This window comes from Ranitomeya variabilis, chromosome 1 (genome assembly GCF_051348905.1).
Source record: "Ranitomeya variabilis isolate aRanVar5 chromosome 1, aRanVar5.hap1, whole genome shotgun sequence".
Taxonomy (NCBI): domain Eukaryota; kingdom Metazoa; phylum Chordata; class Amphibia; order Anura; family Dendrobatidae; genus Ranitomeya; species Ranitomeya variabilis.
The window spans coordinates 727696152-727840330 of NC_135232.1; the positions used below are offsets into that span (position 1 = coordinate 727696152).

The following is a 144179-nucleotide window of genomic DNA, read 5'->3' on the forward strand; positions in this document are numbered from 1 at the left end:
TAGATAGGCAGAAAATAGAAAGTGAACTATGCGGTCAGCAGAAAACCCTGCAAAAACATCCACGCTGAATATTCAAGAACCCCAACACACACTGACGATGTGAGGGGAGAACATCAGCACCCTAGAGCTTCCAGCGAGCTAGAAAATCACATATTGAGCAGGCTGGACAAAAAACACTGAAAATGCAAATGATCCAAAAAAATGCAAACAGGACTTAGCTTTTCTTGAATGAGTCAGATGGCAAGGAATCAGGAGGAGACCAAATAGAACTGAATACATTGATGCCAGGCAAGAGACTGAGTCCAAAGGAGGACTAAATAGGGAACACCCACAGCTTAATGAAACAGCTGAAGCCCAGGCTAGCAGAAAGACATGACTCATACAATACCATTAGTGACCACAAGAGGGAGCCCAAAAACACAGTTCACAACAGTACCCCCCCCCCTTGAGGAGGGGTCACCGAACCCTCACCAAGACCCCCAGGGCGATCAGGATGAGCAGCGTGAAATGCATGAACCAAATCAGCCGCATGAACATCAGAGGCAACAACCCAGGAATTATCCTCCTGACCATAGCCCTTCCACTTAACCAAATACTGCAGTCTACGTCTAGAGATGCGAGAATCCAAGATCTTCTCTACCACGTACTCCAACTCGCCCTCAACCAAAACCGGGGCAGGAGGCTCAACAGCAGGAACCACAGGCACCACGTACCGCCGCAACAAGGATCTATGGAACACATTATGAATAGCAAATGACGCTGGAAGGTCCAAACGAAAAGACACCGGGTTAAGGATTTCCAAAATCTTATAAGGACCGATAAAGCGAGGCTTGAACTTAGGAGAGGAGACCTTCAAAGGAACATGCCGAGAAGACAACCAAACCAAATCCCCAATACAAAGTCGGGGACCCACACCGCGGCGGCGGTTGGCAAAACGCTGAGCCTTCTCCTGTGACAATTTCAAATTGTCCACCACATGGTTCCAAATCCGCTGCAACCTATCCACCACAGAATCAACACCAGGACAGTCAGAAGGTTCAACCTGGCCCGAGGAAAAACGAGGATGCAAACCAGAATTGCAGAAAAAGGGCGAAACCAAAGTGGCAGAACTAGCCCTATTATTAAGGGCAAACTCGGCCAGTGGCAAAAAGGTCACCCAATCATCCTGATCCGCAGAAACAAAACATCTTAAATAAGTTTCCAACGTCTGATTAGTTCGCTCGGTTTGGCCATTAGTCTGAGGATGAAAAGCCGATGAGAACGACAAGTCAATACACATCTTAGCACAAAAGGATCGCCAGAATCTGGACACAAACTGGGATCCTCTGTCAGACACAATATTCTCAGGGATGCCGTGCAAACGAACCACATTCTGAAAGAACAAAGGAACCAAATCGGAGGAGGAAGGCAACTTAGGTAAGGGCACCAAATGGACCATTTTCGAAAAACGATCGCACACCACCCAGATGAGAGACATCTTCTGAGACACTGGAAGATCCGAAATGAAATCCATGGAAATGTGCGTCCAAGGCCTCTTCGGAATAGGCAAGGGCAAAAGCAAGCCGCTGGCACGAGAACAGCAAGGCTTAGCCCGAGCACAAATCCAACAGGACTGCACAAAGGAACGCACATCCCGCGACAAGGAAGGCCACCAAAAGGACCTAGCCACCAAATCTCTGGTACCAAAAATCCCAGGATGCCCCGCCAACACCGAAGAATGAACCTCGGAAATAACTCTGCTGGTCCATCTATCAGGGACAAACAGTCTCTCTGGTGGGCAACGATCAGGTCTATCAGCCTGAAATTTCTGCAGCACTCGTCGCAAATCTGGGGAAATGGCAGACAAAATCACTCCCTCTCTGAGAATACCAGCCGGTTCAGAGACTCCCGGAGAGTCAGGCACAAAACTCCTAGAAAGCGCATCAGCCTTCACGTTCTTCGAACCAGGCAGGTATGAGACCACAAAGTCAAAACGGGAGAAAAACAACGACCAACGAGCCTGTCTAGGATTCAGACGCTTGGCAGACTCGAGATAAATCAGATTTTTATGATCAGTCAAGACCACCACACGATGCTTAGCTTCCTCGAGCCAATGTCGCCACTCCTCAAATGCCCACTTCATAGCCAGCAACTCCCGATTACCAACATCATAGTTCCGCTCAGCAGGCGAAAATTTTCTGGAAAAGAAAGCACATGGCTTCATCACAGAGCCATCAGAGCTTCTCTGCGACAAAACGGCCCCCGCACCAATCTCAGAAGCATCAATTTCAACCTGGAAGGGAAGAGAGACATCCGGCTGGCACAAGACTGGCGCTGAAGTAAACCGGTGCTTCAGCTCCTGAAAGGCCTCCACGGCCGCAGGAGACCAATTAGCAACATCGGAACCTTTCTTGGTCATATCCGTCAAAGGTTTAACTACGCTAGAAAAATTAGCGATAAAACGACGGTAAAAGTTAGCAAAGCCCAAGAACTTCTGAAGGCTCTTAACAGACGTGGGCTGAGTCCAGTCATGAATGGCACGGACCTTGACTGGGTCCATCTCCACAGTAGAAGGAGAAAAGATGAAACCCAAAAAAGAAACCTTCTGTACTCCAAAGAGACATTTTGAGCCCTTCACAAACAAAGCATTATCACGCAGAACCTGAAACACCATCCTGACCTGGTTCACATGGGACTCCCAATCATCAGAAAAAAACAAAATATCATCCAGATAAACAATCATAAATTTATCCAGATATTTTCGGAAGATATCATGCATGAAGGACTGAAACACAGAAGGAGCATTAGAGAGTCCAAAAGGCATCACCAAGTACTCAAAATGACCCTCGAGTGTATTAAATGCTGTTTTCCATTCATCTCCCTGCTTAATGCGCACAAGGTTATACGCACCACGAAGATCTATCTTGGTGAACCAACTGGCACCCTTAATCCGAGCAAACAAATCAGACAACAAAGGCAAAGGATACTGAAATTTGACCGTGATCTTATTCAGAAGATGATAATCTATACAAGGTCTCAAAGACCCGTCCCTCTTGGCCACAAAAAAAAATCCTGCACCAAGAGGAGAAGAGGATGGGCGAATATGTCCCTTTTCCAAAGACTCCTTTATATAACTCCGCATCGCGGCATGCTCTGGTACAGATAAATTAAAGAGTCGACCCTTAGGAAATTTACTACCGGGAATCAAATTTATAGCACAATCACAGTCCCTATGAGGAGGAAGGGCACTGGACCTGGGCTCACTAAATACATCCTGGTAATCTGACAAAAACTCAGGGGTCTCAGAAGGAGTGGAAGAAGCAATAGACACCAACGGAGTATCGCCATGAATCCCCCGACAACCCCAACTTGACACAGTCATAGCATTCCAATCCAAAACTGGATTATGGATCTGTAGCCATGGCAGACCCAAAACGACAACATCATGCAAATCATGCAAAACAAGGAAGCGAATCACCTCCTGATGTACAGGAGTCATGCACATGGTCACCTGCGTCCAATACTGAGGCTTATTCTCCGCCAACGGCGTAGCATCAATTCCTCTAAGAGGAATAGGAATTTCCAAAGGCTCCAGGACAAAACCACAGCGCCTGGCAAACGAAAAATCCATCAGACTCAGAGCAGCACCTGAATCCACAAAAGCCATGACTGAGTAAGAAGATAATGAACAAATTAAGGTTACAGACAAAATAAATTTAGGCTGTAAAGTACTAATGGCGACAGGATTAACAACTCTTTTTAAGCGCTTAGAGCATGCTGAGATAACATGCGTTGAATCACCACAGTAAAAACACAACCCATTTTGACGTCTATGATTTTGCCATTCGGCTCTGGTCAGAATTCTGTCACATTGCATAGGGTCAGGTGTCCGTTCAGACAGCACCGCCAAAGGATTAGCAGATTTGCGCTCCCTCAAACGCCGATCAATTTGAATGGCCAGAGCCATTGAATCATTCAGACCCGTAGGGATAGGAAACCCCACCATCACATTCTTAATGGCTTCAGAAAGACCATTTCTGAAATTTGCGGCCAGGGCACACTCATTCCATTGAGTAAGCACGGACCATTTCCGAAATTTTTGACAATACACCTCAGCATCGTCCTGACCTTGAGAGATAGCTAGCAACGCCTTTTCAGCCTGATTTTCAAGATTAGGCTCCTCATAAAGCAAACCAAGCGCCAGAAAAAACGCATCAACATTCACCAATGCAGGATCTCCTGGCGCCAGAGAGAAAGCCCAATCCTGAGGGTCGCCACGCAAGAAGGAGATAACAATTTTAACTTGCTGAGCGGAATCACCAGAGGAACGAGGTCTCAGAGACAGAAACAATTTACAATTATTCCTAAAATTCAGGAACTTAGATCTATCTCCAAAAAACAGCTCAGGAATAGGTATTTTTGGTTCAGACATAGGGCTATGGATAACAAAATCCTGAATGCTTTGCACCCTAGCAGCCAGCTGATCCACACTAGAAGTCAGAGTCTGAACATTCATGTCTACAGCTGAGCTCCAAGCCACTCAGAGTATAAGGGGATGGAAGAAGCTAGACAAACTGCAGCAAAAAAAAAAAAAAAATACTCAGACTTCTTTTTAATCCCGCTTCTGCGATGCAATAAACATTTCCTTTTGGCCTGGCATACTGTTATGATCCTAATGGTAGAGGATCTCTGGCAAGTCTGCAAAAACATAGGAACTGCTCTAGGGAGGTGGAAACTGGGCTAACCGCATACCTGATCCTAACACACAACTAAAAGTAGCTGGTGAACGTGCCTACGTTGATTCTAGACGTCTCGAGCCAGCCGGAGAACTGACTACCCCTAGAGGGAAAATAAGACCTCACTTGCCTCCAGAGAAATTAAACCCCAAAGATATAGAAAGCCCCCAACAAATCATAACGGTGAGGCAAGAGGAAAACACAAACGTAGAGATGAACTAGATTCAGCAAAGTGAGGCCCACTAATCTAGATAGGCAGAAAATAGAAAGTGAACTATGCGGTCAGCAGAAAACCCTGCAAAAACATCCACGCTGAATATTCAAGAACCCCAACACACACTGACGATGTGAGGGGAGAATATCAGCACCCTAGAGCTTCCAGCGAGCTAGAAAATCACATATTGAGCAGGCTGGACAAAAAACACTGAAAATGCAAATGATCCAAAAAAATGCAAACAGGACTTAGCTTTTCTTGAATGAGTCAGATGGCAAGGAATCAGGAGGAGACCAAATAGAACTGAATACATTGATGCCAGGCAAGAGACTGAGTCCAAAGGAGGACTAAATAGGGAACACCCACAGCTTAATGAAACAGCTGAAGCCCAGGCTAGCAGAAAGACATGACTCATACAATACCATTAGTGACCACAAGAGGGAGCCCAAAAACACAGTTCACAACACACCCCTAACCCTGACACACCCCTAACCCTAATCCCAACCCTATTCCCAACCGTAAATGTAATCCTAACCCTAACTTTAGCCCCAACCCTAACCCTAACTTTAGCCCCAACCCTAACTGTAGCCCTAATCCTTGCCCTAACCCTAACCCTAGCCCTAACCCTAGCACTAACCCTAGCCCTAACCCTAACCCTAGCCCTAACCCTAATGGGAAAATGGAAATAAATTCATTTTTTTAATTTTTCGCTAACTAAGGGGGTGATGAAGGGGGATTTGATTTACTTTTATAGCAGTTTTTTAGCTGATTTTTATGATTGGCAGCCGTCACACACTGAAAGATGCTTTTTATTGCAAAAAATATGTTTTGCAGTACCACATTTTGAGAGCTATAATTTTTCCATATTTTGGTCCATGTGAGGTCTTGTTTTTTGCGGGACGACTTGACGTTTTTATTGGTAACATTTTCGGGCACATGACATTTTTTGATCGCTTTTTATTCTGATTTTTGTGAGAATGACCAAAAACCAGCTATTCATGATTTTCTTTTGGGGGAGTCGTTTATACCATTCCGCATTTGGTAAAATGGATAAAGTAGTTTTATTCTTCGGGTCAGTGCGATTACAGCGATACCTCATTTATATCTTTTTTTATGTTTTGGCGCTATTATATGATAAAAACTATTTTATAGAAAAAATTATTATTTTTGCATCGCTTTATGCTAAAGACTATAACTTTTTTATTTTTTCTTTGATGACGCTGTATGGTGGCTCATTTTTTGTGGGACAAGATGACGTTTTCAGCGGTACCATGCTTATTTATATCCGTCTTTTTGATCGCGTGTTATCCCACTTTTTGTTTGGCGTATGATAATAAAGCGTTTTTTGCCTCATTTTTTTTATGGTGTTCACTGAAGGGGTTAACTAGTGGGACAGTTTTATAGGTCGGGTCGGTACGGACGCGGCGATACTAAATATGTGTGCTTTATTGTTTTTTTTTATTTAGATAAAGAAATGTATTTATAGGAACAATATATATATATTTTTTAATTTTGGGGGGGATTTTTTTAAATTTTTTTTAACACATGTGAATATTTTTTTTTTACACTATAACATTGCCCAAGGGGGGGGGCATCATGTTATAGTGTAAGATCGCTGATCTGACACTTTGCTGTGCACTGTGTAAGATCGGCGATCTGACGTGCACAGCTCCAGGCTTCCCGGCGCCTGCTCTAAGCAGGCGCTGTGAAGCCACCTCCCTGCAGGACCCGGATGCCGCGGCCATTTTGGATCCGGGCCTGCTGCAGGGAGGAGGAGGTAAGAGACTCTGGGAGCAACGCGATCACATGACCGCGTGATCACGTGACCACTCCTGGCACATAGTGCCGGATGTCAGCTGCGATAGTCAGCTGACACCCGGCCGCGATCGGCCGCGTTCCCCCCGTGAGCGCGGCCGATCGCATATGACGTACTATCCCGTCGGTGGTCATACGGGCCCACCCCACCTCGACAGGATAGTACGTCTAATGTCACAAAGGGGTTAATGACCGGGCCAATTTTTACAATTCTGACCACTGTCCCTTTATGGTGTTATAACTCCAGAACTCTTCAATGGATCTTGGCGATTCTGAGATTGTTTTCTCGTGACATATTGTACTTCATGTTGGTAGCAACATTTCTTCGATATAACTTGCATTTATTTGCGTAAAAAAAGATAAATTTGGCAAAAATTTTGCAATTTTTAAACTTTGAATTTTTATGCCCTCAAAACAGAGAGATATGTCACACAAAATAGTTAATAAATAACATTTCCCACAAGTCTAGTTTACATCAGAACAATTTTGGAACCCAAATTTTTTTTCATTAGGAAGTTATAAGGGTTAAAAGTTAACCAGTGATTTCTCATTTTTACAACAAAATTTACAAAACCATTTTTTTAGGGACCACCTCACATTTAAAGTCACTTTGAGAGGTCTATATGGCAGAAAATACCCAAACGTGACACCATTCTAAAAACTGCACCCCACAAGGTACTCAAAACCACATTCAAGAAGTTTATTAACCCTTCAGGTGTTTCACAGGAGCAGAAGCAACGTGGAAGGAAAAAATAAACATTTAACATGATCTTTCAATTTTTTTATTTTCCCAAGGGTAGGAGAAAGTGTAAGCCGAAAGTTGCTGTCCAATTTTTCCTGAGTATCGTGATATGCCATATGTGGGGGGGAACCACTGTTTGGGTGCACGGCAGGGCTCAGAAGAGAAGGAGTGCCATTTGACTTTTTCAAACTAAAATTGGCTGGAATTGAGATTGGACGCCATGTCGCATTTGGCGAGCCTCTGAGGTGCTTAAACAGTGGAATCCCCCCACAAGTGACCCCATTTTGGAAACGAGACTCCCTAAGGAATGTATGTGTGGTGAGCAATTTTAACCCCCAAGTGCTTCACAGAAGTTTATAACACCCAAGCGTGAAAATGAAAAATCATATTTTTCCACAAACATGATCGTTTAGTCCCCAATTTTTAATTTTCCCAAGGGTAACAGGAGAAATTGGACAAAAAATATTATTGTCCAATTTATCTTGAGTATGCTGATACCCTATATGTAGGGGTAAACCACTGTTTGGGCGCACGGCAGGGCTCGGAAGGGAAGGAGCGCCGTTTGACTTTTTCAAGCTACAATTTGCTGGAATTGAGATCGGACGCCATGTCGCATTTGGCAAGCCCCTGATGTGCCTAAACAATGGAAACCTCCCACAAGTGACCCCATTTTGGAAACTAGACCCCCTAAGAAACTTATTTTGATGTCTGGTGAGCACTTTGAACACCCAAATGTTTCACTAAAGTTTATAATGCCCGGGCAGGAAAATAAAAAATCCTATTTTTTGCCCACAAAAATGATCTTTTAGTCCCCAATTTTTAAATTTACCAAGGGAAACAGGAGAAATTGGACCCCAAAAGTTGTTGTCCAATTTGTCCTGAGTACGCTGCTACCTCATATGTGGGAAAAAATACTGTTTGGGCACATGTTGGGGCTCCGAAGTGAAGTAGTGACGTTTTGGAAAGCAGACTTTGATTGAATGGTCTGCGGGCATCATGTTCCATTTACAGAGCCCCTGATGTGCCTCAACAGTAAAAAATAACCACAAGTGACATCATTTTGCAAACTATACCCCCAAGGAACTTATCTAAATGTGCCCCCTTCTTGGAACGAATCTACTGTTTCCTGTAAATCAAAGTAAATTAGTGCATTGAGGTGTGGTACAATTTGAAGCAATTTTTCACACACAGGCCAGGTTTTTCGAGGCAGATGTCGCATTGATAAATGGTGTCCTTGCGTATTCCCCTTTTGTAACACACTTGGAACCTTTTTTGCACCTTACCTTTTTTTCCAGTTTGCGGAACCTCCTCCAGGAAATACTGACCTGGTATGAGACTAGCGCCTTCAGTTCCGGAAGTACTGGGGCCCGCTCCTTCCTGAGTGCCAAATATCAGGGCCTCAACCACTACCTCTTGGAACTGAAGGTACGATGTATTGGTGTGGCGTGCACATTGTGACAGCAGGAATGCGTTGAGCATTGCCATCTGTATGATCTGCACAGCCAGCTTTTTGTACCACACCTTGGCCTTTCTCAAAGCACTGTATGGTTGGAGGAGTTGATCAGAAAGATCAACGCCCCCCATGTTTTTGTTGTACCCCAGTACTCAGTCCGATTTGCTGACCTGTGTAGAGGTACCTCGCACAGTGCCAAGGGCGCTGCCATCACTGTGTATGGTGGTCAAGAGACGTGCATCTCTCTTGTCCTTGTACTTGACCACCAGCAGGTGGTCGCTACATTGGGCTCTTCTGTCACCTTTTCTGAGCATCTGCCCAAGTAGCATTTTCGGGAGGCCTCTCTGATTTTTGCAGACAGTACCGTAGGCTGCAGTACCTCACATAGAGAGGGATTTGAAGAGTGGGATACTGGAATAAAAGTTATCAGTGTAGAGGTGATAACCTTTATCCAGCAGTGGGTGCACCAAATCCCACACAATTTTCCCACTCACTCCCAGGACGGGGGACACTCTGGGGGTTCAATCCTGGTGTCCATCCCTTCGTATACTCTAACACTGTACGTGTACTCTGAGGTACTGTTACATGCATGCCTGTTTGTTCAGATAGGGGCGGGACAGGTCTCATGAATTCTTTGAAACTCTGGGGCAACCATGTACTGCAGCTTCCTCAGGCACAAGATGGATACACTTGCTTACACAGATACAATTGATTGAGTCCTCGTGAACAGATGAACAGTGTAGATTAATGTTACAGCACATTCAGTACAATTCAAGTCTCTTAAGCACAGGCTTCACAAACAGTACAGTTGCTTCTTAAGGTACCGTTACACTAAACGACTTACCAACGATCATGACCAGCGATACGACCTGGCCGTGATCGTTGGTAAGTCGTTGTGTGGTCGCTGGGAAGCTCTCACACAGACAGCTCTCTCCAGCGACCAACGATCAGGGGAACGACTTCAGCATCATTGAAACTGTCTTCAACGATGCCGAAGTCCCCCTGCAGCACCCGGGTAACCAGGGTAAACATCGGGTTACTAAGTGCAGGGCCGTGCTTAGTAACCCGATATTTACCCTGGTTACCATTGTAAAAGTAAAAATAAAAAACAGTACATACTCACATTCTGATGTCTGTCACGTCCCCCGGTGTCCACAGGGTTAAAACTGCTTTCGGCAGGAGCGCTGCTAATATGCACGTGCTGCTGCCGAGAGCTTCCCTGCAGTTACAGCGGTGACGTCACCGCTGTGCTCTGCTTTACACATTCAGTGCAGGGAAGCTCTCGGCAGCAGCATGTGCATTACCCTGGTTACAAGTGAACACATCGCTGGATCGGCATCACACACGCCAATCCAGCGATGACAGCGGGTGATCAGCGACCAAAAAAAGGTCCTGATCATTCCCATCGACCAAAGATCTCCCAGCAGGGGCCTGATGGTTGGTCGCTGTCACACATAACGAGATCGTTAACGGGATCGTTGCTATGTCACCAAAAGCGTGACGTTGCAACGATATCGTTATCTATATCATTATGTGTGACTCAGCCTTTAGAGGCACATTGACCAACAGTCTCTTTAGATAGCACAGATCAAGACTTTTTACAAAAACACAGGAGTATGCAGCATTCCTTCCAGCACAGTGTTATGGAGGAGGGAGGGGGGGTTGCTGAGGGAGATTATCCCTGTACACAACTTCTTTCAGTCCTTATCTTTCCGCTCCTGTTATACTTCCTCAACTACCAGTATAGGGATAGCCCAACTCCGCTTTGTACATGAATCCAGTGTCCCTATGGTTCACTTGCCTGAACTTTTGTGAGAGGGATCACAGAAACACACCACTCATTCCTTTAGCCTTAGAATCATTGTTCAGCCCTTTATGTTCCTTCCTCCTCTGGACATTCCTTCACTAGACCTGGTTGCTGCAGCAATCAGACAGCCAGCACTTCACATCCGTTCCCTTCTCCCTTGCTTCTCCGGTAGACCTGGTTACCATGACTCCGCAACAACAAGACATGTCACTTCTGCCCCAGCACAAGCTGAAAGCACTGGTTTCTCTTTGTTGACCTTGCACCTTTGATGTCACTAAGTACTGTCCAGGCTTCATTAACCTGTATTTGCATATTGCTGGCTTCTGGTCCAGAGGATATTTAACCCATAGACTCCCTCACTGCTCCAATGCCACACACCGCTGCAGCATGTGCTGCATATCCTGAGCGTTCGTTTCTGCCTGTAACCCAATGCACACTGCAATCTGGTAAGAGGGACTCTGGTTACTTCATTCTATGTATTACGTCATTCGTGCTTTGTTCAGAGCTTTCACTGTGCATCCATGCACAGACCTCTCACCCTAATATATTTATTGAGTCACTAGATGGTGGCCAGATTCTAACGCATCAAGTATTCTAGAATATGCATGTCCACGTAGTATGTAGCACAGCCACGTAGTATATTGCCAAGCCCACGTAGTATATTGCCCAGCCACGTAGTATATTGGCCAGTTACGTAGTATATTACCAAGTCACGTAGTATATTACCCAGTCACGTAGTATATTGCTCAGCCACGTAGTATATTGCCCAGTCACGTAGTATATTGCCATGCCACGTAGTATATTGGCCAGCCACGTAGTATATTGCCCAGCCACGTAGTATACAGCAGAGCCACATAGTATATTGCCCAGCCACGTATATTGCCCAGCCACGTAGTATACAGCACAGAGCCACGTAGTATATTGCCCAGCCACGTAGTATGTAGTATATTGCCCAGCCACATAGTATATTACCTAGCCACGTAGTATATTGCCCAGTCACGTAGTATATTGCACAGCCCACGTAGTATATAGCACAGCCCATGTTGTATATTGCACAGCCCACGTAGTATATAGCACAGCCCATGTAGTATATTGCCCAGCCACATAGTATATAGCAGAGCTCATGTAGCATATTGCCCAGCCACATAGTATATAGCACAGCCCATGTAGTATATTGCCCTGCCCATGTAGTATATTGCCCAGCCACGTAGTATATTAGCCAGCCACGTAGTATATTGCCCAGTCACGTAGTATATAGCACAGCCCATGTAGTATATTGCCCTGCCCATGTAGTATATTGCCCAGCCACGTAGTATATTAGCCAGCCACGTAGTATATTGCCCAGCCACGTAATATACAGCACAGAGCCATGTAGTATATTGCCCAGCCACGTATATTGCCCAGCCACATAGTATACAGCACAGAGCCACGTAGTATATTGCCCAGCCATGTAGTATATTGCCCAGCCATGTAGTATGTAGTATATTGCCCAGCCACGTAGTATATTACCTAGCCACTTAGTATATTGCCCAGTCACGTAGTATATTGCACAGCCCATGTAGTATATAGCACAGCCCATGTAGTATATTGCCCAGCCCATGTAGTATATTGCCCAGCCACGTAGTATATAGCAGAGCCCATGTAGTATATTGCCCAGCCACGTAGTATATAGCAGAGCCCATGTAGTATATTGCCCAGCCACGTAGTATATAGCACAGCCCATGTAGTATATTGCCCAGCCACATAGTATATAGCACAGCCCATGTAGTATATTGCCCAGCCCATGTAGTATATTGCCCAGCCATGTAGTATACAGCACAGAGCCACGTAGTATATTTCCCAGCCACGTAGTATGTAGTATATTGCCCAGCCACGTAGTATATTACCTAGCCACGTAGTATATTGCCCAGTCACGTAGTATATTGCACAGCCCATGTAGTATATAGCACAGCCCATGTAGTATATTGCCCAGCCCATGTAGTATATTGCCCAGCCACGTAGTATATAGCAGAGCCCATGTAGTATATTGCCCAGCCACGTAGTATATAGCAGAGCCCATGTAGTATATTGCCCAGCCACATAGTATATAGCACAGCCCATGTAGTATATTGCCCAGCCACGTAGTATATAGCAGAGCCCATGTAGTATATTGCCCAGCCACATAGTATATAGCACAGCCCATGTAGTATATTGACCAGCCACGTAGTATATAGCACAGCCCATGTAGTATATTGCCCTGCCCATGTAGTATATTGCCCAGCCATGTAGTATATTGGCCAGCCACATAGTATATTGCCCAGCCACGTAGTATACAGCACAGAGCCATGTAGTATATTGCCCAGCCACGTACACTCACCGGCCACTTTATTAGGTACACCATGCTAGTAACGGGTTGGACCCCCTTTTGCCTTCAGAACTGCCTCAATTCTTCGTGGCATAGATTCAACAAGGTGCTGGAAGCATTCCTCAGAGATTTTGGTCCATATTGACATGATGGCATCACACAGTTGCTGCAGATTTGTCGGCTGCACATCCCAAAGATGCTCCATACAAGGCAGGATGGATCCATGCTTTCCTGTTGTTTACGCCAAATTCTGACCCTACCATCCGAATGTCGCAGCAGAAATCGAGACTCATCAGACCAAGCAACGTTTTTCCAATCTTCTACTGTCCAATTTCGATGAGCTTGTACAAATTGTAGCCTCAGTTTCCTGTTCTTAGCTGAAAGGAGTGGTACCCGGTGTGGTCTTCTGCTGCTGTAGCCCATCTGCCTCAAAGTTCGACGCACTGTGCGTTCAGAGATGCTCTTAGGCCTACCTTGGTTGTAACGGGTGGCGATTTGAGTCACTGTTGCCTTTCTATCAGCTCGAACCAGTCTGCCCATTCTCCTCTGACCTCTGGCATCAACAAGGCATTTCCGCCCACAGAACTGCCGCTCACTGAATTTTTTTTCTTTTTCGGACCATTCTCTGTAAACCCTAGAGATGGTTGTGCGTGAAAATCCCAGTAGATCAGCAGTTTCTGAAATACTCAGACCAGCCCTTCTGGCACCAACAACCATGCCACGTTCAAAGGCACTCAAATCACCTTTCTTCCCCATACTGATGCTCGGTTTGAACTGCAGGAGATTGTCTTGACCATGTCTACATGCCTAAATGCACTGAGTTGCCGCCATGTGATTGGCTGATTAGAAATTAAGTGTTAACAAGAAGTTGGACAGGTGTACCTAATAAAGTGGCCAGTGAGTGTATATTGCCCAGCCACATAGTATACAGCACAGAGCCACGTAGTATATTGCCCAGCCACGTAGTATGTAGTATATTGCCCAGCCACGTAGTATATTACCTAGCCACTTAGTATATTGCCCAGTCACATAGTATATTGCACAGCCCACGTAGTATATAGCACAGCCCATGTAGTATATTGCCCAGCCCATGTAGTATATTGCCCAGCCACGTAGTATTGTTGTGAATTCCGTTCTTGGGCTCCCTCCTGTGGTCGTGAATGGTACTTTGATGAGTTCTGTTCTTGGGAACCATCTGGTGGCTTTGAGTGGAACTACTGATCTTTGAGGTTGGCTTTCTCAGCTGCCCTCACTTATTGTTTCTGCTGGCTTTCCTATTTAACTCTGCTCTGGTCGTCAGTTCATGCCAGCTGTCAATGTCTGGTTCAGATCTCTCTTGGATTTCTTAGAGGGCCTGTCTACTCCAGCAGAAGCTAAGCTCCTGCTAGTTCATTTGTTGTTCATTTTTGTTTGAGTGTATTTCTCAGCACATGCTAAGTTTCTTGTCCAGCTTGCTATTATGATATTTCCTTGCTAGCTGGAAGCTCTGGGGGTGCAGAGTTGCCCCTCCACACCGTGAGTCGGTATGGAGGTCTTTTTGCACATTCTGCGTGGATTTTGTAGTTTTTAATACTGACCGCACAGTTCCATTTCCTATCTTCTGTCTATCTAGAGAAGATTCGGCCTCCTTTGCTAAAATCTGTTTTCTTTCCTGTGTTTGTCACTTCCCTCTTAACTCACAGTCAATATTTGTGGGGGGCTACCTTTCCTTTGGGGAATTTCTCTGAGGCAATGTAGGCTTCTATTTCTCTCTTCAGAGGTAGTTAGTTCTTAGGCTGTGAAGAGGCGTCTAGGGAGAGTTAGGAACGCTCCACGGCTATTTCTAGTGTTGGTGTAAGGATTAGGGATTGCGGTCAGTAGAGTTACCACCTCCCCAGAGCTTGTCTCAGGTTTCTGTTTTAACCATCAGGTCATTCCAGGGTGCTCCTAACGACCAGGTTATAACAGTACAGCTGGCCCAACAAAGTGTTAATGCATCTCAAAAGAGGGATAGGAGAAGTTCTGAGTCAATTTTTTTTTCTTTGCAGCTTGTTTTGTCTTTCTTTTCCCCTTAACCCCTGGGTGGTTCAGGGCTCAGGTGCTGATATGGAGGGTTTGTCCTCTCGTGTGGATCAACTCGCTGCAAGGGTACAAAGTATCCAAGATTATGTTGTCCAGAATCCGATGTTGGAGCCTAGAATTCCTATTCCTGATTTGTTTTCTGGGGATAGATCTAAATTTTTGAATTTCAAAAATAATTGCAGATTGTTTTTTGCTCTGAAACCCCGTTCCTCTGGTGACCCCATTCAGCAGGTGAAGATTATTATTTCTTTGCTGCGTGGCTACCCGCAGGACTGGGCTTTCTCCCTTGAGCCAGGAAATCCTGCATTGCTTAATGTAGATGCATTTTTTCAAGCGCTCGGATTGCTGTATGATGAGCCTAATTCTGTGGATTAGGCAGAAAAGACCTTGCTGGCTCTATGCCAGGGTAAGGAAGCAGCAGAGGTATATTGCCAGAAGTTCAGAAAGTGGTCTGTGCTTACACAATGGAATGAGTATGCCCTGGCAGCAATTTTCAGAAAGGGTCTTTCTGAAGCCCTTAAAAATGTTATGGTGGGGTTCCCCACGCCTGCTGGTCTGAATGAATCAATGTCTTTGGCCATTCAGATTGATCGGCGCCTGCGTGAGCGCAAAGTTGTGCACCATATGGCAGTGTCCTCTGAGCGGAGGCCTGAGCCTATGCAATGTGATAGGACTTTGACCAGAGCTGAACGGCAAGAACTCAGACGTCAGAATGGGCTGTGTTTTTACTGTGGTGACTCCACTCATGCTATTTCTGATTGTCCTAAGTGCACTAAGAGGTTCGCTAGGTCTGTCACCATTAGTACTGTACAGTCTAAATTTCTCTTGTCTATTACCCTGATTTGATCATTGTCGTCCTATTCTGTTATGGCATTTGTGGATTCAGGTGCTGCCCTGAACTTAATGGACTTGGAGTTTGCCAGGCGCTGTGGTTTTTCCTTGGAGCCTTTGCAGAGCCCTATTCCCTTAAGGGGGATTGATGCTACGCCATTGGCCAAGAATAAACCTCAGTACTGGACTCAGCTGACCATGTACATGGCTCCCGCACATCAGGAAAATATTCGCTTTTTGGTGTTACATAATTTGCATGATGTTGTTGTGTTGGGTTTTCCATGGTTACAGGTTCATAATCCAGTACTGGATTGGAAATCGATGTCTGTGTCTAGTTGGGGTTGTCAAGGGATACATAGTGATGTTCCTTTGATGTCAATTTCTTCTTCCATTCCTTCTGAAGTCCCTGAGTTTTTGTCGGATTACCAGGATGTATTTGATGAGCCCAAGTCCAGTGCCCTACCTCCTCATAGGGACTGTGATTGCGCTATTAATTTGATTCCTGGTAGTAAGTTCCCTAAGGGCCGACTTTTCAATCTGTCTGTGCCAGAACATGTCGCTATGTGAAGTTATGTAAAGGAGTCCTTGGAGAAAGGGCATATTCGCCCGTCTTCGTCACCATTGGGAGCAGGGTTCTTTTTTGTTGCCAAGAAGGATGGCTCCCTGAGACCCTGTATAGATTATCGCCTTCTCAATAAGATCACGGTCAAATTTCAGTACCCTTTGCCTTTTTTGTCTGATTTGTTTGCTTGGATTAAGGGGGCTAGTTGGTTTACCAAGATTGACCTTCGAGGGGCGTATAATCTTGTTCGTATTAAACAGGGCGATGAATGGAAAACAGCATTTAATACGCCAGAGGGCCATTTTGAATACCTGGTGATGCCATTCGGGCTTTCTAATGCTCCATCTGTGTTTCAGTCCTTTATGCACGATATCTTCCGGAATTATCTGGATAAATTCATGATTGTATATTTTGATGATATTTTGGTCTTTTCGGATGATTGGGAGTCTCATGTGAAAAAGGTCAGGATGGTATTTCAGGTCCTTCGTGCTAATGCGTTGTTTGTGAAAGGGTCTAAATGCCTCTTTGGAGTTCAGAAGGTTTCCTTTTTGGGCTTCATTTTTCCCCTTCAACTATTGAAATGGACCCTGTTAAAGTTCAGGCCATTTATGATTGGACTCAACCTACATCTGTGAAGTGTCATGTTCTCAATGACAAGAGAACATAGCATCAGCACATATAGGAACTAGCTCTTGGAAGATGGGAACTGAGCTGACCATGAACTAAACCTAACGCACAACTAGCAGTGGCCGGGTAGCATGCCTACGTTGATTCTAGATGCCCAGCACCAGCCGGAGGACTAAATAATGCTAGCAGAGGAAAACATTAGTCCTAGCTCACCTCTAGAGAAATACCCCGAAAGGAGACAGAGGCCCCCCACATGTATTGGCGGTGAATTAAGATGAAATAACAAACGTAGTATGAAAATAGGTTTAGCAAATTTGAGGTCCACTTACTACATAGCAGAAGACAGAAAGGACACTTTCATGGTCAGCTGAAAACCCTATAAAAACACCATCCAGGAATTACTTTAAAACTCTGGCATTAACTCATAACACCAGAGTGGCAATTCCTGTTCACAAGAGCTTTCCAGACACAGTAACGAAACTACAGCTGTGAACTGGAACAAAAATGCAAAAACAAACATGGACAAGAGTCCAACTTATCTAGTAGTTGTCTAGGAGCAGGAACAAGCACAGAGAGGCTTCTGATAACATTGTTGACCGGCAAGAAACTAACAGAGCAGCAAGGTTATATAGCGACTCCCACATCTTGATGGGAACAGGTGAACAGAGAAGATGAAAACACCAGTTCAATTCCACCAGTAGCCACCGGGGGAGCCCAGAATCCAAATTCACAACAGTACCCCCCCCTCAAGGAGGGGGCACCGAACCCTCACCAGAACCACCAGGGCGATCAGGATGGGCCCTATGAAAGGCACGAACCAGATCAGAGGCATGAACATCAGATGCATTCACCCAAGAATTATCCTCCTGGCCGTATCCCTTCCACTTGACCAGATACTGGAGTCTCCGTCTGGAAACACGAGAGTCTAAGATTTTCTCCACAACGTACTCCAACTCACCCTCAACCAACACCGGAGCAGGAGGCTCAACGGAAGGCACAACCGGTACCTCATACCTGCGCAATAATGACCGATGAAAAACGTTATGAATAGAGAAGGATGCAGGGAGGTCCAAACGGAAGGAAACAGGGTTAAGAATCTCCAATATCTTATACGGGCCGATGAACCGAGGCTTAAACTTAGGAGAAGAGACCCTCATAGGGACAAAACGAGAAGACAACCACACCAAATCCCCAACACAAAGCCGAGGACCAACACGACGGTGGCGGTTGGCAAAAAGCTGAGTCTTCTCCTGGGACAACCTCAAATTGTCCACCACCTGCCCCCAGATCTGATGCAATCTCTCCACCACAGCATCCACTCCAGGACAATCCGAAGATTCCACCTGACCAGAGGAAAATCGAGGATGAAACCCCGAATTACAGAAAAACGGGGACACCAAAGTGGCAGAGCTGGCCCGATTATTGAGAGCGAACTCTGCCAATGGCAAAAAAGCAACCCAATCATCCTGGTCAGCAGACACAAAACACCTCAGATATGTCTCCAGGGTCTGATTAGTCCGCTCGGTCTGGCCATTCGTCTGAGGATGGAAAGCGGACGAAAAAGATAAATCTATGCCCATCCTAGCACAGAATGCCCGCCAAAATCTAGACACGAATTGGGTCCCTCTGTCAGAAATGATATTTTCAGGAATACCATGCAAACGAACAACGTTTTGAAAAAACAGAGGAACCAACTCGGAAGAAGAAGGCAACTTGGGCAGAGGAACCAAATGGACCATCTTAGAGAAACGGTCACACACCACCCAGATGACAGACATCTTCTGAGAAACAGGCAGATCTGAAATAAAATCCATCGAGATGTGCGTCCAAGGCCTCTTAGGAATGGGCAAGGGCAACAATAATCCACTAGCCCGAGAGCAACAAGGCTTGGCCCGAGCACAAACGTCACAAGACTGCACAAAGCCTCGCACATCTCGTGACAGGGAAGGCCACCAGAAGGACCTTGCCACCAAATCCCTGGTACCAAAAATGCCAGGATGACCTGCCAACGCAGAAGAATGAACCTCAGAGATGACTCTACTGGTCCAATCATCAGGAACAAACAGTTTATCAGGTGGGCAACGATCCGGTCTATCCGCCTGAAACTCCTGCAAGGCCCGCCGCAGGTCTGGAGAAACGGCTGACAATACCACTCCATCCTTAAGGATACCCGTGGGCTCAGAGTTACCAGGCGAGTCAGGCTCAAAACTCCTAGAAAGGGCATCCGCCTTAACATTCTTAGAACCCGGTAGGTATGACACCACAAAATTAAACCGAGAGAAAAATAATGACCAGCGCGCCTGTCTAGGATTCAGGCGCCTGGCGGTCTCAAGATAAATCAAGTTTTTGTGGTCAGTCAATACCACCACCTGATGTCTGGCCCCCTCAAGCCAATGGCGCCACTCCTCAAAAGCCCACTTCATGGCCAAAAGCTCCCGATTCCCAACATCATAATTCCGCTCAGCGGGCGAAAATTTACGGGAAAAGAAGGCACAAGGCCTCATCACGGAGCAGTCAGAACTTTTCTGCGACAACACTGCCCCAGCTCCGATCTCAGAAGCGTCGACCTCAACCTGAAAAGGTAGAGCAACATCAGGCTGACGCAACACAGGGGCAGAGGAAAAACGGTGCTTAAGCTCCCGAAAGGCCTCCACAGCGTCAGGGGACCAATCAGCAACATCAGCACCCTTCTTAGTCAAATCGGTCAATGGCTTAGCAATATCCGAAAAACCAGCAATAAATCGACGATAAAAGTTAGCAAAGCCCAAAAATTTCTGAAGACTCTTAAGAGAAGAGGGCTGCGTCCAATCACAAATAGCTTGAACCTTGACAGGATCCATTTCAATGGAAGAGGGAGAAAAAATATATCCCAAAAAGGAAATCCTCTGTACCCCAAAAACACACTTAGAACCCTTCACACACAAAGAATTAGACCGCAAAACCTGGAAAACCCTCCTGACTTGCTGGACATGAGAGTCCCAGTCATCCGAAAAAATCAGAATATCATCCAGATACACAATCATAAATTTATCCAAATAATCGCGAAAAATATCATGCATAAAGGACTGGAAAACTGACGGAGCATTAGAAAGACCAAAAGGCATCACTAAATACTCAAAGTGGCCCTCGGGCGTATTAAATGCGGTTTTCCACTCATCCCCCTGCCTGATTCGCACCAAATTATACGCCCCACGAAAGTCAATCTTAGAGAACCACTTGGCCCCCTTTATGCGAGCAAACAAATCAGTCAGCAACGGCAATGGGTATTGATATTTTACAGTGATTTTATTCAAAAGCCGATAATCGATACATGGTCTCAAAGAGCCGTCTTTTTTTGACACAAAGAAAAAACCGGCTCCTAAGGGAGATGACGATGGACGAATATGTCCCTTTTCCAAGGACTCCTTTATATATTCTCGCATAGCAGCATGTTCAGGCACAGACAGATTAAATAAACGACCCTTTGGGTATTTACTACCCGGGATTAAATCTATGGCACAATCGCACTCTCGGTGCGGAGGTAATGAACCAAGCTTGGATTCTTCAAAGACGTCACGATAGTCAGACAGGAACTCAGGAATTTCAGAGGGAATAGATGATGAAATGGAAACCACAGGTACATCCCCATGAGCCCCCTTACATCCCCAGCTCAACACAGACATAGCTCTCCAGTCGAGGACTGGGTTGTGAGATTGCAGCCAAGGCAATCCTAGCACCAAATCATCATGTAGATTATACAGCACCAGAAAGCGAATAAACTCCTGGTGATCCGGATTAATACGCATAGTTACTTGTGTCCAGTATTGTGGTTTATTATTAGCCAATGGGGTGGAGTCAATCCCCTTCAGAGGAATAAGAGTCTCCAAAGGCTCTAAATCATACCCACAGCGTTTGGCAAAGGACCAATCCATAAGACTCAAAGCGGCGCCAGAGTCGACATAGGCGTCCGTGGTAATAGATGACAAAGAGCAAATCAAGGTCACAGATAGAATAAACTTAGACGGTAAGGTGCAAATGGAAACAGATTTATCAAGCTTTTTAGTGCGCTTAGAGCATGCTGATATAACATGAGTAGAATCACCACAATAGAAACACAACCCATTTTTCCGTCTAAAATTCTGCCGCTCGCTTCGGGACAGAATTCTATCACACTGCATACTCTCTGGCGACTTCTCAGTGGACACCGCCAGATGGTGCACTGGTTTGCGCTCCCGCAAACGCCTATCGATCTGAATAGCCATTGTCATGGACTCACTCAGACCCGCAGGCACAGGGAACCCCACCATAACATCCTTAATGGCCTCAGAGAGACCCTCTCTGAAAGTCGCCGCCAGGGCGCACTCATTCCACTGAGTAAGCACAGACCATTTACGGAATCTTTGACAGTAAATTTCCGCTTCATCTTGCCCCTGAGATAGGGACATCAAAGTTTTTTCTGCCTGAAGCTCCAAATGAGGTTCGTCATAAAGCAACCCCAAGGCCAGAAAAAACGCATCCACATTGAGCAACGCAGGATCCCCTGGTGTCAATGAAAAAGCCCAGTCTTGAGGGTCGCCCCGGAGCAAGGAAATCACAATCCTGACCTGCTGTGCAGGGTCTCCGGCAGAGCGAAATTTCAGGGACAAAAATAATTTGCAATTATTTCGAAAATTCTGAAACCCAGATCTATTCCCCGAGAAAAATTCCGGCCAAGGAATTCTCGGCTCAGATACAGGTGCATGACAAACAAAGTCTTGCAAATTTTGTACCTTCGTGGCGAGATTATTCAAACCTGCAGTTACACTCTGAAGATCCATTACAAGCAGGTGGACACAGAGCCATTCAAGGGTTAAGAGGAGGTAAGAAGCAGCTAGACAGCAATTAAGGGCTAGGCAGCAAAACTCTGAGGGGAAAAAAAAAAAATTCCCTTAAACACTTCTTTTTCTCCTGCTTCAGCCCAAACAATTAACACTTTGTGGGCCGGTCAAACTGTCATGTTCTCAATGACAAGAGAACATAGCATCAGCACATATAGGAACTAGCTCTTGGAAGATGGGAACTGAGCTGACCATGAACTAAACCTAACGCACAACTAGCAGTGGCCGGGTAGCATGCCTACGTTGATTCTAGATGCCCAGCACCAGCCGGAGGACTAAATAATGCTAGCAGAGGAAAACATTAGTCCTAGCTCACCTCTAGAGAAATACCCCGAAAGGAGACAGAGGCCCCCCACATGTATTGGCGGTGAATTAAGATGAAATAACAAACGTAGTATGAAAATAGGTTTAGCAAATTTGAGGTCCACTTACTACATAGCAGAAGACAGAAAGGACACTTTCATGGTCAGCTGAAAACCCTATAAAAACACCATCCAGGAATTACTTTAAAACTCTGGCATTAACTCATAACACCAGAGTGGCAATTCCTGTTCACAAGAGCTTTCCAGACACAGTAACGAAACTACAGCTGTGAACTGGAACAAAAATGCAAAAACAAACATGGACAAGAGTCCAACTTATCTAGTAGTTGTCTAGGAGCAGGAACAAGCACAGAGAGGCTTCTGATAACATTGTTGACCGGCAAGAAACTAACAGAGCAGCAAGGTTATATAGCGACTCCCACATCTTGATGGGAACAGGTGAACAGAGAAGATGAAAACACCAGTTCAATTCCACCAGTAGCCACCGGGGGAGCCCAGAATCCAAATTCACAACAGTGAAGAGTCTTCAGAAGTTTTTGGGCTTTGCTAATTTTTACCGCCGCTTCATTGCTAATTTTTCCAGTGTGGTTAAGCCTTTGACTGATTTGACGAAGAAAGGCGCTGATGTGGTGAATTGGTCCCCTGCGGCTGTTGAGGCTTTTCAGAAGCTTAAACGTCGTTTTACTTCTGCCCCTGTGTTGCTTCAGCCAGATGTTTCGCTCCCTTTTCAGGTCGAGGTTGACGCTTCTGAGATTGGGGCAGGGGCTGTTTTGTCTCAGAGAAGTTCTGATGGCTCTTTGATGAAACCATGTGCCTTCTTTTCTATAAAGTTTTCGCCTGCTGAGCGTAATTATGATGTCGGCAATCGGGAGTTGTTGGCTATGAAGTGGGCATTCGAGGAGTGGCGACATTGGCTTGAGGGAGCCAAACATCGCGTGGTTGTCTTGACTGATCACAAGAATCTGACTTACCTCGAGTCTGCCAAGCGGTTGAATCCTAGACAGGCTCGATGGTCGCTGTTTTTCTCCCGTTTCGATTTTGTGGTCTCGTACCTTCCGGGATCTAAGAATGTGCAGGCTGATGCCCTTTCTAGGAGTTTTTTGCCTGATTCTCCGGGAATCCTTGAGCCGGCTGGTATTCTCAAGGAGGGGGTGATTCTTTCTGCCATCTCCCCTGATTTGCGGCGGGTGATGCAGGAGTTTCAGGCTGATAGACCTGACCGCTGTCCAGTGGGGTAACTGTTTGTTCCTGATAGATGGACTAGTAAGGTAATCTCTGAGGTTCATTGTTCAGTATTGGCTGGTCATCCTGGGATTTTTGGTACCGGAGATTTGGTTGCTAGGTCCTTTTGGTGGCCTTCCTTGTCACGGGATGTGCGTTCTTTTGTGCAGTCCTGTGGGACTTGTGCTCGGGCTAAGCCTTGCTGTTCTCGTGCCAGTGGGTTGCTTTTGCCCTTGCCTGTCCCGAAGAGGCCCTGGATGCATATTTCCATGGATTTTATTTCTGATCTTCCTGTCTCTCAGAGGATGTCTGTCATCTGGGTGGTTTGTGATCGGTTTTCTAAGATGGTCCATTTGGTACCTTTGCCTAAATTGCCTTCCTCCTCTGATTTGGTTCCATTATTTTTTCAGCATGTGGTTCGTTTGCATGGTATTCCAGAGAACATTGTGTCTGACAGAGGTTCCCAGTTTGTTTCTAGGATTTGGCGGTCCTTTTGTGCTAAGATGGGCATTGATTTATCTTTTTCTTCAGCGTTCCATCCTCAGACAAATGGCCAAACCGAGCGAACAAATCAGACCTTGGAGACCTATCTGAGATGCTTTGTTTCTGCTGATCAGGATGATTGGGTGACCTTCTTGCCATTGGCCGAGTTCGCCCTTAATAATCGGGCTAGTTCGGCTACTTTGGTTTCGCCTTTTTTTGTAATTTTGGTTTCCATCCTCGTTTTTCTTCAGGGCAGGTTGAGCCTTCTGACTGTCCTGGTGTGGATTCCGTGGTGGACAGGTTGCAGCAAATTTGGACTCATGTGGTGGACAATTTGACGTTGGCACAAGAGAAGGCTCAGAGCTTTGCTAACCGCCGTCGCTGTGTGGGTCCCCGACTTCGTGTGGGGGATTTGGTATGGTTGTCTTCTCGTTATGTTCCTATGAAGGTCTCCTCTCCTAAGTTCAAGCCTCGTTTCATCGGTCCTTATAAGATTTTAGAAATCCTCAACCCTGTGTCATTTCGTTTGGACCTCCCAGCATCGTTTGCCATTCATAATGTGTTCCATAGGTCATTGTTGCGGAGTTATGTGGTGCCTGTGGTTCCTTCTGTGGATCCTCCTGCTCCGGTGTTGGTCGAGGGAGAATTGGAGTATGTGGTGGAGAAGATCTTGGATTCTCGTATTTCGAGACGGAGGCTTCAGTACTTGGTTAAATGGAAGGGCTATGGTCAGGAGGATAATTCTTGGGTTGTCGCCTCTGATGTCCATGCGGCCGATTTGGTGCGTGCCTTTCATTTGGCTCATCCTGATCGGCCTGGGAGCTCTGGTGAGGGTTCGGTGACCCCTCCTCAACGGGGGGGGTACTGTTTTGAATTCCGTTCTCGGGCTCCATCCTGTGGTCGCAAGTGGTACTGTGTGAGTTCTGTTCTTGGGCTCCCTCTGGTGGCTTTTAGCGATACGGCTGGTTTGTAGCTGGGCTCAGCTGCCTCGTAATCTGTTAGTCTGGCCTCCTATTTAATGCCAACTGGACCTTTACTGGTTGCCTGCTGTCGTTGTATTCAGAACTGGTTCTGATCTCTCTGGACTGCACTTGTGACCTGTCTCCTTCTGGAGAAGCTAAGTCTTACTAGTTCATGTTTGCTCATTATTCCTTTGAAAATATGTCTCAGTATATGATGAGTTTAGTCCAGCTTGCTTATATGTGATTTTCTCGCTTGCTGGAAGCTCTGGGGCGCAGAGTTGCTCCCCTCATATCGTAGTCAGTGTGGGGGTTCTTGCATTCTCTGCGTGGATGGTTTTTGATAGTATTTTATACTGACCGCACAGATTCCTTGCTATCTTCTGACTATTTAGTGTTAGCGGGCCTCATTTGCTAAATCCTGTTTTCATTTCTACGTTTGTGTTTTCCCCTTATCTCACCGTTATTATTTGTGGGGGGCTGTCTAAACTTTGGGGTAATTTCTCTGAGGCAAGTGAGGCTTTGCTTTCTCTCTAGGGGTAGCTAGTTTCTCAGGCTGTGAAGAGACGTCTAGGATTTTAGGAATGTTCCACGGCTGTCTATAGTGTGTGTCGATAGGATCAGGTTGCGGTCAGTAAAGTTTCCCACATCCCCAGAGCTCGTCCTAATATTCCGGTTTACCCATCAGGTCAGTTTTGTGATCCTAACCACCAGGATCATAACAGCCCAGCCGCTTTTATTTCAGCAGGCAAGCCGTCCCTGCCCTGCACAAGCATGTGGAGGGACACATAAAACACGCGCTACTGAACGCCGTCAGTAGCAAGGTCCACCTCACCACCGATGCGTGGACCAGTCAACATGGACAGGGGCGATACTTTTCCCTCACTGCCCATTGGGTTAATGTTGTTGAGCTGGGTACAGATCGTGTGAGTAGCGCAGGACGTGTCCTGCCCACTCCAAGGATTGCAGGAATCCAGTCTGTACGCATTGACTCCTCCTCTTACACAAGTTCCTCAGAATCATCGCTGCAGGAGCCGTCACAGTCCACCTCCACATGGACCCGTGAACGTTTACCTGTTACGACCGACATGAGCACAGCCGTGGCCAAACGTCAACAGGCCGTCTTGAAATTAATTTCTTTGGGGAATCGAAGCCACACAGCGCAGGAGCTCTGGAATGCCATCAAGCAGGAGAGCGATGTGTGGTTTGTGGCAGCGAATCTCCAGCCAGGCATGGTAGTGTGTGATAATGGCCGAAATCTGGTGGCAGCTCTGGGCCTCTGCAACCTCACTCACATCCCATGTCTGGCACATGTGCTCAACTTGGTCATGCAGAGTTTTTTGAGGGACTATCCAGATCTTGATGCACTGCTGCACAAGATCCGCCTAGAGTGTGCTCACTTGCGGCATTCCAGCACGGCAAAATCGCGCACTGCAGCTATGCAGCGCCGATTCTGCCTTCCGGAATATCGCATCATATGTGACCTACCTACCAGGTGGAATTCCACGTTACATATGTTGGAGCGGTTGTGTGAGCAGCAGCAAGCAGTAATGGAGTACCAGCTGCATCAGGCGCAAAGAAGTCGCACTCCGTGCCGTTCAGACTTCACAACCACAGAGTGGGCCACTATGAAGGACGTCTGCCAGGTTTTGCGTCCCTTTGATTATTCCACACGGATGGCGAGTGCAGATGATGCACTAGTCAGCATGACTGTCCCCCTTATCTGCCTGCTTGAAAAATCACTGCAAGCGCTAAGGGATGATGTTGTGGAAGAGGTGGAGGATGAGGATTCACCATTTCCATCATCTTCTGGACAGTCAGCGCCACGTGGTTCCTCACAAACTCGTAGGCAGGGGAAACTTTGTGAGGAGGATGAGGAGGAGTCAATGGAGGAGAAAGACATCCGTCCAGAGGAGGGAGTTACACAATTGTCCAGTAGTCAGTGTGTACAGCAAGGGTGGGGTGATGACGAGCGGGCAGAGATCACGCCTCAAGCAGGGGACAGCGTTTCTTGGCCAGTTGGCAGTCTGCAGCACATGGTTGATTACATGCTGCAGTGCCTGAGAAACGACCGCCGCATCGCCCACATTCTCAACATGTCTGATTATTGGGTGTTCACCCTCCTCGATCCTCGCTACCGGGACAACGTACAAAGCCTCATCACACCGTTGAACCAGGAGCGTAAAATGCGGGAGTACCAAGACACACTGGTGAATTCCATCATCTTCTCCAGTCCAACTGAGAGAAGTGCTGCTAGTGCTTTACAAAGCAGCTCAGTGCGTCCAGGCAGTGGAGGAGGCTCTGCACAAAGAGGGAGCAGAAGCAGTGCCTCTGCCCAAGACAAGACCAGTATGGCCCAACTGTGGCACAGTTTTGTGTGCCCGCCACAAATGTCTACACCATCACAGACGGCTCCATTCAGCAGGAGGCAACGGTTCCCTCAGATGGTGACAGACTACTTGTCTTGCCCTCTTGCTGTACTCCCAGACGGCTCTTCCCCATTCAAGTTTTGGGTCTCTAAGCTGGATACATGGCCCGAGCTAAGCCAGTATGCATTGGAGGTGCTGGCTTGCCCTGCCCTGCTGTGTATTATCGGAACGCGTCTTTAGTGCTGCAGGTGGTGTACTAACTGACCGTCGCATGCGACTATCCTCCGATAACGTTGACCAGCTTACTTTCCTGAAAATGAACCAGGCCTGGATCACGCAGGAATTTGCCACTCCTCTTCCTGATTAAATAATTGGGTGACTGTCTACAGTATCCAGGTCTCCTGTTGTGTTCATCTTTCTACCACCTGAACTGTAATTCCTGGGCTCCAACACCGCCAGTTGAGGCTCAGAAGTGCCGTCTGCACAGTCAAAACATACGACCCAGTGTTATTGGGTGTCAGTAACGTCAGCTGATCCCCAGCTGTGTAGCCGGCAATGTGTCCTGCGACCACCACGCTGACACAACAATTGAAATGTAAGGGAACCTGTCCCCACCCCCCCAGGCGTTTGTTACTGAAATAGCCACCTTGTGCAGCAGTTATGCTGCACAAGGAAAAGGTAACTATTTTTGTTTAGCTCCTTGCACACGCAAAACGTAACACTTTTAAAGTGTGTCCACTGAAACTGTAAAACCATCCCAGAGGTGGGACTTTCCTTTGTAATGTGACGCAGCACACCTGTCATTCCTACCCCCTTGGCGACGTGCGCCGCCTCCTCCGCGTTGTTTAATTCTGTCCCGGAGCCAGCGCTGTTATGTTATCCCTTGGCTAGGCACACTTTGCGGTGCCCATCTTCTGACATAATTTGGTGTTAGGCTGGCTGCGCCTTTGCAGCCGCGCTGGACGAGATCCCGCCTCGCAGTGTCTTCTGATTTAATCGCACTGCGGCCCTGGGATGCATAGGCATGCGCAGTGCATATCTTCACCTCCACCTCTCACTCATCTCCCTCCACCTTCTTCAGACTGTGCGCCGTCAGCTGATCCCTAATAGCATGCCACGGGCGTGACACCGCACAGTCTGAAGAAGCCGGAGGGAGGGGAGTGAGAGGCAAGGATATGCACTGCGCATGGCCATGGATCCCAGGCCCGCGGTGGGATTACATTAGACGACACTGCGAGGCGGGATCTTGGCCAGCCCGGCCGCACAGGCGCAGCCAGCCTGACACAAAATGATGTCAGATGACGGGCACCGCAAAGTGCGCCTTTCCAAGGGATAACATAACAGCACAGGCTCTGGGACGGACTCAAACAATGCTGAGGAGGCAGCGCATGGCACCAAGGGGGTAGAAATGACGGCTGGGCTGCATCACATTACAAAGGAAAGTCCCACCTCCGGGATGGTTTTACGGTATCAGTGGACACACTTTAAGCGTTTAGTTCTGTGTTTGCAAGGAGCATAATGAAAAGAGCCACCTTTTCCTTTGGCATCCTTTGTGATGCAAAAGCTGGCTCTTTCAGCTACAAACGCCTTTTGGGGTGGGGGTTAAAGGTTCCCTTTCGACTTGCTCCAATCAGGCTTTGGCCTAAACGGTGTTCCTCTGCACCTCCTGCTGTCCCTGGGCTCCAACACCGCTAGTTGGTGCCTGGAAGTGCTGTCCGCACAGTCAACAGTCGCTCCTCTGTTATTGGGGTTTAGTAACGTCAGCTGCTCCCCTGCTGTGTGTGCTGCAATACCTCCTATCTGCTCCTCCTGCTGTCCCTGGGCTCCAACACCACTAGTTGATGCCTGGAAGTGCTGTCCGCACAGTCAACAGTCGCTCCTCTGTTATTGGAGTTCAGTAACGTCAGCTGCTCCCCTGCTGCGTGTGCTGCAATACCTCCTATCTGCTCCTCCTGCTATCCCTGGGCTCCAACACTGCTAGTTGGTGCCTGGAAGTGCTGTCCGCACAGTCAACAGTCGCTCCTCTGTTATTGGGGTTCAGTAACGTCAGCTGTTCCCCTGCTGTGTAGCTGGCAATGTGTCCTGCAAAAGCCACGCAGACACAAAGCTGCCGCCAGTGCAGGCTTCGGCCTACACTCTGCTCCCTCTGCTCCTCCTGCTGTCCCTGGGCTCTAACACCGCCAGTTGGTGCCTGAAAGTGCTGGATGCACAGTTAACACTTGCTGCCGTGTTATTGGGGTTCAGTAAAGTCAGCTGCTCCACTGCTGTGTATCCGGCAACGTGTCATGCGACCGCCACGCTGGCACAACTAACAGACATTTACATGCCTCCAGTGCAGGATTCGGCCTACACTCTGCTCCTCCTGCTGTCCCTGGGCTCCAACACTGCTGGTTGCTGCCCGGAAGTGCTGTTTGCACAGAGCCAAACACCTCGCCAATGTGTTAGTGGGGTTCAGTAACGTCAGCTGCTCCCCTGCGGTGTATCCGGCAACGTGTCATGCGTGTTGTGGACTGTGTTTCTGGGCTCCCTCTTGTGTTCACTAATGGTATTGTATGAGTCATGTCTTTCTGCTAGCCTGGGCTTCAGCTATTTCATTAAGCTGTGGGTGTTCCCTATTTAGTCCTCCTTTGGACTCAGTCTCTTGCCTGGCATCAATGTATTCAGTTCTATTTGGTCTCCTCCTGATTCCTTGCCATCTGACTCATTCAAGAAAAGCTAAGTCCTGTTTGCATTCTTTGGATCATTTGCATTTTCAGTGTTTTTTGTCCAGCCTGCTCAATATGTGATTTTCTAGCTCGCTGGAAGCTCTAGGGTGCTGATATTCTTCCCTCACATCGTCAGTCGGTGTGGGGGTTCTTGAATATTCAGCGTGGATGTTTTTGCAGGGTTTTCTGCTGACCGCATAGTTCACTTTCTATTTTCTGCCTATCTAGATTAGTGGGCCTCACTTTGCTGAATCTAGTTCATCTCTACGTTTGTGTTTTCCTCTTGCCTCACCGTTATTATTTGTTGGGGGCTTTCTATATCTTTGGGGTTTAATTTCTCTGGAGGCAAGTGAGGTCTTATTTTTCCCTCTAGGGGTAGTCAGTTCTCCGGCTGGCTCGAGACGTCTAGAATCAACGTAGGCACGTTCACCGGCTACTTTTAGTTGTGTGTTAGGATCAGGTATGCGGTTAGCCCAGTTTCCACCTCCCTAGAGCAGTTCCTATGTTTTTGCAGACTTGCCAGAGATCCTCTACCATTAGGATCATAACAGTATGCCAGGCCCAAAGGAAATGTTTATTGCATCGCAGAAGCGGGATTAAAAAGAAGTCTGAGTATTTTTTTTTTTTTTTGCTGCAGTTTGTCTTGCTTCTTCCATCCCCTTATACTCTGAGTGGCTTGGAGCTCAGCTGCAGACATGAATGTTCAGACTCTGACTTCTAGTGTGGATCAGCTGGCTGCTAGGGTGCAAAGCATTCAGGATTTTGTTATCCATAGCACTATGTCTGAACCAAAAATACCTATTCCTGAGCTGTTTTTTGGAGATAGATCTAAGTTCCTGAATTTTAGGAATAATTGTAAATTGTTTCTGTCTCTGAGACCTCGTTCCTCTGGTGATTCCGCTCAGCAAGTTAAAATTGTTATCTCCTTCTTGCGTGGCGACCCTCAAGATTGGGCTTTCTCTCTGGCGCCAGGAGATCCTGCATTGGTGAATGTTGATGCGTTTTTCTGGCGCTTGGTTTGCTTTATGAGGAGCCTAATCTTGAAAATCAGGCTGAAAAGGCGTTGCTAGCTATCTCTCAAGGTCAGGACGATGCTGAGGTGTATTGTCAAAGATTTCGGAAATGGTCCGTGCTTACTCAATGGAATGAGTGTGCCCTGGCCGCAAATTTCAGAAATGGTCTTTCTGAAGCCATTAAGAATGTGATGGTGGGGTTTCCTACCCCTACAAGTCTGAATGATTCAATGGCTCTGGCCATTCAAATTGATCGGCGTTTGCGGGAGCGCAAATCTGCTAATCCTTTGGCGGTGCTGTCTGAACGGACACCTGACCCTATGCAATGTGACAGAATTCTGACCAGAGCCGAACGGCAAAATCATAGATGTCAAAATGGGTTGTGTTTTTACTGTGGTGATTCAACGCATGTTATCTCAGCATGCTCTAAGCGCTTAAAAAGAGTTGTTAATCCTGTCGCCATTAGTACTTTACAGCCTAAATTTATTTTGTCTGTAACCTTAATTTGTTCATTATCTTCTTACTCAGTCATGGCTTTTGTGGATTCAGGTGCTGCTCTGAGTCTGATGGATTTTTCGTTTGCCAGGCGCTGTGGTTTTGTCCTGGAGCCTTTGGAAATTCCTATTCCTCTTAGAGGAATTGATGCTACGCCGTTGGCGGAGAATAAGCCTCAGTATTGGACGCAGGTGACCATGTGCATGACTCCTGTACATCAGGAGGTGATTCGCTTCCTTGTTTTGCATGATTTGCATGATGTTGTCGTTTTGGGTCTGCCATGGCTACAGATCCATAATCCAGTTTTGGATTGGAATGCTATGACTGTGTCAAGTTGGGGTTGTCGGGGGATTCATGGGGATACTCCGTTGGTGTCTATTGCTTCTTCCACTCCTTCTGAGACCCCTGAGTTTTTGTCAGATTACCAGGATGTATTTAGTGAGCCCAGGTCCAGTGCCCTTCCTCCTGATAGGGACTGTGATTGTGCTATAAATTTGATTCCTGGTAGTAAATTTCCTAAGGGTCGACTCTTTTATTTATCTGTACCAGAGCATGCCGCGATGCGGAGTTATATAAAGGAGTCTTTGGAAAAGGGACATATTCGCCCATCCTCTTCTCCTCTTGGTGCAGGATTTTTTTTTGTGGCCAAGAGGGACGGGTCTTTGAGACCTTGTATAGATTATCGTCTTCTGAATAAGATCACGGTCAAATTTCAGTATCCTTTGCCTTTGTTGTCTGATTTGTTTGCTCGGATTAAGGGTGCCAGTTGGTTCACCAAGATAGATCTTCGTGGTGCGTATAACCTTGTGAGCATTAAGCAGGGAGATGAATGGAAAACAGCATTTAATACGCCCGAGGGTCATTTTGAGTACTTGGTGATGCCTTTTGGACTCTCTAATGCTCCTTCTGTGTTTCAGTCCTTCATGCATGATATCTTCCGAAAATATCTGGATAAATTTATGATTGTTTATCTGGATGATATTTTGTTTTTTTCTGATGATTGGGAGTCCCATGTGAACCAGGTCAGGATGGTGTTTCAGGTTCTGCGTGATAATGCCTTGTTTGTGAAGGGCTCAAAATGTCTCTTTGGAGTACAGAAGGTTTCTTTTTTGGGTTTCATCTTTTCCCCTTCTACTGTGGAGATGGACCCAGTCAAGGTCCGTGCCATTCATGACTGGACTCAGCCCACGTCTGTTAAGAGCCTTCAGAAGTTCTTGGGCTTTGCTAACTTTTACCGTCGTTTTATCGCTAATTTTTCTAGCGTAGTTAAACCTTTGACGGATATGACCAAGAAAGGTTCCGATGTTGCTAATTGGTCTCCTGCGGCCGTGGAGGCCTTTCGGGAGCTGAAGCACCGGTTTACTTCAGCGCCAGTCTTGTGCCAGCCGGATGTCTCTCTTCCCTTCCAGGTTGAAGTTGATGCTTCTGAGATTGGTGCAGGGGCCGTTTTGTCGCAGAGAAGCTCTGATGGCTTTGTGATGAAGCCATGTGCTTTCTTTTCCAGAAAATTTTCGCCTGCTGAGCGGAACTATGATGTTGGTAATCGGGAGTTGCTGGCTATGAAGTGGGCATTTGAGGAGTGGCGACATTGGCTCGAGGGAGCTAAGCATCGTGTGGTGGTCTTGACTGATCATAAAAATCTGATTTATCTCGAGTCTGCCAAGCGTTTGAATCCTAGACAGGCTCGTTGGTCGTTGTTTTTCTCCCGTTTTGACTTTGTGGTCTCATACCTGCCTGGTTCGAAGAACGTGAAGGCTGATGCGCTTTCTAGGAGTTTTGTGCCTGACTCTCCGGGAGTCTCTGAACTGGCTGGTATTCTCAGAGAGGGAGTAATTTTGTCTGCCATTTCCCCAGATTTGCGAAGAGTGCTGCAGAAATTTCAGGCTGATAGACCTGATCGTTGCCCACCAGAGAGACTGTTTGTCCCTGATAGATGGACCAGCAGAGTTATTTCCGAGGTTCATTCTTTGGTGTTGGCGGGGCATCCTGGGATTTTTGGTACCAGAGATTTGGTGGCTAGGTCCTTTTGGTGGCCTTCCTTGTCGCGGGATGTGCGTTCCTTTGTGCAGTCCTGTGGGATTTGTGCTCGGGCTAAGCCTTGCTGTTCTCGTGCCAGCGGCTTGCTTTTGCCCTTGCCTAACCCGAAGAGGCCTTGGACGCACATTTCCATGGATTTCATTTCGGATCTTCCAGTGTCTCAGAAGATGTCGGTCATATGGGTGGTGTGCGATCGTTTTTCGAAAATGGTCCATTTGGTGCCCTTACCTAAGTTGCCTTCCTCCTCCGATTTGGTTCCTTTGTTCTTTCAGAATGTGGTTCAATTGCAATGCATCCCTGAGAATATTGGGTCTGACAGAGGATCCCAGTTTGTGTCCAGATTCTGGCGATCCTTTTGTGCTAAGATGGGTACTGACTTGTCGTTCTCATCGGCTTTTCATCCTCAGACTAATGGCCAAACTGAGCGAACTAATCAGACGTTGGAAACTTATTTAAGATGTTTTGTTTCTGCGGATCAGGATGATTGGGTGACCTTTTTGCCACTGGCCGAGTTTGCCCTTAATAATAGGGCTAGTTCTGCCACTTTGGTTTCGCCCTTTTTCTGCAATTCTGGTTTTCATCCTCATTTTTCCTCGGGCCAGGTTGAACCTTCTGACTGTCCTGGGGTTGATTCTGTGGTGGATAGGTTGCAGCGGATTTGGAACCATGTGGTGGACAATTTGAAATTGTCACAGGAGAAGGCTCAGCGTTTTGCCAACCGCCGCCGCGGTGTGGGTCCCCGACTTTGTATTGGGGATTTGGTTTGGTTGTCTTCTCGGCATGTTCCTTTGAAGGTCTCCTCTCCTAAGTTCAAGCCTCGCTTTATCGGTCCTTATAAGATTTTGGAAATCATTAACCCGGTGTCTTTTCGTCTGGACCTTCCAGCGTCATTTGCTATTCATAATGTGTTCCATAGGTCCTTGTTGCGGCGGTACGTGGTGCCGGTGGTTCCTACTGTTGAGCCTCCTGCCCCGGTTTTGGTTGACGGCGAGTTGTAGTACGTGGTAGAGAAGATCTTGGATTCTCGTATCTCTAGACGTAGACTGCAGTATTTGGTTAAGTGGAAGGGCTATGGTCAGGAGGATAATTCCTGGGTTGTTGCCTCTGATGTTCATGCGGCTGATTTGGTTCATGCATTTCACGCTGCTCATCCTGATCGCCCTGGGGGTCTTGGTGAGGGTTCGGTGACCCCTCCTCAAGGGGGGGGTACTGTTGTTGTCACTAATGGTATTGTATGAGTCATGTCTTTCTGCTAGCCTGGGCTTCAGCTGTTTCATTAAGCTGTGGGTGTTCCCTATTTAGTCCTCCTTTGGACTCAGTCTCTTGCCTGGCATCAATGTATGCAGTACTATTTGGTCTCCTCCTGATTCCTTGCCATCTGACTCATTCAAGAAAAGCTAAGTCCTGTTTGCATTCTTTGGATCATTTGCATTTTCAGTGTTTTTTGTCCAGCCTGCTCAATATGTGATTTTCTAGCTCGCTGGAAGCTCTAGGGTGCTGATATTCTCCCCTCACATCGTCAGTCGGTGTGGGGGTTCTTGAATATTCAGCGTGGATGTTTTTGCAGGGTTTTCTGCTGACCACATAGTTCACTTTCTATTTTCTGCCTATCTAGATTAGTGGGCCTCACTTTGCTGAATCTAGTTCATCTCTACGTTTGTGTTTTCCTCTTGCCTCACCGTTATTATTTGTTGGGGGCTTTCTATATCTTTGGGGTTTAATTTCTCTGGAGGCAAGTGAGGTCTTATTTTTCCCTCTAGGGGTAGTCAGTTCTCCGGCTGGCTCGAGACGTCTAGAATCAACGTAGGCACGTTCACCGGCTACTTTTAGTTGTGTGTTAGGATCAGGTATGCGGTTAGCCCAGTTTCCACCTCCCTAGAGCAGTTCCTATGTTTTTGCAGACTTGCCAGAGATCCTCTACCATTAGGATCATAACACATGCGACCGCCACGCTGGCACAACTCAAAATTAAGGCACCCAGCCTGACTCCAAATGATGTCAGAAGATGGGCAGCGCTAAGTGTGCCTGGCCAAGGGATAACATAACAGCGCAGGCTCCGGGACAGATTCAAACAACGCTGAGGAGGCGGCGCACGGCGCCAAGGGGTAAGGAATGACGGCTGGGCTGCGTCACATTACAAAGGAAAGTCCCACCTCCGGGACTGTTTAACGGTGTGAGGGGACACATTTCATAAGTGTCTAGTTCAGCCTTTGAAAGGAGCATATTTAAAAGAGCCACCTTTTCCTTTTGCATCATTAGTGCTGTACAAGATGGCTCTTTCAGCAACAAACGCCTGGGGTGGGGGTTAAAGGTTCCCTTTCAACTTGCTCCAGTACAGGCTTCGGCCTACACTCTGCTCCTCCTGCTGACCCCGGGCTCTAACACCACCAGTTGGCGCCCGGAAGTGCTAGCTGCACAGAGAAAAACACCAGCCAATGTGTCAGTGGGGTTCAGCAACGCCAGCTGTTCCCCTGCTGTGTAGCCGGCATCGTGTCCTGCAAACGCCACGCAGACACAACAGACCTAAAACTGCCTCGAGTGCAGGCTTCGGCCTACACCCTGCTCCCTCTCCTCCTGCTGTCCCTGGGCTCTAACACCGCCAGTTGGTGCCCGGAAGTGCTAGCTGCACAGAGAAAAACACCAGCCAATGTGTCAGTGGGGTTCAGCACCGCCAGCTGTTCCCCTGCTGTGTAGCCGGCAACGTGTCCTGCAAACGCCACGCAGACACAAGAACTGAAATTGAAGGGAACCTGTCCCCCCCCAGGAGTTTGTATGTATCACAGCCACCTTGTACAGCAGTCATGCTGCATTTGTGCAAGGTGGCTCATAAACTTATTCTCCTTGCACACGTGGAACTGAACACGTCTAAAATGTGTCCCCTGAGACCATTAAAACGTCCCTCAGGTGTGACTTTCCTTTGTAATGACACGCAGCAACCCCGTTGGTAGCGCTGCCCGTCTTCTCACATCATTGTTTGGCTGGCTGCGCCTCTGCGGCAGCCCTGCCCGACACAATGCCCCTCGGTGTCTAATTTCTTTAGACTGCGAGGGTGTGATTGACGGGAATGAGCAGTGAATATCTTCGCCTGTTGTCACTCATCTCCTTCCGCCTTCTTCAGACTGTACGGTTTTATGGCCGTGGCATGCGATAAGGGATCAGCTGACGCCGCACAGTCTGAAGCAGGTGTAAGGACACGAGTGTGAGAGGCAAACATATTGACTGCGCAAGGCCATGAATCCCAGCCCCGCAGTGTGAACTTAAGGAAAAGACACTGCGGGGCTGGTATTCATGGGCATCGCGAACCGCACCGGTCGACATTAAATGATGTCAGAAGACGGGCAGCGCTAACAGCGCATGGCCAAGGGATAACACGACAGAGCAGACTCCTGTACAGCAAAAAACGACGCTCTGGAGGCTGCGCCCAGCACCAAGGTGGCATTTTTGACAGCTGTGCTGCGTCTCATTACGAAGGGAACTCCCGCCTCCAAGACAGTTTGACTGTATAAGGGCCTAAATGTTGTACGTGTTTCATTCAGCGTGTGCAAGGAACAAAATTAAAAGAGCAACCTTTGACTTCGGCAGCATTACTGCTGCCCAAGGTGTGGCTCTTCTAGTTTGTAACACCTGAGGGGGGGGTTAAAGGTTACCTTTAAAATTGGTTCAATTAGGCTTCGGCCTACACTCTGCTCCTCCGGCAGAGCCTGGGCTCTAACACCGCCAGTTGGTGCCCGGAAGTGCTGGCTGTACAGAGAAAAACACCCGCCAATGTGTCAGTGGGGTTCAGCAACGCCAGCTGTTCCCCTGCTGTGTAGCCGGCATCGTGTCCTGCAAATGCCACGCAGACACAACAGACCTCCAAATGCCTCCAGTGCAGGCTTCGGCCTACACTCTGCTCCCCCTGCTGACCCTTTGCTCCAACCCCACTAGTTGGGGCTGTAAGAAGACAAGCTTGAATAGGTCCCCATCCTGGTTCCAGTACCGTCAGCTGGTTCCGGGCAGAGCCTTTGGCTTAGGTGCCTCCCTCTGGGTATCCGAGTTCCACCAACGTCAGGTGGTCCTTGGTAGTGCTTTCAGGCACGGGTACCTCCTGCTTAGTAACCGGGTTCCAGTAACGTCAGCTGGTCCTCGGTAGTTCCATTGGCTATTGGACCTTCGGCTACCCATCCGGGTTCCAGTACCGTCAGCTGGATCTCGGCAGTATCTTTTGCTCTTGTACCTTCTGCTCCCCATCCTGGTTCCAGTACCATCAGCTGGTTCCGGGCAGAGCCTTTGGCTTAGGTGCCTCCCTCTGGGTATCCGAGTTCCACCAACGTCAGGTGGTCCTTGGTAGTGCTTTCAGGCACGGGTACCTCCTGCTTAGTAACCGGGTTCCAGTAACGTCAGCTGGTCCTCGGTAGTTCCATTGGCTCTTGGACCTTCGGCTACCCATCCGGGTTCCAGTACCGTCAGCTGGATCTCGGCAGTGTCTTTTGCTCTTGTACCTTCTGCTCCCCATCCTGGTTCCAGTACCATCAGCTGGTTCCGGGCAGAGCCTTTGGCTTAGGTGCCTCCCTCTGGGTATCCGAGTTCCACCAACGTCAGGTGGTCCTTGGTAGTGCTTTCAGGCACGGGTACCTCCTGCTTAGTAACCGGGTTCCAGTAACGTCAGCTGGTCCTCGGTAGTTCCATTGGCTCTTGGACCTTCGGCTACCCATCCGGGTTCCAGTACCGTCAGCTGGTTCTCGGCAGTGTCTTTTGCTCTTGTACCTTCTGCTCCCCATCCTGGTTCCAGTACCGTCAGCTGGTTCCAGGCAGAGCCTTTGGCTTAGGTGCCTCCCTCTGGGTATCAGAGTTCCACCAACGTCAGGTGGTCCTTGGTAGTGCTTTCAGGCACGGGTACCTCCTGCTTAGTAACCGGGTTCCAGTAACGTCAGCTGGTCCTTGGTAGTTCCATTGGCTCTTGGACTTTCGGGTAGCCATCCAAGTTCCAAGTTCCATCTGCTGTTTCTCGGCATTTTCTCAGCCTTCTTGTACCTTCTGCTACATTTCCAAGTTCAAGATTCTAAAGACGATGACCTGGAAGACCACCCCTAAGATGACGACGACACCAGAGACGACAACCACTGAGATGACGACGACCCTGGAGACGACGACGACATGGGAGACCGAGAAGCAGAAGAACAAGAGGCTGCAGAACAAAGAGCAGAAGAACATTAAGCATAACACTAAATATCAGAGCAAAAGATATTATCTAAATTATAAGCAGAAGAAGACTAAGCAGTGTATGGGGGTGAGTCCGTTCCTCCTCGTGGTGCCCCTGGATAAAGCCTGATGCTGCAGGCCAAACTGAACGCGGACAAATCTAACTCTTTTGTGACAGGCAGAACGGAAGGTGTAATCTTCAAACTTTTATAGATAACAACTATGGGAATGCCTGTCACAAATAAGAATATGATGAAGAAGTTGAATATGAAGAAGAATAATAGTTAAATAAAAAGAATATGAACAATGTAACAAAAAAAATTATAGGTAGAAGATGAAGAAGAAGATGAATAAGGTGAAGAAGAACTTGATGTCAAAGATGCTGATGATGATGAAGAAGAAAGTGTGGGAGAAGTAAAAAAGAGGGTGAAGGGCATGGAATTAGTGAAACATCAATATCTGACAAAATAAAAAAAATCTTAACATAGTCAATATCTTTGTAACTCCGAACGTCTTAAAAAAAAATTAAAATTCCTGCTATTCTATTTGATTGGGCTAAACCTCTATGCCTTTAATGTCTCCGCCACCTCCCCCAATACATCCTACATTATTCTTAGTTGTTTTCCTTCTTGTAGAATGAACCTACAAGGAAAGAAAGGGTTTATTTTAATTCCGATATTTTTGTTCCATTGACTTGCATTGGTATCGGGTATCGGTATCAGCGATACTTTCCGATACCGATACTTTCCGATATCGGAAGGTATCGCTCAACACTATTTTTGATACATTAATTTGCATTTGGCTCCATATATTCACAGGTATGATTAGCATACTTTGTTGAGGTGATTTTACCTACAGCATATTCCCTACCTCCTTCCTTTCTTATTTTCTATGGCACCTGTGGTTTGTGGTTTTTGGTTTGATGTACTGGTTGTCATATTGCTAAACTAGGGTGGACCAGTGTGTATCCAGGGTGAGCCATCGTTGAGCGGGGGCGCCATTTTTGCGTACAAGTCAGGGTGCCAACCTCCGCTGGTAGGAAGGGTATATCAGGGATTGGTAGGGCTTAATAGGGGTATATGCATATACTGTATTTTGTGTATTGATGTTGCGGGTATTGTAGGGGTTTTTGTCTATGTTATTTTAATTGTTATATCAATAAAAATGTATTGTAGGTATTAGGTTATATGTTAGTAAGGTTTTGCAGTCTGCCATTTGTGACGGCTTTGAGGCAAGTGCAGGTATTCAGTTTTCCAGCAGTGCCAAACGGCATTGGACAAGTGTTGTACCTGCTTCCACTTACGTCTGTAAATGTCCCCATCCACAAACTTCTATGGAGGGATTGTGGCAGCTCCAACCTTCTGAGTAAGAAGTGTAGCAGGAGTAAGGCTCATTGGTGCATCAGAGTCCGATGTTACTGGTACCACTTTACTGTCCGTGTAGAATCCATAATGCACCTTGTTATCTTCTTCCAAGGTCTTCAGGTAGGCTACAGCAGCTATAGTCTCTGTAGAAGCATCGGAGAAAATGTGGACTTCTGATGGTGGCTGAAAGAGTGCCTGAGGAATAACAACGTGGGACTTGGAAATGCTCTAAGACCTTCAGAGACTTCTTCAACGCCTCCCACCTTTGTTGTTTCTGGGATGGTAGCGGAGTGTCCCAATCCGTACTCTCGGCGGTCAACTGTCTCAACAGTATCTTGCCTTGAATGGTGATGCGTGCGATAAACCCTAGAGGATCAGAGATGCTGTTCACAACAGATAGGACTCCTCGTTTAGTGAAAGGTTTATCACAAGCTGACACCTGGAAAGTGAACGTGTCCTGTTTAATATCCCAAAGCAGACCGAGGCTGCGTTGCATGGGAGGAACGTCAGAACCCAGAACAAGATCGCTTACACCAGCAGCGTGATCCTCAGATGGAAATGCTTTCATTACCTTTTTGCTGCTGGAGATGATCTTGTAGTGGATCTCTTCGACAACGGGGAGAACAGGAAAGTGAGGCGATTTTGTTCACTGAATCCCAGAGAAGACCCTTTGGCAGTAGACGCTTTTTTGATAAAGCGAGACTTCAGGCTAGCGTATGCCTTCCCTCCCCTGTCTCTGCTACCTCTGGTGATGTGGAAATTCAGGAAGGACAGGGCAAAAATTATAGTAATCTCCCCGTTTTGGCCCAGGAGGGCATGGTTTTCATGCCTCAGGACCATGTCAGTGTCCGACACATGGGTCTTACCAGACATCCCGGATCTCCTATCCCAGGGCCCAGTCTATCATCCTCAGATGGGTGGCATTCATCTGACGGCGTGGATTTTGAACGGTTACTGCTAAAAGATAGAGGTTTCTCCCCAGGCTTGATTAATACCCTGCTTAAAAGCAGAAAAATTATTACAACCCAAATTCACATCATAATCTGGAAAAGGTTCCTTCAAGACTAAGGGGTAGTAGCTGGTCAATCAGCACTAATAAACCAGATTCTAGAATTCCTACAAAAAGGTCTGGACATGGGGTAATCCACTAGTACTCTTAAAGTGCAGGTGTCCACCTTAGGGGCCCTTTTTAGCTGCAACATTGCCGGTAATTACTGGATTGGTAGGTTCATTAAGGTGGCAAGTAGGTCCAGACCAGTAGTGAAAGAAGGGGTCATGCCGTGGGATTTAAACTAAGTCCTCACAGCCATGACAGAGGCCCCATGACGTCAGCTCGTAGAGTAAGTGACATCCAGGCGTTATCCAGGCTTCCTCCTTATACGCAATTTAGAGACAATAGGGTAATACTTTCACTACTAAGGTAGTTTCCAGATTTCATAGGACGCAGGAAATAGTACATCCATCCTTCCTCCCTAATTCTAGTAACGAAAAGGAAAAGAAACTACACACCCTAGACGTTAGGAGATGTCTCCTAGAATACCTAGTAGTTACTGATCTCTGGAAAAAAGATAACGCCTTGTTTGTCTCCTATCAGGGCACTAGGAAGGGCCTTAGGGCATCAAAAAGCATGCTAGCTAGGTGGATTAAGGAGGCTATTTCACTAGCATACATCTCTAAGGGCAGGTCGGCACCTGGAGAACTGAGGGCGCATTCCTCTAGAGCCATAGCAGCCTCGTGGGAGATCGGAAGTTTCGATTGACCAAATATGTAAAGGCCCCGTCTCACATAGCGATTTACCAACGATCACGACCAGCAATACGACCTGGCCGTGATCGTTGGTAAGTCGTTGTGTGGTCGCTGGGGAGCTGTCACACAGACCGCTCTCCAGCGACCAACGATCAGGGGAACGACTTCGGCATCGTTGAAACTGTCTTCAACGATGCCGAAGTCCCCCTGCAGCACCCGGGTAACCAGGGTAAACATCGGGTTACTAAGCGCAGGGCCGCGCTTAGTAACCCGATGTTTACCCTGGTTACCAAAAAAAACAAACAGTACATACTCGCCTTTCGGTGTCCAGGTCCCTTGCCGTCTGCTTCCTGCTCTGACTGAGATCCGGCCGTACAGTGAGAGCAGAGCGCAGCGGTGACGTCACTGCTGCGCTCTCACTTCTCACTGTACGGCCGGCAGTCAGTGAGAGCAGGAAGCAGACGGCAAGGGACCTGGACACCGAAAGGCGAGTATGTACTGTTTGTTTTTTTTGGTAACCAGGGTAAACATCGGGTTACTAAGCGCGGCCCTGCGCTTAGTAACCCGATGTTTACCCTGGTTACCAGTGAAGACATCGCTGGATCGGTGTCACACACACCGATTCAGCGATGTCAGCGGGGCCTCAACGACCAAAAAAAGGTCCAGGCCATTCCGACACGACCAGCGATCTCGCAGCAGGGGCCTGATCGCTGGTACGTGTCACACATAGCGAGATCGCTATGGAGGTCGCTGTTGCGTCACAAAACTTGTGACTCAGCAGCGATCTCGCTAGCGATCTCGCTATGTGAGACGGGGCCTTAAGGCTGCTACTTGGTCCTCTCCAAACACGTTTTTCAATCATTACAGACTAGATCTGGGTGCTTCCTCAGACCTCTATTTTGGTTTAAGGGTGCTGCAGGCTGTAGTCTCTCCCTAATTAATTATTACTCTCTGTAATTCTCTCAGGTGGTGCTGTCATGGACGCTCAAATAAAGTCTTAGTTACTAACAGGTTAACGGTATTTTTCAGAGTCCATGACAGCACCCGTATATTCCCTCCCTTTCTCTGGTTCTAGGTGTCCACTTCTTCCTCTTTTGATCCATAAGTGGTAAATAGTTAGTACTAATATTATTGTACATAAATCATGTCATTAACCATGGTGGTCCTCTTGTGTTCTGTAAACCAACTGATACGTGGGAGAGGTGCTGCCCTTTTGTATCTGTAGGTTTCCTGTTCTTGAGGGGCGGATCCCCTCTATCAGGTGGTGCTTAGTTACCGGTGAGTAACTAAGACTTTCTAAGTGACTTTAAACTTTTGAACGGTAGTGTATAAGTGAGGACATCAGAATGTACGGGCTCCTGGTGGTATATATAAGTGAGGGCATCAGAATGCATGGGATCCTTAGGGTATATATTAGCGAGGACACCAGAATGTATTGCTCCTGGTGGTATATATTAGTGAGGGCATCAGAATGTATGGGCTCCTTGTGGTATATATTAGTGAGGACATCAGAATGTACAAGTTCCTGGTGGTATATTAAGTGAGGACATCAGAATTTATGGGTTCTTGGTGGTATATATTAGTGAGGACATCAGAATTTATGGGTTCTTGGTGGTATATATTAGTGAGGACATCAGAATGCATGGGCTCCTGATGGTATATATAGGGTGAGGATATCAGAATGCATGGGCTCCTGGTGGTATATATTAGTGAGGTCATCAGAATGCATGGGCTCCTGTTAGGTATACATTAGTGAGGACATCAGAATGTATAGGCTCCTGATGGTATATAATAGTGAGGATATCGGAATGATTGGGCTCCTGGTGGTATATATTAGTGAGGATATCAGAATGTATGGGCTCCTGGTGGTATTTATTAGTGAGGATATCAGGATGTATGGGCTCCTGGTGGTATTTATTAGTGAGGACATCGGAATTTATAGGCTCCTGGTGGTATTTATTAGTGAAGACATCGGAATGTATGGGCTCCTGGTGGTATATATTAGTGAGGACATCGGAATCTATGAGCTCCTGGTGGTATTTATTAGTGAGGACATCAGAATGTATGGGCTCCTGGTGGTATTTATTAGTGAGGACATTGGAATGTATGGGATCTTGTTGGTATGTACTAGTGAGGACTTCAGAATGTATGGACTCCTGTTAGGTATATATTAGTGAGGACATCAGAATGTATAGGCTCCTGATGGTATACATTAGTGAGGACATCAGATTGTATGGGCTCCTGATGGTATACATTAGTGAGGACATTAGAATGTATCGGCTCTTGGTGGTATATATTAGTGAGGACAGCAGAATGTATGGGCTCATGTTAGGTATACATAATTGAGGACATCAGAATTTATGGGCTGCTAGTGGTATATATTTGTGATGATATCAGAATGTACAGGCCCCTGGTGGTATATACTGTATAAGTGAGAATATATCAGAATGTATGGGCTCTTGGGGGTATATATTAGTGAGGGCATCAGAATTTTTGGTGTTTTTGGTGGTATACATTAGTGAGGACATCAGAATATATGGGCTCCTGTTAGGTATACATTAGTGAGGACATCAAAGTGTATGGGCTCCTGGTGGTATATATTATTAAGGGCATCAAAATGTGTGGGCTCCTTGATATATATTAGTGAGGACATCAGAATGTATGGGCTCCTGGTGGTATATATTAGTAAGGACATCAGAATGTATGGGCGCCTGATGGTATATAATAGTGAGGACATCAGAATATATGGGCTCCTTTTGGGTATATATTAGTGAGGACATCAGAATGTATTGGCTCCTAGTGGTATATAATAGTGAGGACATCAGAATATATGGGCTCCTGATGGTATATAATAGTGAGGACATCAGAATGTACAGGCTCCTGTTGGGTATATATTAGTGAGGACATCAGAATGTATGGGCTCCTGGTGGTATATATTAGTAAGGACATCAGAATGTATGGGCTCCTGATGGTATATAATAGTGAGGACATCAGAATATATGGGCTCCTTTTGGGTATATATTAGTGAGGACATCAGAATGTATTGGCTCCTAGTGGTATATAATAGTGAGGACATCAGAATATATGGGCTCCTGATGGTATATAATAGTGAGGACATCAGAATGTACAGGCTCCTGTTGGGTATATATTAGTGAGGACATCAGAATGTATGGGCTCCTGGTGGTATATATTAGTGATGATATCAGAATGCATGGGCTACTGTTTGTATATATTAGTGAGGACATCAGAATGTATGGGCTCCTTGTGGTATATATTAGTAAGGACATCAGAATGTATGGGCTCCTGATGGTATATAATAGTGAGGACATCAGAATATATGGGCTCCTTTTGGGTATATATTAGTGAGGACATCAGAATGTATTGGCTCCTAGTGGTATATAATAGTGAGGACATCAGAATATATGGGCTCCTGATGGTATATAATAGTGAGGACACCAGAATGTACAGGCTCCTGTTGGGTATATATTAGTGAGGACATCAGAATGTATGGGCTCCTGGTGGTATACATTAGTGACGATATCAGAATGCATGAGCTACTGTTTGTATATATTAGTGAGGTCATCAGAATGTATGGGCTCCTTGTGGTATATTAGTGAGGACATCAGAATGTATGGGCTCTTGGTGGTATGTACTAGTGAGGACATCAGAATGTATGAGCTCCAGTTAGGTATATGCTAGTGAGGACATCAGAATGTATGGGCTCCTGGTTGTATATGTTAGTGAAAACATCAGAGTTTATGGGTTCTTTGTAGATATATATATGTTTCTGTATGTATGTGCTCTGTGTATAAACATATCTGTAATTCTGTAAGTGCTCTATACATGCATGTGTCTGTATGTATTTGCTCTGTTTATACATATTTGTATGTGTACTTTGTATACATATGTGTGTGTGCATGTATGTGTATGTATACTCGCGTGGGTGCTATGTGTGTATACATATGTGTATGTAACATACAATGTGTGTCACATATGTAGCATCCACTTATAAATCCCAAATGCACAGGCAAGAGTTTATAGGTGTAAACATGACAGCGAACGGTCAGCAAATGAGCAAAACGCTGCTTATTCATTGGGCCATTGGATTGTTTTTGGTGGAACAAAAACCACTGCTCTCATCAGCACATCGCTCGGTGCAAACTGCAGAAGTACTGCTGATAATATGATACTTTATGGGGACAGATTGATCTACTGGTGATTGTTCTCTGCAGATAATTTGCCATCTTGTGTAAAGAGGCCGGTAAATAAACAAAAACGACTTCAATATTGTCAATCATGCTCGTTTAGTGGTCTGGACTCATTGCATGTAAATGCAACCTAAATGTTTGCGTGTGATGGTGTAATATGTGAGCATTTAGGGCCCCATTATACATTTTGCCCAGGGCCCCACTTGGTGTAAAACCAGCCCTGCTAACAAGGTATAGGTGAAATACAAAAAAAATCCTGTACTCAACCTATTGACTACTTTTCTGGCCAGTGCCCCTCCACTACTGTCTACATACTTCCTGCAGCTGCCACTTACTGAACATCCATGTGACCACTGCAGTCAATCATTGGACTCACGTGAATAATAAGTGACAGCTAAGGACAGTAATTGATGGCAACAGTCATGGAGGGATGTACATCATGTTATCAGTGCAGCTGCCGTAACCCTGATAACACAAGACTAGAGTAAGAACGGCACAGACAGAGAGTAGGCACAGCGCTTTATTGTGTGACAAATGTGTTCGATCTCATTCTATTTTGCTGGGTTCATCATTCTTCCATTCAAAATATCGTTGGAAATATCTTTGTTGTAGATGAAGAATAAGAATGGTCTGTTAAATGTGACATGTCTTGGAGGACTGAGCTTGTTTATCCCAATGCCCGTGGCAGCAGCGTCTTCTGTTCCCTCCTCATCGATTTTCAGCACGGCTTTATGGACAGCCTACAGAGGTTGAGAGCAGAAAAGTCATAAAACATAGGTCACCTGCGCTCTTATTGAGTCTTTAAGGGAGTGGTCAAATTAGGAACATTCCCTCCTACAAGTCCCCCAAGAATCAGCTGCAATGACCAGAGAAGGCAACTGACCTTTCCTTGTGCTGCTCGAGAAATGATGAGTATTTTATTTAAATCTTTGGACAATTGATTTAAATAAAAATGTATTTTTTGACTAAATTATGTTGGGAGGGGTGAACTAATTTACATAATTCTCCCCATAGAGCATTGCCAATGTGATTCCAGTCGGTCTCATTAAGGAGATTCAGCCCCTGAAAATGATTTTTTACTCAAACCCAAAATTAATTTTACCTTTGACAATTTTAGCCTGGAGTCTCCCGTAATCCCGGATAGGTCGGCGTGGTCAGAAAATACCTCTGTGATACCCAATTGTTCTAGTACGTTCTTAAGATCAAGTTCTCCGGACATGGAAAATTTTGGAATTGATAGAATAATATTTCTGTGCAAAGGGAAGAAGTCTCATTATATCATAGAATTGTCCCACTAAAAAGTCCATGTTCACACTGCAATCATAACTTAATTGTACCGTTACAATAATAACAAGTTAATTTTCATCTGCAAAACCATACTGAGCAACTAATCTGCACCCAGGATGAATAGCATACCAGTCACAGCCTGTAAATAGCAGAAGTGTGAGTGCAGCTCTGAGGTATAATATAGGATGTAACTCAGGATCAGTAATGTATGTATACAGTGACTGCACCAGCAGAATAGTGAGTGCAGCTCTGGAGTATAATACAGGATTAGGGTTGAGTGAAACGGATCGGACATTTTAAAAAATCGCCGACTTTCGGCAAAGTTGGGTTTCGTGAAACCCGACCCGATCCCAGCGTGGGATCGGCCATGTGGTTGTCGATCTTCGCGCCAAAGTCGCGTTTCTTATGACGCTTTAAGCACCATTTCTCAGCCAATGAAGGTGGACGCAGAGTGTGGGCAGCGTGATGTCATAGGTCTCGGTCCCCACCATCTTAGAGAAGGGCATGACAGTGATTGGCTTGCTTTCTGCGGCATCACAGGGGCTATAAAGGGGCGTGCACGCCGACCGCCATCTTACTGCTGCCGATCTGAGCATAGGGAGAGGTTGCTGCAGCTTCGTCAGAAGCAGGGATATTGTTAGGGAGGAAAGATTAACCCACAAACTGCTTGTGCTGTAGCGATTTCAACTGTCCAACACCACCTTTTCTTTGCAGGGACAGTGGAGGCTAGATTTCTGTGCATCAGCTCTGTAGCTTATAAGGCTCCCTGATAGCTGCATTGCTGTGTGTACGCCGCTGTGCAAACCAACTGCTTTTTTAAAAGCAAAAGTGGGGCTTCATTTTTGTGGACACTCTGCATTGAGGACAGCACATATGGGTAAGCTGAGTTTATGGTTCATGGCTTAGCACCTATTGCAAAATGCCCGGAGAAGATAATAGTCTATACGACTATTATCTTCTCCGGGCATTTTGCAATAGGTGCGGGTGGCAGCGGTTACTAGGGTGTTCCCTCTAATGAGGTGTCTTGGTCATTGTACCTTAAATTCCCCTGTTTCCTTTTTACGTGTGTCTGCACTCTGCACTTTACTACCCGGACTAGGGTGAATATACATAGGAATCATAGTCTCACCATCATACCCTTGGTACACTTCATGTGCTTACCTCTATGCAGGTGTCTTACGAGTCATACACCTTGTTCTCAAATCACCATTGTTATTTTCTTTGTATTGTACCAATAAATTTACTATTTTTGCATAACTACAGATTATGCTTTGTATTTTTTGCTTTGGGGCATTATGCTCTCTTGTATTTATTTAGTCCATCTTAGAGAAGGGCATGACAGTGAATGGCTTGCTTTCTGCGGCGTCACAGGGGCTATAAAGGGGCGTGCACGCCGACCGCCATCTTACTGCTGCCGATCTGAGCATAGGGAGAGGTTGCTGCAGCTTCGTCAGAAGCAGGGATATTGTTAGGGAGGAAAGATTAACCCACAAACTGCTTGTGCTGTAGCGATTTCCACTGTCCAACACCACCTTTTCTTTGCAGGGACAGTGGAGGCTAGATTTCTGTGCATCAGCTCTGTAGCTTATAAGGCTCCCTGATAGCTGCATTGCTGTGTGTACGCCGCTGTGCAAACCAACTGCTTTTTTAAAAGCAAAAGTCCTGTTGCTCCTTTTTGCACAGTTCTATTGTTTATTTGTCCACACTTTTGTGAGCAGCAGTCCTTTTTATTGCTGGCTGCCATACTTGTCCTGAGATCGTTGTAGGGAGATTGTTATTGTAGTACAGTCCCTTTTTTACATATATTTCCAGCCACTTTCTGCCACTTATACCATGTAGTGTAATACAGCGGGCCTGTTTTTTTTTTTGCTGCAGCGTCCCACACAAAAAAAGGGAGATTTATATTACCACTCAGTGCATCTGCGTCAGTTCTGTTTGGCGTAGATCTGCCAGCCACTTTCTGCCACTTATACTGTGTAGTGTAATACAGTGGGCCTGAATTTTGCAGCAGTCTCCCACACATAAAAAGGGAGATTTATATTACCACTTAGTGGATCTATGTGAGTTCTGTTTGGCGTATATCTGCCAGCCACGTTCTGCCTTGTACATTGGGTGGTGTAATACAGTGGGCCTGTTTTCCCCTGCAGTCTCCCCCCCCCCACAAAAAAAAGGAGCTTTAAATTGCCACTTAGTGGGTCTACGTGAGTTCTGTTTGGCGTATATCTGCCAGCCACGTTCTGCCTTGTACATTGTGTGGTGTAATACACAGGGCCTGTTTTTTCCTGCATTTGAAAAAACGCTCTCATTTTTCATATTTCTAGCGCAGTAATGCAGTTCAATTTCCGTGTTTCATGTTTGCATGTGTTAGCGCTGCAGTGTGCTGCCTTTTTTGCTTGACTGTTTTTTCCTGCAGTCTTCCCGCCAAAAAAAGGAGATATAAATTCTCCAAAAGTTAATATACATCTTCTACCTTGTTTAACAGTAGCATATAATGGTTTTTATATTGGTAACATTTCCGCAAAAATGAGGAAGTGTGGTGGAAGAGGCCGTGGGCGGTCGTTGCCAGCTGGTACTGATGGTGGTGGTGGTAGTGGAGCATCTGGTGGTACTGGGAAAAGCAAGATAGCACCAAAGGCTCGAGGTGTTGAGGCAGCGTCATCATCTGGCTACACAAGGCCTCGAAGGCTCCCTTAGGCTACTTTCACACTAGCGTCATGCACTGCACGTCGCTATGCATCGTTTTGTAGAAAAATGCATCCTGCAAAAGTGCATGCAGGATGCGTTTTTTCTCCATTGACTTGCATTAGCGACGCAGTGTGACGCATTGCCACACTTCGCAACCGTCGTGCGACGGTTGCGTCGTGTTGCGTCGGACCGTCGCCACCAAAAAACGTTGCTTATAACGTTTTTTGGTGTCTCGTGCCCGTCTTTTCCGACCACGCATGCGTGGCCAGAACTCCGCCCCCGTCTCCCCGCACCTCACAATGGGGCAGCGGATGCGTTGAAAAACAGCATCCGCTGCCCCCGTTGTGTGGCGCTTCCACAGTATGCGTCGGTGCGCCGCAACATCGCATTGCGACGTGCAGTGCACGACGCTAATGTGAAAGTAGCCTTATCTGGGAGTTGGAAAACAGATTTTAAAGCCGGAGCAGCAGGAACAAGTTTTGGCTTTCCTTGCTGACTCAGCCTCTAGCTCTTTCACCTCCTCTTCAGAAGCTTCGAAATCTAAAACCAGCGAGTCGTCAGTAGCTGCTCCAGGTCCGGAAAAAGTTGCTTCCTTGTGTCTTTCACCCAAAACAAAAGTGAAGGATGCGGCAGGCAACACTACACTTTACTCCATGGAGCTCTTTACACATACCATGCCTGGGTTATAGAGGGAAATTGTTAAAAGCCCATTACAGGATGAATCGGACATGGAGTGCACAGATACACAGCCACAGCTTGATTATTATGCTGTTCCATTGACTCGGATCACTACTTTGCCCTCGCAGTGTATTGAGCCCGAATCTGACCCTGATGAGACTATGGTGCCCAGTCCCAAACGCTATAGCACCTTACACGTTGACACAGAGGACGGTGCACATGACATTGAAGAGGAGGTGGTAGATGACCCAGTTGTTGACCTAGATTGGCAGCCATTGGGGGAAGAGGGTGCCGCTGCCTGTAGCTCAGAAGCGGAGGAGGATGATCTGCTGCATCAATCTACATCGCAAAAGCTGTCATCTGGCAGGCCCGCATCAGGCCCAAAACGTGTGTCAAAAAAACACAACAGGTGAAGGACAGCGTTGCAATCCGATGACAGTAGCATGGCGTGCAAAGCCTGAAAAGGTATTCCATAGTAGGACGAGTGCAGTGTGGCAATTTTTTTAACCAAGATCCGAATGATCAATCCAAAGTTATATGTAAGAAATGCTCCAAGACCTTTAGCAGAGGGAAGAATCTACAAAGTTTAAATACAACGTGCATGCGTAGACATCTAACCAGCAGGCACTTGGAAGCATGGACTAACTACCAAACTTCCCGTACCGTTGATGCACCTGCTCATATTGAAGTTAGTCAGCAACGCAACTTTGCTTCCCTCACTGAAAGCCCACCGGTTACAGCACCACCAGTAACAAATGTGGAGGTATTGTCGCAAGGCCAAAGCAGTCAGGGAATCACAAGGTTCTTGGTTGGAAACACTGTAGGTAGGCCCACATCAAGAATACCATCACCAAGCCTCTCTCAATCTGCCATGTCCACCACCACCCCCGCTAGTTCCACCATATGCAGCTCTCCAGTCCAGCTCAGCCTACAAGAGACTCAAGATAGGAAAAGAAAGTACTCTTCCTCTCATCCGTGTACACAGGGTTTGAATGGCTACATTGCTCGACTAATCTCATTAGAGATGATGCCCTACCGGTTGGTTGAAAGCGAAGCTTTCAAAGCCCTGATGGCCTACGCAGTACCACGCTATGACCTACCCAGTCAACACTTCTTTGCGAGAAAAGCCATCCCAGCCCTCCAATAGCATGTCAAAGACCACATTAACCATGCGCTGAGGCAATCGGTCAGTCGAAAGGCGCACCTAACAACTGATGCATGGACCAGTAGGCATGGCCAGGGACGTTAGATGTCCATCACGGCACACTGGGTTAATGTGGTGGATGCAGGGTCCACAGGGGAATGCCATAGTGGCACAGTTCTGCCTAGCCCACGGTATATGAAACAGTTGGCTGTAGGCATTTGCACCTCCTCCTCCTCCTCTTCCACAAGCGAAAGCTCATCCACAGAGCTCAGTTGCGTGAACACTCCATCCGCAGCTGCCAGTGTTGCACCCGTGGTGTCCCATTATGGAACAGCTAGTGGTAAGCGTCAGCAGGCTGTCCTGCAAATGAAGTGTTTGGGCGACAACAGACACACCACAGAAGTACTGGCTGAGTACTTGCAGCAAGAAACTCAGTCATGGCTGGGCAGTGTACATCTTGAGGCAGGCAAGGTAGTCAGTGATAACGGAAGGAATTTTATGGATGCCATAGCCCTTCCCAAAATGAAACACATACCTTGCCTGGCTCACACCTTGAACCTTGTGGTGCAGTGCTTCCTCAAGAATTACCCTGATTTACCAGCCCTGCTCCTGAAGGTGCGCAAACTTTGCTCGCACATCCGCCGGTCGCCCGTACACTCCAGCCGTATGCTTAACCATCAGTGATCGCTGAATCTTACCCAGCACCGCCTAATAATAGACGTTGCAACAAGGTGGAACTCTACACTGCACATGCTTCAGAGGCTGTGCGAACAGAGGCGTGCTGTAATTTATTTGTGGGAGGATACACATACACGGGCAGGCAGTTGGATGGCAGACATGGAGTTGTCAGGTGTGCAGTGGTCGAAGCTCCAAGACCTCTGCCAAGTCCTTCAGTGTTTTGAGGAATGCACACGGTGGTTCATTGCGGACGATGCCTTCATAAGCATGAGCATCCCACTAATGCGTCTGCTGATGCAAAGTTTGACACACATCAAGGAGCAGGCGTCTGCGGCTGAGGAGGAGGGAAGCCTTGATGACAGTCAGCCATTGTCTGGTCAGGGAATTATCCAGGACGAGGTGGCAGATGAAGAGGAGAAGGAGGAGGAGGATGATGTGGCTGAATATTTATGGGAGGAGGATGCTTCTCAGGGGGCAATAGAAACTGGTGGCATTGCAAGGTCAGGTACAGGGTTTTTGCGGGCCACAAGTGATGTAGATTTTCAAGAAAGTGCTCCTCAACCCAGCACAAGCAGTGAATTGACACCTGGAACTTTGGCCCACATTGCAGAGTATGCCTTGCGTATCCTAAAACGGGACCCCCGCATTATCAAAATGATGACCGATGACGATTACTGGTTGGCCTGCCTCCTGGATCAACGATACAAAAGCAAATGACAAAATATCATGCCACATGAGAACCTTGAGCAAATATTGGCTACCAAACAAGCAACTCTTGTAGACCGTTTGGTTCAGGCATTCCCAGCACACAGCGGCGCTGATGGTTCTCACAGGAGCTATAGGGGGCAACATGGCAGAGGTGCTAGTGCGGCGCCCCCACTGCCGCAGAGCCTAGGGGTACCCGGTACCGGGCCTACTGAGTCTCTGTTCTGGGGTTGTCACGGTGGCTAGACCCGGTCCGTGGCCCTGCCTGCGCGGGGACGTCCAGTGAAAGTGTGATAGTGAGGTTGCGGTGTTGCGCAGGTCGCAGTAAATAACGAGGACACCAGGTTGCAGTCTCTTTACCTCTTTACTGAAGGATTCTGAGTCCTCTGTCCGGAATACGGTTAACCAGGCTGCGCAAGTCCGGCCGGTCCAATGGCACCTCCAGAGTTCCCTTTGCAGGTGGGAATCTGTGCCTTCCTGCTAGCGCTAGGTGTTGTGGTCCTCCCCTGCTGTGCTTACGGAAAGTCCCCACAACTGTTGTGTCTGTTTCTCGTGTTCCCTCACAACTCGATTAGATGATGATCTGCTAATCCGTCCCTCCCGATGCTATGGTTGGGACGCACCCGTATGACGGGTAGGCTCGGAGCTCTTCCGGGACCCTAGAGTCGCCCCTCTCCACAAATTGCCCCCTATGTCTTCGTAGGTGATTTAGGTGAGACAGCCCGCCTATGACTGACTGTCCTGCCGTTGGTTTGAAGTATTGCTTGGAGCTAGATATATAAATACTTCCTCGGCGTTCCGGCCGCCGGCTGTGCGCCTCAGTAGGATGTTGCCTCGGTCTTACAGCACGACTCCTACTGGTAATCTCCTTCTTGCTTTGATCTCTTTTCTCACTCAGCACAATATATCTCGCTTCTGATCCTTTCTTAGGGCACCGCCGCTATGCTGAGCAGGCACGGTCCCGTGACGTTCTTCCTCGTTGCCAGGCCTCTGTCAGGGTCCCAAACCTGACAGGGACCCTACCGAATCTTCCCCTACAACACCCTCTGCCACAGGGTGTTGCCTGGTTCCAACCCAGTCAGCTTTCTGATCTAACTTCCTGCCTGACCCCCAGTTTTACCAGTATGTGAGGAGTGGCCTAGTGAATAGTACCCTTAGCTCCCCCTGGAGGCCCGACTATGAAATGTATTGGTGTCTGTGATACCTGGTCAGATGAACTCCTTCAGTGCCATCAGACGTACCATAGCTCCCCTTGGTGGCGGAGCCACAGTACTGCAACGACCAGGACTCTGGGGCGCTGCACTAGAGGTGCACAAAGCCGAAGTGGCATTGGACAGAGGGGATTTCTCACCAGGTTGTGGAGTGATTTCCCAATGACCGCAGACACGACAGGTACTGCTGCATCGATTCAAAGTGACAGGAGATAGCATTTGTCCAGTATGGTTACCAACTATTTTTCCGCCATTATCGATGTTCTCCCTCACAGGTCATTCCCCTTTGATTACTGGGCATCTAAACTAGACACCTGGCCCGAATTGGCAGAATATGCATTACAGGAGCTCACTTGCCCAGCTGCTAGTGTGCTCTCAGAAAGAGTCTTCAGTGCTGCTGGTTCAATACTGACTGAAAAAAGGACACGTCTGGCTCCCCGAAATGTTGATGATCTAACTTCATTAAAATGATCCAATCATGGGTTTCGAATTATTTTGGCCCACCTACCCCTGCTGACACATAGCTTGCCAGAAAAATTTCTTGTTTTTGGCCTCCTCTTACTGACTGTTCCAATTCCGCCATTTGCAGGTGCCGAATGTCCACCATAGGCCATTTGTATACCTCCCTAAATGGGCTGACTCCCCCCACAGGGCCATGGTCACAATGTGGCGCAAGCACCCGTGCGAGTGCCGTTTGCCTGGACAGGTGGGTGTGCCCACTCTTGGGCCACGGCACTGGCACAGGGTCCCTCATAGTGCAATGAAGTGTCTATGACAGTGGTGGTGCACAACCAACGCCAGACACACCGTCGTAATATGAGGGGCCCTGGGCCAGTACCGCCGCCCACGAGAGAGTGTTCCCCCCAGCTCGAACTGTGCTCTACCACTTGAAAAACTTACCTCTCCCTGCCCCACCACTGTGTAGTCTGTGCTGTTAAATCCTTAAATGGCACTGCAATAACAAATTTGTTGCAATGATAGATGATAGTAAAAATATACAGGGGCCCTGGCCTCCATTTAGACTCCTTAATACTTTGCGCCAACTACCCCTGTCTGCAACTCTGCAGAGGAGCCCACCCCTGTACCTCGCTATGCCACCAGTTTATTTATGACCAATTCCTTGGCTGACATTTAGCCCACTTTAGTATTTTGGCCTACTAACTGTGTCAGCCACTTCTAACAGTTGACCTCCGCTGAACAAAGCTATGCCACCTCTGTACTCCTGTTACCAATTGTGAACTGCATGTAGCCTACTTACTTATTTGTGCCTAGTAACTGTGTCAGCCTCTCATAACAGTTGTCCTCCCAAGCTGAAACAAGCTAGGCCGCCTGCTTAGTCCTGCTAGCAGTTTTGAACTGCATTTAGCCACCTTTTTTTATGTTAGCCCTCTGTCTGTCTGTCTGTCTGCTCCACACATTACAACTGTCCCCCCCGAAACAAGCTAGGCCGCCTGGTTAGTCCTGCTAGCAGTTTAGAACTGCATGAAGTCACCGTTTTTTATTTTAGGCCTCTGTCTGTCTGTCTGTCTGTCTGTCAGCACCACACATTACAACTGTCCCCCCCCCCCCCCCCCCGAAACAAGCTAGGCTGCCTGGTTAGTCCTGCTAGCAGTTTTGAACTGCATTTAGACACCTTTTTTTAGGTTAGGCCTCTGTCTGTCTGTCTGTCGGCGCTACACATTACAACTGTCCCCCCCCGAAACAAGCTAGGCCGCCTGTATACTCCTTTTTAGTGTTGAGCGATACCTTCCGATATGCAAAGGTATCGGTATCGGATTGGATCGGCCGATACCGGCAAAATATCGTATCTCGCCGATACCGATACCCTATACCAATACATATCTATGGGACACAAAATATCGGAATGGTTCCCAGGGTCTGAAGGAGAGGAAACTCTCCTTCAGGCCCTGGGATCCATATTCATGTATAAAATAAAGAATAAAAAACAAAAAATATTGATATACTCACCCCTCCGGCGGACCCTGCTCTTAGCGGTGCCTCCGTTCCTAAGAATGCCAAGTTAAGGACCTTCGATGATGTCGTGGTTTGTAATTGGTGGTGTGACCGCTCATGTGACCGCTCACGCGACCAATCACAAGCCGCGACGTCATCACAGGTCCTTCACTCGCTAATTCTTAGGAACGGAGGCTGCCGGTTGCAGCGGTTACAACCAGGGCGCGTCAGAGGGTGAGTATATCCCTATTTTTTATTTTTAGTCTTTATTTTACACATACACTGGGAACTTCCGATTCCGGTTTCCGATATCACAAAAATATCGGAACTCGGTATAGGAATTCCGATACCGCAAATATCGGCCGATACCCGATACTTGCGGTATCGGAAAGCTCAACACTACTCCTCTTACCAATGTAGAACAGCATTTAGCCTACTTATTTATTTTGTCCTAGTAACTTTGTCAGACTCTCACAACAGTTGTCCTCCACCGCTGAACCCAGCAAGGCCGCCTGTGTACTCCTCTTACCAATTGTGAACTGCATATATCGTTCTTTTTTATTTTATTCCTACTCAGTGTGTCAGATCCACTAATTACACTTGTCCTCCTCCGCTGAACCACGCTATGCCGACTGTGTACTCCTATTACAAATTTTGAACTGCAATTAGCCACCTTTTTTAATTGTAGGCCTACTTTGTCTGTCTGAGCCGCTTATTACTGTTGTCCTCTGCTGAACACAGCTATGCCGCCTGTATACTCCACTAACCAATTTTGAACTGCATTTTCTTATTTATGCCTACTAACTGTGTCTGCTGTTGTGAACTCTATTTCTGGGCTCCCTCTTGTGGTCACAAGTGGTACTGTGTGAGTGCTGTCTTTCTGCAGGTTTGTGACTGGCATCAGCTGTCTCGTTATCTGTGGGCTGGTTTTCTATTTAAGCTCACTTGGACTCTCAGTCTATGCCTGCTGTCAATGTATTCAGTGCTATTCTAATTCCTTCTGACTACCTTGCTACCAGTCTCTTCAAGAGAAGCTAAGTTTCCGTTTTGTTCATTTTTTGATCATCAGTGTTCAATATGTTTCTTGTCCAGCTTGCTAATATGTGATTTCCCTGCTTGCTGGTAGCTCTAGGGGGCTGAGTTTCTCCCCCCACACCGTTAGTTGGTGTGGGGGTTCTTGAATTCTCAGCATGGATATTTTGTAGGGTTTTCTGCTGACCGCACAGCTCTCTATCTGTCTTCTGCTATCTAGTATTAGCTGAATCTGTTTTCCTACGTGTGTCTTTTCTCCTTACCTCATCGTTATTATTTGTTGGAGGCTTCCTATATCTTTGGGGTTATTTCTCTTGAGGCAAGTGAGGTCTTGCTTTCTCTTTAGGGGTAGTCAGTTTCTCAGGCTGCGTCGAGACGTCCAGGCTTTTAGGCACGTTCACCGGCTACCTTTAGTGTGTTTGGATAGGATCAGGATTGCGGTCAGTCCACTTACCACCTCCCTAGAGCTTGTTCTATACTTAGTAACTTAGCTAGTAGTTCTGTGATCCCCAGCCACTGGGATCATAACAGTACAGCAGGCCTAAAAGTGTTTAATGCTTCGCAGAAGTGGGATAAGAGAAGTCCTGAGTACAATTTTTTTTTTTCCTCTCCCTTTGCTGCAGTCTGTTCAGCTTCTCTCATCCCCTTAATCTCTGGGTGGTTTTGAGCTCAGCTGCAGACATGGATATTCAGAGTCTGACTTCTAGTGTGGATCATCTTGCTGCAAGGGTGCAAAATATTCAGGATTTTGTTGTTCACAGCCCTATGTCTGAGCCAAAGATACCTATTCCTGAGTTGTTTTCTGGAGATAGATCTAGGTTTCTGAATTTTAGGAATAATTGTAAATTGTTTCTATCTTTGAGACCTCGTTCCTCTGGTGATTCCGCTCAGCAAGTTAAAATTGTTATCTCCTTGTTACGCGGCGACCCTCAAGATTGGGCTTTCTCTCTGGCGCCAGGAGATCCTGCATTGCTGAATGTGGATGCGTTTTTTCTGGCGCTTGGACTGCTTTATGAGGAACCTAATCTTGAGAACCAGGCAGAAAAGGCTTTGCTGACCCTCTCTCAAGGTCAGGATGAAGCTGAGGTGTACTGTCAAAAATTTCGGAAATGGTCAGTGCTTACTCAATGGAATGAGTGTGCCCTGGCTGCAAATTTCAGAGAGGGTCTTTCTAAAGCCATTAAGAATGTTATGGTGGGGTTCCCCACGCCTGCAAGTCTGAGTGATTCAATGGCTTTGGCCATTCAGATTGATCGGTGTTTGCGGGAGCGCAAATCTGCGCATCCTCTGGCGGTGTTTTCTGAACAGAGACCTGAGTCTATGCAATGTGACAGAATTCTGACTAGAATGGAGCGACAAAGTCATAGACGTCAAAATGGGTTGTGCTTTTACTGTGGTGATTCTACTCATGAGTCATGTTATCTCAGCATGCTCTAAGCGCTTAAAAAAATCGCTAAACCTGTCACCATTGGTACTATACAGCCTAAGTTCATTTTGTCTGTTACTTTAATCTGTTCTTTGTCATCCTACTCGGTTATGGCTTTTGTGGATTCAGGTGCTGCCCTGAATCTTATGGATTTGTCGTTTGCCAAGCGCTGTGGTTTTGTTCTGGAGCCTTTGGAATTTCCTATTCCACTGAGGGGAATAGATGCTACGCCATTGGCTGAGAATAAGCCTCAGTATTGGACTCAAGTGACCATGTGCATGACTCCTGTACATCAGGAGGTGATTCGCTTCCTTGTGCTGCATAATTTGCATGATGTTGTAGTTTTGGGTCTACCATGGCTGCAGGCCCATAATCCAGTTTTGGATTGGAAAGCTATGTCTGTGTCAAGTTGGGGTTGTCAGTGGATTCATGGCGATGTCCCTTTGGTGTCAATTGCTTCTTCCACTCCTTCTGAGGTCCCTGAGTTTTTGTCGGACTACCAGGATGTATTTGATGAGCCCAGATCCGGTGCCCTGCCTCCTCATAGGGATTGTGATTGTGCTATAAATTTGATTCCTGGCAGTAAGTTCCCTAAGGGACGACTTTTTAATTTGTCTATACCAGAACATGCTGCAATGCGGAGTTATATAAAGGAGTCTTTGGCGAAGGGACATATTCGCCCATCCTCCTCCCCTCTTGGTGCAGGATTTTTTTTTGTGGGCAAGAAGGATGGTTCTCTGAGACCTTGTATAGATTATCGTCTTCTAAATAAAATCACGGTCAAATTTCAGTATCCTTTGCCATTATTGTCTGATCTGTTTGCTCGGATTAAGGGATCCAGTTGGTTCACCAAGATAGATCTTCGTGGTGCGTATAACCTTGTGCGTATCAAGCAGGGGGACAAATGGAAAACAGCATTTAATATGCCCGAAGGCCATTTTGAGTACTTGGTGATGCCTTTTGGACTCTCTAATGCTCCTTCTGTGTTTCAGTCCTTTATGCATGACATTTTCCGAGACTATCTGGATAAATTTATGATTGTGTATCTGGATGACATTTTGGTCTTTTCTAATGATTGGGAGTCCCATGTGAAGCAGGTCAGGATGGTGTTTCAGGTCCTGCGTGATAATGCTTTATTTGTGAAGGGCTCAAAATGTCTCTTCGGAGTACAGAAGGTTTCCTTTTTGGGTTTTATTTTTTCTCCTTCTACTATTGAGATGGACCCAGTCAAGGTCCAGGCTATTCATGACTGGACTCAGCCTACATCTGTTAAGAGTCTTCAGAAGTTCTTGAGTTTTGCTAATTTTTACCATCGCTTCATCGCTAATTTTTCTGGCATGGTTAAGCCCTTGACGGATTTGACCAAGAAAGGTTCTGAAGTGACTAATTGGTCTCCTGCGGCAGTGGAAGCCTTTCGGGAGCTGAAGCGCCGGTTTTCTTCAGCTCCAGTCTTATGTCAGCCTGATATCTCTCTTCCTTTCCAGGTCGAGGTGGATGCTTCTGAGATTGGAGCAGGGGCTGTTTTGTCACAGAGAAGCTCTGATGGCTCTGTGATGAAGCCTTGTGCCTTCTTTTCAAGAAAGTTTTCGCCTGCCGAGCGGAATTATGATGTTGGTAATCGGGAGTTGTTGGCTATGAAGTGGGCATTTGAGGAGTGGCGACATTGGCTCGAGGGAGCTAGGCATCGTGTGGTGGTCTTGACTGATCACAAAAATCTGATTTATCTCAAGTCTGTCAAGCGCCTGAATCCTAGACAGGCTCGTTGGTCGTTGTTTTTCTCCCGTTTCGATTTCGTGGTCTCGTACCTGCCTGGTTCGAAGAACGTGAAGGCTGATGCCCTTTCTAGGAGTTTTGTGCCTGACTCTCCGGGAGTTTCTGAGCCGGCTGGTATCCTCAAAGAGGGAGTGATTTTGTCTGCCATTTCCCCAGATTTGCGATGAGTGCTGCAGAAATTTCAGGCTGATAGACCTGACCGTTGCCCACCAGAGAGACTGTTTGTCCCAGATAGATGGACCAACAGAGTTATTTCCGAGGTTCATTCTTCGGTGTTGGCAGGTCATCCTGGGATTTTTGGTACCAGATATTTGGTGGCTAGGTCCTTCTGGTGGCCTTCCTTGTCGCGGGATGTGCGTTCCTTTGTGCAGTCCTGTGGGATTTGTGCTCGGGCTAAGCCTTGCTGTTCTCGTGCCAGCGGTTTGCTTTTGCCTTTGCCTGTCCCGAAGAGGCCTTGGACGCACATTTCCATGGATTTTATTTCAGATCTTCCAGTATCTCAGAGAATGTCTGTCATCTGGGTGGTGTGTGATCGTTTTTCCAAAATGGTCCATTTGGTGCCCTTGCCTAAGTTGCCTTCCTCCTCCGATTTGGTTCCTTTATTTTTTCAGAATGTGGTTCGCTTGCACGGCATCCCTGAAAATATTGTGTCTGACAGAGGATCCCAGTTTGTGTCCAGATTTTGGCGGATTTTTTGTGCTAAGATGGGCATTGATTTGTCTTTTTCGTCGGCCTTCCACCCTCAGACGAATGGCCAAACCGAGCTAACTAATCAGACGTTGGAAACTTATTTAAGATGTTTTGTTTCTGCTGATCAGGATGATTGGGTGACTTTTTTGCCATTGGCCGAGTTTGCCCTTAATAATCGGGCTAGTTCTGCTACTTTGGTTTCGCCTTTTTTCTGCAATTCTGGTTTTCATCCTCGTTTTTCCTCGGGTCAGGTTGAGCCTTCTGACTGTCCGGGGGTGGATTCTGTGGTGGATAGGTTGCAGCAGATTTGGAACCATGTGGTGGACAATTTGAAGTTGTCACAGGAGAAGGCTCAGCGCTTTGCCAACCGCCGTCGCGGTGTTGGTCCCCGACTTCGTGTTGGGGATTTGGTATGGCTGTCTTCTCGGTATGTTCCTATGAAGGTTTCCTCTCCTAAATTCAAGCCTCGCTTCATCGGTCCTTATAAGATTTTGGAAATCCTTAACCCGGTGTCTTTTCGTTTGGACCTCCCAGCATCGTTTGCCATTCATAATGTGTTCCATAGGTCTTTGTTGCGGAGGTATGTGGTGCCTGTGGTTCCTTCTGTTGAGCCTCCTGCTCCGGTGCTGGTTGAGGGCGAATTGGAGTACGTGGTGGAGAAGATCTTGGATTCTCGTATTTCCAGACGGAGGCTTCAGTATTTAGTTAAGTGGAAGGGCTATGGTCAGGAGGATAATTCCTGGGTTGTCGCCTCTGATGTTCATGCGGCCGATTTGGTTCGTGCCTTCCATGCGGCTCATCCTGATCGCCCTGGGGGTCTTGATGAGGGTTCGGTGACCCCTCCTCAAGGGGGGGTACTGTTGTGAACTCTATTTCTGTGCTCCCTCTTGTGGTCACAAGTGGTACTGTGTGAGTGCTGTCTTTCTGCAGGTTTGTGACTGGCATCAGCTGTCTCGTTATCTGTGGGCTGGTTTTCTATTTAAGCTCACTTGGACTCTCAGTCTATGCCTGCTGTCAATGTATTCAGTGCTATTCTGATTCCTTCTGACTACCTTGCTACCAGTCTCTTCAAGAGAAGCTAAGTTTCCGTTTTGTTCATTTTTTGATCATCAGTGTTCAATATGTTTCTTGTCCAGCTTGCTAATATGTGATTTCTCCCCCCACACCGTTAGTTGGTGTGGGGGTTCTTGAATTCTCAGCATGGATATTTTGTAGGGTTTTCTGCTGACCTCACAGCTCTCTATCTGTCTTCTGCTATCTAGTATTAGCGGGCCTCATTTGCTGAATCTGTTTTCATTCCTACGTGTGTCTTTACCTCACCGTTATTACCGTTAGCACGTTCACCGGCTACCTTTAGTGTGTTTGGATAGGATCAGGATTGCGGTCAGTCCAGTTACCACCTCCCTAGAGCTTGTTCTATACTTAGTAACTTAGCTAGTAGTTCTGTGATCCCCAGCCACTGGGATCATAGCAGTCTGCCTCCCATTACAGTTGTCCTCCACTCAACAAAGCTGAGCCTCAGTTTTCATCTGATGTCAGATATTAAACTGCATTTGCCCTACCTTGTTTGGTTGGGCCTACTAACAGTGTCTGCCACAGCTTGGTGTTCTCCTCCACTGAACAAAGCTGAGCTTCAATCTTCAGGCTTTCGGCCTATAGGAAATTTTAAACTGCATTTGGCCTACTTGTTTGGTTGGGCCCTAGTAACGGTGTCTGCCGCTCCTTGCTTGTCTCCTCCACTGAATATAGCTGAGCTTCAATTTTCAGGCTTTCGGCCTATATCAGATATTAAACTGCATTTGGCCTACTAGTTTGGTTGGGCCCTAGTAACGGTGTCTGCCGCTCCTTGCTTGTCTCCTCCACTGAACAAAGCTGAGCTTCAATCTTCAGGCTTTCGGCCTATAGGAAATTTTAAACTGCATTTGGCCTACTTGTTTGGTTGGGCCTTCTAATGGTGTCTGCTGCTGCTTGGTGTTCTCCTACACTGAACAAAGCTGAGCTTCAATCTTCAGGCTTTTGGCCTATATCAGATATTAAATGGCATTTGGCCTACTAGTTTGGTTGGGCCCTACTAACGGTGTCTGCCGCTCCTTGCTTGTCTCCTCCACTGAACAAAGCTGAGCTTCAATCTTCAGGCTTTCGGCCTACAGGAAATTTTTTAACTGCATTTGGCTTACTTGTTTGGTTGGGCCCTACTAACGGTGTCTGCCGCTCCTTGCTTTTCTCCTCCACTGAACAAAGCTGAGCTTCAATCTTCAGGCTTTCGGCCTACATAACACATGAAACTACATTTGGCCTACTAGTTTGGTTGGGCCCTAGTAACGGTGTCTGCCGCTCCTTGCTTTTCTCCTCCACTGAACAAAGCTGAGCTTCAATTTTCAGGCTTTCGGCCTATATCAGATATTAACCTGCATTTGGCCTACTTGTTTGGTTGGGCCTACTAACGGTGTTTTCCGCTGCTTGGTGTTCTCCTCCAATGAACAAAGCAGTGCCGCCTGTTTACTCCTGTTACCAATTTTGAACTGCATTTAGCCTACTTTATTCTTTGGGACTATATCTGTATTTCCTCCTCATCCTGCCCATTGCCCAGCCACTGCTAGATGAGTCTTCTGGTACATTGACCCAGACTACTACATTCCCCTTGCACTCTACACAGCCAGAATCTAACCCTGCTGAAAGTCAGGTTCACCTTCCCGCATACTATACCACCTTATATGGGGACAAAGAGGAAGGTGCAGATGAAAGTGCAGGTTCCTTCATCAGGTGGGGGAGCATACTCGTTGGAGACGTCACTGGCACAGGGCCCCTCATAGTACGCAAAAGTGTCTCTGCCGGTGGGAGGCACCCCCGCTGTCAAACACACCGCCGTACTTTGAGGGGCCCTGTGCCAGTGCCAATGCGAACAAGTGGGCCCCCCCCTGCTTGCTTGGGATCACAGCACTTGCAAAGTTTTAATACTTACCTCTCCCGGCTCCACCACCGTGACGTAGTTCCCGTTTCCTGGGCCCACAAAAAACTTGAGCCAGCCCTACCCCCCTCCCCACAACTTTAGCCAAATGACCCCCAATTTTCAATGCCTAACTATTATTATAAGGTAAATTAGGATTTACAAGCTTAAGTGACAAGAATTGATGTTTTTGACATTAAAATGGGCACTGTTGGTGTTTTCCTGTCCTCCACTCACTGCCGACTTTGATTCCCCATTGACTTACATTGGGTTTCGTGTTTCGGTCGATCCCCGACTTTTCGCGATAATCGGCCGATTTCACTCGACCCGACTTTTGACAAAGTCGGGTTTCGCGAAACCCGACTTGATCCTAAAAAAGTAAAAGTCGCTCAACCCTATACAGGATGTAACTCAGGATCAGTAATGTAATGTATGTACACAGTGACTGCACCAGGAGAATAGTGAGTGCAGCTCTGGGGTATAATACAGGATGTAACTCAGGATCAGTACAGGATCAGTAATGTAATGTACAGTATGTACACAGTGACTGCACCAGCAGAATAGTGAGTGCAGCTCTGGGGTATAATACAGGATGTAACTCAGGATCAGTAATGTAATGTATGCATACAGTGACTGCACCAGCAGAATTATGAGTGCAGCTCTGGAGTATAATACAGGGTATAACTCAGGATCAGTAATGTAATGTATGTACACAGTGACTGCACCAGCAGAATAGCGAGTGCTGCTCTGGAGTATAATTCAGGATGTAACTCAGGATCAGTAATGTAATGTATGCACACAGTGACTGCACCAGCAGAACTATGAGTGCAGCTCTGGAGTATAATACAGGATGACAACTCAGGATAAGTAATGTAATGTATGCACACAGTAACTGCACCAGCAGAATAGCAAGTGCAGCTCTGAAGTATAATACAAAATGTAACTCAGGATCAGTAATGTAATGTATGTACACAGTGATTTCTCCAGCAGAATAGTGAGTGCAGCTCTGGCGTATAATACAGAATGTAACTCAGGATCAGTACAGAATCATTAATGTAATGCATGTACACAGTGACTGCACCAGCAGAATAGTGAGTACAGGTCTGGAGTATAATACAGGATGTAACACAGGATCAGTACAGGATCAGTAATGTGTGTATACAGTGACTGCACCAGCAGAATATTGAGTGCAGGTATGGAGTATAATACAGGATGTAACTCAGGATCAGTAATGTATGTACACAGTGACTGCACCAGCAGAATAGTGAGTGCAGCTTTGGAGTATAATACAGAATGTAACTTAGGATCAGTAATGTAATGTATGTGCACAGTGATTTCACCAGAAGAATAGTGAGTGCAGCTCTGGAGTATAATACACAATGTAACTCAGGATCAGTACAGGATTAGTAATGTAATGTATGTACACAGTGACTGCACCAGCAGAATAGTGAGTGAAGCTCTGAAGTATACTTTAAAATATAACTCAGGATCAGTACAGGTTCAGTAATGTATGTACACAGTAACTGCACCAGCAGAATAGTGAGCGCAGCTCTGGATTATAATACAAATTGTATTTCAGGATCAGTACTGGATCAGTAACGTAATGTATGTGTACAGTGACTGCACCAGCAGAATAATGAGTGCAGCTCTGGAGTATAATGCAGGATATAACTCAGGATCAGTACAGGATCCGTAATGTAATGTATGTACACAATGACTGCACCAAAATTATAGTGAATGCAGCTCTGGAGAATTATAGGGAATCTAACTCAGGATCAGTAATGTAATGTATGCACACAGTGACTGCACCAGCAGAATACTGAGTGCAGCTCTGGAGTATAATACAAAATGTAACTCAGGATCAGTAATGTAATGTATGCACACACTGGCTGCACCAGCAGAATAGTGAGTAGTGAGTGCAGCTCTAGAGTATAATACAGAATATAACTCATATTCAGTAATGTAATGAATGAATACAGTGACTCTACCAGCAGGATAGTGAGTGCAGCTCTGGAGTATACTTCAGAATATAACTCAGGAACGGTACAGGATCAGTAATGTATGTACACAGTTACTGCACCAGCGGAATAGTGAGTTCAGCTCTGGATTATAATACAAAATGTAACTCAGGATCAGTAATGTAATGTATGTATACAGTGACTGCACCAGCAGAATAGTGAGTCCAGCTCTGGAGTATAATACACGATGTAACTCAGAATTAGTACAGGATTAGTAATGTAATGTATGTACACAGTGACTGCACCAGCAGAATATTGAGTGCAGCTCTGGAGTATAATACAGGATGTAACTCAGGATCAGTACAGCATCAGTAATGTAATGTATGTACACAGTGACTGCACCAGCAGAACAGTGAGTGCAGCTCTGGAGTATAATACAGGATGTAACACAGGATCAGTACAGGATCAGTAATGTGTGTATTCAGTGACTGCACCAGCAGAATATTGAGTGCAGGTCTGGAGTATAATACAGGATGTAACTCACGATCAGTAATGTATGTACACAGTGACTGCACCAGCAGAATAGTGAGTGCAGCTTTGGAGTATAATACAGAATGTAACTTAGGATCAGTAATGTAATGTATGTGCACAGTGATTTCACCAGAAGAATAGTGAGTGCAGCTCTGGAGTATAATACACAATGTAACTCAGGATCAGTACAGGATTAGTAATGTAATGCATGTACACAGTGACTGCACCAGCAGAATAGTGAGTGAAGCTCTGAAGTATACTTTAAAATATAACTCAGGATCAGTACAGGTTCAGTAATGTATGTACACAGTAACTGCACCAGCAGAATAGTGAGCGCAGCTCTGGATTATAATACAAATTGTATTTCAGGATCAGTACTGGATCAGTAACGTAATGTATGTGTACAGTGACTGCACCAGCAGAATAATGAGTGCAGCTCTGGAGTATAATGCAGGATATAACTCAGGATCAGTACAGGATCCGTAATGTAATGTATGTACACAATGACTGCACCAAAATTATAGTGAATGCAGCTCTGGAGAATTATAGGGAATCTAACTCAGGATCAGTAATGTAATGTATGCACACAGTGACTGCACCAGCAGAATACTGAGTGCAGCTCTGGAGTATAATACAAAATGTAACTCAGGATCAGTAATGTAATGTATGCACACACTGGCTGCACCAGCAGAATAGTGAGTAGTGAGTGCAGCTCTAGAGTATAATACAGAATATAACTCATATTCAGTAATGTAATGAATGAATACAGTGACTCTACCAGCAGGATAGTGAGTGCAGCTCTGGAGTATACTTCAGAATATAACTCAGGAACGGTACAGGATCAGTAATGTATGTACACAGTTACTGCACCAGCGGAATAGTGAGTTCAGCTCTGGATTATAATACAAAATGTAACTCAGGATCAGTAATGTAATGTATGTATACAGTGACTGCACCAGCAGAATAGTGAGTCCAGCTCTGGAGTATAATACACGATGTAACTCAGAATTAGTACAGGATTAGTAATGTAATGTATGTACACAGTGACTGCACCAGCAGAATATTGAGTGCAGCTCTGGAGTATAATACAGGATGTAACTCAGGATCAGTACAGCATCAGTAATGTAATGTATGTACACAGTGACTGCACCAGCAGAACAGTGAGTGCAGCTCTGGAGTATAATACAGGATGTAACACAGGATCAGTACAGGATCAGTAATGTGTGTATTCAGTGACTGCACCAGCAGAATATTGAGTGCAGGTCTGGAGTATAATACAGGATGTAACTCACGATCAGTAATGTATGTACACAGTGACTGCACCAGCAGAATAGTGAGTGCAGCTTTGGAGTATAATACAGAATGTAACTTAGGATCAGTAATGTAATGTATGTGCACAGTGATTTCACCAGAAGAATAGTGAGTGCAGCTCTGGAGTATAATACACAATGTAACTCAGGATCAGTACAGGATTAGTAATGTAATGCATGTACACAGTGACTGCACCAGCAGAATAGTGAGTGAAGCTCTGAAGTATACTTTAAAATATAACTCAGGATCAGTACAGGTTCAGTAATGTATGTACACAGTAACTGCACCAGCAGAATAGTGAGCGCAGCTCTGGATTATAATACAAATTGTATTTCAGGATCAGTACTGGATCAGTAACGTAATGTATGTGTACAGTGACTGCACCAGCAGAATAATGAGTGCAGCTCTGGAGTATAATGCAGGATATAACTCAGGATCAGTACAGGATCCGTAATGTAATGTATGTACACAATGACTGCACCAAAATTATAGTGAATGCAGCTCTGGAGAATTATAGGGAATCTAACTCAGGATCAGTAATGTAATGTATGCACACAGTGACTGCACCAGCAGAATACTGAGTGCAGCTCTGGAGTATAATACAAAATGTAACTCAGGATCAGTAATGTAATGTATGCACACACTGGCTGCACCAGCAGAATAGTGAGTAGTGAGTGCAGCTCTAGAGTATAATACAGAATATAACTCATATTCAGTAATGTAATGAATGAATACAGTGACTCTACCAGCAGGATAGTGAGTGCAGCTCTGGAGTATACTTCAGAATATAACTCAGGAACGATACAGGATCAGTAATGTATGTACACAGTTACTGCACCAGCGGAATAGTGAGTTCAGCTCTGGATTATAATACAAAATGTAACTCAGGATCAGTAATGTAATGTATGTATACAGTGACTGCACCAGCAGAATAGTGAGTCCAGCTCTGGAGTATAATACACGATGTAACTCAGAATTAGTACAGGATTAGTAATGTAATGTATGTACACAGTGACTGCACCAGCAGAATATTGAGTGCAGCTCTGGAGTATAATACAGGATGTAACTCAGGATCAGTACAGCATCAGTAATGTAATGTATGTACACAGTGACTGCACCAGCAGAACAGTGAGTGCAGCTCTGGAGTATAATACAGGATGTAACACAGGATCAGTACAGGATCAGTAATGTGTGTATTCAGTGACTGCACCAGCAGAATATTGAGTGCAGGTCTGGAGTATAATACAGGATGTAACTCACGATCAGTAATGTATGTACACAGTGACTGCACCAGCAGAATAGTGAGTGCAGCTTTGGAGTATAATACAGAATGTAACTTAGGATCAGTAATGTAATGTATGTGCACAGTGATTTCACCAGAAGAATAGTGAGTGCAGCTCTGGAGTATAATACACAATGTAACTCAGGATCAGTACAGGATTAGTAATGTAATGCATGTACACAGTGACTGCACCAGCAGAATAGTGAGTGAAGCTCTGAAGTATACTTTAAAATATAACTCAGGATCAGTACAGGTTCAGTAATGTATGTACACAGTAACTGCACCAGCAGAATAGTGAGCACAGCTCTGGATTATAATACAAATTGTATTTCAGGATCAGTACAGGATCAGTAATGTAATGTATGTGTACTGTGACTGCACCAGCAGAATAATGAGTGCAGCTCTGGAGTATAATGCAGGATATAACTCAGGATCAGTACAGGATCCGTAATGTAATGTATGTACACAATGCCTGCACCAAAATCATAGTGAATGCAGCTCTGGAGAATTATAGGGAATCTAACTCAGGATCAGTAATGTAATGTATGCACACAGTGACTGCACCAGCAGAATACTGAGTGCAGCTCTGGAGTATAATACAAAATGTAACTCAGGATCAGTAATGTAATGTATGCACACACTGGCTGCACCTGCAGAATAGTGAGTAGTGAGTGCAGCTCTGGAGTATAATACAGAATATAACTCAGATTCAGTAATGTAATGAATGAATACAGTGACTGTACCAGCAGGATAGTGAGTGCAGCTCTGGAGTATACTTCAGAATATAACTCAGGATCGGTACAGGATCAGTAATGTATGTACACAGTTACTGCACCAGCGGAATAGTGAGTTCAGCTCTGGATTATAATACAAAATGTAACTCAGGATCAGTAATGTAATGTATGTATACAGTGACTGCACCAGCAGTATAGTGAGTGCAGCGCTGTAGTATAATACAAAATGTAACTCAGGATCAGTACAGGATCAGTAGTGTATGTACACAGTGACTGCACCAGCAGAATAGCGAGTGCAGCTCTGGAGTATAAAACAAAATGTAACTCAGGAGCAGTACAGGATCAGTAATGTAATGTATGTACACAGTAACTGCACAAGCAGAATAGTGAGTGCAGCTCTGGAGTATAATGTGAATCAGTTCTGTGCATTGTGAATGTGTACAAAGAAATCCTATAGATATTGTTACTAGTGATGAGCGAGTGTACTCGTTGCTCGGGTTTTCCCGAGCACGCTCGGGTGATCTCGAATGATTTACAGCTACTAGCCTGCTTGATTACATGTGAGGATTCCCTAGCAACCAGGCAACCTCCACATGTACTCAGCCTGGCTAATAGCTGTAAATTATTCAGCTAAGGCGATGAAAACTTAATCTCCGAACACTAACAAATACTCGGAGACCACCTGAGAGTGCTCTGGAAAACCCAAGCAACGAGCACACTCGCTCATCACTAATTGTTACCTTGGTTTCATTGCTTTGTTGTATGCCTCTTCTGAGACATACTGAAGAGCTTTTTCAGCATCATTCAGCTTCCCCATCTCTGGTAAGGCAAAAATTGCAGAGGTGTTTCCTTTGTAGGGGACTTCGACCAATGTGCATCCAATCTCAGGCATATAACCCGTGAGATACTCTCCTTGTCTGCTCATCATCTGCACCTTCACTACTGTGTTCTCATCCACATGGAAGTCTTCTTCTCTGGTATGATCTACGTTGAAAGCGTGCTCCCAGGATCCTACAAGAAATCCCACAAGTATTTCACTTATTCCTTATATAGCATTTGCTACATTTCTGCAGTTTTTAAACTTTCAAAGTTTTCATTCTTTCTCTATTTGTATCATGGTGATGTGAAATTTGTTGTGTTTCCTTACAAATAAGTGATGCCGCTCTTACATTTCTTTATCCAGATTTTCAGATGCTATAAAACTGATACTTTTCTTTTAGAATAGGTCATTAAGTCTGATCTCCAACGGTCTCACTCCCACCTCCCTCCTTGAGATTGCAGCACTCCAGCCTGAGTCATTGTTTACCAGGCACGGTCCTTTTCTTTTAATAGTGCCCAATCCAACAGTTCAATCACTTGATTGGGACTGATCTACAGCACAAGGAATGGTCACTACCAAATATACAGGACAATGCCTGGTAAACAAAGAGAACGCAGCACTCAACAGGGCAACTTGGCCTTTTTCATTCAGCTGATGAAGGTGAAGGGAATTCAACCTCCATAAATTACTAAAACGCCTTTAATGAGAAGGAGCCCAATAGGAAATTTAAAAAATGTTACGATCCTTTGTCTCCTTTTGCTGCCTATTGAGCTTTGCTATGGTTTTTAGGGGAAATAGGGGCTTCCCTGTCTTTTGACCCCCATGCCAGCCTTTTATGATACATTCGCTTCCTAAAATCAATGGATGATCGTTTTCTTCCTTACCTTTGAAGAATATTGTGTTGGTGATAGCCAGATCTGTCATCGGATCAATATTATCCAAAGGAGCTTTAATTTTCCCATTGGTCTTCTTCTCCACGTAACTATTGATTTGTTCTAAGGCTTCTGGTTTTTCGAAGTTGATGGGCATGACGTCCGATTGGTAGTACTTTTGGGCGTCGTCTAGGAACTTCTTTATAAGATTCTGCTTGGAATCGATGAACAACACGATGGTGCTGTCCAACTGAAGTCCGCTTTTCAGTTGCTTGAAGATGTTTTGAATATTTTGGAAGCCTTTGTGGATCATTTCATCTGATACTGAGGATTTGTTAAAACCAATTCCTTCATGGATCTGACTGAGGGTCTTGGACTTGGCACCAAGTGAGAGTAAAGCAAATGCTTTTGCGATACTCAATGGAGATAAAAGCAAGTTGTCATGAGGGTGAGCAGCAGCCAGTTGGTAATTGATCTTGTAGTAGAAATTGAGGATTGCTGTGGATACTTTGAGCAAAGCTTCTGGGTCAATGTTGTGTTGGTGGCCATCGTGGTCATGGTCATCATCATGTGGTCCACCATGGTGTCCACACACAAATGCACAAAGCAGAGCTTGGCTGAAACACAGGAAAACGAAAAGCTTCATTTTCTCTGAAAAAGACAATAATTCATTATAAGTATGTGAGCCACTATATTTCTCATTAATTACTTTATGTTCAAGGCTTGATGTACAGATTAGTGAACAAAGCTCCTACTGTATTATGGTCGCCGCTGATACCCCAAAATCATGTAGCAAAAAGTAATCAAAGCATGATATGTGCAAGAGTAAATAAATAGGGGAGGTTTAGTTTGAAAAAGGCTATCATGGAGGAACCCCGAAAAAATGTTGATATTAAAATATAACAAAATGCAGTTAAAAGGGACAAACAACAAATATAGAAACAAACACCATACTGTAAAGTGCACACTGCATTCACCCTATGGGCAGTCCCTGACCCGTACACCTGCCTACCTGCAGAGGTTGGCACCCTAGATGAAACAGTACGAGAATGGCGCCCCCGCTCGTCAGCGACTGGCCCTATCTGCTCTGAAGTGCCCTATAGATAAGTGATGGCTAATATACACTAATACCATCATGGTTGGGTAGACAGTACTGTATTTGGACAGCCAGAGAAAAAAAGGAAGATGAATGGGAAAGCAGGTGTTTAAAAGGTCAATGTGAAGGTGACTCACCATGTATAGTTATGATAGTTAATATATGATAAAGAATGTGATAAGTGACCCCTCTGAGCTGTACCTGAGCTGAAGACCTGCCTATACAGTGGAGGTTGGCATCCCATTTGTCAATGGATATGGCGCCCCAGCTCCACGATGGCTGTCCCTGGGAAGCCCTGATCAACACCAATCCCAGGAGCCAATAATGATGAGTGGAAGCAGAAAGTGGCAAAGATGCCTGCAACAGCTAAATCCCCACAGTGGTGCAGTGTGGGTCAAATCCTGTCTATTTAAGAAAAGACATGTCTGTATGGCATATATGATAACATAGAAACAGCCAGAGGAGGTACATAACAATCAGATGTCATGTGACCTCTACACGTTTCGCCACATGGCTCATCAGGAGGTAAGATAAGTTGATGCTGCATGGTGCCACAGCAAACTCCTTCATTTATATACACATGGTATGGCCTTATAGTGTCTCCCCCAATGAGGTACAAAAATTAGAAAGTCAGAGGTAAAAGTGAGAGTAAAGGGCACAATTAACCATGCCTCTCATCAAGGGGACATTATACGGCACTCATGAAACGATATATGTACCTCACAAAAAATGTACTCGCCAGGCAAAAACAACCCCACACATACGTCCATTGATAGAAAACTGAAAAAAAAGTTATGCATCTCAGAAAAAGGTGACATAGACCAAATTTATTGAGTTATTATTTTTTTAACTGTTTTTTTTTTTTTTTATAATCTTTTTTCACCAGGTCACAGTCAGTTTTTGTTCTAATGTTATTCCCACTGCTCCTCTGGGTATGCCAATCTTTCTTTTATTAAAATCCGCCATACGGCTCCAGAGATGTGGGGCCTCTTTATTTAATGCTAATTTCTGTGGTGCTTTCCAAGTGGGCGTGACTCATAAGATTTTTTTCTGGGGGCGTGTCTTAGGCCACTCTGCATAACTTCCATGTGATTGAGCACTGCCCTCTTGATAAAGACCATAAAAATCAGCACCAAAAAAAAGACACATATCTTTGGAAACATGTTGGATTTTAGAAAAAGGAAAAAATGCAATACTCAGCGGGAATTATGCATGACAAGAACCTGCTTCCTATTGACCTGGTCCTCTTTAACCCCTTCACGACATGCCCTGTACTAGTACGGCGCATGTCGTGTCTCCCCCTTTGATGTGGGCTCCGGCGGTGAGCCCACATCAAAGTCGCGACATGTCAGCTGTTTTGTACAGCTGACATGTGCGCGTAATAGCGCCGGGTGAAATCATGATTCAACCGCCACTATTAACCTGTTAAATTCCACTGTCAAATGCTGACAGCGGCATTTAACTGCGCTTCCGGCCGCGCGGCCGGAGATGAGCGCATCGCTGACCCCCGTCACATGATCGGGGGTCAGCGATGCGTCAGGATGGTAACCATAGAGGTTCTTGAGACCTCTATGGTTACTGATGCTGGCTTGCTGTGAGCGCCACCCTGTGGTCGGCGCTCATAGCAAGCCTGCAATTCAGCTACATAGCAACAATCTGATGATCGCTGCTATGTAGCTGAGCCGATTGTGTGGTGCCAGCTTGTAGCCTCGCATGGAGGCTATTGAAGCATGGCAAAAGTAAAAAAAAAATGTTTTTAAAAATATGAAAAAAATAAATAAATATAAAAGTTTAAATCACCCCCCTTTCGCCCCATCCAAAATAAAACAATAAAAAAATCAAGCCTACACATATTTGGTATTGCCGCATTCAGAATCACCCGATCTATCAATAAAAAAAAGCATTAACCTGATCGCTAAATAGCGTAGCGAGAAAAAAATTTGAAACGCCAAAGTTACATTTTTTTGGTCGCCGCAACATTGCATTAAAATACAATAACGGGCGACCAAAAGAACGTATCTGCACAAAAGTGGTATCATTAACCCCTTCACCCCCAAGGGTGGTTTGCACGTTAATGACCGGGCCAATTTTTACAATTCTGACCACTGTCCCTTTATGAGGCTATAACTCTGGAACGCTTTGACGGATCTTGGCGATTCTGACATTGTTTTCTCGTGACATATTGTACTTCATGTTAGTGGTAAAATTTATTCGATATAACTTGCATTTATTTGTGAAAAAAACGAATATTTGGCGAAAATTTTGAAAATTTCGCAATTTTCCAACTTTGAATTTTTATGCCCTTAAATCACAGACATATGTCACGCAAAATACTTAATAAGTAACATTTCCCACATGTCTACTTTACATCAGTACAATTTTGGAACCAAAATTTTTTTTTGTGACGGAGTTATAAGGGTTAAAAGTTGACCAGCAATTTCTCATTTTTACAACACCATTTTTTTTTAGGGACCACATCTCATTTGAAGTCATTTTGAGGGGTCTATATGATAGAAAATACTCAAGTGTGACACCATTGTAAAAACTGCACCCCTCAAGGTGCTCAAAACCACATTCAAGAAGTTTATTAACCCTTCAGGTGTTTCACAGGAATTTTTTGAATGTTTAAATAAAAATGAGCATTTAACTTTTTTTCACACACAATTTATTTCAGCTCCAATTTGTTTTATTTTACCAAGGGTAACAGGAGAAAATGGACCCCCAAAGTTGTTGTACAATTTGTCCTGAGTACGCTGATACCCCATATGTGAGGGTAAACCACTGTTTGGGCGTATGGCAGAGCTCGGAAGGAAAGGAGCGCCATTTGACTTTTCAATGCAAAATTGACTGGAATTGAGATGGGACGCCATGTTGCGTTTGGAGAGCCCCTGATGTGCCTAAACACTGAAACCCCCTACAAGTGACACCATTTTGGAAAGTAGACCCCCTAAGGAACTTATCTTGATGTGTGGTGAGCACTTTGACCCACCAAGTGCTTCACAGAAGTTTATAATGCAGAGCCGTAAAAATAAAAAATCATATTTTTTCACAAAAATGATCTTTTTGCCCCCAATTTTTTATTTTCCCAAGGGTAAGAGAAGAAATTGGACCCCAAAAAATGTTGTGCAATTTGTCCTGAGTACGATGATACCCCATATGTGGGTGTAAACCATTGTTTGGGCGCATGGCAGAGCTTGGAAGGGAAGGAGCGCCATTTGACTTTTCAATGCAAAATTGACTGGAATTGAGATGGGACGCCATGTTGCGTTTGGAGAGCCCCTGATGTGCCTAAACATTGAAACTCCCTACAAGTGACACCATTTTGGAAAGTAGACCCCCTAAGGAACTTATCTAGATGTGTGGTGAGCACTTTGACCCACCAAGTGCTTCACAGAAGTTTATAATGCAGAGCCGTAAAAATAAAAAATCATATTTTTTCACAAAAATGATCTTTTCGCCCCCAATTTTTTATTTGACCAAGGGTAAGAGAAGAAATTGGACCCCAAAAAATGTTGTGCAATTTGTCCTGAGTACGCTGATACCCCATATGTGGGTGTAAACCATTGTTTGGGCGCATGGCAGAGCTTGGAAGGGAAGGAGCGCCATTTGACTTTTCAATGCAAAATTGACTGGAATTGAGATGGGACGCCATGTTGTGTTTGGAGAGCCCCTGATGTGCCTAAACACTGAAACCCCCTACAAGTGACACCATTTTGGAAAGTAGACCCCCTAAGGAACTTATCTTGATGTGTGGTGAGCACTTTGACCCACCAAGTGCTTCACAGAAGTTTATAATGCAGAGCCGTAAAAATAAAAAATCATATTTTTTCACAAAAATGATCTTTTCGCCCCCAATTTTTTATTTTCCCAAGGGTAAGAGAAGAAATTGGACCCCAAAAAATGTTGTGCAATTTGTCCTGAGTACGCTGATACCCCATATGTGGGTGTAAACCATTGTTTGGGCGCATGGCAGAGCTTGGAAGGGAAGGAGCGCCATTTGACTTTTCAATGCAAAATTGACTGGAATTGAGATGGGACGCCATGTTGCGTTTGGAGAGCCCCTGATGTGCCTAAACATTGAAACTCCCTACAAGTGACACCATTTTGGAAAGTAGACCCCCTAAGGAACTTATCTAGATGTGTTTTGAGAGCTTTGAACCCCCAAGTGTTTCACTACAGATTATAACGCAGAGCCGTGAAAATAATTTTTATTTTTTTTCTCAAAAATGATTTTTTAGCACCCAGCTTTGTATTTTTACAAGGGTAACAGAATAAATTGGACCCCAAAATTTGTTTTCCAATTTGTCCTGAGTACGCTGATACCCCATATGTGGGGGGGAACCACTGTTTGGGCGCATGACAGAGCTCGGAAGGGAAGGAGCGCCATTTGGAATGCAGACTTAAATGGATTGGTCAGCAGCCGTCACGTTGCATTTGCAGAGCCCCTGATGTACCCAAACAGTACAAACCCCCCACAAGTGACCCCATATTGGAAACTAGACCTCCCAAAGAACTTATCTAGATGTGTTTTGAGAACTTTGAACCCCCAAGTGTTTCACTAAAGTTTATAGCGCAAAGCCGTGAAAATAAAAATTCTTTTTTTTTTTCACAAAAATGATTTTTTAGCCCCCAGTTTTGTATTTTCACAAGGGTAACAGGATAAATTAGACCCCAAAAGTTGTTGTGCAATTTGTCCTGAGTACGCTGATACCCCATATGTGGGGGGGAACCACTGTTTGGGTGCATGACAGAGCTCGGAAGGGAAGGAGCGCCATTTGGAATGCAGCCTTAAATGGATTGGTCTGCAGGCGTCACGTTGCATTTGCAGAGCCCCTGATGTACCCAAACAGTACAAACCCCCCACAAGTGACCCCATATTGGAAACTAGACCTCCCAAGGAACTTATCTAGATGTGTTGTGAGAACTTTGAACCCCCAAGTGTTTCACTACAGTTTATAACGCAGAGCCGTGAAAATAAAACATCTTTTTTTTCCCACAAAAATGATTTTTAGCCCCCCAAATTTTTATTTTCCTAAGGATAACAAGAGAACTTGGACCCCAGAAGTTGTTGTTCAATTTGTCCCGAGTACGCTGATAACACATATGTTGGGGTAAACCCCTTTTTGGGCGCACGGGAGAGCTCGGAAGGGAAGGAGCACTGTTTTACTTTTTCAACACAGAATTGGCTGGAATTGAGATTGGACGCCATGTCGCGCTTGTAGAGCCCCTGATGTGCCTGGACAGTGGAAACTCCCCAATTCTACCTGAAACCCTAACCCAAACACACCCCTAACCCTAATCCCAACGGTAACCCTAACCACACCCCTAGCCCTGACACACCCATAATTCTAATCCCAACCCTAATCCAAACGTAAATGTAATCCAAACCCTAACCCTAACTTTAGCCCCAACCCTAACTTTAGCCCCAACCCTAACTTTACCTCCAACCCTAGCCCTAACCCTAACCCTAACCCTACCCCTAACCCTAACCCTAAACGTGACTGAAATACGTGGCACTGAAATACGTGGCACTGAAATACGTGGCACTGAAATACGTGGCACTGAAATACGTGGCACTGAAATACGTGATACGTGGCACTTAAATACGTGGCACTGAAACACGTGGCACTGAAATACGTGATACGTGGCACTGAAATACGTGGCACTGAAATACGTGGCACTGAAATACGTGGCACTGAAATACGTGGCACTGAAATACGTGGCACTGAAATACGTGGCACTAAAATACGTGGCACTGAAATACGTGGCACTGAAATACGTGGCACTGAAATACGTGGCACTGATACGTGGCACTGATACGTGGCACTGATACGTGGCACTGATACGTGGCACTGAAATACGTGGCACTGAAATACGTGGCACTGAAATACGTGGCACTGAAATACGTGGCACTGAAATACGTGGCACGTGGCACTGAAATACGTGGCACTGAAATACGTGGCACTGAAATACGTGATACGTGGCACTTAAATACGTGGCACTGAAACACGTGGCACTGAAATACGTGATACGTGGCACTGAAATACGTGGCACTGAAATACGTGGCACTGAAATACGTGGCACTGAAATACGTGGCACTGAAATACGTGGCACTGAAATACGTGGCACTGAAATACGTGGCACTGAAATACGTGGTACTAAAATATGTGGTACTGAAATATGTGATACGTGGCACTGAAATACGTGATACGTGGCACTGAAATATGTGATACGTGGCACTGAAATACGTGGCACTGAAACACGTGGCACTGAAATACGTGGCACTGAAATACGTGGCACTGAAATACGTGGCACTGAAATACGTGGCACTATGACTGTCAGAAAATGTTCATTAAACGGTTAGGGGTGAGGTTAGGGGTAGAGTTAGGGTTAGGGTTTGGATCCCTTTATCACCTTGATGGTGGTGGGTGGCTTTTCAGTGTGTTTAAATGCATGCGTTTTTAACGCAAACAAACGCATGTGCTTAAAAACGCAAGAAAATACTGCAGGTTGTATTTCTGAAAATGAACGCATGCAGAAAAAAAACGCATGCGTTTGAAAACGCGACCAAACGCGTACAAAAAAACCGCATGCGTTTTCAATGTTAAATATAGGGAAAAAATGCATGCGTTTTTTGTGCAAAAAACGCTGCAGACAAAAACGCAAGTGTGAAACCAGCGACGCTTTTTATAGCAAAAAAGTTTTTGCGTCTCCACATTTTGAGACCTATAATTTTTCCACATTTTGCTCCACAGAGTCATGTGAGGTCTTGTTTTTTGCGGGACGAGTTGACGTTTTTATTGGTAACATTTTCGGACACGTGACCGTTTTTGATCGCTTTTTATTCCGATTTTTGTGAGGCAGAATGACCAAAAACCAGCTATTCATGAATTTCTTTTGGGGGAGGCGTTTATACCGTTCCGCGTTTGGTAAAATTGATAAAGCAGTTTTATTCGTCGGGTCAGTACGATTACAGCGATATCTCATTTATATCATTTTTTTATGTTTTGGCGCTTTTATACGATAAAAACTATTTTATAGAAAAAATAATTATTTTCGTATCGCTTTATTCTCAGGACTATAACTTTTTTATTTTTTTGCTGATAATGTTGTATGGCGGCTTGTTTTTTGCGGGACAAGATGACGTTTTCAGCGGTACCATGGATATTTATATCAGTCTTTTTGATCGCGTGTTATTCCACTTTTTGTTCGGCGGTATGGTAATAAAGCGTTGTTTTTTGCCTCGTTTTTTTTTTTTTTTTCTTACGGTGTTTACTGAAGGGGTTAACTAGTGGGGCAGTTTTATAGGTTGGGTCGTTACGGACGCGGCGATACTAAATATGTGTACTTTTATTGTTTTGTTTTTTTTATTTAGATAAAGAAATGTATTTATGGGAATAATATATTTTTTTTTATTATTATTTATTTAGGATTTTTTTTTTTTTTTTTTTTACACATGTGGAAAAATTTTTTTTTAACTTTTTTACTTTGTCCCAGGGGGGGACATCACAGATCATTGATCTGGCAGTGTGCACAGCACTCTGCCAGATCGACGATCTGCTGTGCAGGGCTGCAGGCTTACCAAGTGTCTGCTCTGAGCAGACACTCGGTAAGCCACCTCCTTCCCTGCAGGACCCGGATGCCGCGGCCATCTTGGATCCGGGACCTGCAGCCAGGAAGGAGGTAGGAGACCCTCGCAGCAACGCGATCACATCGCGTTGCTCCGGGGGTCTCAGGGAAGCCCGCAGGGAGCCCCCTCCCTGCGCGATGCTTCCCTATACCGCCGGTACACTGCGATCATGTTTGATCGCGGTGTGCCGGGGGTTAATGTGCCGGGGGCGGTCCGTGACCGCTCCTGGCACATAGTGCCGGATGTCAGCTGCGATATGCAGCTGACACCCGGCCGCGATCGGCCGCGCTCCCCCCGTGAGCGCCGCTGATCGGTGATGACGTACTATCCCGTCGGCGGTCATACGGGCCCACCCCACCTCGACGGGATAGTACGTCAAATGTCGGGAAGGGGTTAAAAACAACAGCTCGGCACGCAAAAAATAAGCCCTCATCTGACCCCAGATCACGAAAAATGGAGACGCTACGGGTATCGGAAAATGGCGCTTTTTTTTTTTTTTTTTAGCAGCAAAGTTTTGAATTTTTTTTCACCACTTAGATAAAAAATAACCTAGACATGTTAGTTGTCTATGAACTCGTAATGAACATAAGGATGAATGACCTCAGGGAGTTCGGCACTGCTCCTAATAGCCAGTTTCCTACTCCACACTGATGAGGGGCAAATACCCCGAAACAGCTGTCTGTGGATGGATACCATGGCATAGGTGGTTTTCCTTTATTGGATGCTGCCCTTCCTGTGGTTGTTCCTTCCCGGTGAAAGACCTGGCTATTCATTGCTTGCGTTGAGAAACATGGGATGGTGTCTCCGCGGCTTTTCTACATGCATATGAACTCGTAATGACCTGGAGAATCATAATGGCAGGTCAGTTTTAGCATTTAGTCAACCTAGGAAAAAAGCCAAACAAAAAACAAGTGTGGGATTGCACTTTTTTGCAATTTCACCACACTTGGAATTTTTTTCCCATTTTCTAGTACAAGACATGGTAAAACCAATGGTGTCATTCAAGAGTACAACTCGTCCCGCAAAAAATAAGCCCGCACATGACCATATTGACAGGAAAATAAAAAAGTTATGGCTCTGGGAAGGAAGAGAGCGAAAAATGAAAACGCAAAAGCGAAAAAGGGCTGCCCCTTTGTCAGTCTGGCCCCATGGCTTCTCCACCCACTACATTTTGTATTTTGTTTACAAGTCATATTTGTTTTACCTTATGGATGTCATGAAAGACCTGAGTTAGGAGTGTTGCTTCCCACTGTACAATAGTACAGAGCACTGTATGTGTGCAGAGCATAACATTACATAATATTGGTGATACCTCCTTATGGTCCACTAGATGGTGGCCCGATTCTAATGTATCAGGTATTCTAGAATATGTAGGTAGTATATAGCACAGGCTACGTACTATATTGCACAGTGGCGTAGTATATAACACAACCGACGTAGTATATAACATAGCTACGTAGTATATAACAGAGCTACGTAGTATGTAACACAGCATACGTAGTATATAGCAGAGCTACATAATATATAACACAGCCACGTAGTATATCACATAGCCACGTAGTGTATTGCACAGCTACGTAGTGTATTGCACAGGCACGTAGTATATTGGTCAGCCACGCAGCATATAGCCACGTAGTATATAACATAGCCACATAGTATATTGTAGAGCCATGTAGTATATTGCACAGCCACGTAGTATATTGAACAGCCACGTAGTATATAACACAGTCACGTAGTGTATTGCACAGCTATGTAGTATATTGGTGAGCGACGTAGTATATAGCAGAGCCACGTAGTATATAACATAGCCACGTAGTATATTGTAGAGGCACGTAGTATATTGCATAGCTACATAGTATATTGCACAGCCACATAGTATATGACAGAGCCACGTAGTATATTGCACAGTTGACGTAGTATATAACAGAACCGACACAGCCACATAGTATATTGCACAGCTACGTAGTATATAACACAGAGCACGTAGTATATTGCACAGCCACGTAGTATATTGGACAGTCACGTTGTATATTGCCCAGCTACATAGTATATAGCACTGAGATGTAGTATATAACAGAGCCCACGCAGTACGTAACACAGCCCACGTATTATATAGCAATGTGGGCACTATATGCGTGGTTAAAAAAGACTTAAAATAAAAAATAAACATATACGCACCTTCCGAAGGCCCCTTGAAGTCCTGGCGCCTCTGTGCGGTGCACGCGGCAGCTTCCGGTCCCAGGGTTGGTATGAGCGCAGGACCGGTGATGACGTCGTGGTCACATGACCGTGACGTCATGGCTGGTTCTTCTTGCATAGCATCCTTGGCACCGGAACCTGCCACTTGCACTGCCGAGGACAGCGTGCAATGTCAGAAGGTGAGAATAACCTTTTTTTTATTATTATTTGAAACATTAGATGTTTTTACTATTAGTAAATAATAGTAAAAAGTTGGTCACACAGGGTTAATAGCTGCGTTAACGGAGTGCGTTACACCGCAGCATAACGCAGTCCATTAACACTGCCATTAACCCTGTGTGAGGGCTGACTGGAGGGGATTATGGAGCGGGCACTGACTGCGGGGAGGAAGGAGCGGCCATTTTGCAGCCGGACTGTGCCCGTCGCTGATTGGTCGTGGCTGTTTTGCCGCGACCAATCAGTGACTTGGGATTTCCGTTACAGTTTCGAAAGACAGACAGACAGACAGAAAGATGGAAGTGACCCTTAGACAATTATATAGTAGATTTGTCGTGTATTATGACCTTAGAAAATTAATCAGAATTATGAGAGTCCACTGATGAGCTGTGGGACATGTTATAACATATAAGGTCTCAACGTCTCATGTACAGCACCATGGAATCAATGGTGCTATAAAAATAAATAATAATAATAAGTAGAGTTGAGCGACTTTCATTTTTTTAAGATCGAGTCGGGTTTTGTGAAACCCGATTTTGTCCAGAGTCGAGTCGAGTGCAGTCGGCCGATTATCGCTAAAAGTCGGGGATCGACCGAAACACGAAACCCAATGCAAGTCAATGGGGAAGCATAGTCGGCAGTGAGTGGAGGTCAGGAAAACACCTACAGTGCCCATTTTAATGCCAAAAACATCCATTCTTGTTTCTGAAGCTTGTCAATCTTAATTAACTTTATAATAATAGTTGGGCATAGGGAATTGGGGGTCATTTGGCAAAAGTTGTGGGGGAAGTAGGGCTGGCTCAAGTTTTTCGTGGGCCCAGGAAATGCGGACTACGTCACGGCGGTGTTGCAGGGAAAGGGAAGTATTTCAACGTTGCAAGTGCTGTGATCCTGAGCAAGCAGGGGGGGCCCACTCGTTCGCATTGGCACTGGCACAGGGCCCCTCAAAGTACAGCGGTGTGTTTGCATGGCGGGGGCGCCTCCCACCAGCAGCGACACTTTTGCGTACTCTGAGGGGCCCTGTGCCAGTGACGTCGCCAACGAGTATGCCCCCCCACCTGATGAAGGAACCTGCACTTTCATCTGCACCTTCCTCTCTTTCCCTGTGTAAGGTGGTATAACATGCGGGAAGGGGAACCTTACTTTCAGCAGGGTCAGATTCTGGCTGTGTAGAGTATAAGGGGAATGTAGTGGTCTAGGTCAATGTACCAGCAGACTCATCTAGCAGTGGCTGGGCAATGGGCAGGATGAGGAGGAAACAGATATAGGGCCAAAGAATAAAGTAGGCTAAATGCAGTTCAAAATTGGTAACAGGACTAAACAGGCGGCATTGCTTTGTTCAGTGGAGTAGCAAACCCAAGAGCAGCAGACACTGTTTCAAGGGCCTAACCACACTAGTAGGCCAAATGCAGTTTAATATCTGATAGTATAGGGCGAAAGCCAGAATGTGGAAGCTCAGCTTTGTTCAGTTGAGGACAACACCAGGCAGGGGCAGACAGACACCTTTAGTAGGCCGGAACAGCCAATTTTTTTTAAAAACAGCAGTTAGTAAGAGGCAGAAGGTAGAAGCTCAGCTTTATTCAGTTGAGGACAACACCAGGCAGGGGCAGACCCCTTTAGTAGGCCGGAACAGCCAATTGCATTTTTAAAAATGGTAATTTGGAACTGAAGGTTGAAGCTCAGCTTTATTCAGTTGAGGACAACACCAGGCAGGGGCAGACAGACACCTTTAGTAGGCCGGAACAGCCAATTGCATTTTTAAAAATGGTAATTTGGAACTGAAGGTTGAAGCTCAGCTTTATTCAGTTGAGGACAACACCAGGCAGGGGCAGACAGACACCTTTAGTAGGCCGGAACAGCCAATTGCATTTTTAAAAATGGTAATTTGGAACTGAAGGTTGAAGCTCAGCTTTATTCAGTTGAGGACAACACCAGGCAGGGGCAGACAGACACCTTTAGTAGGCCGGAACAGCCAATTGCATTTTTAAAAATGGTAATTTGGAACTGAAGGTTGAAGCTCAGCTTTATTCAGTTGAGGACAACACCAGGCAGGGGCAGACAGACACCTTTAGTAGGCCGGAACAGCCAATGGCATTTTTAAAAATGGTAATTTGGAACAGAAGGTTGAAGCACAGCTTTGTTCAGTTGAGGACAACACCAGGCAGGGGCAGACAGACACCTTTAGTAGGCCGGAACAGCCAATTGCATTTTTAAAAATGGTAACTTGGAACTGAAGGTTGAAGCTCAGCTTTATTCAGTTGAGGACAACACCAGGCAGGGGCAGACAGACACCTTTAGTAGGCCGGAACAGCCAATGGCATTTTTAAAAATGGTAATTTGGAACAGAAGGTAGAAGCTCAGCTTTATTCAGTTGAGGACAACACCAGGCAGGGGCAGACATTCACGTTTAGTAGGCCGGAACAGCCAATTGCATTTTTAAAAATGGTAATTTGGAACTGAAGGTTGAAGCTCAGCTTTATTCAGTTGAGGACAACACCAGGCAGGGGCAGACAGACACCTTTAGTAGGCCGGAACAGCCAATTTTTTTTAAAAAAACAGCAGTTAGTAAGAGGCAGAAGGTAGAAGCTCAGCTTTATTCAGTTGAGGACAACACCAGGCAGGGGCAGACCCCTTTAGTAGGCCGGAACAGCCAATTGCATTTTTAAAAATGGTAATTTGGAACTGAAGGTTGAAGCTCAGCTTTATTCAGTTGAGGACAACACCAGGCAGGGGCAGACACCTTTAGTAGGCCGGAACAGCCAATTTTATAAAAAAAAAGCAGTTAATAAGAGGCAGAAGGTAGAAGCTCAGCTTTATTCAGTTGAGGACAACACCAGGCAGGGGCAGACACCTTTAGTAGGCCGGAACAGCCAATTTCATTTTTAAAATTCGTAATTTGGAACAGAAGGTTGAAGCACAGCTTTATTCAGTTGCAGCTTCTTGGCAATAATATAAAGAAGACGCGACAGGACAACACTCGGTGGATGCCATATCTGTGTTTTCAATGGAAAAAAACCTTTCAGTTAACTACTTGCAGGAGAAAGTTTTTGTAGCTGGTGGACAATTTTTTTAAAAAAAAGCAGTTAATAAGAGGCAGAAGGTAGAAGCTCAGCTTTATTCAGTTGCAGCTTCTTGGCAATAATGTAAAGAAGACGCGACAGGACAACACTCGGTGGATGCCATATCTGTGTTTTCAATGGAAAAAAACCTTTCAGTTAACTACTTGCAGGAGAAAGTTTTTGTAGCTGGTGGCCAATTTTTGTACTGTACCAGTTTTTTGTTGTATGTGTTTTTGTTTTTAATGTTAAAATGTCTGCATTTGATATCTCTCCAGTATTTTCTTTTTTATAAGCAAAATACTGCAGTTTTACATCGGTTACATGGATACACGGGCAGGCAGCTTGGTGGTCAGTGGAGGAGTATTTAAAGTAGGGACCGCAGACAGGCTATCAAAGGCCTAAAATAACAAACAATAGGCTCATGGCAGTTTTAAATCGGTTACATGGATACACGGGCAGGCAGCTTGGTGGTCAGTGGAGGAGTATTTAAAGTAGGGACCGCAGACAGGCTATCAAAGGCCTAAAATAACAAACAATAGGCTCATGGCAGTTTTAAATCGGTTACATGGATACACGGGCAGGCAGCTTGGTGGTCAGTGGAGGAGTATTTAAAGTAGGGACTGCAGACAGGCTATCAAAGGCCTAAAATAACAAACAATAGGCTCATGGCAGCTTTACATCGGTTACATGGATACACAGGCAGCTTGGTGGTCAGTGGAGGAGTATTTAAAGTAGGGACCGCAGACAGGCTATCAAAGGCCTAAAATAACAAACAATAGGCTCATGGCTGTTTTACATCGGTTACATGGATACACGGGCAGGCAGCTTGGTGGTCAGTGGAGGAGTATTTAAAGTAGGGACCGCAGACAGGCTATCAAAGGCCTAAAATAACAAACAATAGGCTCATGGCAGCTTTACATTGGTTACATGGATACACAGGCAGCTTGGTGGTCAGTGGAGGAGTATTTAAAGTAGGGACCGCAGACAGGCTATCAAAGGCCTAAAATAACAAACAATAGGCTCATGGCTGTTTTACATCGGTTACATGGATACACGGGCAGGCAGCTTGGTGGTCAGTGGAGGAGTATTTAAAGTAGGGACCGCAGACAGGCTATCAAAGGCCTAAAATAACAAACAATAGGCTCATGGCAGTTTTACATCGGTTACATGGATACACAGGCAGCTTGGTGGTCAGTGGAGGAGTATTTAAAGTAGGGACCGCAGACAGGCTATCAAAGGCCTAAAATAACAAACAATAGGCTCATGGCTGTTTTACATCGGTTACATGGATACACGGGCAGGCAGCTTGGTGGTCAGTGGAGGAGTATTGCAAGGAGTGTCTGTCCCAGTACTCCCAAAATATAAATAGATGTTAATGTCTCGCAAAACAACCAAAAAAAAAAAAAAGGTGGCATACTTAGGTACAGGGGTGGGCTCATCTGCTGAGTTTCTGACATAGTAATTTGGCAGTAACTATTTAATGGTGCCAATATAGGACACAGACACAGACTACTTTAAGTTGCATCATAGATGTCTACAAATTTGTATTGTCAGTGCCAGACATTGAATGATGTCAGCGAATAGACTAAAGATTGGTGGAGCTGTGCGACATAATTTTGCACGTGGTAGAGCACAGTTTGAGCTGGGGGAGGGGGGAACTCTCTTGAGGCCGGCGGGACCGCCCCAGGGCCCCTCATGTTACAACGGTGTGTCTGACGTTGGGTGCGCACCACCACCGCCAGAGACACTACATTGTACTATGAGGGACCCAGTAGCAATGCCGTCAACCAAAAGCGAGCACACCCACCTCTTCAGACAAACAGCAGTCTCACGGGTGCTTGCGCCAAGTCGCGATACCACGGCCCCGTGTGGGGAGTTTGGCCATTTAGGGAGGTGTAAACATGTCGTATGCTGTACAATCAGCTGCAGCAAATTAGACATTAGAAAAGTAATTCACAGGCAAGAGCTTTTCATAGGAAAGCTAGGTGTCGGCCGGGCAAGGTGGGGCAAAAGATTTCGAAATCCAGTTGTGGTTCATTTTAATGAATGTTAGATCGTCAACATTTTGGGTAGCCAGACGAGTCCTTTTTTCGGTTAATATTGAACCTGCAGCACTGAATACTCTTTCTGATAGGACACTTGCTGCCGGGCAAGCAAGCTCCTGCAATGCATATTCTGCCAATTCTGGCCAGGTGTCTAATTTTGATGCCCAGTAATCAAATGGGAATGACGGTTGAGGGAGAACATCGATAAGGGATGAAAAATAGTTAGTAACCATACTGGACAAATGTTGTCTCCTGTCACTTTCAATTGATGCAGCAGTACCTGTCCTGTCTGCGGTCATAGCAAAATCACTCCACAACCTGGTCAGAAAACCCCTCTGTCCAACGCCACTTCTGATGTGTGCACCCCTAACACTCCTAGTCTGTTGCCCCCTTGAGCTCGTGTGAGAACGATCACGTGCGCTGTGTGCTGGGAATGCCTGAAGCAAACGGTCAACAAGAGTTGATTGTTTGGTTGCTAATATTAGTTCCAAGTTCTCATGTGGCATAATATTTTGCAATTTGCCTTTATAGCGTGGATCAAGGAGGCAGGCCAACCAGTAATCGTCATCGTTCATCATTTTCGTTATGCGTGTGTCCCTTTTTAGGATACGTAAGGCATAATCCGCCATGTGGGCCAAAGTTCCAGTTGTCAAATCTCCGGTTGTGATTGGGTGAGGGGCAGTTGCAGGCAAATCTACGTCACTTGTGTCCCTCAAAAAAACAGAACCCGGCCTTGACACGCAACCAATTTCCAGTGCCCCCGGGAAAGGTTCCGCATTAAAAATATACTCATCCCCATCATCCTCCTTGTCCTCCTCCTCCTCTTCGCCCGCTACCTCGTCCTGTACACTGCCCTGACCAGACAATGGCTGACTGTCATCAAGGCTTTCCCCTTCCTCTGGTGCAGACGCCTGCTCCTTTATGTGCGTCAAACTTTGCATCAGCAGACGCATTAGGGGGATGCTCATGCTTATTACGGCGTTGTCTGCACTAACCAGCCGTGTGCATTCCTCAAAACACTGAAGGACTTGACACATGTCTTGTATCTTCGACCACTGCACACCTGACAACTCCATGTCTGCCATCCTACTGCCTGCCCGTGTATGTGTATCCTCCCACAAAAACATAACAGCCCGCCTCTGTTGGCACAGTCTCTGAAGCATGTGCAGTGTTGAGTTCCACCTTGTTGCAATGTCTATGATTAGGCGATGCTGGGGAAGGTTCAAAGACCGCTGATAGGTCTGCATACGGCTGGCGTGTACAGGCGAACGTCGGATATGTGAGCAAAGTCCACGCACTTTGAGGAGCAGGTCGGAGAACCCAGGATAAGTTTTCAATAAGCACTGCACCACCAGGTTTAAGGTGTGAGCCAGGCAAGGAATGTGTTTCAGTTGGGAAAGGGAGATGGCAGCCATGAAATTCCTTCCGTTATCACTAACTACCTTGCCTGCCTCAAGATCTACTGTGCCCAGCCACGACTGCGTTTCTTGTTGCAAGAACTCGGACAGAACTTCCGCGGTGTGTCTGTTGTCGCCCAAACACTTCAATAGCCAATACAGCCTGCTGACGCTTGCCAGTAGCTGGCCCATAATGGGACAACTGGTGTGCAACAGTGTCATCTGCCGATGGAGTGGTTGGCCGACTGCGGTCTGTGGAAGAGCTGTAGCTTCCGCAGGAGGACGAGGAGGAGGAGGGGGTGCGAACGCCTACAGCCAACTGTTTCCTAGACCGTGGGCTAGGCACAACTGTCCCGAAATTGATGTCCCCTGTGGACCCTGCATCCACCACATTCACCCAGTGTGCCGTGATGGACACATAACGTCCCTGGCCATGCCTACTGGTCCATGCATCTGTAGTCAGGTGCACCTTTGTACTCACAGATTGCCTGAGTGCATGGACGTTGCGCTGTTTAACATGCTGGTGCAGGGCTGGGATGGCTTTTCTGGAAAAAAAGTGTCGACTGGGTAGCTCGTATCGTGGTTCATCGTACTCCATCAGGGCTTTGAAAGCTTCGCTTTCAACTAACCGGTAGGGCATCATCTCTAACGAGATTAGTCTAGCTATGTGGGCGTTAAAACCCTGTGTACGCGGATGCGAGGATAAGTACTTCCTTTTTCTAACCAGAGGCTCATGTAGTGTGAGCTGAACTGGAGAGATGGAGATCGTGGAACTTGCGGGTGTGCCGGTGGACATGGCAGACTGAGAGACGGTTGGAGACGGTATTGTTTCCGCCGGTGCCCTAGATGCAATATTTCCGCCTACAAAACTGGTGATTCCCTGACCCTGACTGCTTTGGCTGGCAAAGAAACCTGCACAGATACTGCCGGTGGTGCGGAAAATGGTGGCCTTACAGTGACGGAAGGGATGTTGCGTTGATGACTAGCTTCAATGGCCGAGGGTGCTACAACCTTAAGGGACGTTTGGTAGTTAGTCCAGGCTTGAAAATGCATGGTGGTTAAGTGTCTATGCATGCAACTAGTATTGAGACTTTTCAGATTCTGACCTCTGCTTAAGCTAGTAGAACATTTTTGACAGATGACTTTGCGCTGATCAATTGGATGTTGTTTAAAAAAATGCCAGACTGCACTCTTCCTAGCATCGGATCCCTTTTCAGGGATTGCAGACTGAGCTTTAACCGGATGGCAACGCTGTGCTCCAACAGGTTTTGGCTTTGACACGCGTTTTGGGCCAGATAGGGGCCCGGCAGATGGAACCTGTTGCGATGTTGATGCCTGCTGCGGCCCCTCCTCCACCTCCGCTTCTGAACTACTGCTGCCTGCACCCTGTTCCCCCAATGGCTGCCAATCGGGGTCAACAACCGGGTCATCTATTACCTCCTCTTCGAGCTCGTGTGCAACTTCGTCTGTGTCACTGTGTCGGTCTGTGGTATAGCGTTCGTGGCGGGGCAACATAGTCTCATCAGGGTCTGATTGTGGATCTGTACCCTGAGAGGGCAATGTGGTGGTCTGAGTCAAAGGAGCAGCATAGTACTCTGGCTGTGGCTGTGCATCAGTGCACTCCATGTCAGAATCTACGTGTAATGGGCATGGCCTGTTAAGTGTTTCACTTTCTAAGCCAGGGACGGTATGTGTAAAGAGCTCCATGGAGTGACCCGTTGTGTCGCCTGCTGCATCCTTCTCTCTTGTTGTAGTTTTTGCTGAGGAGGACAAGGAAGCGACTTGTCCCTGACCGTGAACATCCACAAGCAACGCGCTGCTTTTACATTTACCAGTTTCAGAAGAGGAGGCAAAAGAGCTAGAGGCTGAGTCTGCAATGTAAGCCAAAACTTGCTGTTGCTGCTCCGCCTTTAAAAGCGTTTTTCCTACTCCCAGAAAAGAGAGCGTTCGAGGCCTTGTGTAGCCAGACGACGAAACTGGCTCCACAGCTCCAGACTTAGGTGGAATATTTTTATCCCCACGACCACCTGATGCTCCACTACCACTACCATCATTACCAGCTGACAATGAACGCCCACGGCCACGACCTCTTGCACCAGACTTCCTCATTGTTTTAAAAAATTAACCAAAGTAACTTTATTTGTTGCTGTCAAACAACTTACACGGTGAGCTATAACTTCAGTATGATTTCTATATCCCTTAACAGGTTGGTGAGACCACAAGGAAAATCAGGCACAATGTTACACACTCTGTTTTCTGTGGCACAAAATCACAGAGATGACACACACGCAGGACTGTCACTCAAGCACTAATGTCAATATTATTCTCCCACCTAATTTTTTTTTTTTTTTTTTTTTCTCAGGGAGACTTTAGAAACCAAATAAGATAAAATGTTTTTTTCAGGGACAATTTAGAAACCAAATACTAATAAAAAAAAAAAATAGCCTTTCTATGGCCCACAATTAGAGAGAGAGAGGTGGCACACCCAGGAGTCAAGACTGGCACACAAGCTGAAAGGGCAATATTACTCTCCCACTGTTTTTTTATGTATTTTTTTTTTCAGGGAGACTTTAGAAACCAAATAATATTAAACAAAGCAAAAAAATAAATAGGCTTTCTATGGCCCACAATTAGAGAGAGAGAGGTGGCACACCCAGGAGTCAAGACTGGCACACAAGCTGAAAGGGCAATATTACTCTCCCACTGTTTTTTTATGTATTTTTTTTTTCAGGGAGACTTTAGAAACCAAATAATATTAAACAAAGCAAAAAAATAAATAGGCTTTCTATGGCCCACAATTAGAGAGAGAGAGGTGGCACACCCAGGAGTCAAGACTGGCACACAAGCTGAAAGGGCAATATTACTCTCCCACTGTTTTTTTATGTATTTTTTTTTTTCAGGGAGACTTTAGAAACCAAATAATATTAAACAAAGCAAAAAAATAAATAGGCTTTCTATGGCCCACAATTAGAGAGAGAGAGGTGGCACACCCAGGAGTCAAGACTGGCACACAAGCTGAAAGGGCAATATTACTCTCCCACTGTTTTTTTATGTACTTTTTTTTTTTTCAGGGAGACTTTAGAAACCAAATAATATTAAAAAAAGCAAAAAAATAAATAGGCTTTCTATGGCCCACAATTAGAGAGAGAGAGGTGGCACACCCAGGAGTCAAGACTGGCACACAAGCTGAAAGGGCAATATTACTCTCCCACTGTTTTTTTATGTTTTTTTTTTTTTTCAGGGAGACTTTAGAAACCAAATAATATTAAACAAAGCAAAAAAATAAATAGGCTTTCTATGGCCCACAATTAGAGAGAGAGAGGTGGCACACCCAGGAGTCAAGACTGGCACACAAGCTGAAAGGGCAATATTACTCTCCCACTGTTTTTTTATGTTTTTTTTGTTTTTCAGGGAGACTTTAGAAACCAAATAATATTAAACAAAGCAAAAAAATAAATAGGCTTTCTATGGCCCACAATTAGAGAGAGAGAGGTGGCACACCCAGGAGTCAAGACTGGCACACAAGCTGAAAGGGCAATATTACTCTCCCACTGTTTTTTTATGTATTTTTTTTTTTCAGGGAGACTTTAGAAACCAAATAATATTAAAAAAAGCAAAAAAATAAATAGGCTTTCTATGGCCCACAATTAGAGAGAGAGAGGTGGCACACCCAGGAGTCAAGACTGGCACACAAGCTGAAAGGGCAATATTACTCTCCCACTGTTTTTTTATGTATTTTTTTTTTCAGGGACACTTTAGAAACCAAATAATATTAAACAAAGCAAAAAAATAAATAGGCTTTCTATGGCCCACAATTAGAGAGAGAGAGGTGGCACACCCAGGAGTCAAGACTGGCACACAAGCTGAAAGGGCAATATTACTCTCCCACTGTTTTTTTATGTATTTTTTTTTTTCAGGGAGACTTTAGAAACCAAATAATATTAAAAAAAGCAAAAAAATAAATAGGCTTTCTATGGCCCACAATTAGAGAGAGAGAGGTGGCACACCCAGGAGTCAAGACTGGCACACAAGCTGAAAGGGCAATATTACTCTCCCACTGTTTTTTTATGTATTTTTTTTTTCAGGGAGACTTTAGAAACCAAATAAAATTAAACAAAGCAAAAAAATAAATAGGCTTTCTATGGCCCACAATTAGAGAGAGAGAGGTGGCACACCCAGGAGTCAAGACTGGCACACAAGCTGAAAGGGCAATATTACTCTCCCACTGTTTTTTTATGTATTTTTTTTTTCAGGGAGACTTTAGAAACCAAATAATATTAAAAAAAGCAAAAAAATAAATAGGCTTTCTATGGCCCACAATTAGAGAGAGAGAGGTGGCACACCCAGGAGTCAAGACTGGCACACAAGCTGAAAGGGCAATATTACTCTCCCACTGTTTTTTTATGTATTTTTTTTTCAGGGAGACTTTAGAAACCAAATAATATTTAAAAAAGCAAAAAAATAAATAGGCTTTCTATGGCCCACAATTAGAGAGAGAGAGGTGGCACACCCAGGAGTCAAGACTGGCACACAAGCTGAAAGGGCAATATTACTCTCCCACTGTTTTTTTATGTATTTTTTTTTTCAGGGAGACTTTAGAAACCAAATAATATTAAAAAAAGCAAAAAAATAAATAGGCTTTCTATGGCCCACAATTAGAGAGAGAGAGGTGGCACACCCAGGAGTCAAGACTGGCACACAAGCTGAAAGGGCAATATTACTCTCCCACTGTTTTTTTATGTATTTTTTTTTTTCAGGGAGACTTTAGAAACCAAATAATATTTAAAAAAGCAAAAAAATAAATAGGCTTTCTATGGCCCACAATTAGAGAGAGAGAGGTGGCACACCCAGGAGTCAAGACTGGCACACAAGCTGAAAGGGCAATATTACTCTCCCACTGTTTTTTTATGTATTTTTTTTTTCAGGGAGACTTTAGAAACCAAATAATATTAAACAAAGCAAAAAAATAAATAGGCTTTCTATGGCCCACAATTAGAGAGAGAGAGGTGGCACACCCAGGAGTCAAGACTGGCACACAAGCTGAAAGGGCAATATTACTCTCCCACTGTTTTTTTATGTATTTTTTTTTTCAGGGAGACTTTAGAAACCAAATAATATTAAACAAAGCAAAAAAATAAATAGGCTTTCTATGGCCCACAATTAGAGAGAGAGAGGTGACACACCCAGGAGTCAAGACTGGCACACAAGCTGAAAGGGCAATATTACTCTCCCACTGTTTTTTTATGTGTTTTTTTTTCTTTCAGGGAGACTTTAGAAACCAAATAATATTAAAAAAAGCAAAAAAATAAATAGGCTTTCTATGGCCCACAATTAGAGAGAGAGAGGTGGCACACCCAGGAGTCAAGACTGGCACACAAGCTGAAAGGGCAATATTACTCTCCCACTGTTTTTTTATGTATTTTTTTTTTCAGGGAGACTTTAGAAACCAAATAATATTAAACAAAGCAAAAAAATAAATAGGCTTTCTATGGCCCACAATTAGAGAGAGAGAGGTGGCACACCCAGGAGTCAAGACTGGCACACAAGCTGAAAGGGCAATATTACTCTCCCACTGTTTTTTTATGTATTTTTTTTTTTTCAGGGAGACTTTAGAAACCAAATAATATTAAAAAAAGCAAAAAAATAAATAGGCTTTCTATGGCCAACAATTAGGCCGGCGTCACACTGGCGAGTTTTACGGACGTAAGAGCGCAGAAACTACGTCCGTAAAACTCGCATTACATACGGCACAATTATTCTCAATGGGGCTGCTCCTATTAGCCGTATATTACGGTTCAGTATTATACGGCTTTCTACGGCCGTACAAAATCGCAGCATGCTGCGTTTGTCAGCGTATTGCGCTAATAATACGCCAATGAAAGTCTATGGGGGCGAGAAAAATACGGATTCCACACGGACCTGCAGTGTGACTTGCGAGAAATACGCAGCGGTGTTAGTGAAAAGTCGGTAATTCAATTGCCGGCTTTTTCCTTCTCCTTCACAAACCCGACATGATATGAGACATGGTTTACATACAGTAAACCATCTCATATCCCCATTTTTTTTGCGTATTCCACACTACTAATGTTAATAGTGTGTATGTGCAAAATTTGGGCACTGTAGCTGCTAAAATAAAGGGTTAAATGGCGGAAAAAATTGGCGTGGGCTCCCGCGCAATTTTCTCCGCCAGAGTGGTAAAGCCAGTGACTGAGGGCAGATATTAATAGCCAGGAGAGGGTCCATGGTTATTGGCCCCCCCGTGGCTAAAAACATCTGCCCCCAGCCACCCCAGAAAAGGCACATCTGGAAGATGCGCCTATTCTGGCACTTGGCCACTCTCTTCCCACTCCCTGTAGCGGTGGGATATGGGGTAATGAAGGGTTAATGTCACCTTGCTATTGGAAGGTGACATTAAGCCAGATTAATAATGGAGAGGCGTCAATTATGACACCTATCCATTATTAATCCAATTGTAGGAAAGGGTTAAAAACACAAACACACACATGATTAAAAAGGATTTTAATGAAATAAACACAGCGGTTGTTGTAATAATTTATTGTTCTCGCAATCCATTTGCAAACCCTCGCTTGGCAAAATAATAAACGCACAATATACATACCTTCTGATGTCAGATCACGTCACACGATGTAATCCATCTGAAGGGGTTAACTAATATTACAGGCAGGAGCCCTGCTAAATGCAGCTGTGCTCCGTGCCTGTAATCCCCCGGCGAATGAATGAAATGTAGGTCAATGACCTACATTTCCTTCAGTCGCGGTGATGCGCCCCCTGGTGGATGTCCTCATATGACCTGGAGCGTGGGAAAAAGTTCCCAGGCTGCAGTTCATGAGAACATCCACCAGAGGGCGCCTCACCACGACTCAATGTAAGTACAGATCACTGCTTTCCTTTCAGCACCCGGGGATTACAGGCACGAGCGAGTGGTTTATCGCAGCTGTGCCTGTAATATTAGTTAACCCCTTCAGATGGATTACTTTGTGGGACGTGATCTGACATCAGAAGGTATGTATCTTGTGCGTTTATTATTTTGCCAAGCGAGGGCCTGGAAATGGATTGCGAGAACAATAAATTATTACAACAACCGCTGTGTTTATTTCATTAAAATCCTTTTTAATCATGTGTGTGTGTGTTTTTTAACCCTTTCCAACAATTGGATTAATAATGGATAGGTGTCATAATTGACGCCTCTCCATTATTAATCTGGCTTAATGTCACCTTACAATTGCAAGGTGGCATTAACCCTTCATTACCCCATATCCCACCGCTACAGGGAGTGGGAAGAGAGTGGCCAAGTGCCAGAATAGGCGCATCTTCCAGATGTGCCTTTTCTGGGGTGGCTGGGGGCAGATGTTTGTAGCCACGGGGGGGCCAATAACCATGGACCCTCTCCTGGCTATTAATATCTGCCCTCAGTCACTGGCTTTACCATTCTGGCGGAGAAAATTGCGCGGGAGCCCACGCCGAATTTTTCCGCCATTTAACCCTTTATTTCAGCAGCTACAGCGCTGAAATTTTGCACATACACACTACTAACATTAGTAGTGTGGAATATGCAAAAAAAAAGGGGATATGAGATGGTTTACTATATGTAAACCATGTCTCATATCCTGTCGGGTTTGTGCAGGAGAAATGAAAAGCCGGCAATTGAATTACCGGCTGTTCACAGATATCGCGCTGAATGAAATCTAAATACAGAATATATATATATGTGTCTCAATGACATATATATATATATATATACTGTATATATGTTTTAATGAAAATTTGAGCACATAAATCCATTAGATGTCGGTTTTGCAAGCCTGCGCGAAAATCTCGCAGTACGGATGCCATACGGATTACATACGGAGGATGCCATGCGCAAAATACGCTGACACACCCTGCCTACGGATTACTATTTTGGGAACATTTCACCGTATTTCGGCCGTATTACGGCCGTAAAATACGGACCGTATTGTCTTACGCCGAGTGTGACGCCGGCCTTAGAGAGAGAGAGGTGGCACACCCAGGAGTCAAGACTGGCACACAAGCTGAAAGGGCAATATTACTCTCCCACTGTTTTTTTATGTATTTTTTTTTTTTCAGGGAGATTTTAGAAACTAAATAATATTAAACAAAGCAAAAAAATAAATAGGCTTTCTATGGCCCACAATTAGAGAGAGAGAGGTGGCACACCCATGAGTCAAGACTGGCACACAAGCTGAAAGGGCAATATTACTCTCCCACTGTTTTTTTATGTTTTTTTTTTCACGGAGACTTTAGAAACCCAATAATATTAAAAAAAACAAAAAAATAAATAGGCTTTGTATGGCCCACTGAATGAGAGATGGCACACACAGGAGTGGCACACAAGCCCTGACTGAGGCCAATATTTTTCTCCCACTGATTGATGTAGTGTTTTTGTGTTGAGGTAGATTTTAGAACACAAATCAAGGAAAAAAATAAATAGGCTTTCTATGGCCCACTCAGTGAGAGATGGCACACACAGGGATGGCACTGTAGCAGAAATGCCAATCTTAATCTTCCACAAAAAAAAAAAAACAGGGACTGTCCTACAATTACTATCTCCCTGCAGTAATGTAAGCCAGGTATGGCAGGCAGCAATAGGAGTGGACTGATGCACAAATTAAATAAAAAGTGTGGACAAACAAAAAAGATAGCTGTGCAGAAAGGAAGGAACAAGAGGATATGTGCTTTGAAAAAAGCAGTTGGTTTGCACAGTGGCGTACACACAGCAATACAGCTATCACGGAGCCTTCTAGGGCAGCCCAATGAGCTACAGCGCTGAGGGAAAAAAAAAATGTAGCTTCCAGTGTCCCTGCACACCGAAGGTGGTGTTGGACAGTGGAAATCGCTACAGCACAAGCGGTTTGGTGGTTAGTGGACCCTGCCTAACGCTCTCCCTGCTTCTGACGAAGCGGCAGCAACCTCTCCCTAAGCTCAGATCAGCAGCAGTAAGATGGCGGTCGGCGGGAACGCCCCTTTATAGCCCCTGTGACGCCGCAGACAGCAAGCCAATCACTGCAATGCCCTTCTCTAAGATGGTGGGGACCAGGACCTATGTCATCACGCTGCCCACACTCTGCGTTCACCTTCATTGGCTGAGAAATGGCGCTTTTCGCGTCATTGAAACGCGACTTTGGCGCGAAAGTCGCGTACCGCATGGCCGACAAGCACAGGGGTCGGATCGGGTTTCATGAGACTCCGACTTAGCCAAAAGTCGGCGACTTTTGAAAATGAACGACCCGTTTCGCTCAACCCTAATAATAAGGTCTGGTTAGTGGCAAGCAGGTTGATCTGAGTGGCAAGTCCACTGTGTACAGCACCTGCTAATTTTCGTTTAATCTATATGCAAACATTTTAGGACCATGGCATTGATTTCTGTGGGACTCGGGGAATGTCCTACATGAGGCGGTCCACAGAACCTGCCATCTTGTGGTCTCTTACTGATGCATAATTGTGGGGTTTACACGTGGCCTGGTTGAGTACCTGTATCTGTCGCCTGATGATATTGTGTACAGTCAGTGTACGATATTGGTTATAGAGAATACCAGTGATTGCCATACCCAGGGTGTAACCAAAAGGACTTAGGGTCCCAATAATATATCAACCCTGTTGTTGTATGCTCCACTGTGTTGTCTTTGTGTTTTCTAGCATCTTGTACTTTAGATAATTTTTGCATGTTTGTTTTTTGGCTTTTCTTTTAATTTTATACATTAAAATTTACATTTTATTCCAATACGCTGTTATATATACAATACTACTACATAGTGATTGTTCACTTCTCTGTTTATTTTTCACTTACAAGATATAATAAAGAATATATTAAAAAATACCAGTGTGGATAAGAAATACAGAGGAGAAAAAGTCTGTAAGAAGATCAGCTAAAACCAGGAGAACAAAAGTAAGGTAGAGTCCAAGAAGAAACAATACAAAGAGAAGATAAGAGACAACAGCAACTTCTCAAACTAGAGAGATTAGTGAGAAAAAATGGAAGAAAAGGAGAAAGATTAAGATGATAGACAATAAGGAGGAAGATAAATAGAAAAGAAAATTAGAAATGGTAGACAAAGTCAATAATTAGAACAGGGAGAATTAGGGATTGCAGAGTAAAGGAAAAGAAAGATAGAGGAGATGAATGAGAAGCAGAAGAAAAGAAAGCGGAAAAGTAGAAGGAGGTAATGGAAGTGAAAAAAGAAAAGATCAGAGAGCAAAGAAGTATAATGAGGTGAAGAAGGAGGGTTAGAAAGATGAAAGATGAAAAGAAAATAAGGAGAGAAGAAGAGAAAATGAAAAATAGAACAAGGGGAGAAAAGGGAGGATGAAATGGAAAATGAGAAAGGAAGAGGAAATAAGAAGGAGGACAAGCAAGAATATACGACGAGATTGAAATAAAAAATAGAAGAAAGAAAAGAAGAATAAATGGAAATAAAGAATGAAAAATAAGAAGAGCATGAAGAAGAACTAGAAAAGGGGGTGGAGAAAGGAAAGAAAGAAAACACGGAAGATAAGACAAAAAGATAAAAATCAAAAATATGATGCGGAGAAGAGCAATGAGAAGATCAATGATCAATGAGTGCAGCAGGCTGCCACGAGAGGTGGTGAGTTCTCCTTCAATGGAAGTTTTCAAACAGAGGCTGGACAGAAATCTGTCTGAGATGATTTAGTGAATCCTGCTTAGAGCAGGGGGTTGGACCAGATGACCCAACTCTGACATTCTATGATTCTAAGGCTGGAGTCACACACAATGTATAAAAAAATCTCTCCGATTTTGTCTACCGAGAATCACACAAATGTTCTCCATATGGTGATCCATATATCATCCGTGTGCAATGCCAGGATGCATTTTTTTCTCAAAAAAGTATCCGTGTTTCATCCGTATGTCATCCGTATGGAGAGATTTTCTCACATACTTGCAAAATGAGCAAATAATGGCTGAGCCTTTCCTGTCACCTGCTCAATGCCTGAGAATTTCTCGCAAGTCACACGCATGGTCCGTGTGCTGTGCGATTTTTTTCTCACACACATAGACTTACATTGGTGTTTCTCGGCTGAGATACGCGGACAATCGCAGCATGCTACGATTTCACTCGCAAGTATAATACGGACGAGAAAAAAACGGATGATGTGAGCTGCCCCATAGATTAACATTGGTCCGAGTGCTATGCAATTTTTTATCGCTTAGCACTCGTCCGTATTACGCTGTAGTGAGACCCCGGCCTAATAAGCAGGAAATGAAAAGGACAAGCCAAGTAAACATAGGCAGAAGTAAAAGAGAAAAAATGGACAAAAAAGGGGAAAGTAAACAAGTAATAGAGAAAATGGACATAAAGGAGGGCAAGAAAAAATATAAAAAGGAAAAATAGGTAAAGAATGAAAAGAATGAAGAGTAGGAGGAAGCACAAAGTAGATGAAAAGTAATAGAAACAAGAAGGAGAACGACAGAAAGAAGGAAATTCAGGGATAGGAGGTGAATTATACACAAAGAAGAATAAAGGAAAGACAGAGAATATGAAGTAGAAATATTAACCCCTTCCCGACATGAGCTGTACTAGTACTGCGCTGCGGGAACTGCATTTCTGCTAGCCGCCGTACTTGTACGGCAGCACGATCACCACGACGATCGCGTGCGAGTGTCAGCTGTATGTGATAGCTGACACCCCACAGCAATGCCCACGATCGGTGCTAGCGATTTTCCAATAATTCCAATTATTTATTTAAAAAACAAAACAAAAGTACACATATTTGGTATCACCACGTCCGTAACGACCTGCTAAAAAGCTTTATCATCATACCGCTGAACAAAAAGGGCAATAAAATGCAATCAAAAAGACGGATGTAAATGAAAACGTCATCTTGTCTCACAAAAAACAAGCTGCCATACAGCTCCATCAGCAGAAAAATAAAAAAGTTATAGCTCTCAGAATAAAGTGATGCAAAAATAATTATTTTTTCTATAAAATAGTTGTTATTGTGTAAAAGCGCCAAACATGAAAAAAAGATATAAATGAGGTATCGCTGTAATCGTACTGACCCGAAGAATAAAGCTGCTTTATCAATTTTACCACATGCTTAACGGTATAAAAAAAATTATTACAAAAAAAAGCAATTCCTGAATTGCTGGTTTTTGTTAATTCTGCCTCCCAAAAATCGGAATAAAAACAACATCTCGTCCCACAAAAAACAAGACCCCACATGACTCTGTGGGCCAAGATATGGATAAATTATAGCTCTCAAAATGTGGTGATGCAAAAACTATTTTTTTGCAATAAAAAGCGTCTTATAGTGTGTGACAGCTGCCAAACAAAAAATCCTTTAGAAAAACCCGCTATAAATAGTAAATCAAACCCCCCGTTATCACCCTCTTAGGCTTCTTTTACACTTGCCTTGATTTTGCGGCCTGTTTTTGCGGCCCCAATAGATTTCTATGAGGCCGGAAAAACAAGCCATAATAATTTCACGCCGCGCCATGCACCGTATGTCCGTGAGGGACGTATTTACGTCCGTGAAAAAAGATAGAGCTTGCTCGATCTTTTTCACAGCTAACAGACACGGCCCCCATTGTAAATCATTGGGGCCGCAAAAACAACGGAAGGTTGTTTTTGTGGTGCACCGTGACTTCCGGTTTTGTGGAATGCTGTTTTTTTCCCAAAGCTTTTACTATAGTATTGAGAACCCCAAAAACGGCAATCTGCAAGTTTTTTGCAGTCCGTTATTGTGGCAGAGAGTGAACATTGTGGCAATATGGCCCGCAAAAAAAGCCCGCAATAACGGGCCACAAATAACCCGGTAAGTGTAAAAGTAGCCTTAGTTAGGGAGAAATAATTTAGTAAATTTTTTTTATTTATTTCCATTTTCCCGTCAGGGCTAGGGTTAGGGTTGCATCTAAAGTTAGGGTTAGGGTTGGGGCTAAAGTTAGGGTTATGTTTGGGGCTAAAGTGAGAGTTAGGGTTGGGGCCAGAGTTGTGGTTAGGGTTTGGATTACATTTACGGTTGGGGCTAAGGTTGCAATTAGGGTTGGGATTAGGGTTAGAGGTGTGTCAGGGTTAGGGGTGTGGTTAGGGTTTTAGTTAGGATTGGGATTAGGGTTATAAGTGTGTTGGGGCTAGTGGTATGTTGGGGTTAGGGGTGTGGTTGGGGTTGGGATTAGGGTTAGAGGTGTGTTTGGGTAAAGGGTGTGGTTAGCGTTATGGTTAGGGTTGGGATTAGGGTTAGGGGTGTGTTGGGGATAGTGTTGGAGTTAGAATTGGGAAGTTTTGACTGTTTAGGCATATTAGTGGCACTCCAAATGCGACATGGCGTCCGATCTCAATTCCAGCCAATTCTGGGTTGAAAAAGTAAAACGGTGTTCCTTCCCTTCCGAGCTAAGCCGTGCACCCAAACAGTGGTTTACCCCTACATATGGGGTATCAGCGTACACAGGACAAATTGCACAACAACTTTTTGGGGTCCAATTTCTCCTGTTACCCTTGGGAAAATAAAAAAATTGGGGCGAAAATATAATTTTTCTGAAAAAAATATGATTTTTTATTTTTGCGCCTCTACATTATAAAATTATGTGAAGCACTGGGGGGCTCAAAGTGCTCACCACACATCTAGATAAGTTCCGTAGGGGGTCTACTTTCCAAAATGGTGTCACTTGTTGGGGATTTCCACTGTTTAGGCACATCAGGGGCTTCTCAAACGGGCCATGGCATCCTGTCCCAATTCCAGCCAATTTTGCATTGAAAAGTCAAATGGCGCTCCTTCCCTTCCGAGCTCTGCCACTTCGCCCAAACAGTGGTTTACCCCACATATTGGGTATCAGCTTACTCAGGACAAATTGCACAACAACTTTTTGGGGTCCAATTTTTCCTGTTACCCTTGGTAAAATAAAACAAATTGGATATGAAGTAAATTTTTTGTGAAAAAAGTTAAATGTTCATTTTTTTAAACATTCCAAAAATTACTGTGAATCACCTGAAGGGTTAATGAGGGGTTCCGTTTTTAGAATGGTGTCACTTTTGGGCATTTTTTGTCATATAGGCCCCTCAAAGTCACTTCAAATGTGAGGTGGTCCCTAAAAAAAATGGTTCTGCAAATTTTATTGTAAAAATGAGAAATTGCTGGTCAACTTTTAACCCTTATAACTTCCTAACAAAAAAATGTTGTTTCCAAAATTGTGCTTATGTAAAGCAGACATGTGGGAAATGTTTTTTTATTAATTATTTTGGGTGATTTGACTCTCTAATTTAAGGGCATAAAAACTAAAATTTTGAAAATTGCGAAATTTTCAACATTTTTACCAAATTTCTGTTTTGTTTTTTTTTTACAAATAAACGCAAGTCATATCAAAGAAATTTTACCACTTTCATAAAGTACAATATGTCACCAGAAAACATTCTCATAATCACCAGGAACCGTTGAAGCATTTCTGAGTTATGACCTCATAAATTGAAAGTGGTCAGAATTGAAAAAAATGGCCTGGTCAGGAAGTTTAAAACAGGCTTTGGGGTGAAGGGGTTAAAGAAAGTTAGTAGGTTGGAAATCAAAGGAAGAAAGTGAAGGAGTGCGATGTTCTGCCAATAACTGCTATTTTCATGCAGGCATAAAACATCTGATCAAAATCATCGTCAGGTGATCACAGATATGTGGGCTTCTTACCATCCAGAGAAGGTCTTTTGTGCACACAGCGGTAAGCGTTGCGGACTTTATTCCAGTATTCTTTTTATGCCATTTTTCATGTAGGATTTGTTTTGCAGGGCCCCGCAATATAGCATAGTGTGTATTCATCTTACGCCCACTTGGGCTGCACCTGCCTACTTGCAGGGTCTTACCTGCCGTCCCTGCTGTTTCTTGCAAGTTATAGCTATAACTATTAATATACTTAAACTCTACATCAGCGTTTTTACATATAACTGCCATGGCATAATATTGTGTCGCATGTATGGCTACCTGGGCGAGGCTCCATATCACTGCATGATATGCATACTCGTTAGAGCCTTGTCTGGCTATCTGTTACATTGCTTATACTGTTTATAATGGGCCGAAGCTATATTTATGATTATATCAACATCTAACTGATATATAACTATTGTAAAGAGTGTTGTTATTTGCTTGCTGTGTGCACATTACGATATACTGTATTTCCTGAAATCTTATTATATTCTATGTTTTAAAAAAATGTTTGTTTAGATAAATTTATACTCTTTTCTATACATTGTGATTCGAGTTACTCCCTTGCTTTGCTCCTGATTTTTATAGTGTTTATGGAGTCTGAATTGTTTTTCATGTGTTGGGCTACTACGTAGTACCCAATAAGCATCTATCATGCACCTGGGTTTGTTTGTATACATAGTGATCACAGATATGTGTATTACATGGGCCAATAATTGGGAATGAGCATCAGTAAGATTATCCCATGGTCTCCAAGAGCCATTAGTCTCACATATGCCTCCTGTTTTATCAGAGGCTCAGGCGCTATCCTCTACCTCACCCATACTTTACACTTAAGCTTTGCTTGTTTTGATAAAATACAAGAAGTCGGCACCAAGAGAGATAATTTGAATTACAGTAAGGACAGAAGACTAAGTAGAAATTTGACCTCTAATACTCACCAGCAGCTTCGGGATGAGAGGAGATATAAAGCCCTCTCTCCCTGTATGTATATATATATATGTGTGTATATTTACTTTTTCACTTATGCAATGTTTATTTTCTTCAAATCAGAGTGCAGCAATCTTTGTCCTGTACATTGATTCCACCAGTTAAACAGTGATGCAAGATGCTCAGGTAAAGCTGCATGCCAGCTCAGCCCAAAAGTGGTGGAAAAATTACAAAATCCTTAAACAGTATCTTCTGCTTTAGGCAACTGTCCAGAATAAGCTGTAATGTGTGAATAAGGAATTTCAATACCACTAGTCATTAAATCACTTGTGTCCTGCTCAGTTTCCCAGGCAATATTCCAAATTTTCATCTGTCGTTGAGTTAGTAGTAGCAGACTAGGTGCTATAATGTCTCTCATGTATTGTCCACCCAGAAATGAGGGATTCCTGCTGTTCTGCCATTATGACATTACACAGCAGTACCTAGCAGTGTAGCTGTGAATCCAGTCTTCCTACACTTAGGAAAACAGGAGTGGGAGGAAAATGAGTGCTCATATTTGGAAAAAGAAGTATATTACTCTGACAAGATATGATACAGAGGTTCTTATCTTTCTCTGTACAATTGATTTCCACTTCTATTGTTCTCAGTATGGTCACTGATTCTGTTCCATCGGACATCTTAAATGATCCAGTTAAACATCAATATTGCTACTCACTTGTCCCAGGTCCAGCGCTGGCTTCTGCCTCGTTCCCCTATGGATGGCTCTCTTTGTGCTAGTCCTCGCAAGGTGCTACAGTAGCCCGGCATGTCTGTCTGGTGTCACTGAAGCCTGTGATCAGTATTCAGGTAGTTGTGCACTCTGCTTCTATGAACTTTCCGCAGGTCTAGTGTCACTTGCCGCTTGTCGCTGATGATTCCTGGTCTGTACCCTCACCTCTGCTATTCCTGATGCTTCATGGTATTCCTGATTATTCCTGGTCCGTACCCTCATTTCTGCTATTCCTGGTGCTTCCTGCTATTCCTGATGATTCCTGGTCCGATACCCTCAACTCTGCTATTCCTGATGCTTCCTGCTATTCCTGATGACTCCTGGTCCGTCCCCTCATCTCTGCTATTCCTGATGCTTCCTGCTATTCATGATGATTCCTGGTCTGTACCCTCACCTCTGCTATTCCTGATGTTTACTGTTATTCCTGATGATTCCTGGTCTGTACCCTCATTTCAGCTATTCCTGATGCTTCCTGCTATTCATTCTGATTCCTGGTTCGCACCCTAACCTCTGCTATACCTGATGTTTCCTGCTTATCCTGATGATTTCTGGTTCGTACCCTCATTTCTGCTATTTCTGATGCTTCCTGCTATTCCTGATGATTCCTGGTCTGTACCCTCACCTCTGCTATTCCTGATGCTTCCTGGCTCCTACCCTCATTTCTGCTATTCCTGATGCTTCCTGCTATTCATGATGCTTCCTGGTCTGTACCCTCACCTCTGCTATCCCTGATGCTTCCTGCTATTCCTGATGATTCATGGTCCGTCCTCTCATCCCTGCTATTCCTGATGCTTCCTGCTATTCATGATGATTCCTGGTCTGTATCATCATCTCTGATATTCCTGATGCTTCCTGTTATTCCTGATGAGTCCTGGTCTGTACCCTCACTTCTGCTGATTGCCTTCACAACTCTGTTGGTAGAGGAAATTGTCATGCAGACATTAGGTTTGTGGAGGTGCTGGTAAAGCGAGGTTTGAAACCTGTGACTAGGTAGGATAGTTAATAACCGCATCCTCTTATTTCAAGGATGCTAATAGTTTATTTATTGTACAGGAATGTGGCAAATGTGTGGCCAAACATTAAAGGTGCAAGTGGAGCGCCCCCAAGGGCAGCGGGGTACTCGGTACCAGGTCTTTCGGTTCACAGGGGGATGTCATGGTGGCTGACCCGGTCCATGGCCCTGGGACGTCCGAGAAAAAGGGAAAGGTCTTTAAAGGGGAAATGTTCGTGACGCCACCTGTGGTATTCGGTCAGGGTGACAGACGCTGCTTTAAGGGGTCTGCTGGGGTGATGTTATGGCAGCTAGATGTTATACCTTCTGTGATGGTGTGATATGCTATGTGGGTATCATTTTGTGTATATTTCTATTTTACTGATTATCATGGTGTTACTGTATCTTGTAGGATGAGTTGTTATTTGCCATCTGATATTCTCCCCACAGTTCGGTATTGTTATCTCTCCACAGGGTCAGTGAATAATGTTGTTTGCTAATATGCTAATGACATGTTGACCTAGCTTGTTGAAACAATGAGCCCCTGAGACTTTCCCCCTCCTGGCCTGTGAATGAGGGGGAGACATGTAAATATCAGGGAGGTGAGACACAGAGATCAGTCTTGTGTGGAACCTGGATGTGAAGAGCATATCAGAGAGAAAGAAGGGAATATGGACTGTTATCCTCTGTGCTGGATTGTTGGACATTTATTCTGTAACTGAACTGCATTTGTGTTCTGGAATATTTAATCCTTTGTGTGATGGATCGTATATATGGACCTTTCGTGTTTTGCCTAAATAAAGGACTTGGAATTGTTCACTATTCTCTTGCTCTGTTAATTGTGTGATACCGGAGAAGGAACCCATGACACCTTCCCACAGGTGAAGTATGTCCCCAGGGCTTCCCAGTGTGTAGATGGTGGATGGTGAGAGGCGCATAGGAGAACGAGGACACAAGGTAGAAGTCTCTTTACCTTTACTGAAGGCTTCAGCATCTACAGTCCAAAGCACCAGATCACAGGGCAAACAGAGTCCGGCCGGTTTGGAGGCAAGTCCAGAGTCCCCTTGTCCTGGTAGAAATCAGTAACCTTCCTCTAGCACCATGGTGTTGTAGTCCCTTACTGCTAAGCTTCTCATAAGGTCCTCACAGATGTTGTAGATGTTATGTCTCTCTCTCTGTCCCCCGGATAGGATAGGACAAACTGTATGACCGGTGGCTTGAGGTGTTTTACAGGGACTCTATCATGCCCCAGCCTCTAAGGGGTGCCACCTTGCCTCCTGGGGGTAGGGCGGGCAGGTAATGTGAAATTAGCTGTCCTGCCGGTCTCTGGAGCAAGGCATAAAGGATCATTGCTCCCTCGGTGTTCCAGCTACCGGGATCCTGCGCCTCAGAAGGAGGCAGCCTGTGTAGGGTTGTTCCCCTCCTGGAATACACTCCTTTGCTACGACTTCTTCACCCTCTCTGCAATACAGTTCTCCTTCAGTGTCTCTCTCTAGAAACTGCAGCTCTCAGGGCATGCACAGCTCCGTGTCCTTCTGTCTCGATCTCTGACAGGATCCCAACCCTGCCAGTGACCAACTACCTGAGCGAAGCTCAGCCAGCAACTCACTAACTAATAGGAGCAGAGCTCCCCCTGGTGGCCTGGAGTGTGAAATGTGTTGCATGTTTGTGATACCTGGATGCAGTTGTCCTTCTTTGCCTCCAAACGTAATATCACTCTCCGCTAGAGGAAAATGACAATCCTGCAACGACCAGGACCCTGGGGCGCTGCACAAGGACATATGCAACATGTCTCTGCTGGGTCTTTATCATTAAATCACTGTGTGTACAATGGATGAAGAAGCGCTCCTGCGCCTAAGCTATCATTGTCTGCACAATATATAAATGAATTGCATTCTTGAAATCAGTGTTGTTCCTGTAGCTATTGCATGCTTGCAACTAAGGTGGCTGTGCACGTGTTGTCCACATGTTTGGCTCTGCTGCATCGTCCACAGATCCCCCTGCCATCCTGCATATCCAGCTCTAATGGATCTTCACATTTCCCATGTTGTCCAGCAAATTCAGCTCTGCTGCGTCATAATCTCCTGTCTGTGCTGCTCACCCTGACCCACAGCTTAGAAGATAATCCCCCTCACCGGGTAGTAAGTATCTAAGCTCGGGATGTAGAGCTGCTTTCCCCAATGGATTTATCAGTTGGTGGGATGAGAAAACTGAGCATCAGTTATCAAACAACTGCATTGTAAAGACTTTCATCTTCTTCTACTAGTTACTGGAAACAGCAAGTAGTTGTCGGTGTTGCTTTTCGTGTATCTTAAGACATTTTCCACTGAATATTTAGCATTGACATTACTAATAATCTTTTTGCACTTTTTAATGTCGTCTGTGGGTTTCAGGCCCAATATATCACAGTATTGGTTGTGCCTACATTAAGAACAGAACGGACACCAATTGTGAAAAGCCTTACAGTCACAGCAGTTCAGAGATTTTGTGAAAATAAGTGGGTGAGAGGTGGAAAATGATAGTAGATATAGGAATTGTTGCAATTTCACTCATTTTATGAGTTCAGTATCAGAAAAGTTCTGCAAACATCAAAGCCAAACAATCAGGCCCTGAGACTGGCACACAGGTGCAGTCAGTTTGGTCAGATGTTTGAATACTGTATGTTGAAAGATAAATAATATTAACTAGGACAGATGATTAACCTAATCAAACTCACAATGTTCCAGGACGCTGTCCCCAGGACACACTTGCTGGCAGATCTGTAATCATATGCTCCAATATAGAAGTCCCCCCCACCCGATGCTATGTCCATTATTACCCCACAAGCAGCACAGGACTTGGTGTGTTTTTACCCTTGGGCAATGCACGCCTCCTGTTATTAACTCCTTCATGACCCAGCCTATTTTGACCTTAATGACCTGGCCATTTTTTTGCAATTATGACCAGTGTCCATTTATGAGGTAATAACTCTGGAACGCTTCAACGGATCCTAGCGGTTCTGAGATTATTTTTTCGTGACATATTGGGAATCATGTTAGTGGTAAATTTAGGTCGATAAATTTTGCGTTTAATTGTGAAAAAATTGGAAATTTGGCGAAGATTTAGAAAATTTCACAATTTTCAAATTTTGAATTTTTATTCTGTTAAACTAGAGAGATATGTGACACAAAATAGTTAATAAATAACATTTCTCACATGTCTACTTTACATCAGCACAATTTTGGAAACAATTTTTTTTTTGTTAGGAAGTTATAAGGGTTACAACAAAATTTACAAAACCATTTTTTTAGGGACCACCTCACATTTGAAGTCAGATTGAGGGGTCTATATGGCTGAAAATACCCAAAACTGTCACCATTCTAAAAACTGCACCCCTCAATGTGCTCAAAACCACATTCAAGAAGTTTATTAACCCTTCAGGTGTTTCACAGCAGTAGAAGCAACATGGAGGGAAAAAATTACCACTTAACTTTTTAGTCACAAAATGATCTTTTAGCAACAATTTTTTTATTTTCCCAAGGGTAAAAGGAAAAAGTGGACCCCAAAGTCATTGTCTAATTTGTCCTGAGTACTCTGAAATCCCATATGTTTTGGGGGAACCATTGTTTGGGCGCACGGCAGGGCTCAGAAGGGAAAGAGCGACATTTGACTTTTTGTTTGAAAAATTGAATCCAATAGTTAGGGGACACCATGTCGCGTTTGGAGAGCCCCTGTGTGCCTAAACTTTGGAGCTCACCAACATGTGACCCCATTTTGGAAACTAGGCCCCCAAAGAACTTATCTAGATGCAGAGTGAGCACTTTGAACCCCCAGGTGCTTCACAAATTGATCCGTAAAAATGAAAAAGTACTTTTTTTCAAAAAATGTTTTTTTATCCTCAATTGTTTTCATTTTTACATGGGCAACAGGATAAAATGGATCATAAAATTTGTTGGGTAATTTCTCCTGAGTACACGAATACCTCATGTGGGGGTAAACCACTGTTTGGGCACACAGCAGAGCTCGGAAGGCAAGGAGTGCCATTTGACTTTTTGAATGGAAAATTAGCTCCAATCATTAGCTGACACCATGTCGCATTTGGAGAGCCCCTGTGTGCCTAAACATTGGAGCTCCCCCACAAGTGACCCCATTTTGAAAACTAGATCCCCCACGGAACTTATCTAGATGTGTGGTGAGCACTTTGAACCCCCAAGTGCTTCACAGAAATTTATAACGCAGAGCCGTCAAAATAAAAAAATTATTTTCCTAAAATGATTTTGTAGCCTGCAATTTTTTATTTTCACAAGGGTAACAGGAGAAATTGGACCCCAAAAGTTATTTTCCAGTTTGTGCTGAGTACGATGATACCCCATATTTGGGGAAACCACTGTTTGGGCACACGTCGGGGCTCGGAAGGGAAGTAGTGACGTTTTGAAATGCAGACATTGATGGAATGGTCTGCAGGCGTCATGTTACATTTGCAGAGCCACTGATGTGCCTAAACAGTACAAACCCCCACAAGTGACCCCATTTTGGAAACTAGACCCCCCAAGGAACTTATCTAGTTGTGTGGTGAGCACTTTTTACCCCCAAGTGCTTCACAGAAGTTCGTAACGTAGAGCCGTGAAATTAAAAGAAATCATTTTCTCTAGTCACCTTCCACGACAGCATAGGAGGTTGTCTCCACGTCCTAATGGGGGACAGGAAGCACAATAGGTTAAAAGACCCTCCCACCTTCTATTCCCCAGTGTCTTTCCTGTCCCCATGGGGCATGGAGAGGTTAATAGGTATGCTGTGCGGTCGGTGACTACAGTATTACCTTTTTAAAATCAGCCGGGCAGAGGCGGTCGCGTGTCCTCCTCCGCAGGAAAGCTGCTCCCGTTTCCCCAGTGTCGGCAGATTCCGGTACCTGTCCTGGCCCTCCTTTGCCTCTTCTGGGGGTAAAGCAGGCCAGTGAACCCTGGCTGGAGGCCTCCAGAAGCTCTCCGTCCTTCCTCCTCCTGCACGCGCTGTTTGGCAACCCAGAAGTGACGTCGGAGCACTTCCGGGTCTTGCGTTCCAAGCGTGGGACGCACGCACTTCTGGTTTTCGGCCATCATGGCTTCTAGAGGATCGAACGGTGTGCGGTGCACGCTGAAGTGATCGGATGCCTGCTCAGGACCCAGGGAGGAGAAGGAGAGGGAAAGATTTCAACGCTTGGGGAGGGTTTGTGGATATAAACCCTCCAGAAGATGCCATCAGGTAAGGCTACGTTCACATTTGCATTGCGTCGGGCGCAGGTTCGGCGACGCATAGCGACGCATGCGTCATGCGCCCCTATATTTAACATGGGGGCGCATGGACATGCCTGGTCTTGCGTTTTGTGATGCATGCGTCTTTTTTGCCGCACGCGTCAGGGCAGATCATGCCAAAAAAGGATGCATGCGTCACAAAACAATGCGTTTTGCATGCGTTCTGCAAGGCCCAACAACGCAAATGTGAACGTAGCCTAAGACAAATGGATGGTGTTCCCGCAACAAGCCCTGCGTCTGCAGGGCCCAGCGTTACCCCTGCCCTAGTAAGTGTATGGGAAATGGGGGTGCTAGTACAGGGACATTCTAAGTTCAGTTCCTGTGTGTCACTCCTCTCCCTTCTCTATTATAGGGAGACAAGTCTACACACAAGCCCACTAAATCAGTGCCCAAATGCGCCATTTGCTTCAAAAAACTCCCATCCAGATGGGACAAGAAGTTGTGCCGTAATTGTACTGACACAGTAATTAGGACTGAACATCCCTCCCTAATTGAGGAAATAAGAACCATTGTGAAAAATGAGGTTGAGTCCTCTCTTGCCATCTTGGCACCTCCTTCTGCTACTCCTCTGTCTCAAGGCTCCTAAGAAAAGGAAAATATATGTTGAACCCTCTGAATCTGACTCAGATGAATCCTTTAGCTCGGCCTCACTGAGATGGGAGGAATCTTCGCCCAGAAGATCTTCTGAAAAGAGGAAATATTTTTTCTCTATGGAATTTATGGAGGATCTAGTTTGCTCTGTGCGTAATACCTTGGGTTTTGAGGAGAAACAAACCTCAAAAATAATCCAGGACGATTTGTTTGGCGGTCTAATGGCGGAAAAACAGATAGGATTTCCTGGCTATGAAAATATCCTAAGCATGATTTCCCAGGAGTGGGAATCTCCAGAGAAACGCCTAAATATTCCCTCTGAATTAATGCATAGATTTCCCTAAGAGGGAGAATCCGTTAATTGGGAGATCCCTAAGGTGGACGGACAAGTGGCAAGAGTTGCTAAGAGGACTTCTCTTCCCTTTGAGGATTCCTCGCAATTAAAAGACCTAATAGATAGGAAGATGGAGAGTCTCTTGAGAAAATCTTGGAAGACCTCTGCTTCTTCACTTAAAACTAATATCGCCTCCACATGTGTAGCTAGATCCCTCTGCAGGTGGATGAATCAGCTAGATACCCATATATCTCAGGGAACTTCTAGAGAACAGTTGTCAGACTCTCTTCAATTATTGAAAAATTCCTCAGGGTTCCTAGCTGAAGCCTCAGCCGAGTCGGTCCGTATAGCCGCCAGAGCAATGGCTCAATTTAACTCTGCTGGGAGAGCCTTATGGCTTAAAATGTGGAATGATGATGTAACATCAAAAATTAAACTCTGCTCCATCCCATTCAAGGGTGAATATGTGTTTAGGCCTGCCCTAGATGAAATTTTAGAAAAGGCCACAGATAAAAAGGAGTCTCTACCCAAACAAAAATTGACAAAAAAGCATTTTTTTCATTCCTCCTTACCTCAAACTTCTCAGAGAGGGAAGGGAAAAACAGGAAGATGGAGCTATGTTAAGGGGAGAGGCAGAAATATCCTTGTTCCCCAAAAACAACAGGAAGACAAACAATGACTCGGACGCTGTAGGGGGGAGGCTCTTAAGATTTCTTCACAAGTGGATATTAATTTCAGAATGCCATTTTGTACTTAACATCATCATCAGAGAAGGTCTATTGATAGAATTTCAATCCCTTTCCCCTTAGGGGTTAAGAGTCACTTCTCTTCCCTCTCCGAGTTCTCAAAATCTCTTGATATCAGGTCTTCAGAGTCTTCTGAAAGCGAATGTGATTTCCCCCGTACCAGATCAGGAATTAGGGAAAGGTCAACTATTCCCGACTTTTTATAGTAAAGAAGCCGTCTCGGGATGCACGTATAATAATTAGTGATGGGCGAGCACTAAAATGCTCGGGTGCTCGTTGCTCGGGTCGAGCAAATTGGAATACTCGGGTACTCGGCCAGAACAACAAGCCCAATGTTAGTCTATGGGAGACCCGAGTATTTTTACCTCGATCCCCCCCAGGGGCCCTTTTATGGTCTAAAATCGTCTGAAAATGATGGAAACACTGCTCAAATGACACAGGGACATCATGGCGATCGCCCCTGGAAGCATTCCTGACTCCTAGTTCACAGCATTTATCATTTTTTCCAAGATTCATGCCATTTTTCCCTGTGCCTGTGCCACAAAAAAACACATGAAAACGAAACCAAAACGGGGTTTTGCTTGGAAATATGTACATCCTTTGCAGGTTAATGACTTGCCTGTAAGGCCAAATATTTCACCCCAGACTGAAAATTTCCTCTCCCACTTAGGCTTAGTTCAGATGCAGCGTTTTTGAAGCGTTTTTCAACTTTAACATTGCTTTCAACCACTACAAATGCATTCACTGGGAAATGTCATTGTAACATTTAACACCCCTAGCTGGCCATGTGGTGTGTGACACATAAGCAGACCCATTTTGTTTAATTTACGAAGGAGGGCCTCTTAAAATCACAGAGCCTATTTTTACTGGTGTATCAGGCGGCATTAATCTTCTTAAAGGGCCATTATGAAACAGTGGGTCTCCTAAGCTGTTGTAGCCTATGCTGTGAGTGGATGGGCTGCCAAGAATTATGACGCACCACAATATCCCTGTCATGTCCAGGGGGACTCCTGAAAAACTGTTGCATTGAATTCAAGGCCTGCTCTGCTACCAATTCATATGCAGCCCAATAAGCCTTTGAACCCACATAGTGGATGGGCCCATGAAAATTAAATTCAAAATATGCATTTTATACTCCGTACTCCTTTGTTTTATACATTGGTGGCAAGGCCAGCCCTGCTGCATAGTCAGTCATATGCACCCCATTACGCCTTGGAATCCACATACTGGATGAGCCCATGAAAATTCACTTCACGATATGCATTCTGTGCTCCATACTCCTTTGTTTTATACATTGGCAGGAAGGCGAGCCCTGCTGCATAGTCATATGCACCCATTAGGCCTTGGAACCCACATACTGGATGGGCCCATTAAAATCCACTTCACAATATGCATTTTGTGTTCCATACTACTTTGTATTTTACATTGGCAGGAAGGCGAGCCCTGCTGCATAGTCATATGCACCCCATTTGGCGTTGGAACCCACATACTGGATGGACCCATTAAAATCCACTTCACAATATGCATTTTGTGCTCCATACTCCTTTGTTTTATACATTGGTAGCAAGGCCAGCCCTGCTGCATAGTCAGTCGTATTCACCCCATTAGGCCTTGGAACCCACATACTGGATGGCCCCAGGACAATCAACTCATATTTTTTAATGGTATGATGGTTCCCTCTTTGCACAATTATTTACAGGATAATTTGGCAATTTTATTTGACATGTTTTTAACACTACGGTTCAGATACGGCTTTAAAAAAAGGCAAATACTTGCAACACAAGGCAATTTTATTGCAAACTACAAAATTCAAGGAATAGCATGATTGAATAGTGTGAGTGCGTACACTTTTGTATGTGTTAACATACACAGGTTAATAAGTACATATAAGGATTAAATAAATATAGTGATTATATATATTATATATGAAGATTAACTACATACAATATAGTTAGATCATCTAGATCATCACCAAGAGGCTTTTAAACATCGTTTGGAATATCAGAGAAGCAACACCAAGACAGAGAACTCCTGGGAGATTACCTACACTGCATGGGCGTCCCCAATTATGCAGGTATCAGCACACTGTACATGTACAGGTACCCCAGTTTTGGCATCTGTCTTAGTCATGTTTCTCTGGTCTTATATAGTGAATAAGACTGTGTAGTAACTCTAGTTTCACCCACACCTTCAAGTGGCCACTTTTCAAGGTTGGATGAAACTGAGATATCATGGAGTCATCAGACGAGATGCCATAAACCCCTAGAAAAGAAAAGCCACAAGGATTTAGATCAAACCACCACCGGCATAGTTTCAGTAAACCTTAATGTTTTACAATAACAAACAGCAAACATATAGAGGCTTAGAACTGGTTGTGAAGTGAAAAAACAAACATTTATCAAGATTGTGTCACTATGAGCATTGTCTGTCACTAGGGTTGAGCGAAACGGGTCGTTCATTTTCAAAAGTCGCCGACTTTTGGCAAAGTCGGCGTCTCATGAAACCGAGCCGATCCCAGCGTTGCATCGGCCATGCGGTACGCGACTTTCGCGCCAAAGTCGCGTTTCAATGACGCGAAAAGCGCCATTTCTCAGCCAATGAAGGTGAACGCAGAGTGTGGGCAGCGTGATGACATAGGTCCTGGTCCCCATCATCTTAGAGAAGGGCATTGCAGTGATTGGCTTGCTGTCTGCGGCGTCACAGGGGCTATAAAGGGGCATTCCCGCCGACCGCCATCTCACTGCTGCTGATCTGAGCTTAGGGAGAGGTTGCTGCCGCTTCATTAGAAGCAGGGAGAGCATTAGGCAGGGTCCATTAACCACCAAACCGCTTGTGTTGTAGCGATTTCCACTGTCCAACACCACCTTCGGTGTGCAGGGACACTGGAAGCTACATTTTTTTTTTCCTCTCAGCGCTGTAGCTCATTGGGCTGCCCTAGAAGGCTCCCTGATAGCTGTATTGCTGTGTGTACGCCACTGTGCAAACCAACTGTTTTTTTCAAAGCACATATCCTCTTGTTCCTTCCTTTCTGCACAGCTATCTTTTTTGTTTGTCCACACTTTTTATTTAATTTGTGCATCAGTCCACTCCTTATTGCTGCCTGCCATACCTGGCTGAGATTACTGCAGGGAGATAGTAATTGTAGGACAGTCCCTGTTTTTTTTTTTTTTGTGGGAGATTAAGATTGGCATTTCTGCTAGAGTGCCATCCCTGTGTGTGCCATCTCTCACTCAGTGGGCCATAGAAAGCCTATTTATTTTTTTGCTTGATTTGGGTTCTAAAATCTACCTGAAAAAAAATCACTACATCAATCAGTGGGAGATTAATATTGCCCTTTCTGCTTGTGTGCCACTCCTGACTCCTGTGTGTGCCATCTCTCACTCAGTGGGCCATAGAAAGCCTATTTATTTTTTATTATTTGGTTTCTAAAGTCTCACAGAAAAAGAAAAAAAAATAAAACAGTGGGAGATTAATATTGCCCTTTCTGCTTGTGTGCCACTCCTGACTCCTGTGTGTGCCATCTCTCACTCAGTGGGCCATAGAAAGCCTATTTATTTTTTTGCTTGATTTGGGTTCTAAAATCTACCTGAAAAAAAATCACTACATCAATCAGTGGGAGATTAATATTGCCCTTTCTGCTTGTGTGCCACTCCTGACTCCTGTGTGTGCCATCTCTCACTCAGTGGGCCATAGAAAGCCTATTTATTTTTTATTATTTGGTTTCTAAAGTCTCCCTGAAAAAGAAAAAAAAAAGAAAACAGTGGGAGATTAATATTGCCCTTTCTGCTTGTGTGCCACTCCTGACGCCTGTGTGTGCCATCTCTCACTCAGTGGGCCATAGAAAGCCTATTTATTTTTTTGCTTGATTTGGGTTCTAAGATCTACCTGAAAAAAAATCACTACATCAATCAGTGGGAGATTAATATTGCCCTTTCTGCTTGTGTGCCACTCCTGACTCCTGTGTGTGCCATCTCTCACTCAGTGGGCCATAGAAAGCCTATTTATTTTTTATTATTTGGTTTCTAAAGTCTCCCTGAAAAAGAAAAAAAAAAGAAAACAGTGGGAGATTAATATTGCCCTTTCTGCTTGTGTGCCACTCCTGACTCCTGTGTGTGCCATCTCTCACTCAGTGGGCCATAGAAAGCCTATTTATTTTTTTGCTTGATTTGGGTTCTAAAATCTACCTGAAAAAAAATCACTACATCAATCAGTGGGAGATTAATATTGCCCTTTCTGCTTGTGTGCCACTCCTGACTCCTGTGTGTGCCATCTCTCACTCAGTGGGCCATAGAAAGCCTATTTATTTTTTTCCTTGATTTGGGTTCTAAAATCTACCTGAAAAAAATCACTACATCAATCATTGGGAGATTAATATTGCCCTTTCTGCTTGTGTGCCACTCCTGACTCCTGTGTGTGCCATCTCTCACTCAGTGGGCCATAGAAAGCCTATTTATTTTTTTGCTTGATTTGGGTTCTAAAATCTACCTGAAAAAAAATCACTACATCAATCAGTGGGAGATTAATATTGCCCTTTCTGCTTGTGTGCCACTCCTGACTCCTGTGTGTGCCATCTCTCACTCAGTGGGCCATAGAAAGCCTATTTATTTTTTATTATTTGGTTTCTAAAGTCTCCCTGAAAAAGAAAAAAAAATAAAACAGTGGGAGATTAATATTGCCCTTTCTGCTTGTGTGCCACTCCTGACTCCTGTGTGTGCCATCTCTCACTCAGTGGGCCATAGAAAGCCTATTTATTTTTTTGCTTGATTTGGGTTCTAAAATCTACCTGAAAAAAAATCACTACATCAATCAGTGGGAGATTAATATTGCCCTTTCTGCTTGTGTGCCACTCCTGACTCCTGTGTGTGCCATCTCTCACTCAGTGGGCCATAGAAAGCCTATTTATTTTTTATTATTTGGTTTCTAAAGTCTCCCTGAAAAAGAAAAAAAAATAAAACAGTGGGAGATTAATATTGCCCTTTCTGCTTGTGTGCCACTCCTGACTCCTGTGTGTGCCATCTCTCACTCAGTGGGCCATAGAAAGCCTATTTATTTTTTTGCTTGATTTGGGTTCTAAAATCTACCTGAAAAAAAATCACTACATCAATCATTGGGAGATTAATATTGCCCTTTCTGCTTGTGTGCCACTCCTGACTCCTGTGTGTGCCATCTCTCACTCAGTGGGCCATAGAAAGCCTATTTATTTTTTTGCTTGATTTGGGTTCTAAAATCTACCTGAAAAAAAAATCACTACATCAATCAGTGGGAGATTAATATTGCCCTTTCTGCTTGTGTGCCACTCCTGACTCCTGTGTGTGCCATCTCTCACTCAGTGGGCCATAGAAAGCCTATTTATTTTTTTGCTTGATTTGGGTTCTAAAATCTACCTGAAAAAAAATCACTACATCAATCAGTGGGAGATTAATATTGCCCTTTCTGCTTGTGTGCCACTCCTGACTCCTGTGTGTGCCATCTCTCACTCAGTGGGCCATAGAAAGCCTATTTATTTTTTATTATTTGGTTTCTAAAGTCTCCCTGAAAAAGAAAAAAAAAAGAAAACAGTGGGAGATTAATATTGCCCTTTCTGCTTGTGTGCCAATCCTGACTCCTGTGTGTGCCATCTCTCACTCAGTGGGCCATAGAAAGCCTATTTATTTTTTTTGCTTGATTTGGGTTCTAAAATCTACCTGAAAAAAAAATCACTACATCAATCAGTGGGAGATTAATATTGCCCTTTCTGCTTGTGTGCCACTCCTGACTCCTGTGTGTGCCATCTCTCACTCAGTGGGCCATAGAAAGCCTATTTATTTTTTTGCTTGATTTGGGTTCTAAAATCTACCTGAAAAAAAATCACTACATCAATCAGTGGGAGATTAATATTGCCCTTTCTGCTTGTGTGCCACTCCTGACTCCTGTGTGTGCCATCTCTCACTCAGTGGGCCATAGAAAGCCTATTTATTTTTTATTATTTGGTTTCTAAAGTCTCCCTGAAAAAGAAAAAAAAAATAAAACAGTGGGAGATTAATATTGCCCTTTCTGCTTGTGTGCCACTCCTGACTCCTGTGTGTGCCATCTCTCACTCAGTGGGCCATAGAAAGCCTATTTATTTTTAATTATTTGGTTTCTAAAGTCTCCCTGAAAAAGAAAAAAAAAATAAAACAGTGGGAGATTAATATTGCCCTTTCTGCTTGTGTGCCACTCCTGACTCCTGTGTGTGCCATCTCTCACTCAGTGGGCCATAGAAAGCCTATTTATTTTTTATTATTTGGTTTCTAAAGTCTCCCTGAAAAAGAAAAAAAAAATAAAACAGTGGGAGATTAATATTGCCCTTTCTGCTTGTGTGCCACTCCTGACTCCTGTGTGTGCCATCTCTCACTCAGTGGGCCATAGAAAGCCTATTTATTTTTTATTATTTGGTTTCTAAAGTCTCCCTGAAAAAGAAAAAAAAATAAAACAGTGGGAGATTAATATTGCCCTTTCTGCTTGTGTGCCACTCCTGACTCCTGTGTGTGCCATCTCTCACTCAGTGGGCCATAGAAAGCCTATTTATTTTTTATTATTTGTTTTCTAAAGTCTCCCTGAAAAAGAAAAAAAAATAAAACAGTGGGAGATTAATATTGCCCTTTCTGCTTGTGTGCCACTCCTGACTCCTGTGTGTGCCATCTCTCACTCAGTGGGCCATAGAAAGCCTATTAATTTTTTTGCTTGATTTGGCTTCTAAAATCTACCTGAAAAAAAACACTACATCAATCAGTGGGAGAAATATATTGGCCTCAGTCAGGGCTTGTGTGCCACTCCTGACTCCTGTGTGTGCCATCTCTCACTCCGTGGGCCATATAAAGCCTATTAATTTTTTTGCTTGATTTGGGTTCTAAAATATACCTGAAAAAAAAACACTACATCAATCAGTGGGAGAAAAATATTGGCCTCAGTCAGGGCTTGTGTGCCACTCCTGACTCCTGTGTGTGCCATCTCTCACTCAGTGGGCCATAGAAAGCCTATTTATTTTTTTGCTTGATTTGGGTTCTAAAATCTACCTGAAAAAAAATCACTACATCAATCAGTGGGAGATTAATATTGCCCTTTCTGCTTGTGTGCCACTCCTGACTCCTGTGTGTGCCATCTCTCACTCAGTGGGCCATAGAAAGCCTATTTATTTTTTATTATTTGGTTTCTAAAGTCTCACAGAAAAAGAAAAAAAAATAAAACAGTGGGAGATTAATATTGCCCTTTCTGCTTGTGTGCCACTCCTGACTCCTGTGTGTGCCATCTCTCACTCAGTGGGCCATAGAAAGCCTATTTATTTTTTTGCTTGATTTGGGTTCTAAAATCTACCTGAAAAAAAATCACTACATCAATCAGTGGGAGATTAATATTGCCCTTTCTGCTTGTGTGCCACTCCTGACTCCTGTGTGTGCCATCTCTCACTCAGTGGGCCATAGAAAGCCTATTTATTTTTTATTATTTGGTTTCTAAAGTCTCCCTGAAAAAGAAAAAAAAAAGAAAACAGTGGGAGATTAATATTGCCCTTTCTGCTTGTGTGCCACTCCTGACGCCTGTGTGTGCCATCTCTCACTCAGTGGGCCATAGAAAGCCTATTTATTTTTTTGCTTGATTTGGGTTCTAAGATCTACCTGAAAAAAAATCACTACATCAATCAGTGGGAGATTAATATTGCCCTTTCTGCTTGTGTGCCACTCCTGACTCCTGTGTGTGCCATCTCTCACTCAGTGGGCCATAGAAAGCCTATTTATTTTTTATTATTTGGTTTCTAAAGTCTCCCTGAAAAAGAAAAAAAAAAGAAAACAGTGGGAGATTAATATTGCCCTTTCTGCTTGTGTGCCACTCCTGACTCCTGTGTGTGCCATCTCTCACTCAGTGGGCCATAGAAAGCCTATTTATTTTTTTGCTTGATTTGGGTTCTAAAATCTACCTGAAAAAAAATCACTACATCAATCAGTGGGAGATTAATATTGCCCTTTCTGCTTGTGTGCCACTCCTGACTCCTGTGTGTGCCATCTCTCACTCAGTGGGCCATAGAAAGCCTATTTATTTTTTTGCTTGATTTGGGTTCTAAAATCTACCTGAAAAAAATCACTACATCAATCATTGGGAGATTAATATTGCCCTTTCTGCTTGTGTGCCACTCCTGACTCCTGTGTGTGCCATCTCTCACTCAGTGGGCCATAGAAAGCCTATTTATTTTTTTGCTTGATTTGGGTTCTAAAATCTACCTGAAAAAAAATCACTACATCAATCAGTGGGAGATTAATATTGCCCTTTCTGCTTGTGTGCCACTCCTGACTCCTGTGTGTGCCATCTCTCACTCAGTGGGCCATAGAAAGCCTATTTATTTTTTATTATTTGGTTTCTAAAGTCTCCCTGAAAAAGAAAAAAAAATAAAACAGTGGGAGATTAATATTGCCCTTTCTGCTTGTGTGCCACTCCTGACTCCTGTGTGTGCCATCTCTCACTCAGTGGGCCATAGAAAGCCTATTTATTTTTTTGCTTGATTTGGGTTCTAAAATCTACCTGAAAAAAAATCACTACATCAATCAGTGGGAGATTAATATTGCCCTTTCTGCTTGTGTGCCACTCCTGACTCCTGTGTGTGCCATCTCTCACTCAGTGGGCCATAGAAAGCCTATTTATTTTTTATTATTTGGTTTCTAAAGTCTCCCTGAAAAAGAAAAAAAAATAAAACAGTGGGAGATTAATATTGCCCTTTCTGCTTGTGTGCCACTCCTGACTCCTGTGTGTGCCATCTCTCACTCAGTGGGCCATAGAAAGCCTATTTATTTTTTTGCTTGATTTGGGTTCTAAAATCTACCTGAAAAAAAATCACTACATCAATCATTGGGAGATTAATATTGCCCTTTCTGCTTGTGTGCCACTCCTGACTCCTGTGTGTGCCATCTCTCACTCAGTGGGCCATAGAAAGCCTATTTATTTTTTTGCTTGATTTGGGTTCTAAAATCTACCTGAAAAAAAAATCACTACATCAATCAGTGGGAGATTAATATTGCCCTTTCTGCTTGTGTGCCACTCCTGACTCCTGTGTGTGCCATCTCTCACTCAGTGGGCCATAGAAAGCCTATTTATTTTTTTGCTTGATTTGGGTTCTAAAATCTACCTGAAAAAAAATCACTACATCAATCAGTGGGAGATTAATATTGCCCTTTCTGCTTGTGTGCCACTCCTGACTCCTGTGTGTGCCATCTCTCACTCAGTGGGCCATAGAAAGCCTATTTATTTTTTATTATTTGGTTTCTAAAGTCTCCCTGAAAAAGAAAAAAAAAAGAAAACAGTGGGAGATTAATATTGCCCTTTCTGCTTGTGTGCCAATCCTGACTCCTGTGTGTGCCATCTCTCACTCAGTGGGCCATAGAAAGCCTATTTATTTTTTTTGCTTGATTTGGGTTCTAAAATCTACCTGAAAAAAAAATCACTACATCAATCAGTGGGAGATTAATATTGCCCTTTCTGCTTGTGTGCCACTCCTGACTCCTGTGTGTGCCATCTCTCACTCAGTGGGCCATAGAAAGCCTATTTATTTTTTTGCTTGATTTGGGTTCTAAAATCTACCTGAAAAAAAATCACTACATCAATCAGTGGGAGATTAATATTGCCCTTTCTGCTTGTGTGCCACTCCTGACTCCTGTGTGTGCCATCTCTCACTCAGTGGGCCATAGAAAGCCTATTTATTTTTTATTATTTGGTTTCTAAAGTCTCCCTGAAAAAGAAAAAAAAAATAAAACAGTGGGAGATTAATATTGCCCTTTCTGCTTGTGTGCCACTCCTGACTCCTGTGTGTGCCATCTCTCACTCAGTGGGCCATAGAAAGCCTATTTATTTTTAATTATTTGGTTTCTAAAGTCTCCCTGAAAAAGAAAAAAAAAATAAAACAGTGGGAGATTAATATTGCCCTTTCTGCTTGTGTGCCACTCCTGACTCCTGTGTGTGCCATCTCTCACTCAGTGGGCCATAGAAAGCCTATTTATTTTTTATTATTTGGTTTCTAAAGTCTCCCTGAAAAAGAAAAAAAAAATAAAACAGTGGGAGATTAATATTGCCCTTTCTGCTTGTGTGCCACTCCTGACTCCTGTGTGTGCCATCTCTCACTCAGTGGGCCATAGAAAGCCTATTTATTTTTTATTATTTGGTTTCTAAAGTCTCCCTGAAAAAGAAAAAAAAATAAAACAGTGGGAGATTAATATTGCCCTTTCTGCTTGTGTGCCACTCCTGACTCCTGTGTGTGCCATCTCTCACTCAGTGGGCCATAGAAAGCCTATTTATTTTTTATTATTTGGTTTCTAAAGTCTCCCTGAAAAAGAAAAAAAAATAAAACAGTGGGAGATTAATATTGCCCTTTCTGCTTGTGTGCCACTCCTGACTCCTGTGTGTGCCATCTCTCACTCAGTGGGCCATAGAAAGCCTATTAATTTTTTTGCTTGATTTGGCTTCTAAAATCTACCTGAAAAAAAACACTACATCAATCAGTGGGAGAAATATATTGGCCTCAGTCAGGGCTTGTGTGCCACTCCTGACTCCTGTGTGTGCCATCTCTCACTCCGTGGGCCATATAAAGCCTATTAATTTTTTTGCTTGATTTGGGTTCTAAAATATACCTGAAAAAAAAACACTACATCAATCAGTGGGAGAAAAATATTGGCCTCAGTCAGGGCTTGTGTGCCACTCCTGACTCCTGTGTGTGCCATCTCTCACTCAGTGGGCCATAGAAAGCCTATTTATTTTTTTGCTTGATTTGGGTTCTAAAATCTACCTGAAAAAAAATCACTACATCAATCAGTGGGAGATTAATATTGCCCTTTCTGCTTGTGTGCCACTCCTGACTCCTGTGTGTGCCATCTCTCACTCAGTGGGCCATAGAAAGCCTATTTATTTTTAATTATTTGGTTTCTAAAGTCTCCCTGAAAAAGAAAAAAAAATAAAACAGTGGGAGATTAATATTGCCCTTTCTGCTTGTGTGCCACTCCTGACTCATGTGTGTGCCATCTCTCACTCAGTGGGCCATAGAAAGCCTATTTATTTTTAATTCTTTGGTTTCTAAAGTCTCCCTGAAAAAGAAAAAAAAATAAAACAGTGGGAGATTAATATTGCCCTTTCTGCTTGTGTGCCACTCCTGACTCCTGTGTGTGCCATCTCTCACTCAGTGGGCCATAGAAAGCCTATTTATTTTTTATTATTTGGTTTCTAAAGTCTCCCTGAAAAAGAAAAAAAAAAGAAAACAGTGGGAGATTAATATTGCCCTTTCTGCTTGTGTGCCACTCCTGACTCCTGTGTGTGCCATCTGTCACTCAGTGGGCCATAGAAAGCCTATTTATTTTTATTATTTGGTTTCTAAAGTCTCCCTGAAAAATAAAAAAAAAATAAAACAGTGGGAGATTAATATTGCCCTTTCTGCTTGTGTGCCACTCCTGACTCCTGTGTGTGCCATCTCTCACTCAGTGGGCCATAGAAAGCCTATTTATTTTTTATTATTTGGTTTCTAAAGTCTCCCTGAAAAAGAAAAAAAAAAGAAAACAGTGGGAGATCAATATTGCCCTTTCTGCTTGTGTGCCACTCCTGACTCCTGTGTGTGCCATCTCTCACTCAGTGGGCCATAGAAAGCCTATTTATTTTTTTGCTTGATTTGGGTTCTAAAATCTACCTGAAAAAAAATCACTACATCAATCAGTGGGAGATTAATATTGCCCTTTCTGCTTGTGTGCCACTCCTGACTCCTGTGTGTGCCATCTCTCACTCAGTGGGCCATAGAAAGCCTATTTATTTTTTTGCTTGATTTGGGTTCTAAAATCTACCTGAAAAAAAATCACTACATCAATCAGTGGGAGATTAATATTGCCCTTTCTGCTTGTGTGCCACTCCTGACTCCTGTGTGTGCCATCTCTCACTCAGTGGGCCATAGAAAGCCTATTTATTTTTTTGCTTGATTTGGGTTCTAAAATCTACCTGAAAAAAAATCACTACATCAATCAGTGGGAGATTAATATTGCCCTTTCTGCTTGTGTGCCACTCCTGACTCCTGTGTGTGCCATCTCTCACTCAGTGGGCCATAGAAAGCCTATTTATTTTTTATTATTTGGTTTCTAAAGTCTCCCTGAAAAAGAAAAAAAAATAAAACAGTGGGAGATTAATATTGCCCTTTCTGCTTGTGTGCCACTCCTGACTCCTGTGTGTGCCATCTCTCACTCAGTGGGCCATAGAAAGCCTATTAATTTTTTTGCTTGATTTGGCTTCTAAAATCTACCTGAAAAAAAACACTACATCAATCAGTGGGAGAAATATATTGGCCTCAGTCAGGGCTTGTGTGCCACTCCTGACTCCTGTGTGTGCCATCTCTCACTCCGTGGGCCATATAAAGCCTATTAATTTTTTTGCTTGATTTGGGTTCTAAAATATACCTGAAAAAAAAACACTACATCAATCAGTGGGAGAAAAATATTGGCCTCAGTCAGGGCTTGTGTGCCACTCCTGACTCCTGTGTGTGCCATCTCTCACTCAGTGGGCCATAGAAAGCCTATTTATTTTTTTGCTTGATTTGGGTTCTAAAATCTACCTGAAAAAAAATCACTACATCAATCAGTGGGAGATTAATATTGCCCTTTCTGCTTGTGTGCCACTCCTGACTCCTGTGTGTGCCATCTCTCACTCAGTGGGCCATAGAAAGCCTATTTATTTTTAATTATTTGGTTTCTAAAGTCTCCCTGAAAAAGAAAAAAAAATAAAACAGTGGGAGATTAATATTGCCCTTTCTGCTTGTGTGCCACTCCTGACTCATGTGTGTGCCATCTCTCACTCAGTGGGCCATAGAAAGCCTATTTATTTTTAATTCTTTGGTTTCTAAAGTCTCCCTGAAAAAGAAAAAAAAATAAAACAGTGGGAGATTAATATTGCCCTTTCTGCTTGTGTGCCACTCCTGACTCCTGTGTGTGCCATCTCTCACTCAGTGGGCCATAGAAAGCCTATTTATTTTTTATTATTTGGTTTCTAAAGTCTCCCTGAAAAAGAAAAAAAAAAGAAAACAGTGGGAGATTAATATTGCCCTTTCTGCTTGTGTGCCACTCCTGACTCCTGTGTGTGCCATCTGTCACTCAGTGGGCCATAGAAAGCCTATTTTTTTTTATTATTTGGTTTCTAAAGTCTCCCTGAAAAATAAAAAAAAAATAAAACAGTGGGAGATTAATATTGCCCTTTCTGCTTGTGTGCCACTCCTGACTCCTGTGTGTGCCATCTCTCACTCAGTGGGCCATAGAAAGCCTATTTATTTTTTATTATTTGGTTTCTAAAGTCTCCCTGAAAAAGAAAAAAAAAAGAAAACAGTGGGAGATCAATATTGCCCTTTCTGCTTGTGTGCCACTCCTGACTCCTGTGTGTGCCATCTCTCACTCAGTGGGCCATAGAAAGCCTATTTATTTTTTTGCTTGATTTGGGTTCTAAAATCTACCTGAAAAAAAATCACTACATCAATCAGTGGGAGATTAATATTGCCCTTTCTGCTTGTGTGCCACTCCTGACTCCTGTGTGTGCCATCTCTCACTCAGTGGGCCATAGAAAGCCTATTTATTTTTTTGCTTGATTTGGGTTCTAAAATCTACCTGAAAAAAAATCACTACATCAATCAGTGGGAGATTAATATTGCCCTTTCTGCTTGTGTGCCACTCCTGACTCCTGTGTGTGCCATCTCTCACTCAGTGGGCCATAGAAAGCCTATTTATTTTTTTGCTTGATTTGGGTTCTAAAATCTACCTGAAAAAAAATCACTACATCAATCAGTGGGAGATTAATATTGCCCTTTCTGCTTGTGTGCCACTCCTGACTCCTGTGTGTGCCATCTCTCACTCAGTGGGCCATAGAAAGCCTATTTATTTTTTATTATTTGGTTTCTAAAGTCTCCCTGAAAAATAAAAAAATATAAAACAGTGGGAGATTAATATTGCCCTTTCTGCTTGTGTGCCACTCCTGACTCCTGTGTGTGCCATCTCTCACTCAGTGGGCCATAGAAAGCCTATTTATTTTTTTGCTTGATTTGGGTTCTAAGATCTACCTGAAAAAAAATCACTACATCAATCAGTGGGAGATTAATATTGCCCTTTCTGCTTGTGTGCCACTCCTGACTCCTGTGTGTGCCATCTCTCACTCAGTGGGCCATAGAAAGCCTATTTATTTTTTTGCTTGATTTGGGTTCTAAAATCTACCTGAAAAAAAATCACTACATCAATCAGTGGGAGATTAATATTGCCCTTTCTGCTTGTGTGCCACTCCTGACTCCTGTGTGTGCCATCTCTCACTCAGTGGGCCATAGAAAGCCTATTTATTTTTTATTATTTGGTTTCTAAAGTCTCCCTGAAAAAGAAAAAAAAAAGAAAACAGTGGGAGATTAATATTGCCCTTTCTGCTTGTGTGCCACTCCTGACTCCTGTGTGTGCCATCTCTCACTCAGTGGGCCATAGAAAGCCTATTTATTTTTTTGCTTGATTTGGGTTCTAAAATCTACCTGAAAAAAAATCACTACATCAATCAGTGGGAGATTAATATTGCCCTTTCTGCTTGTGTGCCACTCCTGACTCCTGTGTGTGCCATCTCTCACTCAGTGGGCCATAGAAAGCCTATTTATTTTTTATTATTTGGTTTCTAAAGTCTCCCTGAAAAAGAAAAAGAAAATAAAACAGTGGGAGATTAATATTGCCCTTTCTGCTTGTGTACCACTCCTGACTCCTGTGTGTGCCATCTCTCACTCAGTGGGCCATAGAAAGCCTATTTATTTTTTATTATTTGGTTTCTAAAGTCTCCCTGAAAAAGAAAAAAAAAAGAAAACAGTGGGAGATTAATATTGCCCTTTCTGCTTGTGTGCCACTCCTGACTCCTGTGTGTGCCATCTCTCACTCAGTGGGCCATAGAAAGCCTATTTATTTTTTTGCTTGATTTGGGTTCTAAAATCTACCTGAAAAAAAATCACTACATCAATTAGTGGGAGATTAATATTGCCCTTTCTGCTTGTGTGCCACTCCTGACTCCTGTGTGTGCCATCTCTCACTCAGTGGGCCATAGAAAGCCTATTTATTTTTTTGCTTGATTTGGGTTCTAAAATCTACCTGAAAAAAAATCACTACATCAATCAGTGGGAGATTAATATTGCCCTTTCTGCTTGTGTGCCACTCCTGACTCCTGTGTGTGCCATCTCTCACTCAGTGGGCCATAGAAAGCCTATTTATTTTTTTGCTTGATTTGGGTTCTAAAATCTACCTGAAAAAAAATCACTACATCAATCAGTGGGAGATTAATATTGCCCTTTCTGCTTGTGTGCCACTCCTGACTCCTGTGTGTGCCATCTCTCACTCAGTGGGCCATAGAAAGCCTATTTATTTTTTATTATTTGGTTTCTAAAGTCTCCCTGAAAAAGAAAAAAAAAATAAAACAGTGGGAGATTAATATTGCCCTTTCTGCTTGTGTGCCACTCCTGACTCCTGTGTGTGCCATCTCTCACTCAGTGGGCCATAGAAAGCCTATTTATTTTTTATTATTTGGTTTCTAAAGTCTCCCTGAAAAAAAAAAAAAAAAAGAAAACGGTGGGAGATTAATATTGCCCTTTCTGCTTGTGTGCCACTCCTGACTCCTGTGTGTGCCATCTCTCACTCAGTGGGCCATAGAAAGCCTATTTATTTTTTTGCTTGATTTGGGTTCTAAGATCTACCTGAAAAAAAATCACTACATCAATCAGTGGGAGATTAATATTGCCCTTTCTGCTTGTGTGCCACTCCTGACTCCTGTGTGTGCCATCTCTCACTCAGTGGGCCATAGAAAGCCTATTTATTTTTTATTATTTGGTTTCTAAAGTCTCCATGAAAAAGAAAAAAAAAATAAAACAGTGGGAGATTAATATTGCCCTTTCTGCTTGTGTGCCACTCCTGACTCCTGTGTGTGCCATCTCTCACTCAGTGGGCCATAGAAAGCCTATTTATTTTTTTGCTTGATTTGGGTTCTAAAATCTACCTGAAAAAAAATCACTACATCAATCAGTGGGAGATTAATATTGCCCTTTCTGCTTGTGTGCCACTCCTGACTCCTGTGTGTGCCATCTCTCACTCAGTGGGCCATAGAAAGCCTATTTATTTTTTTGCTTGATTTGGGTTCTAAAATCTACCTGAAAAAAAATCACTACATCAATCATTGGGAAATTAATATTGCCCTTTCTGCTTGTGTGCCACTCCTGACTCCTGTGTGTGCCATCTCTCACTCAGTGGGCCATAGAAAGCCTATTTATTTTTTTGCTTGATTTGGGTTCTAAAATCTACCTGAAAAAAAATCACTACATCAATCAGTGGGAGATTAATATTGCCCTTTCTGCTTGTGTGCCACTCCTGACTCCTGTGTGTGCCATCTCTCACTCAGTGGGCCATAGAAAGCCTATTTATTTTTTATTATTTGGTTTCTAAAGTCTCCCTGAAAAAGAAAAAAAAAATAAAACAGTGGGAGATTAATATTGCCCTTTCTGCTTGTGTGCCACTCCTGACTCCTGTGTGTGCCATCTCTCACTCAGTGGGCCATAGAAAGCCTATTTATTTTTTTGCTTGATTTGGGTTCTAAAATCTACCTGAAAAAAAATCACTACATCAATCATTGGGAGATTAATATTGCCCTTTCTGCTTGTGTGCCACTCCTGACTCCTGTGTGTGCCATCTCTCACTCAGTGGGCCATAGAAAGCCTATTTATTTTTTTGCTTGATTTGGGTTCTAAAATCTACCTGAAAAAAAATCACTACATCAATCATTGGGAGATTAATATTGCCCTTTCTGCTTGTGTGCCACTCCTGACTCCTGTGTGTGCCATCTCTCACTCAGTGGGCCATAGAAAGCCTATTTATTTTTTTGCTTGATTTGGGTTCTAAAATCTACCTGAAAAAAAAATCACTACATCAATCAGTGGGAGATTAATATTGCCCTTTCTGCTTGTGTGCCACTCCTGACTCCTGTGTGTGCCATCTCTCACTCAGTGGGCCATAGAAAGCCTATTTATTTTTTTGCTTGATTTGGGTTCTAAAATCTACCTGAAAAAAAATCACTACATCAATCAGTGGGAGATTAATATTGCCCTTTCTGCTTGTGTGCCACTCCTGACTCCTGTGTGTGCCATCTCTCACTCAGTGGGCCATAGAAAGCCTATTTATTTTTTATTATTTGGTTTCTAAAGTCTCCCTGAAAAAGAAAAAAAAAAGAAAACAGTGGGAGATTAATATTGCCCTTTCTGCTTGTGTGCCAATCCTGACTCCTGTGTGTGCCATCTCTCACTCAGTGGGCCATAGAAAGCCTATTTATTTTTTTTGCTTGATTTGGGTTCTAAAATCTACCTGAAAAAAAAATCACTACATCAATCAGTGGGAGATTAATATTGCCCTTTCTGCTTGTGTGCCACTCCTGACTCCTGTGTGTGCCATCTCTCACTCAGTGGGCCATAGAAAGCCTATTTATTTTTTTGCTTGATTTGGGTTCTAAAATCTACCTGAAAAAAAATCACTACATCAATCAGTGGGAGATTAATATTGCCCTTTCTGCTTGTGTGCCACTCCTGACTCCTGTGTGTGCCATCTCTCACTCAGTGGGCCATAGAAAGCCTATTTATTTTTTATTATTTGGTTTCTAAAGTCTCCCTGAAAAAGAAAAAAAAAATAAAACAGTGGGAGATTAATATTGCCCTTTCTGCTTGTGTGCCACTCCTGACTCCTGTGTGTGCCATCTCTCACTCAGTGGGCCATAGAAAGCCTATTTATTTTTAATTATTTGGTTTCTAAAGTCTCCCTGAAAAAGAAAAAAAAAATAAAACAGTGGGAGATTAATATTGCCCTTTCTGCTTGTGTGCCACTCCTGACTCCTGTGTGTGCCATCTCTCACTCAGTGGGCCATAGAAAGCCTATTTATTTTTTATTATTTGGTTTCTAAAGTCTCCCTGAAAAAGAAAAAAAAAATAAAACAGTGGGAGATTAATATTGCCCTTTCTGCTTGTGTGCCACTCCTGACTCCTGTGTGTGCCATCTCTCACTCAGTGGGCCATAGAAAGCCTATTTATTTTTTATTATTTGGTTTCTAAAGTCTCCCTGAAAAAGAAAAAAAAATAAAACAGTGGGAGATTAATATTGCCCTTTCTGCTTGTGTGCCACTCCTGACTCCTGTGTGTGCCATCTCTCACTCAGTGGGCCATAGAAAGCCTATTTATTTTTTATTATTTGGTTTCTAAAGTCTCCCTGAAAAAGAAAAAAAAATAAAACAGTGGGAGATTAATATTGCCCTTTCTGCTTGTGTGCCACTCCTGACTCCTGTGTGTGCCATCTCTCACTCAGTGGGCCATAGAAAGCCTATTAATTTTTTTGCTTGATTTGGCTTCTAAAATCTACCTGAAAAAAAACACTACATCAATCAGTGGGAGAAATATATTGGCCTCAGTCAGGGCTTGTGTGCCACTCCTGACTCCTGTGTGTGCCATCTCTCACTCCGTGGGCCATATAAAGCCTATTAATTTTTTTGCTTGATTTGGGTTCTAAAATATACCTGAAAAAAAAACACTACATCAATCAGTGGGAGAAAAATATTGGCCTCAGTCAGGGCTTGTGTGCCACTCCTGACTCCTGTGTGTGCCATCTCTCACTCAGTGGGCCATAGAAAGCCTATTTATTTTTTTGCTTGATTTGGGTTCTAAAATCTACCTGAAAAAAAATCACTACATCAATCAGTGGGAGATTAATATTGCCCTTTCTGCTTGTGTGCCACTCCTGACTCCTGTGTGTGCCATCTCTCACTCAGTGGGCCATAGAAAGCCTATTTATTTTTAATTATTTGGTTTCTAAAGTCTCCCTGAAAAAGAAAAAAAAATAAAACAGTGGGAGATTAATATTGCCCTTTCTGCTTGTGTGCCACTCCTGACTCATGTGTGTGCCATCTCTCACTCAGTGGGCCATAGAAAGCCTATTTATTTTTAATTCTTTGGTTTCTAAAGTCTCCCTGAAAAAGAAAAAAAAATAAAACAGTGGGAGATTAATATTGCCCTTTCTGCTTGTGTGCCACTCCTGACTCCTGTGTGTGCCATCTCTCACTCAGTGGGCCATAGAAAGCCTATTTATTTTTTATTATTTGGTTTCTAAAGTCTCCCTGAAAAAGAAAAAAAAAAGAAAACAGTGGGAGATTAATATTGCCCTTTCTGCTTGTGTGCCACTCCTGACTCCTGTGTGTGCCATCTGTCACTCAGTGGGCCATAGAAAGCCTATTTATTTTTATTATTTGGTTTCTAAAGTCTCCCTGAAAAATAAAAAAAAAATAAAACAGTGGGAGATTAATATTGCCCTTTCTGCTTGTGTGCCACTCCTGACTCCTGTGTGTGCCATCTCTCACTCAGTGGGCCATAGAAAGCCTATTTATTTTTTATTATTTGGTTTCTAAAGTCTCCCTGAAAAAGAAAAAAAAAAGAAAACAGTGGGAGATCAATATTGCCCTTTCTGCTTGTGTGCCACTCCTGACTCCTGTGTGTGCCATCTCTCACTCAGTGGGCCATAGAAAGCCTATTTATTTTTTTGCTTGATTTGGGTTCTAAAATCTACCTGAAAAAAAATCACTACATCAATCAGTGGGAGATTAATATTGCCCTTTCTGCTTGTGTGCCACTCCTGACTCCTGTGTGTGCCATCTCTCACTCAGTGGGCCATAGAAAGCCTATTTATTTTTTTGCTTGATTTGGGTTCTAAAATCTACCTGAAAAAAAATCACTACATCAATCAGTGGGAGATTAATATTGCCCTTTCTGCTTGTGTGCCACTCCTGACTCCTGTGTGTGCCATCTCTCACTCAGTGGGCCATAGAAAGCCTATTTATTTTTTTGCTTGATTTGGGTTCTAAAATCTACCTGAAAAAAAATCACTACATCAATCAGTGGGAGATTAATATTGCCCTTTCTGCTTGTGTGCCACTCCTGACTCCTGTGTGTGCCATCTCTCACTCAGTGGGCCATAGAAAGCCTATTTATTTTTTATTATTTGGTTTCTAAAGTCTCCCTGAAAAAGAAAAAAAAATAAAACAGTGGGAGATTAATATTGCCCTTTCTGCTTGTGTGCCACTCCTGACTCCTGTGTGTGCCATCTCTCACTCAGTGGGCCATAGAAAGCCTATTTATTTTTTTGCTTGATTTGGGTTCTAAGATCTACCTGAAAAAAAATCACTACATCAATCAGTGGGAGATTAATATTGCCCTTTCTGCTTGTGTGCCACTCCTGACTCCTGTGTGTGCCATCTCTCACTCAGTGGGCCATAGAAAGCCTATTTTTTTTTTGCTTGATTTGGGTTCTAAAATCTACCTGAAAAAAAATCACTACATCAATCAGTGGGAGATTAATATTGCCCTTTCTGCTTGTGTGCCACTCCTGACTCCTGTGTGTGCCATCTCTCACTCAGTGGGCCATAGAAAGCCTATTTATTTTTTATTATTTGGTTTCTAAAGTCTCCCTGAAAAATAAAAAAAAAATAAAACAGTGGGAGATTAATATTGCCCTTTCTGCTTGTGTGCCACTCCTGACTCCTGTGTGTGCCATCTCTCACTCAGTGGGCCATAGAAAGCCTATTTATTTTTTTGCTTGATTTGGGTTCTAAAATCTACCTGAAAAAAAATCACTACATCAATCAGTGGGAGATTAATATTGCCCTTTCTGCTTGTGTGCCACTCCTGACTCCTGTGTGTGCCATCTCTCACTCAGTGGGCCATAGAAAGCCTATTTATTTTTTATTATTTGGTTTCTAAAGTCTCCCTGAAAAAGAAAAAGAAAATAAAACAGTGGGAGATTAATATTGCCCTTTCTGCTTGTGTACCACTCCTGACTCCTGTGTGTGCCATCTCTCACTCAGTGGGCCATAGAAAGCCTATTTATTTTTTATTATTTGGTTTCTAAAGTCTCCCTGAAAAAGAAAAAGAAAATAAAACAGTGGGAGATTAATATTGCCCTTTCTGCTTGTGTACCACTCCTGACTCCTGTGTGTGCCATCTCTCACTCAGTGGGCCATAGAAAGCCTATTTATTTTTTTGCTTGATTTGGGTTCTAAAATCTACCTGAAAAAAAATCACTACATCAATTAGTGGGAGATTAATATTGCCCTTTCTGCTTGTGTGCCACTCCTGACTCCTGTGTGTGCCATCTCTCACTCAGTGGGCCATAGAAAGCCTATTTATTTTTTTGCTTGATTTGGGTTCTAAAATCTACCTGAAAAAAAATCACTACATCAATCAGTGGGAGATTAATATTGCCCTTTCTGCTTGTGTGCCACTCCTGACTCCTGTGTGTGCCATCTCTCACTCAGTGGGCCATAGAAAGCCTATTTATTTTTTTGCTTGATTTGGGTTCTAAAATCTACCTGAAAAAAAATCACTACATCAATCAGTGGGAGATTAATATTGCCCTTTCTGCTTGTGTGCCACTCCTGACTCCTGTGTGTGCCATCTCTCACTCAGTGGGCCATAGAAAGCCTATTTATTTTTTATTATTTGGTTTCTAAAGTCTCCCTGAAAAAGAAAAAAAAATAAAACAGTGGGAGATTAATATTGCCCTTTCTGCTTGTGTGCCACTCCTGACTCCTGTGTGTGCCATCTCTCACTCAGTGGGCCATAGAAAGCCTATTTATTTTTTATTATTTGGTTTCTAAAGTCTCCCTGAAAAAAAAAAAAAAAAAGAAAACGGTGGGAGATTAATATTGCCCTTTCTGCTTGTGTGCCACTCCTGACTCCTGTGTGTGCCATCTCTCACTCAGTGGGCCATAGAAAGCCTATTTATTTTTTTGCTTGATTTGGGTTCTAAGATCTACCTGAAAAAAAATCACTACATCAATCAGTGGGAGATTAATATTGCCCTTTCTGCTTGTGTGCCACTCCTGACTCCTGTGTGTGCCATCTCTCACTCAGTGGGCCATAGAAAGCCTATTTATTTTTTATTATTTGGTTTCTAAAGTCTCCCTGAAAAAAAAAAAAAAAAAGAAAACGGTGGGAGATTAATATTGCCCTTTCTGCTTGTGTGCCACTCCTGACTCCTGTGTGTGCCATCTCTCACTCAGTGGGCCATAGAAAGCCTATTTATTTTTTTGCTTGATTTGGGTTCTAAGATCTACCTGAAAAAAAATCACTACATCAATTAGTGGGAGATTAATATTGCCCTTTCTGCTTGTGTGCCACTCCTGACTCCTGTGTGTGCCATCTCTCACTCAGTGGGCCATAGAAAGCCTATTTATTTTTTTGCTTGATTTGGGTTCTAAAATCTACCTGAAAAAAAATCACTACATCAATCAGTGGGAGATTAATATTGCCCTTTCTGCTTGTGTGCCACTCCTGACTCCTGTGTGTGCCATCTCTCACTCAGTGGGCCATAGAAAGCCTATTTATTTTTTTGCTTGATTTGGGTTCTAAAATCTACCTGAAAAAAAATCACTACATCAATCAGTGGGAGATTAATATTGCCCTTTCTGCTTGTGTGCCACTCCTGACTCCTGTGTGTGCCATCTCTCACTCAGTGGGCCATAGAAAGCCTATTTATTTTTTATTATTTGGTTTCTAAAGTCTCCCTGAAAAAGAAAAAAAAAATAAAACAGTGGGAGATTAATATTGCCCTTTCTGCTTGTGTGCCACTCCTGACTCCTGTGTGTGCCATCTCTCACTCAGTGGGCCATAGAAAGCCTATTTATTTTTTATTATTTGGTTTCTAAAGTCTCCCTGAAAAAAAAAAAAAAAAAGAAAACGGTGGGAGATTAATATTGCCCTTTCTGCTTGTGTGCCACTCCTGACTCCTGTGTGTGCCATCTCTCACTCAGTGGGCCATAGAAAGCCTATTTATTTTTTTGCTTGATTTGGGTTCTAAGATCTACCTGAAAAAAAATCACTACATCAATCAGTGGGAGATTAATATTGCCCTTTCTGCTTGTGTGCCACTCCTGACTCCTGTGTGTGCCATCTCTCACTCAGTGGGCCATAGAAAGCCTATTTATTTTTTATTATTTGGTTTCTAAAGTCTCCATGAAAAAGAAAAAAAAAATAAAACAGTGGGAGATTAATATTGCCCTTTCTGCTTGTGTGCCACTCCTGACTCCTGTGTGTGCCATCTCTCACTCAGTGGGCCATAGAAAGCCTATTTATTTTTTTGCTTGATTTGGGTTCTAAAATCTACCTGAAAAAAAATCACTACATCAATCAGTGGGAGATTAATATTGCCCTTTCTGCTTGTGTGCCACTCCTGACTCCTGTGTGTGCCATCTCTCACTCAGTGGGCCATAGAAAGCCTATTTATTTTTTTGCTTGATTTGGGTTCTAAAATCTACCTGAAAAAAAATCACTACATCAATCAGTGGGAGATTAATATTGCCCTTTCTGCTTGTGTGCCACTCCTGACTCCTGTGTGTGCCATCTCTCACTCAGTGGGCCATAGAAAGCCTATTTATTTTTTATTATTTGGTTTCTAAAGTCTCCCTGAAAAAGAAAAAAAAAATAACAGTGGGAGATTAATATTGCCCTTTCTGCTTGTGTGCCACTCCTGACTCCTGTGTGTGCCATCTCTCACTCAGTGGGCCATAGAAAGCCTATTTATTTTTTATTATTTGGTTTCTAAAGTCTCCCTGAAAAAAAAAAAAAAAAAGAAAACGGTGGGAGATTAATATTGCCCTTTCTGCTTGTGTGCCACTCCTGACTCCTGTGTGTGCCATCTCTCACTCAGTGGGCCATAGAAAGCCTATTTATTTTTTTGCTTGATTTGGGTTCTAAAATCTACCTGAAAAAAAATCACTACATCAATCAGTGGGAGATTAATATTGCCCTTTCTGCTTGTGTGCCACTCCTGACTCCTGTGTGTGCCATCTCTCACTCAGTGGGCCATAGAAAGCCTATTTATTTTTTATTATTTGGTTTCTAAAGTCTCCCTGAAAAAGAAAAAAAAAATAACAGTGGGAGATTAATATTGCCCTTTCTGCTTGTGTGCCACTCCTGACTCCTGTGTGTGCCATCTCTCACTCAGTGGGCCATAGAAAGCCTATTTATTTTTTATTATTTGGTTTCTAAAGTCTCCCTGAAAAAGAAAAAAAAAAGAAAACAGTGGGAGATTAATATTGCCCTTTCTGCTTGTGTGCCACTCCTGACTCCTGTGTGTGCCATCTGTCACTCAGTGGGCCATAGAAAGCCTATTTATTTTTATTATTTGGTTTCTAAAGTCTCCCTGAAAAATAAAAAAAAAATAAAACAGTGGGAGATTAATATTGCCCTTTCTGCTTGTGTGCCACTCCTGACTCCTGTGTGTGCCATCTCTCACTCAGTGGGCCATAGAAAGCCTATTTATTTTTTATTATTTGGTTTCTAAAGTCTCCCTGAAAAAGAAAAAAAAAAGAAAACAGTGGGAGATCAATATTGCCCTTTCTGCTTGTGTGCCACTCCTGACTCCTGTGTGTGCCATCTCTCACTCAGTGGGCCATAGAAAGCCTATTTATTTTTTTGCTTGATTTGGGTTCTAAAATCTACCTGAAAAAAAATCACTACATCAATCAGTGGGAGATTAATATTGCCCTTTCTGCTTGTGTGCCACTCCTGACTCCTGTGTGTGCCATCTCTCACTCAGTGGGCCATAGAAAGCCTATTTATTTTTTTGCTTGATTTGGGTTCTAAAATCTACCTGAAAAAAAATCACTACATCAATCAGTGGGAGATTAATATTGCCCTTTCTGCTTGTGTGCCACTCCTGACTCCTGTGTGTGCCATCTCTCACTCAGTGGGCCATAGAAAGCCTATTTATTTTTTTGCTTGATTTGGGTTCTAAAATCTACCTGAAAAAAAATCACTACATCAATCAGTGGGAGATTAATATTGCCCTTTCTGCTTGTGTGCCACTCCTGACTCCTGTGTGTGCCATCTCTCACTCAGTGGGCCATAGAAAGCCTATTTATTTTTTATTATTTGGTTTCTAAAGTCTCCCTGAAAAAGAAAAAAAAATAAAACAGTGGGAGATTAATATTGCCCTTTCTGCTTGTGTGCCACTCCTGACTCCTGTGTGTGCCATCTCTCACTCAGTGGGCCATAGAAAGCCTATTTATTTTTTTGCTTGATTTGGGTTCTAAGATCTACCTGAAAAAAAATCACTACATCAATCAGTGGGAGATTAATATTGCCCTTTCTGCTTGTGTGCCACTCCTGACTCCTGTGTGTGCCATCTCTCACTCAGTGGGCCATAGAAAGCCTATTTATTTTTTTGCTTGATTTGGGTTCTAAAATCTACCTGAAAAAAAATCACTACATCAATCAGTGGGAGATTAATATTGCCCTTTCTGCTTGTGTGCCACTCCTGACTCCTGTGTGTGCCATCTCTCACTCAGTGGGCCATAGAAAGCCTATTTATTTTTTATTATTTGGTTTCTAAAGTCTCCCTGAAAAATAAAAAAAAAATAAAACAGTGGGAGATTAATATTGCCCTTTCTGCTTGTGTGCCACTCCTGACTCCTGTGTGTGCCATCTCTCACTCAGTGGGCCATAGAAAGCCTATTTATTTTTTTGCTTGATTTGGGTTCTAAAATCTACCTGAAAAAAAATCACTACATCAATCAGTGGGAGATTAATATTGCCCTTTCTGCTTGTGTGCCACTCCTGACTCCTGTGTGTGCCATCTCTCACTCAGTGGGCCATAGAAAGCCTATTTATTTTTTATTATTTGGTTTCTAAAGTCTCCCTGAAAAAGAAAAAGAAAATAAAACAGTGGGAGATTAATATTGCCCTTTCTGCTTGTGTACCACTCCTGACTCCTGTGTGTGCCATCTCTCACTCAGTGGGCCATAGAAAGCCTATTTATTTTTTATTATTTGGTTTCTAAAGTCTCCCTGAAAAAGAAAAAAAAAAGAAAACAGTGGGAGATTAATATTGCCCTTTCTGCTTGTGTGCCACTCCTGACTCCTGTGTGTGCCATCTCTCACTCAGTGGGCCATAGAAAGCCTATTTATTTTTTTGCTTGATTTGGGTTCTAAAATCTACCTGAAAAAAAATCACTACATCAATTAGTGGGAGATTAATATTGCCCTTTCTGCTTGTGTGCCACTCCTGACTCCTGTGTGTGCCATCTCTCACTCAGTGGGCCATAGAAAGCCTATTTATTTTTTTGCTTGATTTGGGTTCTAAAATCTACCTGAAAAAAAATCACTACATCAATCAGTGGGAGATTAATATTGCCCTTTCTGCTTGTGTGCCACTCCTGACTCCTGTGTGTGCCATCTCTCACTCAGTGGGCCATAGAAAGCCTATTTATTTTTTTGCTTGATTTGGGTTCTAAAATCTACCTGAAAAAAAATCACTACATCAATCAGTGGGAGATTAATATTGCCCTTTCTGCTTGTGTGCCACTCCTGACTCCTGTGTGTGCCATCTCTCACTCAGTGGGCCATAGAAAGCCTATTTATTTTTTATTATTTGGTTTCTAAAGTCTCCCTGAAAAAGAAAAAAAAATAAAACAGTGGGAGATTAATATTGCCCTTTCTGCTTGTGTGCCACTCCTGACTCCTGTGTGTGCCATCTCTCACTCAGTGGGCCATAGAAAGCCTATTTATTTTTTATTATTTGGTTTCTAAAGTCTCCCTGAAAAAAAAAAAAAAAAAGAAAACGGTGGGAGATTAATATTGCCCTTTCTGCTTGTGTGCCACTCCTGACTCCTGTGTGTGCCATCTCTCACTCAGTGGGCCATAGAAAGCCTATTTATTTTTTTGCTTGATTTGGGTTCTAAGATCTACCTGAAAAAAAATCACTACATCAATCAGTGGGAGATTAATATTGCCCTTTCTGCTTGTGTGCCACTCCTGACTCCTGTGTGTGCCATCTCTCACTCAGTGGGCCATAGAAAGCCTATTTATTTTTTATTATTTGGTTTCTAAAGTCTCCCTGAAAAAAAAAAAAAAAAAGAAAACGGTGGGAGATTAATATTGCCCTTTCTGCTTGTGTGCCACTCCTGACTCCTGTGTGTGCCATCTCTCACTCAGTGGGCCATAGAAAGCCTATTTATTTTTTTGCTTGATTTGGGTTCTAAGATCTACCTGAAAAAAAATCACTACATCAATTAGTGGGAGATTAATATTGCCCTTTCTGCTTGTGTGCCACTCCTGACTCCTGTGTGTGCCATCTCTCACTCAGTGGGCCATAGAAAGCCTATTTATTTTTTTGCTTGATTTGGGTTCTAAAATCTACCTGAAAAAAAATCACTACATCAATCAGTGGGAGATTAATATTGCCCTTTCTGCTTGTGTGCCACTCCTGACTCCTGTGTGTGCCATCTCTCACTCAGTGGGCCATAGAAAGCCTATTTATTTTTTTGCTTGATTTGGGTTCTAAAATCTACCTGAAAAAAAATCACTACATCAATCAGTGGGAGATTAATATTGCCCTTTCTGCTTGTGTGCCACTCCTGACTCCTGTGTGTGCCATCTCTCACTCAGTGGGCCATAGAAAGCCTATTTATTTTTTATTATTTGGTTTCTAAAGTCTCCCTGAAAAAGAAAAAAAAAATAAAACAGTGGGAGATTAATATTGCCCTTTCTGCTTGTGTGCCACTCCTGACTCCTGTGTGTGCCATCTCTCACTCAGTGGGCCATAGAAAGCCTATTTATTTTTTATTATTTGGTTTCTAAAGTCTCCCTGAAAAAAAAAAAAAAAAAGAAAACGGTGGGAGATTAATATTGCCCTTTCTGCTTGTGTGCCACTCCTGACTCCTGTGTGTGCCATCTCTCACTCAGTGGGCCATAGAAAGCCTATTTATTTTTTTGCTTGATTTGGGTTCTAAGATCTACCTGAAAAAAAATCACTACATCAATCAGTGGGAGATTAATATTGCCCTTTCTGCTTGTGTGCCACTCCTGACTCCTGTGTGTGCCATCTCTCACTCAGTGGGCCATAGAAAGCCTATTTATTTTTTATTATTTGGTTTCTAAAGTCTCCATGAAAAAGAAAAAAAAAATAAAACAGTGGGAGATTAATATTGCCCTTTCTGCTTGTGTGCCACTCCTGACTCCTGTGTGTGCCATCTCTCACTCAGTGGGCCATAGAAAGCCTATTTATTTTTTTGCTTGATTTGGGTTCTAAAATCTACCTGAAAAAAAATCACTACATCAATCAGTGGGAGATTAATATTGCCCTTTCTGCTTGTGTGCCACTCCTGACTCCTGTGTGTGCCATCTCTCACTCAGTGGGCCATAGAAAGCCTATTTATTTTTTTGCTTGATTTGGGTTCTAAAATCTACCTGAAAAAAAATCACTACATCAATCAGTGGGAGATTAATATTGCCCTTTCTGCTTGTGTGCCACTCCTGACTCCTGTGTGTGCCATCTCTCACTCAGTGGGCCATAGAAAGCCTATTTATTTTTTATTATTTGGTTTCTAAAGTCTCCCTGAAAAAGAAAAAAAAAATAACAGTGGGAGATTAATATTGCCCTTTCTGCTTGTGTGCCACTCCTGACTCCTGTGTGTGCCATCTCTCACTCAGTGGGCCATAGAAAGCCTATTTATTTTTTATTATTTGGTTTCTAAAGTCTCCCTGAAAAAAAAAAAAAAAAAGAAAACGGTGGGAGATTAATATTGCCCTTTCTGCTTGTGTGCCACTCCTGACTCCTGTGTGTGCCATCTCTCACTCAGTGGGCCATAGAAAGCCTATTTATTTTTTTGCTTGATTTGGGTTCTAAAATCTACCTGAAAAAAAATCACTACATCAATCAGTGGGAGATTAATATTGCCCTTTCTGCTTGTGTGCCACTCCTGACTCCTGTGTGTGCCATCTCTCACTCAGTGGGCCATAGAAAGCCTATTTATTTTTTTGCTTGATTTGGGTTCTAAAATCTACCTGAAAAAAAATCACTACATCAATCAGTGGGAGATTAATATTGCCCTTTCTGCTTGTGTGCCACTCCTGACTCCTGTGTGTGCCATCTCTCACTCAGTGGGCCATAGAAAGCCTATTTATTTTTTATTATTTGGTTTCTAAAGTCTCCCTGAAAAAGAAAAAAAAAAGAAAACAGTGGGAGATTAATATTGCCCTTTCTGCTTGTGTGCCACTCCTGACTCCTGTGTGTGCCATCTCTCACTCAGTGGGCCATAGAAAGCCTATTTATTTTTTTGCTTGATTTGGGTTCTAAGATCTACCTGAAAAAAAATCACTACATCAATCAGTGGGAGATTAATATTGCCCTTTCTGCTTGTGTGCCACTCCTGACTCCTGTGTGTGCCATCTCTCACTCAGTGGGCCATAGAAAGCCTATTTATTTTTTATTATTTGGTTTCTAAAGTCTCCATGAAAAAGAAAAAAAAATAAAACAGTGGGAGATTAATATTGCCCTTTCTGCTTGTGTGCCACTCCTGACTCCTGTGTGTGCCATCTCTCACTCAGTGGGCCATAGAAAGCCTATTTATTTTTTTGCTTGATTTGGGTTCTAAAATCTACCTGAAAAAAAATCACTACATCAATCAGTGGGAGATTAATATTGCCCTTTCTGCTTGTGTGCCACTCCTGACTCCTGTGTGTGCCATCTCTCACTCAGTGGGCCATAGAAAGCCTATTTATTTTTTTGCTTGATTTGGGTTCTAAAATCTACCTGAAAAAAAATCACTACATCAATCATTGGGAGATTAATATTGCCCTTTCTGCTTGTGTGCCACTCCTGACTCCTGTGTGTGCCATCTCTCACTCAGTGGGCCATAGAAAGCCTATTTATTTTTTTGCTTGATTTGGGTTCTAAAATCTACCTGAAAAAAAATCACTACATCAATCAGTGGGAGATTAATATTGCCCTTTCTGCTTGTGTGCCACTCCTGACTCCTGTGTGTGCCATCTCTCACTCAGTGGGCCATAGAAAGCCTATTTATTTTTTTGCTTGATTTGGGTTCTAAAATCTACCTGAAAAAAAATCACTACATCAATCAGTGGGAGATTAATATTGCCCTTTCTGCTTGTGTGCCACTCCTGACTCCTGTGTGTGCCATCTCTCACTCAGTGGGCCATAGAAAGCCTATTTATTTTTTATTATTTGGTTTCTGAAGTCTCCCTGAAAAAGAAAAAAAAAATAAAACAGTGGGAGATTAATATTGCCCTTTCTGCTTGTGTGCCACTCCTGACTCCTGTGTGTGCCATCTCTCACTCAGTGGGCCATAGAAAGCCTATTTATTTTTTTGCTTGATTTGGGTTCTAAAATCTACCTGAAAAAAAATCACTACATCAATCATTGGGAGATTAATATTGCCCTTTCTGCTTGTGTGCCACTCCTGACTCCTGTGTGTGCCATCTCTCACTCAGTGGGCCATAGAAAGCCTATTTATTTTTTTGCTTGATTTGGGTTCTAAAATCTACCTGA

The 144179-nt window shown here is 44.0% G+C and overlaps 1 protein-coding gene across 1 annotated transcript; it reads right to left on the bottom strand.

Moving 5' to 3' along the window:
* Positions 1-46633: 46633 nt before the first annotated feature.
* Positions 46634-105141, bottom strand: LOC143781744 (alpha-1-antitrypsin-like). The gene is made up of 5 exons (XM_077268521.1): positions 105108-105141; positions 71861-72499; positions 70897-71167; positions 47234-47381; positions 46634-46871 (listed from the first exon to the last, which is right to left on the bottom strand). Exons 2-5 carry the CDS (start codon positions 72492-72494, stop codon positions 46683-46685), a joined length of 1242 nt encoding a protein of 413 aa, XP_077124636.1. The 5' UTR covers positions 72495-72499; positions 105108-105141; the 3' UTR covers positions 46634-46682.
* Between the last annotated feature and the right edge of the window lie 39038 nt (positions 105142-144179).

Coding starts and splice junctions, on each gene's coding strand:
- LOC143781744 (XM_077268521.1), bottom strand. CDS start 72,494: ATGAAGCTTTTCGTTTTCCTGTGTTTCAGCCAAGCTCTGCTTTGTGCA. Junction 71,168..71,860: donor CAACACAATATTCTTCAAAG/GTAAGGAAGAAA, acceptor GATTTCTTGTAG/GATCCTGGGAGCACGCTTTC. Junction 46,872..47,233: donor CCAGGCTAAAATTGTCAAAG/GTAAAATTAATT, acceptor CAACCTCTGTAG/GCTGTCCATAAAGCCGTGCT.